Here is a 128,306-nt window from a genome sequence, read left to right on the forward strand (position 1 = left end):
AGACTTTGACCAATCACAGGTCATTTCATTGTGAGAGCGTTCCAAATTGGCTGTGCTCCGGTCATGTGACCAGAACTTGGCGTTCGTTCACCAGATTTGACAATGGCGGCAGCGTCACAAACTTTCTCATTTTACAGCTAAACCGTACACTACAAGATGATTCTGAAAACATTTCAGGAGAGAAATAGGCATTAACATAATGTAATATTGATTCATATTTGATCAGCGCTGCCTAGTTTGACCGTTTGGTCGGAGTTCGCGAGTGATTGACAGCCGGCTCTCATAGATGGCAGATGGATAGCAGACCTCAGATCAGCTCTTACTGCTTGTTTTCCTTCGGTGTGTGAAATCTTGCAGATGACGTTAGGAGCACCGGAGGACACCGAGGGACATGATTTTTTTCAGGTTCCCTGTTTCATGTACTGTCATGATATAGCGACCGTTTTATAAAAATAACTTTTTTTAATAATTTTTTCTCCAATCTCGCCTACTTCAGCTTTAATTTACGGCACTTCGGGAGTTATTTTAACCCAAACCGCGATCGCGATATCGCATGTTTTTTAGTGCCGTTTGTGACGTGTTTTCCATATTTATGCTACGTTGTTTCTGTACGTAGGCCTATTTTACTTCGTTTACATACTTATTTTAAGCCCAACCATGACATTTTTCCTAAACCTAACTTAGTGGTTTTGTTGTGTGGTGTACAGATGACACGTGAACAGCCTAATTTGCGTCTATGTTAACTAATCAAATAGATTCAATTTCGTGGCTATTTCACAAACTGCCGTGAGACTGTGTTGAGCTATTAGACAGGTAGATCTCCGTACAGCGGAGTGGTTAATGAACAAAAAAGGAAAAGGACGGAAAAGGAGGCAGAAAGAGAGGAAACGATACTATCATCTCCAGATATTAAGTGAGTTAGTGTAAGGGGGTTTTGGGGGGTAAGACAGGGGGAAAAGTGCAGTATTAAGGTCATGTTTTATGCTTAAATGTGAGCTTGTGCGTTTCAGCGTCTGCCAGAGAGAGAAAGTCAGAGTCAGACACAGAGCAGACAGAGAGGAAGAGGAAGCAGGAGGAGGGGTGCTGCCAGAGGCTGAATGTTGGAACATAGAGCATGCTGTGTTGATTTGATTAAATTCAGTTCTGTTCTATTTGCAGTAGGCCTAGTTACTCAGCTATATTTGTACAGTGCTGTCTGCTGAGTTTTAACAACACCGACACAGATCTCTGGGAGAACGGGAGGCTTGGGATTAGGCTCCGAAAAGCACTTTTTATAAAAGGAAACACCAAGTTTTTTGGGAGGGAGATCAGCTCTGTTAGACAGTTTTATAGTTTATCCACTGATATCAAATTAATCCACGTGTCACTGGTTTGCTCCTGTGCTCAGTGTTCACACTTAAACATACACTATGTAGTAAGAATAGATAACTAGGTAAATAAGAGCTTGAAGCCATGCTAAGTGATATACAAATATCTATATTAGTTTGAGATAGAAAGTCGGAGTGATGGGTAAACATCCCCAAGCAGAGGGCTGATGTGTTGCGCACCTGAAATTAGGGAAAACGTCTGGAAGGTGAAGGCTTAACTTTCTTTCCGTTGCAATAACAGTTGTAAGGAATTTGCCTTGGTGAGCTCATAGTGCAGCAGGATGGACAAGACAACATTCAACCACGCTTACCAATATAGCCATTTTGTAAATACAGTAAAACATATTAAAATACACAAAATAACATCAATATGAAAGATAGACTAAAAGCAAAATGCATCTGAAAGTTCCAAAGGTTTACCATTAGAGGTAAATCTTAGGCACTTAGCATGGAGCTCTGTCTGTTATTAGAAACTTTCCATCCAGTGAGCTCATCAGGAGCTCATTGTGCAGCAGCAGTACTTGGTCTGACCGTCTGTGAACCTGAATCCTTTTGATTATTTTTAGCAGCTGTTTCACCTCCTGTTTTGTACCAGTTCTGTGAGTGACTGTGAGGGCCTCCTTTCCTTCCAACAGAGTGCTGGTCAGATCTACAATATCTACAATAAAAAAACAAAGGCAGCTCTATACGAGGAGAGAATCAGAGACATATTAGCTGTTAATGATGAGTGTTCGTAGTGCAGTTAGCAGCCAGTCGATATCTATGAGTTACACAATATCCCTCCATGAGTACAACAAGCAATCATTTAGCAGAAGCAGGCAGACAGAGTAGTAATGCAGCAGTGTGGTTGTCTGTGGTTTGAATGCACAATGCTGTGAAATCATTGAAGCCTTAATAGGACCAAATCCCTCCTGGTAGAGAGTTCAATAAGCAAATATTTCCTGAAAACAAGTCCAACTCCAGGAGCAACAAATAAGAGATTTTAAAAATAGATATATATTGCTTTCTGACATAATTCAGTTGAAGGAGCCGAAATTTAATTCAGTTCACTGCGGGTTTCAGAGTTGCTCTGAATGTGTTTCTGAATGTGATGGATAGATAGATGGATGGATGGATGGATGGATGCAGCTCGGTGAGTCAGTGTGTCGATGGTGAGTGTATAGCGCTCTGAGTCAATGTCTGGTGACAGCTTGGGAACAGTCAGCCAGCCAGCTCCAGTCCCAGGGGACGCTCAGACTAGGTCACACACACACACACACACACACGCAGTGCAGACTGATGCTCGCTCAATGTCACTTTGACATTTACTCTCTCAGGGAACGCTGCTGTCACTGAGGACGATGTGTCATAAAATGGAGGCAAATTCTTACAAGGTTACTCTGTAGTAGTGTACACATACACACAATAATACTTTATAATACAAGTAGAAATACTGTATATTGTGAGGTTTCATCTATGGATTGAATCTATTATTTCCAGTCCAAAGTTTACGCCTCTTTTAAGATCTGTTAAAGGTACAGTGTGTAGGATTTGGTGGCATCTAGTGGTGTGGTTGCAGATTGCAACCAACTGAGTACCCCTCTGCTCACTCTTCCCTTTCCAAGACTCCAGAAGTTCCTCCAAAAGTTGATTCTGTTTCTACTGTTCCGCTGCAGGCCGCTGTATTTTTTTGGCAACCCCTGTCGCAGCCGCAGCCGCAGCCGCAGCCGCAGCCGCAGCCGCAGCCGCAGCCGCAGCTCAAACGCACTACCCCCATTCAAAATTAATGGAAAAACTTGCATTTTCGCCGCACTGCCTGATCTCTTGTGAATGCAGCCTTTGCTCTGTTCGTTCTGGGCTACTGAAACATGGCGGACTCCGTGAAGAGAACCCGCTCCCTATGTACAGTAGATATGAAGGGCTCATTCCAAGCTAACGAAAACACAACGATTCTTGGTGTCAGGTGATTTCTACACAAATGAAAACATAGTTATGAATATTATATTCCATTTCTGCCAATAGATCCCCTAAAATGCTACACACCGGTCCTTTTAATAGTTTCCTTTTTTAAAGTGATGGATGTGGAACGTATTACACAACTGTTTTTAGTTGGTTGTCCCCGTTTATACTGTCAGAAGCTCATCCGACCGGACACACGGCTGTCAAAGCCACACGCACACATACAAATATACACACATGTTCACATAAAACATGTTAACACATCCCCCAAGGCACACTTGTACATATACCTTTCCCCCAAACAATTTCTATACTGCAGACACACCCAGAAGCACACACACACACACGCGCACACGCGCACACGCGCACACGCGCACACGCACACACGCACACACACACACACACACACACACACACACACACACACACACACACACACACACACACACACACACACACACACATTCCCTGGCTGACCATGTTGTCCCAGCTTCCTGCCAGATGGTGTCATTTGGCCAGACAAGGTTGCTTTGCTCCACTTGCCTGCAAAAATGTCTTTCCTAACAAGTTATTTAAAGGGTCACGTCACCCAAATTTCTAGAACTATTGAGCCCTCAAATCTCTGGAAAATTAAACAGGCATGTGTCTTTCCACAAACAAATTCCCAGGTACTCTGGATAAATTCACAAACCTCTCTGTCAACAGTTAACTGACTTTCCTACAGCTCGACTGATAACCTTTGACTCCTGCACTCCGCTTCACCTCAGGCGGCAACCTCCGGTTCTGAAAAGTGAAGCCAATGCTGAAGTGTCTTTAACTTACATTATTTCTAACAGCCAGCAGGGGGCGACTCCTCTGGTTGCAAAAAGACGTCTGATTGTATAGAAGTCAATGAGAAAATGACCCTACTTCTCACTTGATTTATTACCTCAGTAAACATTGCAAACATGAGTTTATGGTCGCAATCACTAGTTTCAAGTCTTCTTAAATACAGCATGATGTTCATTTAGTAAATTATGGTCCCATTTAGAGTCAAATAGACCATAAAGTAGGGTCGTATCTAGAAGGGAGCCCGCAAACTGCGAAATCTGATCTGAGATCTGCAACAACTTGCAAAAACTCTTGCAAGACTCACTGCCCGGCAACCTATCCTAACTTTAACCATTTGAGGTCAATGCCTAACCTCAGCTATCTAAAGAGAGTTTTCCCCTTTTGCTGGCTCCCTTCTAGCCACTACCATAAAGCAGGGGGTGCTTTAGGGCGTGGCTACCTTGTGATTGACAGGTCGCTACCACGGCGTTGTCCAGTCTGGGAGTTGTCCGTGATTTCGTTTTAGAACTTTAACCATTTCACAGTGTGTTTTGAGTTGTTGTTTTGGTCGCCTAAAAAAGTCTTTATTTAGTATTCAGTTGTACTTAGCTCCACCCTCTCGTGTCACTTCTTGTTCCAAATAACCAGGATGGCGACAGCCAAACTGCCGAACTTGAGGCTTCAAAACGCCAGTCCACAAACCAATGGCGACGTCACGGTGACTACGTCCCCTTCTTATATACGGTCCATGCAACTATCACGTTCTCCTCTATGGTCGTGTTCTTTTTCTGTTAGCTCCTGATGATGCCATTTCCTCCTTTTACCCTGTCACGGTTGCCACGGAGAACGGGAATGTTGGCAGGGAGGGGAGGTGCGTGTGAGGCAGGAGTGGTGGTGAGAGGAGAGAGGAGGAGGAGGACGAGGAGGAGGAGGAGGAAGAGGAGGAGGAGGGTCTGGAAAGAAACTAGGTTAATGTTTGGGGAGGTGAGTTGTGTTGAGTTTGACGGCTGGTTTGCACGGCGTGGATCTGTCTCAGGTGGTTAGTGTCACTAATGTCACTGTGTCGGCGGGTTTAACTGTGCGTGAGGGTACGTAACTGTGTGTGTGTGTGTTTGCTCTCAGTTCAGGACGGGGTTAATACTGTGTGTTGGGGTGGAAATCCCAGGTGGAACGCTTTTAGTTTCTGAACTTAATTGACATCACATGGCCCAGGCAATGTGCCAAGTGTGTGTGTATTCATGTGTGTAATGATGTGTGTACCTGTTTTGATATGTGTGCTCATTTGCCTGCAGTTGCAAAGTTCATGTTTGTGTGTGTGTGTGCGTGTTTGTGCTTCCATAAAGTGCAGTTATTTGTGTGTGTGTACCGGTATGCACATTCACACATATGTGCAAGAGTTTCTGTGTGTACGTGTGTAGATCATTTATGTGTGCAGACATGCATGACAGGGTATATCAAGGCGGTAGGCCGGCGCCACATGAAGAACCAATATCTGATGTCTTTATCTCTGCCTCCGCTCAGTTCAAAGCCGAGCCGCAGCCGGAGAGCATGAACATTTCTGCACGTAACACAAATGCAAAGGGAAGCTGATGATCAGTATACAAGAACTTCAGAACCAGCTGAAGGCTGAAACTCAGAGGCCGATCAGAGACGTTCACATGGATGTTTTCTTTTATACTTGTAGGTTCAACATGTCTGATGTTTACTCTTTTTTCTTCTCTGCAACAAACCCGCCTTCTCACAGGATTTGCGCCAACCAATCAATGTGCCTGATTTGCAGGACTGCACAATGTGTTTGCTGAGATTTAGCCTCTGCAGAGAATGGTGTTATTGGTAGCCGTAGGTCAACCTTCTCTGCTTCACAGAGATGTTAACATGTATTTTTCGAAGGCCTTTACACACCGGGGGCGTTTTTTTCGTCTGATTAATTTGTACTAGGGCTGTCAGAGTTAACGCGATAATAACGCGTTTGCTTTCACACAGAACGCAAATATTACATGGCAAAAAAAGCAACATACTTTTTTTCTGAACAAGGTTGATTTTTCTGAGCTTCTGCACCGTGAATGAAGGCGTCAACCAATCACGTTGAGCGGAATGGGCTGAGATGTGCCACGGAGGCTCCGTAGTCCAAAACAGGACGTCAAACTTTATTACTCTTTTCAACCTTGACAAAGGCAGCGCAGACCAGATCCACTCCTTCCGTTCTTACCTTTCATAATACAAGCCCTAAATATATAATAGCCATTCAGATTTCCTCTTTTTATTAAAAATAATTGATTGTTTTTTATTTAAATGTCTGGAAGAGCTCAGTAATATAATTGTCAAATCAGTTAGTTAATAGTTGCTTTTTGTGAGTTACAAATGTTACTGATTGTGTTGAATATATATGAAATATGATATCGTCTCCTATTGATTGCAGGCCCCTAAATTGAATCAGATATAAATCGTAACATGGCAGACTTTGTGATATCATCAAATATTCTATCGTTGTCCAAAGAATCAATATAATACTGTATCGTGAGGAAGCTTGTGATTTACACCCTTATTGCAAAGGTGCACCACATAATAATGTGTTTTTTGGACATTAAATCATGTAAACATAGTAGAATATGTAGAAGTAGAAACCCAGAATACAAGTCTGAACTTGAAAATGAGTATAATATGCCCCCTTTAAAAATGAGGATGATCTCTATCAGAGAGATGAAGGTGTTACATTCCTCCTTTTTGAAGTGCGAATGAGACGAGGCAGTTTGGATAAAATATCCCTCTCACCCTCAACATTCAGACATGGACACTCAGCTTCAATCACAGCTGCGATGCAGACCACATGAACTGTGATGATTGAGAGCAGAGACAGCGGATTAGGCCTTTAACCCAGCAAGGGTTGGTGTTTCAGAGAGATCACAGTATGCAAGTCAGCTGAAAGGTCATGTGATGCTCGTCTTCAACTGACAGAGGGAGACACTCTTTACACTTTACATTATTAGAAGACGTTTTATTCCCGAACAAGAGAGCAAGTATATCAGCCTCTAGTTTCCAGGACATAATATTATCATAAAAACACCTTTTTTTATAGATCCATTACAGAAACAAAACATCCTGCTGAGCTTCCGTAATATGTTTTTGAAAAACACTGCTAACAAAGCGAGTAAAACAACAGTAAAATTGAAGCTCATACAACCTCCCTCATGATCTCTGCACTGAGAACCGAGAATAAAGAAGTCAGGAAAATAAAATAAAATCATTCTTGTTGTAAACAACTCTGTCTAAACACACAAAGCTGCAATGGCTGACTAAAAAAAAGGAGAAATAAAGACTAAAATGAGGCTGTAATGAGAACTGGGGCTCATATTCAGCTCTGTGTGAGGCTCTGGGTTGCGCTGCCAGTTTCCATTACCTAGCGCAGAGTCCGGACCAGCTCCACTTGGGCTTGGGAGTGCTCTGTTTGCTCAAATGGTCTTGGCACGCTAATGTGTAGTACACCTCACTCAACAAACACCATGTCAGGGGAGCAGCCGTGGAGTAATGTGTGTAATGGGGAGTTAGGGTCACTTTGTTCATACACAAGGAAAGCATGTATTTTTTCTCTCAGCATCCCTTGCTCTCTTTCGTTGTGGTTGCCGACATTGAAATGTCATGAGAAATTGCAGAGCTTCTGTGCAAGAAAAGCATCTCTGTCTTCCTTTTCCTCTACTCTATTTATGTCTCTTCCTCTGTACCTTCTTTGTTTGCTTGCAGCTTTTCAGCCACGATAGCGGCACGGCTCCAGGGATGATGGCAATGTCTGTCTGTCGGTCGGCCCAAAGACGGAAATATCTCAACAACTACTGGATAGATAGCTATCAAATTTGGTGGAGACACTTGTGTTCCTCTCAAGATGAAATGAGAGCACCATGATCAGGTCAAAATTTCTATTTGTCGTTTATGATCATATGGTCCAAAATCTCAAAACCTAAGATGTTTTGATGATTGATTTTACTTATATGGACCTTTTATAAAAAAACGTTTAGCCCTCAAGTCCCTCCCAAAAATCCTGTGATTTTTTTTGCCAGAGGACCAAATCCAAGACGGTCCCTGGCGCCATCCTGGAAAATTAACTTTTGAACCGGGGGGGAACCATAAGGATTACGATTCTGACATCAGTTTGACGTTATGACATAATTTTGACCCAGTTATTTATAAAAGACCCCTTCTAAAGTACATTTTACTTTTTATACTATTTTATATGATCATTTATTCTGGTAGATCATGACATTACATTGGTAGAAGATGACAAGATCTGGTCTGATTTTCTCCAGATCTGGCTTTATTCTACCCAGATCTGGTCATTTCCTACACAGATCTGGTTGTCTGTAAAGCAAAAGTGGCTTTGGACATCATGAATTTTTTTTCATTCAATATTAAACACATCATAACTACTGTCACTTCCATGTAGTGGATGAAATCTAACCAACATCAGCTCAAAGATGAACTGCCCCAATAAACTGCTGGCTGCTTTGTTCTCATCTATCTTTTGTGAGAATAGATTTTGTTTGAAGTTAAATAAGTCAATGTATTTGTAGTTGTTTGAAATGCACATACGTAACATCTTATTCTTGTGAGAATTTTGTGAAATATTCACTCGACAGTTAGACGGATCTGGCAACTTTGTGCGACAAAGAAATCCCCCAGGAGGCTGACGGAAACATCTCCAAAAAGAGAAAAACTGAGAAAAAAATCCAAATAACAAAAATATTTTTCATTTCTTTGTGTCTGTATCGGTGTTTCTCCATATCTCCCTGAAATCTAACTCCTTCTTTGATGCCATGTCTTTTAACAGACACACACACACATGTACAGGACTCACAAGTGCAGTGTGTGTGTAGTGCAGTGCAGTGCATGCCTGCTCTGTAAGGCCAGTTGAACAACAAGATATCCCCCAGGAACCTCCAAACATGGCATCATGAATTTTTCAACACTGACATCCGCCATCTGCACCTTGGACAGCGCACACACACACACACACACACACACACACACACACACACCAATCCAGCATTCCTCACACGCATACATGCATCTGCTCTCTTTCAGTCTGTCTCACCTCTCTCTCTTCCTCTCTGTGTGTTTTTGAACACTCTGCATCTGGTCACAAGAACCCCTGCCAGTACATGTTACACTTACATAATGCATTCTGCTGTCAAAATGTTTAAAAAGAGAGAGACAGGTAGAGGAAAAGAGAGCAAACAAAGTGAGGGTAAGGAGGTAGAGAAAGATATTGATATTCCTGTTTGATTAGTAGTATTGATAAAGCCATTTTTTTTCCATTCCAATGAGGCGTAAACCTGAGAGTTGGATGAAGAGTGTGAGAAATCGAGGGGAAAGCGTTTGGTATGCAGGATGTATAGAGCAACATGCAGAGACGAAAAACAAAACACAGCGACTCTGCTGCTGCTGGATAAATGACTAGCTGTCAGAAATGCATGGATTTATTTGCCTGGAGTTAGTGGAAATGATCAAGAAAAGAAAAACACAAAGGCACAAATGAAGTAGCAGATGAGGTCTCACACACACACACTAAATGTGGTTGTTTTACTGAAAGTATTAACTCAGTAAGGTTCTGCTTTATGCTGTTAACTTAAAGGGCCAGTATGTAGTATTAAGGGTGATCTATTAGGAGAAATGGAATATAATATTCATAACTATGTTTTCATTAGTGTATAATCACCTGAAGCTAAGAAACTTGTTTTTGTTATCTTAGAATGAGTCCTTCATATCTACATAGGGAGCGGGTCCTCTTCACGGAGTCCGTAATGTTGCTCCGCCATGACAAATATTGTCCAGGAACCCTCACAGGTACGGCATTTAGCATAAAAAAATATGCTCAAATCATAACATGGCAAACTGCAGCCCAACAGGCAACAACAGCTGTCAGTGTGTCAGTGTGCTCACTTGACTGTGACTTGCCTCAAACTGCATGTGATTATCATAAAGTGCACATGTCTGTAAAGGGGAGACTCGTGGGTACCCATAGAACCCATTTACATTCACATATCTTGAGGTCAGAGGTCAAGGGACCCCTTAGGAAATGGCCATGCCAGTTTTTCCTTGCTAAAATTTAGCGCAAGTTTGACATGGTTGGTACCAATGGATTCGGTTTTCTAGTTTCATATCGGTATCTTCACTCTAGCTTTAAATCCCGCTACAGGTTTAGCTCGCTACAAACTCTGAAAGATAGATTGCATTAATACGTTAAAGAAACTAGTGGTGTTAAAACAAATTTGCGTTAACGCATTATTGTCGCATTAGCTTAGACAGCCCTAATGTTACCTGAAGGCCACCGTGAAACTGCGGTAACTTGAGTGCTAAACCGTTTTACCGCCAGCCGCTGTATGACTCCCGTTGCTTCTGTAGTACTGTTCTTAGGGTAAGGATGACCTCTGAGGGAGGCGAACGGCGTTACCGAGGTTTTGCCCTTGGCGGCTCACGTTACCGCAGCCTTGGAAAGGGAGGAGTGAGCAGAGGGGTACTCAGTTGGTTGCAATCTGCAACCACACCACTAGATGCTGTTAAATCCTACACACTGTACCTTTAACACAGTTAATAAATGAAAAATGCTAATGCATCTTTGTGTGTTTAGGCCCCGTGTGTGTGTGACATGGCAACAAAGTAAGAATTAAATATTGTTTTATGCATTGAGGAGAGATAGAAGCAGAGAGAGAGCGATGATGATGATGGTGATTGAGGAGGAGGAGGTATTTTATTCACTGCAGTCTGACTCAGTCCCTATTAGTCACACAATTGGCTTGTGCCAAGCAGGCCGATCACAGCACAGTCTAGGACAGCCTGGAGGGACTCTACACACACACACACACACGTAAATTATGCAAATGAAAATACACACACACATATACTGTACATACACACACTTAGATATGTAAATGCTCTTAGAATAACTCATGCTTTCAGACACACACCCACACACTAACCTACTCACACAAGTGTGGACACACACACACGTATGCACTGTACGTACACATATAAAGAAACAGACCCTCCTCATATGGCACATGTATGATTCACACAAACTCTCACAGTATACTAATATACTTCTCACACACTTACTCATACACATGTCTATATACGCCGTATACTCACATGCTTACACACTCATTCACGCAAAAACCTACTGTACACAATTACAATAATAGAGTGCTACAGGGATGAGTCCTAAACCCCAGAAATGAGTTAGCATTTTAGCACTTACGGTTCCTTCGTCTGGAAGTCAATGGGTTTTCAGTTAGATGCCTGAAATAAGGTCTGTGGTTAACACAAGCTCAAGAGATTTTAGCGTTTTGTTCTACGATATAAGATAAGTCAGTAAATATCCCACTCGATAATTCTGACACCTTTATGTGTCTTAAAAAAGGCGGTTGCTAACAAGTGGCTAAATGAGATTACAAAACGCCATCACCCTGACTCGTCCGTCTTTACAGCCTCGTTGTGTATACTTGTGCTCATGCGACCGTGGTTTAGTTCGTTTATAGCCCAACATTAGCTTTTTACTTCTGGCGATTGCATCCACACTTCAAAAATCAAAAAAGTGGTGTGAAGATTATTTTATGAAACAAAAAGTGTAAGTATCATAAATGTTTGTTTGCCACAGAGTTTATTTTCAGCAATAATCCAAAACCCAATGGAAAAATCCCATTGGCTTTTTGTCGAGGGAACCAGGGCGATGCTGACTTCCTGGTTGGCCTATAAAAATACGTCATCCCTGGAGCGCTCTATGGCCAATTTAAATTAATGATGATATCATTAGGCTAAGAGGATAATGTCAACGTAATTATGTAGGGTAATTTATATATGATTTTCAAACTCAAAATTGCCTCAAAGTAATGAAATATACAATACATTAGTGAAAAACTAATTGCACATGACTCCTACGACAGGTCTGGACCACTCGTAAAATTGTGTTCGTACCTGAGAGAAAATTCAAAATACGAGAAAATTGGTGATTGTGGCAATTTCTCCTAAATTACTCGTACAAGCCACTGAAGAACGAATCTGTTCGTATGAGTGGTGTTTCATTTCAGATACAGTGTGCCTGAATACAGATCCAAAACAACAAGAATATATGTCGCAGTCCACACACACACACACACACACACAAGACTGACACAGTTCTCTCCTGCAGCCCCGAGCAGGAAATAAGTTGGATGAAGCTAATTGTGGCACCGAGTGTTGCTGCACATGTCCTACACATACAGAGCCGCTAGACGCACAGCCAGGAAGTCACACTGATCCTGCAAAAACATACACAATCACACCCAGACACGTCAAAGCACGCACAAGCAGACACACACACACACAAAAGAAACACACACAGGCACACACACATATATCAATACACAGAATAGCCAAATGTTTGCACTGCAAGGTCAGAAGATCACATGTGTTTGCATGCGCTAAGGGACTTGTAACACACCGCAGGTACATACACATGGCAGTTTTATTCACCCAGTGTGTGTGTGCGCGCGCGTATGGTCTTTCTCTTTTTTGGTATGTTAGTGAATAGACGTCTATTTATCCAGCATCAAACCAAACCAGAGTTTATCCAGAGTCCCACATCACAGGGTTAGAGTTTCTCTCTTTGCCGTTTCCTATTACTGTATGGGTTAGTCAGTGCAGATGTGCACATCATTTCACTGACTGACCGCTGGCTGACAACTGAGTATGTGTGTGTCCTCATCTTTCATTTCATACTTGGATATCCTTTTATAAAACAGAACAAAGTAAAACATAACAATAGAATAGAGATTTTGATTAATGAATTTTAACTCAAGGACCACTTGCTGTGCTGCACACTACGAGCGACACAGCAACAGGCTATAAGTCATTTTCAATGGATGCCGGTGACATAAAGCTACAAACTGATGCCCAACACTCGCAGCGTGATGGGCGTGAACAATAGAATGTGATAAAATACAATTTATGCTTTATCTCGTTGATTTCACTCTGTACAATCAAACTACGTAAAAAAAAATCCCAAATATTTTTTTTTTTTTTTTGAAAAAGTATCCCCTTCAATTTGGTCAAAATTTCATGTCATGATGAGTTTGATATTACATGAATTTCAATTCTGATAATCTAAAACAACAATGTTATATATCAGGTTTTAGTGCCAGACTTTTCTTTTTCAGTCAAAGAGAAAGAGATTGTTTCCAGAAAGAAATCAGGGATAAAACGTTTGCAGAAGAAGTAGAGATGTCAGTTTCTCCATCAACAGATCATGCAGGTTCACGTCATCTCAAGTCAAAAACACTCTGTCTTACTATCACCACAATCACCATGACGATGAAGAAGATCCACTGAGGCAGGTTTAGGAGGAGCAGGTATTCAGGAAATGGCAATTACATATTCATGCCCTGAACATCGCAGTCAGCGATGAGCTCACTGTGCCCCAGCTTGGATGTTTCCTTTAATACAGTCAGGACATCTTTCCCCACCATGCATATTGCATCCCACTGCTACACATTCATAAATATGACAGTATCCTTCCTCTTTCAGAGAAAAATACATGTACCCTCGGCCTATCCATAAAGCTTTACGTCAGCTTTACACACAAGTTAAGACGCGGCAATGAGTAAAACGGCAGTCAGCAGGTTTATATTTTTACTCCACAGCAGCAGCAGCAGCAGTTATAGCTATAAAATGTGATCTGTTAGGGGAGTTATCATGGCGACACGTGTTGAGACGCACCACCTTGAAATAAGATGCATGCAACAAGCAAGGGACTCAGACAGGGAGTGAGTGCATGTACGTGCATGTGTTACATATAGAAAAAGTGCATATATAGGCAGCAATGAGATATAGGACATCAAAATCAGAACAATCAACTGGTTGTGGGTGTACTTGTTTATTTGATTTTCCTGATATAGACAAAGAAAGAAAGAGAAGATCTAAATCAGTGATTCTCAAAGGACCAGGGGGTCCGCGAAATAACCTGCTTTAAATTATAAAATAAAAAGTGCATATCTACAGATGGGGACCATTTGCGCCAATAAAACAAAGCATATTGTGTCCATTACTCCCACCCACATTAGCTTTGGGCCAAGAGAAACTCTGATATGATTGTAACACATAGCAATAGGTTCATTATTTTTAAGTTGAAGTCAGCTTTAGACTGGTAAATTTAAATATCTGGATTAATTAGGACTATTCCAGTCTTGCTACTGGTCGTTTTCTGAAAGCTTTTAAAATCAGTTACTTGAATTGTAGACTATAAATGCTGTCAAGTTGAGTCCAAATGCAATTTGAATAAAATCACTCTCTGTTTAAAGGTGGTTTTAGCATTCAATAATGTTGCAAATTTCCCCGTTGTGGGACTAATAAAAGATCATCTTATCTTATCTTATCTTACCTTACTTTACTTAACTTTACTTTACCTTACCTTATCTTACCTTACCTTACATCTTATATTATAAGATAAGATAGAACTTTATTAATCCCGAAAGAAATTCTTGTGCCAGAGATTGCTCAAAAATACAACAAAATAACAACAAGTTCAAGTGTATAAAATACAAGTGTATGAAATAAAAAGTACTATTTCTAGCACCAGTGCCTAGTAGAATAGCAATTAAGTGAGATACATTTAGTAAAATGAGTAAATAAGATAAAATAAGTAAAATAAAAAAGGTAAAGTAAGCTAACAAACAGAAAAATAAGTAATATTGCACATGTTGGACATTAATGTTGCACACAATGAACAATTATCTTATCTTATCTTACTTTACCTTACATCTTACCTTACATCTTATCTCATCTTACCTTTTCTTACCTTGTCTGGTCCTGTCTTATCTTATCTTATCATGATTCAAACTGAAATGTGTTTCTCTTTAACACTATGAAACAATTTTTTAATTATTTAAATTGAAAAGGTTTTAAAATACAAATAGCTCCAATGGTATCTAAGAGCACAAACTGTAGTAAACATATGCTGAATCGGTGTAACGCATAAGAGGGGGTCCTTGGAAAACGTTCTCCCCTGTAAGGGGTCCCTGGCTCCTAAACAGTTTGAGATCTAAACAAACCAACATACAGGAGTAAACTGATTGCAGCATTTCAAAGCAGCAACACAGACAGACACTGCAGGTTCACAGATGACTTCTTCTTTACAGTATACAGCCATATCCCTCCCTGCAGCCAGGTTATGATTTATGTTGCTCCATGTGCCTCATTAGAAGGCCACCCATTTACCTATTTTGATTTCAGTGTTTGAAGTGGAATAAAGAAAATTGGCTAAGAAAAAAAATAAATCTTTAATTTCGAGCCGGACATGTCTCAGAAGTGAGGTGTTTACCCACTCTGTGTGTGTGTGTGTGTGTGTGTGTGTGTGTGTATGTAGCTTGTGTGTGTATAGCCTGTGTGTGTGTGTATATAGTGTGTGTGTGTGTGTGTGTGTGTGTGTGTGTGTGTGTGCAGTAGAAATAGCAGGATTGAAATTAACGGTGGAATTTACTGAGCATTTATGTAGCGTGACTGACAGCGTGTGCATGTGTGTGTTTGTGTGCGTGTGTGTGTGTGCAGAATAATTGGGACTTCAATGCCCACAATCCCCACAGACTGCTCAGGTCCCCTCCTCCTCCTTCTCCTCCTCATCCTCCTCCTACACCCATTCAGTGGCAGAATCGGCACGCTATTGGTCAGATTATCTCGTGACGTCAGGACCCAACGTGGGGTACCCTCACACCGATTGGTCAGAGCGAGGCATCCCTTGGGCCAATCAGAGTGCAGAGACGGTCCTCAAACAAGGAAGAGCTTTTAAGGTCGCGCGGAGGAGTTGCTGTGGCGACCTCTCCTCCTCTCAGTGATGGAGGTGTGTTTGTGTTTGTGCACTAAACTTCACTTTTCATCGTCTTTACAGCGTGTTTTTAACTTAAAACAAAGCAAAAGACACGGGCAGTTACTTACCTGACAGGTGACTTGGTTTAAATGTAAGTTACATCGTCTAAAACGAGCGTTATTTACTGGTTTTAAGGTCTAATTTCATGTTAAAATGATGCTGCTGTCTCAACTGCTGTGTCAACTAGCTTAAAGGTGTTCACTCTGTTAGCCAGGTAAGCTGACTTTAGCAAGCTAACAACAGAATAATTTTTGTAGCAGAGTTTGGTACACTTTTACAACAAAAAAATGTCAAATTATCACGTTTTGTCAACTTTGTGAAACAGTGGTTTTGCCACTTTTAATTTAACCACACACACATTTTCTTTTGGGAATGTCATAAATTACACTCATTTGGGGGATAATGTGCATGTTGCAATTAAAGGTAATTTGGGATATGCAACACCAAAGGAATGTCACTGATGATGATAACTAGATTTTTAACCAAGATATTATTGATCACAAGTAAGAGGGCAATAACAAGAAACTGGTATAACTACTATAGCACGATGGTTAGAAATTATAAGAGAGATTTATACTATGGAAAAAAATGACTTTCCAGCTTAGAGTGAGAGAAATATTTTTGTTAGTAAATGGAAGAAATGGATGATTTATGACATAGTGGAAAATGCTTATGGACTAACTCATGTATACATTACAAGATACTGGATTTGTAAACACCCGTCTTTCATAATGGACACTTGTAACCATGACCGTTCTGTTTGTTTATTGTTTTATTGTGTTTTCTTTTTCTATCTTTTTGATTATAAAAGAAGTTGTAAGTTAACATACACAGTACTTTTGGTTGTATGCACAATCAAAAACTCAATAAATATTAAAATATAAGTGTAGTTTTACCCTGTGGACCTCCTGCACCCTTCATAGTAAGCCCCGCTCCTCAGAAGCTTAATAGTGCTCAAATATATGAATAATTGACTGCTGACACAAATGATCTGCAGCTATTCTGCTAGAAAATGTGTATTACTGTTATTAGCTGATGTAATGATGCATATTAGTAGTCAGCTAATATCATGTGGTACTGCTATTTAGGGCTTTGAGACCTTAAATTATAGACTTTATTCTACCTAACAGGTGATTCTGCTCCTCTGTGTTTTAGATTTTTGCTGATCGTCGCTCTGATGGTGCTGACTCTCCTCTGTGGATCCCCTCAGCCTGCATCCCTGAACTTCCTCATGTATCACAAAGGCAGAGGTCAGTAAAATGCACTCTTTTTGATGCATACAAATCTATAGAGAAACTGCAGTCGCTCATTTTCTGCATCTCTTGGGAAGTTTAAACTGGCATTTTTTTCAGTTGTTGTTCCAACAGTTTTTCTTTTGATTATTCAGAAAACATTAATACAAATCTTTCCTAAAAGGAGGGAGCTGAAGGCTGTCGTACCCATACTTGCCAACCTTGAGACCTAAAAGGTAGAAATTAAAGTTTCAGAGACTTTGTGTCCTGCGTTCTGGTGACTTTTAAAGAATGAAAATAACTAAATAATAAGTACACTGCACCAGCATTTTTATGTTATCAGCTCAAACCATGTTGTGTTGGTTGCGAGTGTATATATATCTATGGTCGCGAGCAACTCTCTTTCGCCGGGAAACGAGATTTGGTGTAGCTCTATTGTCGTCCAAGTGGAAACAGTAGGGCTTAAACACGCTGTACAATGCCAGAAACACGTTAAGATAATGTGAAAATCAGGAGGAAAACAGGAGAGGGCAATGAAAAACGGGAGTCTCGCAGGAAAGTCAGGAGGGTTGGCAAGTATGAACGTACCCTGACATGCTATAGATTAAGGCAGTATTAGAAACACTGGATACAACTACAAGCTTTGAACCTATGTAACTTCTGGACTGAGTTGATGTCTGTCTGTGTTTGTATGCCTGCCCATCTGTCGCTCTGAACCCCAGTGTGAGGAGTCGGGGGAATAATTACCTGCATAATCCATTCTAGACAATTAGATAATGCTGATTAGTACAATGGGCTACATGGGGAGGGTGATGGTGTTGGTGGGGGGCACCGTTGAATGACGACATGTTTGTGTTAAAGAGGAAGCTGAAAGAGTGATTTTGAATGACGGCGGATGGGAAGAAGAGCAGGAAAGGTGGAAAGAGAGCGACACATGTTTATCTGTGACATGCCAAAATGTAGTGTGACGGTAGCACAAGTAGAGAAGAAAGTGAGTGAACTGACTAGGGCTGCCTCTGTGTTTTACACAGCAGTATATTTTAAAAGTGCACTAACATTAGCCACCATAAGCTATAGGTCTTACCAGACCAAATAAGGCTCTAGTGGCGAAACATCTGGGTGTATTAGATTGAACAGTGTTGTTTCATTACTTTGTGCAATTACTTCATTTAAATGTAGTAGTAATAGTAGTATTGCTTTGAATTAAACAGTTACAGAACACATAAAATATGGTCTTAAAACAGTGAAACACAAAAGAAACTAGCAGGACCGTCCCGAATATAATTTTTTGAGCTACGCAGCGCGGTGCAGCTTCCCCATTTCAGTGCCTGAGACACTGCTGCTGCCGCTCTACTGTACACACATGCAGCTCTACACACAAGAAACAGCAATATCCAACTGAGAATAACTAATAATAATTGATGTTGAATATAAAAAAATAATAATGTTTTTTTTGTTTTCCTTATTTCATGGGCTAATTTGGGATTTATACTTAAATATTACATAAATATCTAAATATAAAACAAAATAAAAAACAACAACCAAGCATTCGAATACTGATTTGGAGGTTGATTGCCATGGCAATGGTCGAAGCTATGAAGCATTCGAGTCAACCCTAGAAACTAGAGACCGTCTTGAGAGGGGATCACACCAGCCGCGATGCCAAATCCGGCCAGGGGCGTAAAGTGTGTGAGGGGGGCAATGGCCCCTTCCCCACTTCCTACCCGCCTACGTCCGGCGCCCTAGCATGGACCACACCCATTTTTGAATGTGTCCTACATTTTAGGGCTGCAGATATTGATTATTTTAATAAATGATTAATGTTATTTTATTTTAAATCAAGTATTCTACCTATTTAAATAGATTCATTGAGTAATCAGAAAAATGTTATCTTTGCTTAAATTGCATTCAATAATATCATCTGACAAAACTTTAGTGCATTTAAGTGCCATATTACATATACAAGTTTCGTGACTGCATTTTGCACAGTTGTGATGCTATCACGGTGACAAAATCAGAAATATAAACACCTTGCAAAGTACTCAAAACCACTTCCGTGGTAGTTCCCGCTACAGTAGGCGTCTCCAGGACCACATTTGGCCACACACACACACACACACACACACACACACACACACACACACACAGACTCACAAGGTCAAAACAATACAGCATCGCGGCTGGTAATGAACTGTGAGATGGGATATGATAGAAAGACACAGCAGTAAATGTAATAAAAAAGTAAAAAGTAGAAGCGATTTTGCAAATCAATTAAAAAAGAACTTTTAATTGATCAATTTATTACCTGTTTCATTTTAACTCATCATCATTTATTATTAATTGCCTTACAAATGTTTAATATGTTACTGAATTAATTAATAAAGTATAATAAACCACAGAAAAAAAAAATCAACACTTACTCAACCTCCATGCGCCCCCACCCACAAGTGATTGTATGATTTTATGGAAATGGACCCTTTAATCCTGTTTGCTGGGTAATAGTTTCAACCTGTGTAGTATCATTGATCTCATGCTGCTAATACAGAGCCTTCAGCACTGTTGTCATCGCAACATCAAGATGATACAGTACTGTATGAATTATTTTTTCCTCTGAATGTCCTCTATTGTTCACTGCATGTCCTCTCTTAACCAAAATTACTGATCCACTTGTCCCTTCTCCTCTAATATCCTGACAAATGTTTATAGTTTCTTACTCAAAACAGCTTAATGATTACTCAACATCAGATCAGATATTTGGGTACAAATGCTAAAATTAGTGCAAATTCAAACAAACTTAGCTGAGTTGTAATTTGTTGACATAAGCCAGCATTAAGTTTCTCCGAATGGATCTATAGTGTTTGCTGATAGACTGCATTGGATAATAGGATGTCTGTAGGTGACCTTAATTGAAGCTTTGGGACTGCCCTCTGGTTAACCCGCTTGTTATCAAATGCAGTTTCTGTCTTACTGCTAACCCTCCACGGATGCCAAGACTGACTGTGTCCGATTCTACACTGTCGGATTAATGGCTGTTTGATCAAGTTCAAAGGCAGAGCTGCCCTGGATAAACTCATTATAAACAGCGCCAAAGACGGCTGGGCCAGACTAGTGTACTGTACATTGAAAGGCTTTAAATACCAGGTCTTAGTTGGTGTAGGTCCAATCTGGGCAGTCCTGTACTGTAAATAGCACGGGCACCGGAGTCAGCAGTCAAAAGTAGGCTGGGAGACATTGTTATCTTGCTGTAGCGGGATATTTGTGGGGTGTTACTGTGGTAGTCCCCCAGATACTCGACTTATTGATTTTGATGACATCTTTGGCGCTAAGTGGACGTTGCTGTTTTGCTTCTGCGCTGTAGTTCTGCCAGATATCACTACACGATGTGTGGCTCCTACTTTAACGCCCATTTCATTGGAATTTCATTGTAGGTAGCATCCTTTCTTGGTGGCTGTTGATTTTTTTTGGGGGGGTGCCCAGTTCTTCTGTCTTCTCCAAACAAACCACTGTTTCTGGTAAGGGAAAAGGGAAATGAATCACTTCCTTTTGTGGCAAGTGTTTTTTCCCCAAAAGACCACCTACCAATGGATGGTTAGAATAGCAAATGTAAAAGCTGAGTTAAATCAACATAGTATCATATCAGCTGGCAATAGAAAGAAGCAAGAAAACTAGGGCTGTCAATCGATTAAAATATTTAATCGTAATTAATCACACATTTTCTATCTGTTCAAAATGTACCTTAAAGGGAGAAGTATTTAATACTGTTATCAACATGGGAGTGGGCAAATATGATTGCTTTATGCAAATGTATGTATATATTTATTATTGGAAATCAATTAACAACACAACACAATAACAAATATTGTCCAGAAACCCTCACAGGTACTGTATTTAGCATAACAAATATGCTGAAATCATAACAAACTCAAGCCCAACAGGCAACAACAGCTGTCAGTGTGTGTTTCCCCAAACTGCATGTGATTATTATAAAGTGGGCATGTCTGTAAAGGGGAAACTCGTGGGTACCCATAGAACCCATTTACATTAACATATCTTGAGGTCAGAGGTCAAGGGACCCCTTTGAAAATGGCCATGACAGTTTTTCCCTGCCAAAATTTTGCGTAACTTTTGAGCGTTATTTAACCTCCTTCGCAACAAGCTAACATGACATTGTTGGTACCAATGGATTCCTTAGTTTTGTCGTTTTTAATATCATTTTAATTTCCATTAATGCGTTATTATTGCGTTAACTTTGACACCCCTAAAGAAAACATTTATATTTAATTATATGAATCACAATAGTCAGTATATCAATTATGTTTACTGTCTGGAGAGACTGCCCTGTGTTAAAAGTGTCACCCATTGGTTTGTGGACTGCCGTTTTGAAACCTTGAGTTTGGCATTTTGGCCGTCGCCATCTTGTTCTTTTGCAACCAAACGCTAAATAAAACATTTTTAAGCGACCAGAAAGGTTCTAATTAACTTTCAGACTTGAAACTAGCAATTGAGACCATAAACTCATGTTTACAATGTTTACTGAGGTAATAAATCAAGTGAGAAGTAGGGTCATTTTCTCAGAGACTTCTATACAAGTAGACTTATTTTTGCAACCAGAGGAGTCGCCCCCTGCTGGCTATTAGAGAGAATGCAAGTTTAAGGCACTTCAGCATTGGCTTCACTTCTCAGACACAGGTTGCCCACTTTAGGCATGGGAAATCAAGCAGCATGCATACTTACCACTTGGTTATAACCAGATTAAGGCAATAGTCTGATTAAAAAATCTGAGAGAGCATTACCTGATTAACATACCTAGGTTACTTGTTAATGTTGCTAATAATTGTGCCACGTGTATCTGATTTGTTTCAATGTTTTCACTGTGTGCATACGCCAGATACAGTATGTCACACAAAGAACTGGATGCATTGTTATGTTTTTATACCCAAACAGCTGCACGGCGTGTGCAAACAAATCCCAAACACAAATGAAGTGCCTCCATTTTCCGTCTCCTATTTCGATTACCTATGAGTTATGTTACTTTTCTGTTGCTCTTTGGATGAAATGTCTCTGTTTGGGAGGAGTGACGAATGTGGCTTGGCACGGCGATGCATTTACAGTTGACAAACATCTGGATGCAATGCGTCTCGGACCACTTCCTGAGGAGGTTTGAGCAATCAAATCAGTTCGTAAGTGCATCCCAAGTTGTTTACACCTGGATTTATTTGCGATTAAGCATGATTGGATAGCTATCCAATCATCCACAACGCATTTTAATGCAAGGTGTAAACTGGGTAATAAACGTATCACTCTGAGTAACTATCTGTGTTTGTGTTGCGTAACAAGTGTGTCCATGTAGCTGTCCTGAATTTATGTATGAGTGTCGGAGCGTTTTGTGTGTGTGAATCTCGATTCATATCAGTTTGAGCCTGAGTCTTTGTGCATGACTGATTGCTTTGTCTGTCTGACCACAATTGAAAAGGGATCCATCTCTCTCTTTGCTGCTCTCTCCTCCCTCCGCCTCTCTCTCTCCCTCTCTGAGTGTCTCTATCTACTCAGTTCCACCTTAAGAGGAGCTTTAGCAGCCTGTCGTGTTTGTGTTGAAGCCAACAGGCACAATATATTACAGTCTAGGGCTCTTGCTGCTGAAAAGCCCGCTGGATCCTCCACTGACCTGCTGTTCTTTCCTGCTTTCCTCTCGCGTTTTTTTCCACATTTAGATTAAAAACAAAGCTCTCCCTCTCTCTCTCCCTTCTCCCCTCCCTCCTTCTTCTTCTCCTCCTTCTTCTCCTTCTTCTTCTTTTCTGCGGCAGCAGTCAAGGCAGTGTGTCAGAGAGGGGGTGAAGAGGAGGAAAAAGCAGAGAAGAAGACTATTTGGACCGAGCTGAGAGTGTGTTTATGTTTGCATGTCTCACCATTGGATGGCTGGGTGAAAGGGCACGAGGAGAAGAGTAAGAGTAAGAGTAGGAGGAGGAGGAGGAGAGGGAAGCCTGCCTGGATGAAATGCTCGGTGTCATGTCACTACGTGTGGACCTTGACTGATCACAGGGTGAGGAAAGCTGATCACAGGGTGAGGAAAAGGGACGCTGAGAGGAAGACGAGGAGGTGGAGAAACTGAGACTTCACTGGGAAAAGAAGAAGGAGGAGGAGGAGGTAAAGTCTGGCACTCCGTTTTATCATGACATTGTTGGATAAACGAACAGACGGATTTGGCGCTCTTCAGTTGTGTGTCAACAAGAATTTGCCTTAGAAGAGAGAAGGAAAGAAAAAGACTCTGCTGTGTTTGACCCAGCTGAAGAGCAAGGACTGGACTTACAGAGTGTGTGTGTGTGGGTTGGTTTGTGTGACCGGTGGAGGGCAGAGGAGTGGAGGGCCAGGGGACTAACCTGGCCATCAAACGGACTGGCAGCCTCTCCTCTCCTGGGATCATGTACCCTCAGGGCAGGCATCCGGTAAGTACCTCCTTATGTCTCTTTCTCCTGTCTGTCTGACTCTTTTTCTGTCTCTCTCTCTCTCCACGTCTATCTCTCAACTCCAATCTCTCAGTTGCCTCTCAGATTCACCTTGTCACTTGTATCTCCCTCTGCCCTTCTTTTTGCTCTCTCTTCATGCCTCCCTGCTTCTCTTATCTTGTGTCTTTCCTCCTCTTACTTCCACTTTGTCTCTCCTTATGTCTCTCAGTTTCTTGGTCTCCCCTTGTCTTTGTCTTTCTGTCTTTTTTCAGCTTGTCCCTCTCTCTTGTTTAGTTATAAGGACTGTACTGTAACATGAGGAGTTGAGACGTCAGGGGAGGGGGGTGTTAGGGCTAAGAGATTCCCTGTTATGTACACACACACATACACACACACACACACACACACACACACACACACACACACACACACACACACACACACCACCTCCCTCTCCGTCAGCTGCAACCAGGTGCCTTTGAGATCTTGTTGATGGTTAGCAGTGTAGGTGGCACATAACTGAATCTGCACCTCTCAACTTGTGTGTGTTGGGGCTGGGACGATACGCCTATCTCCCGATTTGATACCATCACGATACTTGGCAAGTATTGCTATTCGATATTACGATTTATTGCGATTTTGTTAACTTTTTTTAACACTAGACCATGGGAAAAAGTTGAATCATACCCTTCTAGGGACTTTTAATTTGAAAAAACATCTAAATTAATACATTAAAATGTTTGATTTTCAGCATGTATGTAGTCAGAGATGTCAAATATATCAATAATTCCATCCATCCATCTGCAACCGCTTATCCCGTTAGGGGTCGCGGGGGGGCTGGAGCCGATCCCAGCCGACATTGGGCGAAGTATATCAATAATTGTCTGTCATTATTAATTACATTTTTTCCAGCAACCTAAAAATCAAACAATAAAGACATCTCCCTCACAAATTAGTGGTATTTCCTTTTAAATGTATAAGGGACATGTAATGTTTTATACTTTTGGTGAATCCAATCCAGTCAATCTTATTTCCATATATATATTTTTTGTATATACAGTTCCCTTTGTTAACATCTTATTTTGAAACCAGACGTAGTCACACGTGTATACTTTCGCTAACTTCGCCAAGTCCGTCGCTACCTCTACCCGTTAGCTCCGTGTGTAGGTGGCATATAACTGAATCTGCACTTCTCAACTTGTGTGGGTACGTCATTGTTAAGTCGTCTCTAGGTGTGTGTATATGTCATGCTGTTTGTGTGCATGTGTGTGAGAATAGATCCGTGCGTGTGTGTGAGTTGGTTAGTACAACTGTCAGCTGTCCATTTGGTTGCTAAGCAATCAGTTGCACACATACACACACAGGCTGTTTAATTGATTGTTAAATTAATTTCCATTACCACTAAGAAAGGTCGTGAGTGCACAAGTACTTCCCCTTCAATACCTCCTCAAAGTCCCTTCCCTCCTTCAGTTTCACCCTTCATCAGCAGTGGGAATTTGCTGTTAATTTACCTGCCAGGCCGGGGTAAAATAAAGGTTAAATGCACAGACTAAAAAGCACAGAAGGATGAATGACAGCTTAGGCTCAGTCTGGCTTAGGCCATTCGTTTCACAGGGGCCCCGGTCCGGTTGCTATAATCAGATTTGGTTGTCAGTCTCTTTGTATCTGCTACAAATGGGTCAGTGGCCACTTTGCCTCGCAGCCAGCCAGCCAACCACTCAGTCAGCCAGCAAGCCAGCCAGCTAGCTATCACACAGAATTATGAATGACATTTTCACAAGAGGAAGGCATGAGGAATCAATTATATGTACAGAGAGAATGCTAATAAGCCAGCCGCTGGAATAGGAGGGAGAGACGCTAAGAGGAACAGGAGAGAAGTGAAAAACAAAGGGAGAAAGTGAAAGATGTAAGAGCCAAGAAAAAAGGGAGAGAAAGGATTCTTTAAAAAGGCCGGGAGTGGAAAGAGAAATGAAAATGAATGAGAGATGCAAAGGAGGAATCGAGTGAGAACATTCCTCTGTTCTCTCCTTTTAGAGGCGTATCAGAGAGCTTCCTGCTGCGATGCTCTGCGTTTGTGATAAAGTTCAATCCCAGATTGAGCCAACTCTAACCGATCGATAGCCTCGATATCTCTCCTTCTGTCTCTCTTCTGCTTCTCTCTCTTGTCTTTTCTTTCTCTCCTTCTTCCTCTCCAGCCCTCCTCTGCCAGAGGAACTTTATTTCTGGTGTTGCTATGAAATGTGATCTGTGGAGAGGTGTGAGGGTGCAAAGAACAGTGTGTGTGTGCATGCATGTGTATTTGTGGTTACAGACTGTATGTACGTACGTGTGCATGAGCGTCTACATAAACATGTGTGTGTTTGTCCTCATAAATGCAGAACAGGGTTAACTTGTAACATATGCATTGCATCCAGGTTTTTTCAGCCTGTTTTTTCCAAGCGCAGCTGGAATATAACCCCTGTCTCCTTGCTGGTGCATTCGAGGAAGATTTCAAAAATCAAAGTTGGCTGCTAGAAAGCATTAAAGAGCTGATGTATGCTGCCAGAGAATAAAATCAGATGCCAAACCACAAGCACACCTGGATGTTGTGAAAATAGGCAATATGAGCTTGTTGCTTTTCAGCAGTTGATTTTCAAATCTCAGATGTCAGCTCATTCTTGATTGCAACAGTGATGACGTTTGCATGCACACTAACATTTGACCTGAATGCTTCCAAATTTTGAAGCTTCGACCATTGTCATGGTAATAGACCTCCAAATCAGTATCCGAATGCTTTGTTTTTTGTTTTTTCTAATATATATATGAGTATGCAATAATAAAGTATAAATCCCAAAATAGCCCATGAAATAAGGAATAATCCAACAACATTAGTCATTATTCATATTCAACATTAGTTATTATTAGTCAGGACATAATAAACAGCTTATTCCGTTTGGATATTCTGAATTAGGACTTATTCCGTCTCAATTTTTTTTTTTTTTACATCAGTTTGCGACACATGGCTTCTTTCCTGTTTATGGCCAGCTCTGTGTGTTGTACACAAACCAACTAGCCGACAGTTTGCAGAGATGCATGCCCAAAAGAAAAGCCCACATTTCTGGTCGGAAGGAGAAACACACCTACTTTTAAACATTATGAAAGACTTGGATATCAACAGGTTTTTCGATATGCGCAAATATCGCAACGCCGACCTTTTTAAGAAGGTGGTTGAAGGAATGAAAGAGGGAGGCTGTGCGTGTTCACACGGTCAAACAAGTCCACCACTGGTTGCGTTAATCAGAGTATGCACGGCTGCATGTAAACGGCAATATTCAGGGTTGGAAATTAACTTTTGTCCACCTGCCACTGTGGCTGGTGGATTCTAAAATCCACCAGCCACTCAATAGATTACCATTGTTTTATTGGCTGGTGAGTGAAGCAAATCTATCAGCCACTTGCATATTTTACCAGCATTTGGCTGGTGCTAATTCCCACCCTGAGTTAGTGGAATATTCATTTTCATTAGCCATGTAAACAATTTAGTAGGAATATTGTCTTTTTCGGAATAAGGCCAAAAAACCTGACTACTTTGTGCATGTAAACATAGTCAATGACAGATCGAAATAGTCTCTTCTAGCAATTGCATTACCACAAGAGGATAACTTTGACAGAAAAGGAGAGGCGACGAATGGTTCACTGTTACAGATTGTTTATCTGAAGCAAACTTCAAGGTTGACTTTCATATCATAGTCGAGTTGACTGGCTGCTTTAAAATGAACAAAATCAGCTTAAAAATGACAATAATTTGTGTGAAAATAGCCAGCGGTAATGTAAAATATATGTGATTTGTAGTTAATCTCTTACAAAGTTTTGATGGTACTGTGCAAATGCATTGCCACACATCTATTACTGAAGTACCTTCCCAGTAAACGGACTCAACTCTTTTCACTCAGTAGCCTTGATGCGTCTTTGTTGGTGTCAGTCAAAGATCACGGCCTATTTTTTGTCAGCGACAGACAGCCAGAGAGGACAGAGCTGCCTTGAATGCAGCTCCTTTCAACCCCTCTGCGTCCCTTTGGAAATGATAAGGAAAGGATCTCAAGGCAGCTCAAGCAGCGTTATTTTATTTTATCAGAAGTCAGACTTTGTTCTCCTCGCTCTCTGGTAGGAAAAGGTTAAAACCGATGTCTGATTTGCCAGGCGAGTGGAGCTGTAATTGGTTCCACTGGATTTTTGTGGCGAGCATTATCAGAACTTTGCAAATGTGTGTGTGTGAACATGTGTGAGGTGTGTTTTTTGTTTCATGTGTGTGTGATTTCTTTTTATGTGTCTGTGTCTCTTTAGTGCTTTTTGAGAGCATACATTTTTATATTATTGCCATGTTTGTTGACTTAGATGTGTGTAAACGTGTGTGTGCCGGTGTGTACACAGTGTGCATTTGCCCTTAAGTGCAAAGTGTCTTTGTGTGCAAGTATGTCTTGGTGTGTGTGTGCCAAGTATTTGTATTTGTCCTTGTGTTCCTGTAAAAGTGCTTGTGTGTGTGTGTGTGCAGCTGTTAAAGTGTGTGTATGTGTTTGTATGGATCTGGGAGAGGAAGGGGAAAGGAGAGCTGTGGTTTGTGTGCCAACAACAATAACAATAAATAATGTCCCAGCAGTCCGACCTCGACTGTTGCTGTGAATGTACAAGCCCTTGATTGGCTGCCACACCCCAGCGACAGAGAGAGAGAGAGAGAGGGAGAGAGAGCAAGAAAGAGAGGATTTACTGTGTGTTTTCATGGTTAAGAAAGATGTCTATAACTGCTACCCTTTGCATCATTTTACACACACAATATATTAACCCTCATAAACAAACACGTCTTCTCTCAAACATGCAGGTTTCTGTTGTTTTCTCGGCAACTCTAGTTTAAAGTAAGTTTGGCCGAATATACATTTAAAGCTGTCGCTCTGTATGTGTTTGTGTGTGTACTACAATGTTTTTCTCAGCCCTAGGAGTTGTGGTGGCAGTAGTCTAGAGGATCAAGATCAGACAGAGTTTATTCAGCAAGCGCACAACAAAAGAGAGACGGAGTGAGTGTGAGAAAAAAAAGTTGGCCCTTGTCTAGTTACTGAAAGTGTAGATTGTTGTACCTCAATTGCAACAGTACTGTATGACAAAATATCACTGTGGACACCAGGGGTGGGAATCACCAGAGGCCCCATGATATGATATTATCACAATACTTTTGTCACGATACGATCTTATTACGATTTTAAACATGTTGCGATGTACTGTATGAGTATTGCGATAAGATATATTGCGATTTATTGCCTTTTTTTCAACTTCAAATTAAGCAGTTTGTCAACATCTGTTTTATCTAATAAGATACTGTTTTCACTCTGTTCATCTCAGAGTTTTCATTCACATATCTTGAGGTCAGGGGTCAAGGGACCCCTTTGAAAATGGCCATGCCAGCATTTCATCGCCAAAATTTTGTGTAGCTTTGGAGCGTTACTTAGCGCTCTTCCCGACAAGCTAACATGACGTGGTACCAATCGATTCCATAGGTTTTCAAGTTTCATATGATACCAGTATCTTCAATAATTATCCAGATATAGTACAAGCGATGTCACTCTCTATTACATAGAGAGAGGGGTATTGATTAACTGTCAGTTACTGTCAGAGTTTATTTTGACCAGTGAAAATAGGTTAGAGGTGTGCGAAACTTTGCGTAAATAGAGCCGTTTTTCCTAATAAGCGTCACGTCGCTTTGCCTGTTTGCTGACGCACAGAGCAGGTTAGGACATCTTCATTGTGATAAACTGAAACGTTCCGCTTGTTCACATCACGTCCAGTTAGGAAGAGATGTAAGAGGTTAATAGTTTATATAATAAAAGATTGATACTTAATGTCTATGTATCGATGCAATATTGCCACACAAAATATCGCGATATTATGCTGTATCGATTTTTTTCTCCCACCCTTACTGGATACATAATTAAATCTGCTCTGAGCATTATTATTACATCAGGCATGAACATCATTCAGTCACTTTCTGCTTTTGAAATGTACGTCCTGACATTAAAGCATTTGTTGAATTACTATCAGTAGTGTGTGTGACAACAGCAGAAAAGAGAAGTAGAAATGCTGAGGAAGAAAATGAGAAGTGCGCCAGTGTGTGGTACAGCCTAAGTAACTGTTGGAAAATCGTTGCAACCAAAATGTATAATCATCTGCGTGTGTGTGTGTGCATAGGGAGGGCTTCCTTCTCCTTTGGCCACCAGTAGGGTAACACTTTATTTTTATGGCCAAGTAAACAAACTATTGCCAAATATGTGGCCACAGACATCACATATGCTCCATTAATGAGGGCAGAGCCACCATAAGAGTGTTTGTGTGTGTCTTAAAGTTGGATTTTGATGTGTGTTCGTGTGTGTGTGTGTGTGTGTGTGTGTGTGTGTGTGTGTGTGTGTGTGTGTGTGTGTGTTAATGTGCATGAGATTGAATTTGCGAGTACATTTCGTAGCTGCGGTGGCAGGACATGCTAAACAACTTATTAGTATGTGTTGAATTTTGTGAGTGCTTGCAAATGCATATGCAGTTTTCTTGGAAATGCAACTGTTTGCTTTTTCATGCACACTGGACATTTTTAGTTTTTTGGCATCTAGCTGTGTCGGGCAGTTTGTTTTTCCCCAACATTTGTGGCTGTAATGAAAGCCATGTATGGTAAACAGTGCGGCGGATTGCTGTCACCTCCCACCGATGACATTCTCCCCTCCTTTCCTTTTGTCCTCGTCTTGTTTACATTTAATTTCATTCAGCATTGCAAAGGCAACCCCGTAAAATGGCAAAAAGTCAAGTATCAACAATACAGCTGTAGTGAGACGACCTCACAGAACAAGCAACCAACAACCTTCTAGTCAGACATCAGCAGCAGTCACCCAGATTAAGTCTGCTCTCTGATTAAAGAAAACGGGCCATTTTCTATCCTCAAATCCTGTGTTCCCTTCTTTGTCATTAAAAGAAACGATCAGAGCGGGGCTTGTATGGAGTCCAGAGACTCTTTTGGCTGCCAATCTTTCCCTGATTTGTAATCCACCGCTGGCTTAGTGGCTGACTGGTGAGCTGCAGCATTAACTGACTAGCTCTCTGAGTGACTGACTTGCTAACTTGCTGACTGGTTAAATAGTGTGCTGACTGGCTTGCTGATTGATTGATTGACTGACTGACTGTCTGACTCTTGGTTTACTGGCTGCTTTGCTGCCGATTTCATTGTCAAACTGAAGGACTGATTGGCAGAATAAGTGCGTGGCAAAGATGCCCATTGATTCTCAGCACAACAAGAGGGCCACTAACTCTAAATGAGCTTCTGTTGTTGGGAATACAATAGAGACTTTAAAAACACTTTTAAAACACTGAAGTCTGACACCCTCTCACATTTTAAGACAATGTGTCTTAAGTCACAGAGTTTTTACTCACAGATTATTAAACTTATTTGATTTTATCGGGACGTCAAGACGAGACAAAGACTGACTTAAGACAGCTTGGACTGAGTTTTATGACCACCTTACACTAAATGATCGAGATCATGGGAGCGCGCTGCAACTTTAGCAAAACTCTTGATTTTATTCCGACATTGGAAAAATGTCTGCGGCAGTGAAATCGCTTGAAAAGTGGTTTGGTGTAAGGTCAGCATAAGTTATCAAAACCTTTGAGTGGTCTGCAGAAATGCAGACAAAAGTCTAAGAGAAAATGTGAGGGCGTCTTAAAGAGGTGGATGATATGTTAGTTACATTCCCCGCAGCTCTTCATCAGTCTCTCATCCTCTCACGGTTCAAACCGATGAGCTGTTGCTTATGTTCATCGCTGCTCACTTCAGCAGACACAAACACACACAGACACATACACGAGGGGCACTGGCACTCCTCTGCCACACTTGGTATGTCTCGTCTATTCATGTGCCTTTTTCCTAAATATTTCACCAGCCAATTATTATTTCATGCGCTATCTGAATGTGTCTCTGCTTGTCTCAGAGAGACACGGGCAAAAGGAAGAACAAAGGGGGCTAAGAAGGAGAAGTAAAGAACAAAAGCAGAGAAGAGGGAGGGAGGACTGAGATGGAGCGGCATGAGAGAGGGCACAAGAAAGAGAAAATGTTTTGTTTGTGGGTGTTTTGTTCGCATGAATCCATCCATGCATAGGCATGCCTGCTTTATACCGTGTGAATACTCATGTGTTGGTGGAAAGTGTGCCGGAGGCTAAACAGATAGACGGAGAAGACAAGCAGACAGATAGAATAATTTCTGTCCCAATCACTCCCAGACCTGCATCTGTTTCACAGTTGCTTTCTCTCTCATGCAGCCGCTGCCAGTGGTGGAAAAACAGGCAGCTGCTTGAACAGAAGACTTCCACGTGACGGACGGACAGACAGACTGACAGAGAGACAGACAGAACCAGATTGACCTAATATTCAGACAGAAAGGGGAAAAAAAGCGTGACTGTAAATAAGTAATACAAGTCGCTGCGTGAAGTCAAACAGCAAGATTCTTGCATCGTCACTTGGAGTGAGACGAGGAGGCGACTTCTCAAGGTTACATACATATTTCACATTGTATAAGAAATTTGGGATAAGGAAGTTAGTTTCAAGCAGCACACTGACAAATTCTCCAACTTCTATCTATTGATCAATCAATCAATACTTTACTGCCATGTCAACACAGTAGGAATTTGCCTCAGTGCATCTCTTAACAACAGACAAAAAACACACATAAGTAAATAAAATATTGCAAAACCAGTTTAAACATTTATACATTCAATCATACATGCTATGATAAAAATGATAAAATCCTAAAGTGCTTTCTGCTGATGCATTTAAAAATACATATATATATTTAACAGAACTGACAGAACAAAAATAAAACTACTGCTACATTCGTTTTATATTGCTCAATATCTATACCAGAAAAATGGTGGGTGTTTGTGACTAGACCCCACCTGATAAATCTACTAGCTTATCAGAATATATTGGTATTGACTTCAGGTGCCAGTTTATTAGGTACACCTTGCTAAAACTAATGCAGCAGTCCTGCAATAAATCATCCTTTCACGAACATTATGTTCAGTCTGTTTTTTTGAGAGATTCAACTTCATGATGATTTTAGAGGATGTAGTTTATGGTGCCTGTTTATCACATTATACAGAGAAGTGTTCCTCTTATTCAACCTACCCTCATTGATATAAATGGGATGGACAAAATAACAGAAACACCTGTCAGTATAATAATACAATTCAATGAGTGAGATGTTGGACCAGCTGTATGATCAGAAAAACCTTCATGAAGGTAGGCTGATGTATTAGACAGCATTAGTTTTAGTACAGAGATGCCAAAGATATATTTGGAGTAATTTAGAAACAGTCTCGCCATAAAATAGTAGCACTGCCAAGTTTACTTTTCACTTGTAAAATGTCCCACTCAGTTAATATCTTGGTCAATTCTTTAAAAAACAAGTTTATGGGATCCTCATAAAAAATGTTTTATGTTGTGTTTTTGTTGGAAAGATTAATATAGTAATATCGTGTGACTGGTACTGCTGACTAATCACAGTTGATGAATGACTTTGGTGATTGCATTGGCTGATTTTTTATTATTTAACTCTTTGCAAAAGACAGAAAATGCAAACATAGGTTGTGTCTGAAATCATACACTCATCCATAATAAGTACCAACATGTATTTTTGTGATAAATACATATTATAAACTATTTTGGTGAGTTGCCTCTTAGCGGAATACTCTGAATGAATTTAGGTTCCCCTTGGTGAGCAGTGACGTAGTGTATATGTTTCAGGATTTTATCGTGAAAGGTAAGACCGGAAGCAGATGTGCTGCTGTCTGGCGTTGTGGCAATACGCGTATTTTGCCAAATTAATAAATACAAAGTACTTTGTGAACATTTGTGTTGTGATGCTCTGCTCACATTAAATCTATTATTTTCACACTGCAACTGGATTTGTCTCAATCGCGCTGCTCTCTCTCCTCTCGTCCGTCTGCCATTTTTTTCCTTCAGTACAATGCATGATGGTATATAAGGCCTATTTAGTGACAATTGTTGTCTGCTATTTTTCACAATGCATTGTGGGATACTTTGAGTCCACTATATAGGGTATAATAATGGTGCCTTCAAATGGGGTCGTGTTTACCGTGTTCTCGAGAAGAGTCCATATGAACGCCCCCCTCTTGTGGTATATGTGGTAAATTGACGTTTTCAGAAATGGCGGAGGCCAAGGAAGTTTATTTTTTGGTGAATAGTAAGTTAATATATTGTAATTTTAGTTGTATATTTTAATACTTTTTAATTGTATAATATGTCTGAGGAAAATGTTGATATTCCCAACGACCTCATCTTTGTCCTCTGTCATTATGCCTTTGCATTCACTGCATTATGTTACCCACTTGCTAGCTTGCTAAACTGTTAGCTTCTGTGGCTTCTAGATGCCGACGGTAACGTTAATATTGCCGTTGCTTAGCAGCGATGTTCTCTCGACTAAACCCACTTGAACGCCAAGCCCATCATGTACACGCTTCAAGCAAACACAAGCTCATGAGTTTTATTTGAAGGCACCATAATTCTCTCTATACATTCGGACAGCTCTACAAAATGGCAAATGTACTATATAGTCCGCTACATAGTGAGTAGTGAGTGATTTTGGACACAAATAATCTACAATACGGCATCAAAAATACAGACTGACAGGCAGACAGACAGATACTAACAGACAGGTGATGGTTATGGCCAGTGGGTCCCACCTCCATCCTGTTATGTGATACAGCGCATTGGGCTTCACCCGCCACTCCTCCCCTTCGCCTCCCTCCCCCCCCCCCCCCCATAGATAATCCCTCCTAATTCTCTGCTTGCCCGTGCCAGCTCCACCAAATTGTGATTGACTGCTGTCCCACATGGTGTATATATATGTATGTGTGTGTGTGTGTGTGTTTGTTGCACACAACTGACCCTTCCCTCCCTACCTCTCCCCTCCTCCTCCACCTCCTCCTCCTCCTCCTCCTAGATTAACCGGATCAGTTTTGGGTTTCAGGATCCCCTATGCTGGCTGCTCACACACACATATACACACACATATACACACACATGACAACACAGGCGGTAGGCTGTTTTTTGGCCCTTCGTGACGCACTATTGGACCCCTAACAGTCTGGGCTGCCATCTGTCACAATACAGGAGATCCACACAGACGCACTCCAACAACAAATGTTAGTTCTGGTGTACATACGGCGTGACTTGATGACGCCTCCATCTTTGTAAACACTGCAGAAGGATGCACATTTATCCCCTTTGATAGCTCTGTTTTACTTCTACCTTCGGAAGTGTCCTTGAACAAGACACAGAGTCTCCTATTATTACTAATAAGCATGAACTAATTTGATATCAGCTTTATCCTGACAGGCAGAGTTCAGCACAGGCAGTGAATATTTCTCCTTGTGCCTGAGGACCTTTTCTGTATTTCTCATTTCCTTTTTGCTCATAAGAAGTTTTACTGCTTTTTTTTTTTTTTTTTTTTTTAAACGGAAACTCATTCAAAAAGGTGCAATTGGCGAATCAAAAGAAATACATCGAGGAGTTTTTCTCCAACAGATGAAAGAAATTCAAATCGCTCTCATCAGCACGCTACAGAAGACGCCATGTTGACACCAACGGTTGTCGGATCTCTTGTATAATCCTGATCTGTGACTGTGGGCTTTGTTATATGACTTAGTGCTGCTGATGTAACCCGCCAGCAGCACTTTATCTGTGTGCATCCGCATGAGTATGTGTCTGTGTGTTCATGGCAGCAGATGGTGGGGGCAGTGTTGCCACAGACGGATGGACAGTGCACCGGGTAGAGCGACCAGGCTGTGTTGACTACAGCGAAGACAGCATGCCTCTCTTTCTGTCTCTTCTTCTTCTTCTTCCCATCCCCTCGGTGTCAGACGGATGAATGGCCGGCTATCTCTCTCAGTCAGCAGCCACGCCGCTCTTTCATCATCTGTCTCTCCGCTCGTTCTTTCACTCCTCTGTAAAGATGTCAGACTAGTCTATCACTCCCTCCATCCCTCAGTCCACCCATCCCTCTATCTGTCAGATGAGTATCTATCTCTCTCTCGCCTCTTTCCCCCTCATAAATCCATCCCTCCATCCCTGCTCTCCCCTCCCGCCGTAGGTTTGCTTGTGTGTACTTTAAGTGTGAATCTGCATCCTGTGCACACTACTGTGTGCGTTTGTTTGTGGCTATGTGGGCGTGTGTGTTTGTATCAGCGTGTGCCAGATCACTATCTATCCCCCCCCTCCTCCCCTCCTTCACTGAGTGTGTGTGTGGTGTGAATCAAGGTCAGTGGGGATCTGTTGGCAGACACACCCCCCCACCCATCCCACCCACACACACACACACACACACACACCCCCAGATGGTTTGTGTGTATTTTGCCCATCCAGCCATCTAGATGTCCCTGCTATGCCTGCCTCAGCTCAGTTTAGCTCAGCTCAGCTCGGCTCCGTGGATTAATTACTGGGGAACCCACCGCGTCCCTGACCTCCACCGTCGGACTAATTGAAATCTAATTGAATTGTGCTTGTCTAGACTAATGAAGCCCCGCCACTGAAACCGCCAATCTTTTAGCCGTAGCTGCAGGCCGATCGCCACCCAGCTGCACTGTTGCCACTGTGCCGCTCAGGTTGGATGGATGGATAACAGATGAACAAGTGGTTGGATGGATGAATTAAAAAAAACACACTCCATATGTTTTGTGACTTTAGATGCTGGATTGAAGTTTGTCAGCATCATCAGAGGTATTTTACATCCATTCCAACCAAAACATGTTCTTTCTTATTTGAGAAATTTGATCCTATAGCTCATATCAAAGCTGCATTTTGAGTCTTTACTGTTTTATGATAGTGAAAGGGAACATAGGCTACATCCACACTAATACGTTTTCGGTTTAAAGCTACGGCTGTCAGAGTTAACACGATAATAACGTTGTAGCCTTAATTTTGTAGGACCACAGTACATCAGTAAACTTGTATAGGGTTAGATTAACTCAGGTTTCTCTGCTTGCTGCATCAGTGTGTAGTTTAGGATGAAAAGATGGGTGTAGGTTGTCCGGGTGGCACAGAAGAGGTGGCATCAGGGGTTCAGTCCTCAGCTGTGGTGCTTTGGGTTTGGCTGGGTGCACTTATTATACAGTGGACAGCATTTGCAGGGTGGGACGCTAATAATGAGATGTCCTCGTCTTTGCACGAGAAGCGTCAGAGGGAGGTGGGATCTAGGTGGGAGAGTGTGAACCTCAATACTCTTGTTGAAGCTGATCACTGACAGGTGATGAGAATTTGCTAAAAAGAAGTGGCAGAGACACCTGGCAGTCTGCGTCCTCCCCAGGCTAACAGCGGGAGTCCCACAGTGCAGGGGAATCTAAATTTGGAGAAGAGTCTTCTTACATAAAAATCTCCTCTGAGAATACTCAATGTTAGAGCCAAAACAGATTTTTTGTTATTATGGTTATGTAAATATAAATATAATTTAATTTAGCTGTATTGTTTGTAGGCAAGACATTACAGTAGTTCTTTTAATTGCATGGTATAGTGCTGTGTTTTTTCAGTGCTGATAGGAAAGGCGTTTCCCATTTAGGCTACATCCAGACTAATACGTTTTCGTTTTAATATTCATAACTTTTGCTATGTTTATACCTAGCGTACACAAGGCTCTGGCGTTTTCGTGCCGCTAAAATGGAGACGTTTGAAAACACTGCTGACCCCGTTTTTAGTTTTAAAACTTCGGGGTTGGTTTTTAGTCTGGACGGACAGAAACGTAGACCTTTGAAAATGATGACGCAGACACCCACGTTTGCTTCTTGATTGGGTCTTATCAATCATGACATATCCTTCTCTGATTGGTCACGCTCCATCACGTGAACCTTTTCCGGAAGAAAACAATCGACCTCATCCTCGACCACCAGTGGTTAATTTCAACATGGATAACGAGTTACAAGCATTGCTGACCTTGTTGTCAATGCAAGTAGCTGTTGTGCAGTTAAATTCTGCATTTTACAATACTACTACTGCCTACATGCGCAGAAGAAAAGCTATTATTCAAGTGCTTTGCATCTATTCCTGTGTCCAGCGCTGCTTCCTGTTTACACCGGCACGCGCATGTCCAGTGTACGTGAATGGTCATGCGATATGTGTTTTCAGGTGTGGTAGAATGGACCGAGATTAATTCTGAAACGGCCCTAAAACACTCGTCTGGACGGAGATCGTTTTTGTTTTGAAACGGCGTTTTGAAATGAAAACGATCACTGTCTTAGTGTGGCTGTAGCCTTAGATTGCACCATATATGCAGATGTGCCTCCTGTGGTGTGCGGTAAGCGGCAGAGCTAAACGTTTTTTGACCGCAGTGAAGATGTTTGTTTTGAAAGATTAAACGCTACAGATATGGTTTGATACATGATTTTTCGTTGAACAAAAACATGTCATGGATTTTAAAAGTGATTGCATCTATTTAATTTCAATAAACCATTTGTTTATGGACTTTCAAACAACAGAGTTATTGGAATTATTTGAATCCCACGAGTCGGGAAAAACCCTCCGCAGCCACCAGAAGAATGTAATTCTGCAGTCGAAAAGACAAAACAAAACCCACAACCACTTCTGCTTACTCTAGATTTCCCTGGTCTACAAACTAAGCCCCATCCCCAAAACATAAACAGCATCAAAAAACAGTGCCCTCGTTTCTAAAACTTTGGACAGACATGGAGGGCTGGTGGTGCTGTTGGCGGTAAGGGGGTGGACCCCTGGGAGGTGCTTGTTTTGCTGGGCCTTCTTTAGCTTTTAGCAGGTGAGAGACGGTGCCGTGATTCCCTATAAGTTATTCATTTGACGTTTCCTCCCTTCTCAGCTCTTTGTAGGCTGGAATACATTAGCAACCTGGCAGAGTGGAGAGGATGGTAATGTGGAAGAGAGGGAGAGGGAGAGGAAGAAAGGATGGGGGTGGCGGAGGGATGGAGGCCGAGTCATTAGAGGAGGAGGAGAACAGAGAGAGAGAGAGGACACGGCTTTATGATGTGTGGGAAGGGGAAGTGACCTTCCCTCTCACTTTCATCTTGGCTTTTTTTCTCCCCTTGCCTTGCACGCACACGCACACACACACACACACACACACACACACACACACACACACACACACACACACACACACACACACACACACAGGCTCGCATGCACACACACTTAAATGTATGGCTTATGCAGGTGCACATGTGTGTACACAACTACATTACAGGCACAATGCATACAATCTCTTGAGCAGGAACACACACACACACACACACACACACACACACTTCAGTATCCGTTTTTCATTCTTTCGTTCTCTCCTCCTTTTTCCTGTGCAGGTCCCCTTACAACCCGGCCAGTCTTTCAAGTTCACAGTCCTGGAAACCCTGGATCGAATCAAGGAGGAATTCCAGTTCCTCCAGGCGCAGTATCATAGGTACACACACAATACTACATTGCACACATCACACTTATAGTATACAGACCACAGACTGTATATAAAGATGGGGTGGACGACGCCTCTCCACTTCCTCCAACTATTCATAAGTGAAGCCAAAATATCACGGATACGGGAGCTGCCATCTTGAGATTTTGACGTCATTTGGAGTCAGAGTGTGCGCAGTAGTGATCGGGGGCCTGGAGCCGCGGAATCGAGGTCACCCGCCCGAACCAATCGAGAGCCGAGCACGGCCGTAGCTTGTCAGCGAGAGACTCACAACTGTCAATGATGACGTCTCACTCCTTTTTTTATAGCATCAAATAACTAATTAAAACCAAACTTAGCAGAAAAATAAACACTTGAACATACATCAGCGTGATAAGAACTACCTAAAATGACAGAAACCATCTTTGGGAACATTTTATTTGACGTGTACTCTGACGTTTTAGTTTGGAGTGGGCGGGCTTTATGACCTATACTGCAGCCAGCCACCAGGGGGCGGTCGAGATGTTTTGGCTTCACTTTTGGGAGCTGTCATGTCGTCCATCTTTATATAGTCTATGATACAGACATATACACAAACGTCCACCTGGTGTTTATGTATATAAATTCACATCATGAATATAAATGGTTAACATACTTCAGTTCTTAATCAAGAAAAACTGGTATGAAGAATCACTTTTTAAAAATGTTCTTCAGCTGAAGGTCACTGATGGTCCTGTTATGATATGGCTGACCAGACGTGACCTTGGCTAAGAGAAATAAATCATCCAGCCTCTTGCTCACACCTCAGTGGGCTGGCCAAACAGCCCACTGGGATACAGCAACACTACTTTACAGCTGTAGGCATTGGACTGGTGGTTCTCAGTGACCCTGAGATGCAAACAGTTACAAATATCTATTCATGTGCACTTTTAATCTTTATATTATTTGTGGCAATGACACAAATTTAATAACTGGCATGACACATTCATGTTAATAAACCATCTGACTTACCTGTTAGTCAATATCAAGCTCCACTTCACCTTTTCTGAATATTGGCCTGATAAAGTTGCTGGTAAACTCAAACACTCTGTCCCACCTCAACTTGATAATTTAAACAGTCTGGAACCGATAAATGTTAATTATGTACCCGTAATGTTTGGAAACAAAATAGGGTCAAAAGTAGTTGTGTATCACCATATCAGAATGTGTGAAGACATTTTGTAGCGTCAAACGTGGGACAAAAGTACTTGTACTCGTAGATTTGATTTGTAGTCGTACACTTTGGATTCACACGTTCTTTTTTCACCCACTAACAGATAAATATGTAACTGCAAACCACTGTGCAAATCTTCTTTATGCACTCACACATTGGAAATGATTTTTTCTTATTCATTTTTTCACAAAATGTCTATTTGTTCAGGTATTTTTTGCACATTCAAACATTTGAATTAATATGATAAAAAAACGTTTTTTTCACATTCACACATTTGAATGTATTCATACAAAATGTTTTCACACATTCAGATATGGTGATACACCGCTACAATACTTTTGACTCTGTTTTGTTTCCATAGTAATGACGCCTTTCCTGCATAACAAGGTGATTTTGAGAAGCGTGCATTTTGTCCTTATTTCATCCGTTATTGACTAATGCAATGCATTTCAAACACATTAGAAAGTACTTAGAAAAGACTTGATTCAAGAAAAAAGCAGAACTCGATAACATAAACTCACTAATGTACACATGACGTATATAACTAGACACACTAAACACAGAAAGGACTTGTCAAACTGACCTCACATGGAGGTGTGATGAATTGCAGTGGCGACCCTGCTGGCAGCCGCTACCATGAAGGTGATATTTTTCAGTGTCACTTTTAGCAGTAATAGGTAGCCCGACTGTGTGGCTAAGAATAATTTTTTTGGTATCCTCACACTGCCTTAAACTCTGTTTGACCTCTGCAATATATAAGTCCTGTGGAAATTATAATTCATTTCAGTGGATGCAAATACACCATTTTAATCCGTGTGTCCTTTTTCGTCCTTGTGCAGCCTGAAGCTGGAGTGTGAGAAGCTGGCCAGTGAGAAGACGGAGATGCAGAGGCACTACATCATGGTGAGTCCAATCAGACCTTTACCAGAGCTGTACGATGATTTGTTAGTCTGACTGGGCCACTCAGAAACTCTGAAAAGAGTCTGATGGGTCCCTGTACAGGTATTACAATCAGGAGAGTTGTATCTGTGCTTTTGATTAGCAGGATTGACATTGTTCTGTGTTTATGTCATTCAGGAGCAAAAGCTCTGTTTGTCTCTCCACTTCTCTGTTGTCCCTCTCAACATCTCTTTCTCTTCCTGCTGTCACTTCTCTGTTTTAACTTCTCATTTCATTTACATCTGTTTATATAACAAAAAAATAATGCCATGGCAGCAGACGTATTGTACATTTTCAAAACCCACAACAGATTATAATATTAAAATCATATTGTAATGACACATCCAACATCCAGTGGCTTGATAACAGTTTGTAATCAGGTGTGGAAATTTCTTGTTTCTAAGATGCGTTGCGGACGTGAATAATTCTGCATTGATGCAGTGACGGAGCATATTCGGGAGTTTGGTTTCATTTCAGCTCAGTGTGTGTCTTCACTGCGTTTTGCTGTCATTTACTGTCACGCTTGTTTCTCTCCTCTCTGTTGGTGTTTCACTGAGGGTGGAGCATTGCACACACCCTGTGTGCGCGGAGTGGTGTTGTTCTGTCGGGAGATGCAGTGACTAAATGTTAAACCAAGTAAGAGTAGAAGAGCTATGAGTAAGGAAAAGTAACTAACTAAAGTCTGCTAGCCTCTTGGCATATGATGCAGAATAAAATGCTATAGGCATTCAGGAAGAGCCCTGTCTTAGAGCTGCTATATGAAAAACTTATTTTTGTAGATTACAGCACACTTGTGATGCGCTGCAGAGGGATTTATGTTTTGTTTTTTGTATTGTTTATGTGCTAAGGTGGGTCACACAGATACTGGTATTGAAAAGAAGCAGCTATTTATATTGTAGACTTTTATAGTCTGATATTTGAAAGCACTTTCAAATACAAAAAGGAGTTCATATTTATCTGACCGCTTGTATTAGTTAATGAAAAAGTAGCCATGTGCAGTAATATAGACAATTGAGGGTGTGATTCATAAGGCTGTCACGGTGAAGGAATTTCCCCCGCGATGATAATTATTGTCTCAACAGCACGATATGCGGTATTATTGCAACTTTTTTGCAAATTACTATATTTATCCTGATTTTAGTGCTATATAAATAAGCTTTGTTGTTAGGCTATTATTACATATATTGTTGCTTTTTAAATGAGAAAGATGACACTTAAAACTAATTAAATACTTGTTTATTGATAAATGCAAAACAAAGAAGGGCAATGAGGCGCAGTGTCTTTTTCAGCTGTGCTCTGGTTGCGTCTGGTTGCTATGATACGGAATATCAAAATGTCTGCACAAGGTAGAGTACTCGCTCTAGATGAAGGGAAGGCTGAAGCCCGTATGGAGAGGGGACGAACCCGCCGGTCTATGCGTATTAATTTCTCCACCGTTGTTGTTGTTGTCCAGCATTTGTAGCCTACATGTAGGATGTGACAGGTGGTCTTTGTGGTGTTTTACCCAAAGTTGAAAATTTTTCACCTCTCGACGACCAGAAAAGAACACCATACGTGCAGCGCTCAGTGCAGAATATGCTCAGTGCTTCGTCACTCTGTGACAAAGAATTAAAACAAAATCAAAACACGAACAAAGCGGTTGTGGCGGTTGCTTGCCATCCCCTGCGGTTTGCTTGTCAATATTGCAGTATTGCAATATTGCGGTTATTGCGACAGCCCTAGCAATACATTGAGATGAATCAAGATGCATTGGAATCGTTGATAACTGGTCATTCTTTATTTGTAGTGGTACATAATCTTAAATATCTATAATGGAATACAGTATAAAATTTCCACAGGTTGTACGAACCATTACTAAACCAGTGTTTTTCTCTCCGTGTTTCTTTCACACTATTTATCTTGCTCACTCATACCTTTCTCTAAAACCTACTTTTTCTCTTTTCCATATCTCTTCCCATTTTTTTCTCCTCCTTCAGACTCAGTCTGCGTCTCTTCTTCCTCTCTCTGTTTTCTCCCGTGCGCTAACAGCCCGAGCTCCCTCTGCGTCGGTGTGTCTGTGCGACTAAAGGCTCACATGTATCGTAAGCCTTCGTCTGTGGTACAAAACCCACACAGAGCCGACCAGAATACGATATGCACCATCTGCTAAGCTGCTCGCATTTCATAAACCTGGGAGAGCAGGCAGGATCAGGGCCGTAAGCTAGATAGACACACAGATTGAGAGAGAGAGAGAGAGAGAGAGAGAGAGAGAGAGAGAGAGAAGCAGACAGGCAGATAGACTGACAAATAGACTGAGTGTGAGAAAGAAAAGCAAGCAGGCAGACAGGGGAACTGGCAGACAGACAAATGGATATAGAAGTGCAGAGACAGACAGGCAGAAGATAAACAGATAAAACACTCTCACACAAACACACAGGAGATACAGCATACACACATTCATTCATCCACACACACACACACCCTTGTTGTTCTGTTCTTATGAGGAGCTTCCATTCAAGATCTTTATTTCTCATGCCCCAAATAATCCTAATTCTTCTTAATAATTCATAATAAACTGTCAAAATGACATAGATATTCAATTAGGATAACTATGCAATGAAACAAACTGTTTGTAAATGGCATAGCATATATGACCTCATTTCATAAATATATCCTCATTTTTCAAAGTGGTAAAAAGTACAAGACGAAACATGCACATAAGTATGGTACAGTGCAGAACACACACAAAGAAAACCACAAAAACACCCACTTCTCTAATCTCAGGCACTCCCCCAATGTAGCTGTGGTTTCACAGAATTACAGTTTGGAGCAAACAGCCCGGACAAGCATCCACCTTCTTCATCGCAAATCCTCAACACCCGATCTTATACAATAGGAGTGGCGGTAGACTGTGGCGATGGATGACTTTTTATCAAACTTTGTGCATATTAAATGTCACGGCCTTTGTGGCCACTGCGCTGCTGGCAAACTAAGGAGAGATATAAATAGTTCAAGAGTATCTTCTGCTATATGTTGTATATAAGTTCAACAGTAAGCTTTAACGCCTTTTTCCACAGGGTTTTGTTTTGTGTCCGTAAATTCAAATTCAAATTAAAGAAGTTTCGCCGTCCAGACAAACGTTTGACGAGGCACATTTAAAAAGATTTTGTGAAAAGTTCAACAGCATCTTTAGCTAACATTGGCAGCATGCTAGCTGTGTAACATAGAGTGCATATAGTGGTTCATACGTCTACAAATAGTTCACAAAACTGCTATTTGTGAAATTTCCACTTAGAAAAAATGTATAAATAGAGCTGTATTAAATTCATAAATCAGCTTATTATTTCGCTAATAAGTCAGCATTACATGCTAACTTCCTGTGGCATACAGTACATACGGTCTGTCTGTAATCTTCCACAAAAGTAAAACAATTTCAGCGTACTCGAGGCAAATTACGGACCAAAAAAACGTAAGGAGGAAGTTTCGTAAACACATCGGAGATCACTTAGGTTCGCATAGGCATGAATGAACTTCCGGTGTACTCGCATACGTACACAGAGCTACGTGGAAACAAGTCGTAATAGTTCCCTACGGCAGGAGGTCGAGGAACCTGCAGATGATATATCCATATAGGTTAGCATGGCAGACGGTTAGCACTCCAGGCTATCTTATTTGAACTGGGGCTCACTGTGGTGTAGTGAATGGCGAACACAGCGCTATGCTGCTTCATAAGCATGGCTCAGAAGCGAGAGGGAGGGAAAGAGGGAGAGAAAATGAGAGGGAGGGGAGTGAAAGAGAGGCTCAAAGGGAAAGATAGCTTGAGAGAAAAAAGGCTCAGTGTCAGACAGAAAAAAAAACAGGGAGCTGCTGAGGGAGGGAGGGAAGGATACAAAGGGAGGCAGAGATAAAGAGAATAAAAGAGGAGAGGGAGAGAGTGATAGAGGCAGGAGAGAGAGATACAGAGGGAACGAGAGACGAAATGAGAGAGAGATACCAGGGGACAGAGTTGCAGAGAGGAGAGATGGAGGGTGAAAAAAAGATGCTGCGAAGGGATGAAATGGAGAGAGAGAGAGAGAAAAGAGAGAGTATACAACACAGAGTGCAAGAGAAAGAGATAGTGATGTGTTTGTGTGGGGGGGCGTGAAATGAAAGAAAGAGAGATAGAGAGGGAGAGGGTGCACGCACAGACACGTAAATAATGTGAAGCAACAACGGACTCGCTGCGCCCACAGAGGAGATAACCCAGAAGGCTATATTTAGCTCGTTAGGCCTGTCATCCACACTGAGGCCTGTTTCCACAGGCTGGGGCTCTGCTCACCACGCTGCACTGCTCCTGCCTTTACTATTCATCACTTTTAAGCTCTTTAAATACAAGGGTGAGGGGTTGGGAAGTAGGGAGATGGTTACACAGGGTGATACAGGGCGGATGCATGTGGAACTTATTTAAACGCAAGAAGACATGACAATAAAGTGTATTTTTTTCTCTGTAAGGTGGCAATCTTTGAATGTGATTTTAGTGATTATTTGGCGAGACTGTCCTCCCACAGAAGACAGCACACCATCAGCCGTTCGAGCAGACCCCTAACATGTTTACGTTAAAGTGCCAATGACCTTTTCGTGGCTGTAGGGAGCAAATGAAGGAGTGTGAAGTTGTTATTGAGCCACAAAGTACCACCCTGGTTTATCTTGGGGTTGGATTTCGACACGGGAGGTCTGCTGTTCCTATCAACAGTCAAAGTTGGTTTCTTTCAACCATGACCACCATTGTTTCCTAACCTTAACCAAGCAGTTATTTTAACCCAAACCACAATGTTTCCCCAACTATAGTGGTGTCACATGGGGAAAAAAGTTTCTATCTTTGCAAAGTTAACAATTATGGAGGGCGCTGACAAATTATGTTGTCCTGCCAAGAGGGGACTCAGATTTAGAAAACACTTGTATGTGTCGCGTCTTGGAAGGCAGTTACAAATTATGCATTTTGACGTCTTATTTGGAGGACTTGTTGCATTTGGCTCTGTCTCTATCTTTAGAGGAAGTTTGAGTTTATGTAGGTACTGTGCCAATGTTGTCGTTGTCTAATCATCAGTCATTCTTGTCGTAACTTGCTTACCGAGGCAATATCCTTGTATATGTATCACAAATGAACCATGCATGCTTTAGGCGGGGATTTTCCTCAGGGGCAAACACCTGAAAATCTGATTAAGACATGCTTCAGGTTGAAATGTGATGTGTACTCCAGATCTCATCTTTCCAGACCTGAAAATCTGAGTTTAACTAAAACTGAGCAGCCTAAATATATCCAGTCTTTTACATTCAAATTTCAAGATAGAGACAGTGCAGGTGCTTCCAGAAATGTCAAGTGACAGGTCTTATTTTTGTGGTAACAACCACAAACAATTATCTTATCTTTTGTAAACCGTAATTTAAATCAAATTTAATATGGTATTTATTACCGATAGGGATGTCACAATACCAGAAATTTTGAAGTTTATACCAATACCAGTGAAATTCCATTACTTCTGATACCACGGTAAGTCAGGAAGTTAAACAGATCAAAATTCTCTCTCTAATATCTATTTTATATTGCTGAGAAAACATCTCCTTCAAACAACTGCATTTACTCAAGTTTCTCATCAAAAACTACATTTTACAAGATTACGTTTACCTTGAGCCCAACACTCATGTCCACTGAATAGAGTCTGAATGAACTATTCAATCCAATCAATGGAACACCTCCCGTGTTGAAATCCGCATCACGACAGCTAGTTAATGTTACCTGTTAGCAGCCGGTAAGCAGCACAGACCTGCACGAAGCTAACAGCTAACATTAACTAGCTCCCATCCTGCCGATTTCAACACACACAAAATAGGGTGCATCTTCTGGATGTGTTGATAGTGAGTTTACTGCGTCCCAAACACATTTTCTATTGTCCCCGGGACGACGGGACACCATTATTCTCTAGACGGTACCTACGGTGCTGTAGAAAAACAAGTACCGTCTCATTTTCAGAATTTTGGCATTGACTTTGTACCTTGTTATCCGATCTTTTGACATCCCTATTTACCGATGTTTTACATTAAAGCAAAGAGCAAAAGGCTGAAGTACGCCAATAACTGCAGCAAAGAGCCGTACTTTTCTACCAGCCATCACGTTTTAAACAGGAGGTGTTAGTTTCACTCTGCTGTTAGATATCTCCTTGTGGCATTGAACTTTTCAAAGTTGGGAAGTTTGTTTTTCTTCCCGTTCGTTACTTTAATTCTATAGCTGGCATGGGTAAGTTTTACACATTTCATGCTTGGAGAGATGATGCCATAACCCTCTCAAATTGCTCCTGTTGGTGTGTGGAGTGTTGCTGCAGTAAAACAGCAGAGCCAGGTTTGGAGACGGTGTATTTGTATGTTTGGCAGACCCACTCTCTGTATCTTTTTGGATGGAATATATGTTTTATATTGGCTGCTCTACTAGACTGCCTCATTGCTTTGTATGTGTAGAGAGACATTGGCAATGTGTAACTTTAGTGATAGCTGCAAACACACACACACCTCAAGTCCCACACATTGAGAGTGTCTGTGGGCGTCTTGCTGTTCTCCTCCTGTTGTCGTATTTATAATTCATGGCTCTCAGGTTTCACTGCTCCCCTGGAATTCCACTGTGTATTTTTAAATAAGGTTGCATTGTAGCCCTGGCTAATCAGGGGGCGTAGACATGGCGGTCACATGCTTAACACAAAGTGCACGCAAGTCTCCCGCCTGGAGAGCTGTGTTCACCCCTGCTGGCCTGAGGTTGAATCTTGCAAAGAGCAGATACTCGAGCACGAGGCTCTGTGGAATGTCAAAGAAGAGGAGATAAAACGGCTGTCTTGCATCATAAAACCCCAAAAGTCAACATTTTGATCGAAAAGCACCCTTTATATCAATCTCCCTGTTCTGTCCTTCCTTTCCTCGCTGCCTAGATGTAGTGGACTGTTTAGCCCTTTGAACTCTGCAATAGAAATGGTCTGCCAGTGCCTACATTGGCATTTTTTCTTATTGTGATGTAATTTCTTGGAATCTTCAAATGCTTCATATCCCTAAAATCTGTACAACCTAAGCTACAAGGTTATGTCAGTCAATAAACGATAATAATTGATAAAAGTATTGTCAGAAATAAAAAATAAAATTATTGGACATGTGCTTTCATATATTACTAAATAAACACACAAAATGTACTGATCCAAAAGATTTCTGAATGTAGAAACTTGAACAAAAGTTATTTGAATTATGACATTCTTTTTAGTTTTTGAGATATGCAAATTTTTTGTGAGCAGATGGAGTGCAAATGCGTTTTGATAGTTTAGCTATGTTCGGCACGTAACGTTACGTAATAACGTCACCACGAGTGTATAACATGCCGCAAAAGACAGAAGCCTGAGAAGAATGAATGCTCTAGCTATTATGGTTTTTATTTTACATATTTAAACAGGATAATGCAAATAATGATCTCCTGCAGCAATTACGAGGCAATACTCTGGCGCCACCGTGCATTTCTCCATGTTTGTACCACACATAATGTCACCTAATGATGTCATCACAAGTGTACAAAAGACAGAAGCCTCAACTTTCTGCTGCAAAAAGAATGAATGCTCTAGCTATTATGGTTTTTATTTTACATAGATTTAAACAATAATCTCCCACGTCCTTTATGTGGCAATACTCTGGCGCCACTGTGTGTTGTCACCACGTTTTGTACTGAAGTAACGTAACGTAATGATATCACGAGTGTACAATGTGAAAGACAGAAGCCTTAGCTTTCTGCTGCAAAAAGAATGAATGCTCTAGCTATTATGGTTTTTTATTTTACATTGATTAAAACAGGAATCATTTAAACAATGATCTCCCACAGCCATTATCGGGCAATACTCTGGCGCCACCGCGTGTTGTCACCATGTTTTATACCGCATGAAACGTAATGTAATGACGTTATTATGAGTGTTCAACATGATGACGCGAGAGACCCAAGCCTTAGCTTGCCACTGCAAAAAGAATTAATGTTCTAGCTATTATGTTTTTTTATTTTAGACCAATTTAAACATGCAAACAACGACACAGGAGGTCCGTTTTTAAAGATTTGCTGGTGTAAAATGGGAAATCCTTGATGATGGCCTTATGACTGAAGGTTTTACAGTCACATATATGTTGTAGTTCAACTGCTGCCCTGCTTTTCTCAATTTTTTCTTTCTAGGATTAAATGTCTTTTCCAGAGTCTTGACTGTTCTGCAGCCTTCCTCTCATTCCTGCTGTCAAACACAAGACAAAACTCTTATGGGGGAGTGGACTGTATAAAAAAGACATGTCTGCTGGAGGGTGACAGCTCACAGTCGGGAATCACATTAGGTGGCCTTTCCATTGCAGTGTGTGTGTATTAAAGTGAGGCGAGTACAGGCGCTGCAGGGGTCTGGTGTTAATGAACGGCCACGCTGCCGGCAAGAGACAAAATATTGCCGCATCAAATTTTATGATACAAAATAATGACGAGATGAAACACATGATATTTATGTGCGTGGTTGAGCAGGGAGAGGGTAGATAATAAGGCTGTCACTTTTTATTCGAGATTCAAACATGAGGAACTAAATTAGTATTCGATCTGCAATGGATCCGGCTAAATTCAAAATTTACAGTGAATAATCATGACGCCAAACCGTCTGGGAAGTAATGTGTGGAAGCATTTTGGATTTGACACCATAGATGGAAAAATCATGAATGAAGAAGAAAAAAAAATTAAACTGCCTTCAAGTAGCAACAAATCAGAAGTCACATGTCAGCAGCCTGATAACCTGAACAAATGATTTAGTTTCATTTCAAATCTCTGAATAAATCTGGGATGTGGGCATTGATTCAGAGGTCTTGAACCAGGCTAACATGTTCGCGTGTCATTTAAGTGAGGCAGCGCTGATTAACTGATCGTCGGGATTAGACAACGTGGGTTGCGATCAAATTGATTTGAATGACATACCGTGATGTTTCTCTTATATCTTGAAAAAGTTCTTGTTTACTTTAAGACTCCAGCAGATGTTGCAGTTTATGAATGGCCTATAAATGTAACTTGGAAGTTCAATATCAATATTATGACAGAATATTACAAAATAAACCCTAGTTCTCTTATTTTCTTCTCACTTTTATAAAGAACAATTTGGCACTGGTTGAAAAGTAACTATGGTTGAACACAGTAGCACAAATTCTCCAACCCGTTCTCACTCCCAACTCATCAAGTAAAGCCGCTTTGTAAGTGCCCCTCGGCATTGGAAACCAATGCATGGAGGCGCCCTTTAGCGGCTGTATGTGACGCACCGGGCTTTCAACTAACTCCAATGTAAACCCAACCGCGGCGTTATCCAATGGTCAGAGCAAATGACGTGGTATTAAGAGCATGAGAGTCAGCTAAGGGTCGGCGGGAGTAGTGGTGGATGGGTCAAACAAACACAGGACTTCTCAACCTAAAAGTAACGTGGATTTATTTTGTCTCGTCAGTCATTAGTCACGTGACTTGTTGGTATCATTAGTCCCGTGAGTTGTTAGTCAATGAAGTTAACCATTTCCTAAGCCTAAGTGGTTGTGTTGCCTAAACCTAACTACCTGTGAAAATGGAAGTTTATTTTTGAAAGGAAACTATGCATGTAACTCGCATGTACTGACATGCCATGTCCAAAAGTAACGTAAGTGCACTATTATATGTCTTTGATTCTCATTTCGCTTTTACTTGTGTGATTTTCCTTTTTATATATGCATTTTTAATAAGCATCTTTGAAGGGAACCCGAGACCCAAGATTTTCATTGCCAATGACAGCTTCCAGTAATTGTTGTGCATATGACAAATTAACAAACTTGAAACTTGCTGAGGGCCGCTGAACAAGCGGCGATACTTGAAGAGTTGGGAGTGAGAATGTGTTGAATTCTAAAAATATTTAGTTTTTTGCTTTATATCATTATTATATTGCTTTTATTTTGATATCACATCTTAAATTACAATAAAATGTTTAGAATGTGTTTTTTTTAAATTTTGTCTGAATATTGCATCTTGAAGCCTGTACCAAGGTTGTATCATGGCCTCAGCGTTTTGTCTCATGCCTGCCATGCGGCCATTTGTTGGAACATAGTGAGCACGTGTGTGTGTGTGTGTGTGTGTGTGTGTGTTTGCGGTGTGTGTGTATCTGTGTGCGTCGTCCGTTCAGTACAGCCCCTCAGGCGGAGATGAAGTGTGTGTGTGTGTGTGTGTGTGTGTGTGTATGTGTGTGTGGATTAATGCGGTGCTCTCAGCCTCTTACTCCGCTCCCAGCTCATCTGTCTGATTCAGGCTGACACACTGTGTTCTCTTCAGCAACATTACAGTCACAGACTGCTTGAGAAAGGGGGGACGGGAGGGGTTAGAGAGAGGGAAGGAGGGAGGAAAAAATGGAGGGAGAGAATAGATGTAATAAGGGAAGTGAAGAGAGAGATGGGGACAGCGAGATAGAGAGAAAAAAAAGAGAGAGCATAACCGACAGAGATGAAAGAGAAATATGAGAGAGCGAGGGGGCACAAGGGCATTGGCAGAGACAGCAGAAAAAAAGTAAAAAGAAAACAGAACAAGGACATTGGCAAAAGAAAGGGAGAAGAAACACGGCAAAGACAAAAAGGGTGCACTTTTGTATGAGTATGATAGAGCAAAGGAGACCGAGGAGGGCTTGAATAGACGGAGAACATGAAGAGAAAAGCCAAGAAAGAGAGGGAAAAATGAGGCTGATGTAAGATAACAGGAAGGAAGAGGCTCAGAATCTGAAACAGGGATTGCTCCTCCTCGCTAAGCTAAATGTTGCTCTGCCACCCGATAGTGGGAGTTGGCCAGGGGATTTAAGAGGGGCCAGATGTAGGGATGGATTGAGTCTGTTTTAAGAGTCTTAAACCTGTCTGAACTGTCTGGAGCAGGAGGCGCAAACAGGGCAGGAGTGTTCATGAAGATGGACTCGGTCTGTGTGTTTTATAAAATTCAAGGTCAGCTCCATCCAGTTGTTGTTCTGGCTCTCCCTCTGATGAAACTGGCTGCAAGAGAAGCTGCAGCGAGGCTGAATGTCTGCCGTGACTGATTTAGTCGTCACCCGCTGACAGGACACAATGGAGGAGTCAGAGCCTGCTAACCTAACCTCTGATGTGGGTTAGCGCAGCGTGCTAATAAATGTTTTAACATCAGTGGTATGTGTGTGTGTGTGTGTGTGTGTGGGCGGGCGGGATGAAAGAGACAAGCTCACCCGAGAGACACCGATGAACAATGCTTTTGTTAAGGTTTTTACACACATCCACACCCACACACTCACAAATAATACATGCAGGAGTAAACACGAGCTGCTTGCACACACATGTAAGCAGCACACACACACACACACACACGTATTGTGCGAATACAAACAGCCACAGAGTATAGATTTGCACACACACAAATGTCCCATTTAGATAAATCACCTTGGATTAGACCCACTTCCTGAAGCTCATTTTTAAAGTCTGCCAGCGTTCTTCGCAGAATGCATAGAAGAGATAGAGAGAGGGAGTCTGGCACCGTCGTCTGACACTCTCTCAACACCACGGGGGTGGAGGGAGGGAGGGGGTAACGAAAGAGCAAACACTCCCTGAAGAATGGAAGAGTGGAAAGAGGAGGGAAACACCCGGGTGAAGGAAGAAAAGAGAGGGAGAGAGAGAGCAGCTCATTGAGAGAAATACAGGAATGCTTTTTGTCTGCCTTGCCCTGATGATGACAGTGCTGTGTGTATGTTATTAGCGGCAGATAGACTTTAGATATGGGGCATGTTCAGAAGAGTGGAACGCAATAGTGCGATCAGATAAACAAGAATTACACTGCAACCTCATTTATCTAAAGTAACCCGCCTGCTGAACTGACATAACGAGCCGAAAAAAAAGCAAGGCGAGTGAGATGTAGACTCTGCTGCACATCTCACAATGTGTATGCATGTGTTTTTTTATATTCTAGACAAAGTTTACCCCAGAAATTGAAAACAATTTATTCCCCTAAATTACATATATACGCTTTTCTTGCAAACGGAGTTGCTCATATAAGTCTGTCAAAGTTTTAAAAAGTAAACAAAGCCTTTACGTTTTTCAGTAAACAGTTTACACATAAAATGTTTTCTGGTTTTAAGGAAATATAGTGATGAAGCTTGCAGACACCTTTTTATAAGTGTCTTTTTGTGGAAGATAGAGCAGAATTCAAATGATAACAGGAACCCACTTTTACCATAATGAATATATGGTAATGTCAATATTACATGAATACAACATTTAAACAGCAAAATTAGCTCTTCATCATAGACTTCTGATAGAATATTATTTATGTAAGGGATAATGTACAGCGAGCCGGTCATTGTTGTGAAAGAAACCCAGACAGGGTGATGCTGCAGACTCCGACATCAGAACTGCGCCCATAACAACGGTCTGCTATAAAGAAATAACAGACCGCAGAACGCGTGATTGACCAATCAGAATCGAGTATTCAACACAGCCGTGTAATAAGTAAGGTATAATGTACAGCGAGTCGGTCATTGTTAAACCCTGAAGGGGTTTCTTTCGCAACAATGACCCGCTAGCTGTACATTATCCCTCTTATTACATGGCTACTTACTTAAGAAATCAATAATTTGACACAAAAACGGTCCGCCAGAGTCCGACATCAGAACTGCGCCCATAGCAACGGTCTGTTATACATAGCAACGGTCTGCTATAAAGAAATAACAGACTGCAGAACGCCATGATTGACCAATTAGAATCGAGTATTCAACAACGCTGTGTAATAATACTGAGTTATTGCCCTGTGTGCACATTACCTGGCTGGTTGATGACATTTTTATTGTGCATACCAACATTATCAAGGTGACAAAAACCTCCGTTTACACATAGTACTCACACCCACCTCTCGTTCCCTGCTCTCTGGGTGGGCAGTGCTGGGTGTTCTTGGTAAGCGACGTTAGCCAGTTGGCTTAGTGCCCCTCTGCCAGGCTTAACACACACACACACACACACACACACCACATGCACCTAGCAATCTGCTACACACACATACACACATCCCACATAGACAAGAGATGTTACACGGAGCGCTGAATGAGAACGCAGTGACACAACAGAGGGATTATATAAGGCAGAACGGCGGGCATGGGGGGGTGTAATTGGAGGTTGGGGGGGCGGGCAGTTAAGAGAGGATGAACCTATTAAAAAACTGACTACAACAGACAAAACACACACTGTACCACTGCTATTTCAACTGTGCACATAGTGCTGTTATTACTATGCTGCAGTCTGGACCACAGTCATAGTGCAGCTGCTACTGTAGAGCAGACACCTGTTACTACTGTACACAAGTCTGAATGACACAATACAATATCAAAGTGTAACCTATTACGCTTTTTTCAGATTTAGATCTATGGACTGTGCTTGAACATGAAGTGTTTACCTTGAATATGAATAAGACAAAACTGGAGTCTTATTGTAATTGACACATCCGCTGTAAGATTAAATGTAATGTGTCAGTCATGAGTTGTAACCATTGAATATTACTGGTAGCTGTTACCATATTACACTTTCACATTCACAGACTACAAAGCTCAGTTGTTACTACACTACCGTCCAGACTAGACTCCCATAGAGCATTGTCACTAGAGTGCTGCACAGACTGCACAAATAGTACAATAGTCACTTCACTGCTGTCTAGCCTACACCCACAGGACAACTGTTACTACATTTCAGTCACTTTGTCTTCTCCTTTCTGCCTCTTAAAAGGAAACCCTGACTGGATCAATTAATTATGGAATTGAATTGGTTGTACAGTTTAAAAGAGCAACTTTTCTGTATCTTTGTGATGTTGTAACTAACCTAGTACCGTGTGGCTCTTTTCCTGATTACCTATTCAACTTTTAGCTTCTTGTCACCCTTTGGTGTTTAAAGTAGGGCTTTCAATCGATTAAAATATTTAATCAAGATCAATCACATGATTGCTCATAGTTAATCGTGATTAATCGCAAATTAATCACACGTTTTTTTATCTGCTCAAATCATAAGATGGCAAACTGCAGCCCAACAGGCAACAACAGCTGTCAGTGTGTCAGTGTGCTGACTTGACTATGACTTGCCCCAAACTGCATGTTATTATCATGAAGTGGGCATGTCTGTAAAGGGGAGACTCGTGGGTACCCATAGAACCCATTTTCATTCACATATCTTGAGGTCAGAGGTCAAGGGACCCCTTTGAAAATCGCCATGACAGTTTTTCCTCACCAAAATTTAGCGTAAGTTTGGAGCGTTATTTAACCTCTTTTGGGACAAGCTATGACATGGTCGGTACCAATGGATTCTTTAGGTTTTTCTAGTTTAATATGATATCAGTAACTTCACTCTAGCTTTAAAAGTGAGCCCGCTAAAACGTAAAATTCGTGAGTCGCATTAATGCGTTAAAGAAATTAGTTGCGTTAAAACAAATTTGCGTTATTGCTTTAACAGCCCTAGTTTATAATTATTTTTTACCACTATTCCGGTCGGGCAAGTGAGTTGCCAGATTTACTAGCCAGACGTGGCATTTTACTTGCCGCAGGTAAGCAGGCAATCCTTATTGTTGAGTCCTGTGTGTAAAACATTTGTGTGTAATATTTTAACAATTTAACAAACCATTGATTGTAGCTTTTCTCTTGCCGTTTGCCTTGGATTTTCATGAACCCAAGAGATGCATAGCTGAAGAAAACGACAGCAGAATTTATTGACCTGAATCACATATTTAATTAAACAGTCTCAATGAAACTTGACAGAAGTGAACTGAACACCTTTCCGCTCAGTCCACTGACTATCAAAAATGCTCAGTGGCAGCATCAAGGCTCCTTAACATTCACTGCCGCTAACCCGAAACCTACTTGCTCTCCCTCTAGCTTTACAGAGCAGCAATCCCATCATACCTTTATTGCATTCCTTTCCCGTAATGTCGTGCTGCTTATATACAGTCAGCCGCTTCATTTTCGCCCAGAGTGGAGAGCTCTCGCTGAGGATGGCTGCTGAAGTGAGCTATTTAGTTACTTGCAAGGTTGTATTCAAATACTAGGGCCGTGGTTGTTGCACTCAGCTGTTGGTGTAGTGGGGGGAAAAAAAGCGAGATACTAAATGAAAAGAGGATGTTGGAGTGAAAAAGAGAAACGGAGAGTGATGGCAGAGAGGTGGAGAGGCTGATAGGAGAGATGGGGAGGGGAGAATTAATAAGGAGAGACAGACAGGAATTGAGTTAAAAAGATGGGGAGGGCTGAGGTGAGGTGTAATGATGGAGAGGTGACGAGAGAGGCTGATGAGAGATGGAGGGAGAACAAAGAGATATGTCACATATCTTTCATGTTGAGAGGCCTGGAGGAGAGGCAGACATGGAAACACAAAGAGCTTAAGTATGTTTGCGTGTGTGTGTTTTAAAGCATGCATGTGTGTGTTGTCAGGTGTGTGCATACTCGTGTGAAGTATGTGTGCATTTTTACATGTGAAAGAGATCCCTAGCAGCAAAATACATCTTGAAAACACCTTTTTTATGTGTGTGTGTGTGTGTGTCAGTCTGTCCGTGAGAGAAATAGAAAGAAAGAAGAGTAAAATACACAGCGGAGGTGAGCTCGACAGGGGAAAAGAAAGGAGAAAATATAGATATAGCACTCGACAAGGACGAGAGAGACAAATATACAAAGCGAGCGAGCCAAGTAGAAAATGGCAATAGAGTGAGAGAGAGCATGAAATAGAGAGAGAACATAAAAGAGAAAGATGATTGATAGAAATGACTAAGAGGAGAAAGAATGAGAGAGTAGAAAAGAGATGTGTAAAGGATGGAGACGAAAATGATACAGCAGATGGATAAAAACCAGGGGAGATAAGAGAGAGAGAGAGAGTAATGGGGAGAGGGAAAGAAGGTAAAAAGAAAGAGGATAATTGGCAAGAAAGACCGTAAAGGTGTTGACAGGAGAGAGTGGGAGAGAATGCACATGAGGAAGAAGGTGACAAAGGAGAGGCAGGACAAGAGGGTGACAACACAGGGACACCACAAAGTGATAGATGGATGGATGGATGGATGGATGGATGGATGGATGGATAGATAGATAGATAGATACATTACAGAGCAACACTCCTGCTACACTGCAGTCTGTATAAAGACTATAAAGACAATCGCCTGCGACCCATATAAACATTTTCTGATTTCTTCTGATTTCTGAAGCCTCTATTGACATGGCAACATTTTACAAAAAGATTTATGGCACTTGTTTGCTTGTTTTAAAAAGGATTTTGTTACGGTTAGGGAGAGATTGTTGTCATGGTTTAAAGAAACTAACGTTGTTCGCAGTTTTTCGCAGAGTGACACACTTTAGTGATCAATCCATCCCAACCTCCTTTCTGAGACATTTTGCGATTTTAGAACGATGTCACTCTACATCTGCCATTGGTCCTGCAACCCTGTCTCCTATAAAATTACATTCCCATATAACTAAACTGCATTCTCAATTACGTTTTCAAGGGAAACGTATTTCTTCCCAGATTACAGTTTTAAACATGTAGTTAACGTTGTAAATCGAAACAAAATAAAACAAAAACTAAGGCTGTCAAAGTTAACGCGATAATGCGTGTAGTACTTTTTCAATAAGCAAATGAATAGACTGATTTCTTGAGTTCCTTGTCTGCTTATTCGAGAGAGGAGGCAACCAGTCTTCATATTGGGAAATCCTGACATTTCTTCATACTGCGTGATCTTTTACACAATTTTGACAGTGTCTCATCTATTCTTTCACTCCCTTAACCTTGACCAGGACAGAGACCTATTCTTCACACAAGACACAGGAAAACATGCTTTTGCAAGAGCTTGACCTTTTGCCTAGTTACAGCACTGTACAGGCTTGGTGAAGTCAATCAAAAGGCGAATCATGTATTACAACAGTAAAAAGGCTAATTATACACTACATGCCTTAACGCAAATTCGTTTTAACAGCACTAATTTCTTTAACTCATTAACGCAACTTGCGATTTTTAGGTTGTAGTGGGCTCAGTTTTAAAGCTAGGGTGAAGATACTAGTATCATATGAAACCCTAAAACCTAATGAATCATTGGTACCAAACATGTCATACTAGCTTTTAGCCAAGGAGGTTAAATAACACTCCAAATGTATGCTATGTTTTGGCGAGGAAAAACTGGCAAAAGGGTCCCTTTCAAAGGGGCGATGTTATGATTTGAGCATATTTTTTATGCTAAATGCAGTACCTGGGAGGGTTTCTGGACAATATTTGTCATTGTTTTGTGTTGTTAATTGATTTCCAATAATAAATATATACATACATTTGTATAAAGCAAGCATATTTCCCCACTCCCATGTTGATAAGAGTATTAAAGTTAATCGTGATTAACTATGGACAATCATTAATCGCGATAAAATATTTTAATTGATTGACATCTCAAGTTCCCATACAACTTAATTGAATTCTCAATTATCTTTCAAGGGAAGTGTACTTTCCCCTGGATTATGGTCACAGTTTTAAACACGTGGTTAACGTTGTAAATTGAAATAAAACAAAACAAAAACGCAACAAAACTACTTAGTTAGAATAATTTAATACTGATGCCTCAATATGACCTACATAAGTAAACGAAACCATCAGCGAGAAGATTGACTATTTCTATATAGTTATTCTTAATGCTTGTCATTGGTGATTGATTACAAACGAATTGGTGATACGTCAAAAACAAACGTAATCTGGGGGAAAATACGTTTCCCTTGGAAAATGCAGTTACGTTGTATGGGAATGTAGTTTTTTAGGAAATCAGGCTGGCTCCTGACAAACGATATCAATAATTCACACAGTCATAAGAGTTACTGGGCAGGTAAAAGGTAGGGATGCACCAATCTTTGTTTTATATACCTGGACTCAGGGTATCTGAGATGCGGTATAAATCCTGTACCACCGAGGCTGTATTCTTCCTAAATTAAAAATCTATATACTTCACTGAGGTAACGTGTACAAAAATGTGTAAAGAATCAAGTTCTTTATCAAAATAAAACTCCGATACCAAGAATTCAACACAAAGTTTCCAACTAAAATGTGATATATACTGTGGGGGAAAAAAACTGACATTACCACTGAAGCAGCAGAATATGTCAGAGCATGTCAGAGCCTCGGGGGGAAACAACACATGAAACTACTAAACTCTGCCTCTTTTTTCTCTTACAGTTCTCACCACTACTACTAATTAAAGATTAGTCTGCACTAATTAGTTTTTTTTTTCATTATATTTGTGTGTGGTGTTTAATTGTGTAGTAGTGCAGCAACCGTTTGTTTTCTTTTTTTTAATTCAGAATTATTACACATGTAATATAAACCTTGTACCGTGTGATCCGGCAGTGCTGTACTCAATTATGTTCATGCCAATAAAGCGAATTTGAATTTAGATAGATAGGTGCGTACATGGATAGAGACAGACAAAGATAGCAAGTGAGTAAAATGAGACAGGAAATAGAGAGACTGAAATGGAGAGCGAAAGAACATCTGACAGCTAGAAAAAGAAGGAGGGGAATAACGAGGGAGAGAAGGAGGGGTGATAGAAAAGAGGAACTGACAGCCTCTGAAAGATAGAGAGAGAGAGAGAGAGAGAGAGAGAGAGAGAGGGACTGGATGAGGTGAGGAATAAATGGAGAGGGGGAATAAATGGAGAGGGAGAAGAGAGCGCTGGAGTGAAAATGAGCAAGAGAGGAAGAGAGAGAGTAGTGTCTCACTCTCATCAGTCAGAGCGTTGCTCATCCGGCGGCGGAGGCTGCCTTTGTCACCATGACGGATCCTCGCTGTCTGTACGCCGCTCGCCACCAACACCATTACAGCACATTACTGATGTACACACACACACGGAAACACACACACAGGAGGGAGAACAACACATTTAACAGGCGCACACACACACGCAGACGTGGTAGTACAAGGTATTTAGCAAACACACACACACACACACACACACACACACAGGTATGCTTGTGTGTTGCTGTCAAATACACACACACAGACACACAGACATTCATTCATCAATATGGTCATGTCACTAACGCCTCTTTGAATAGACGAATTGACATTCAGATACGAGCGTGACATACCAAGCATAGATATGTTGTCCTATTGATCATACTGTATAATCAGGATTAGGATGATTGTTGTCAATATGAATTAGTCTGCCGATGTTTTTCTCAATCAATCGATTAATCATTTAATCTATAAACTGTCAGAAAGTAGTAAATAAATGCCCATCACTATTTTCTAAAGCCCTCATTGACATATTCAAATTGTGTGTTTTGTCTGACCAACAGTTCAGAATCCAAAAGCTTACATTTTTTTTTTTATCTTAATACAATACTGTTTGAGTTATTGGTTACTATACTAATTACTCTTGGTCACACTGGCTGGAAAGAGATCCCATTGTTGCCAGTGGGCAACTCCAGGGTCTGAAAAGTGAATGCTGAAGTGCCTTAAACTTGCATTCTTTCCAATAGCCAGCAGGGGGCGACTCCTCTGGTTGCAAAAAGAAAACAGATTGTATAGAAGTCTATGAGAAAATGACCCTACTTCTCACTTGATTTATTATCTCAGTAAACATTATAAACATGAGTTTATGATCTCAATCGCTAGTTTCAAGTCTTCTTCAATACAGCATGATGTTCATTTAGTAAATTATGGTCCCATTTAGAGTCAAATAGACCATAAAGCAGGGGATGCTTCTGGGCGTGGCTACCTTGTGATCGACAGGTTGCTACCACGGCGTTGTCCGGTCTGGGAGTTGTCCGTGTTTTCTTCTTATAACTTTAACCCTTTCACTGTGTGTTTTCATTTCATGAAAGTTAATTATAACATTTTGGTAGCCTAAAAAATTTCTTAATCAGCGTTCTGTTGTACTTAGCTCGACCCTCTCGTGTGACTTCTGGCTGCAAAAAAAAAAGATTGCGAACTTTAGGCTTCAAAACATCAATCCACAAACGAATGGGTGATATCGCAGTGACTACGTCCACTTCTTATATACAGTCTATGTTTCTTGCGCAGTAGACTTGAAAACATATGAACCTATCTATCAGGAATGTGGCCAATCTGTACAGACTGCATTTACACCTGCATGGTGAGTGTGCTCATAATGTGTGAGCCAGACCACCTCCAGATGTGGAGGGGCCTGTGCTAATATAGTTGTAGACTCATATTGTAGACAGAGACACATCCAGATACAGGCCCACAGTGCACCGCGGTCTTACTGAAGCAAGCATTCACAGAGTCTCATTATTCTGATGGGCACCATACATACTGTAGGTCTTCATAGGCACACAAAGAAACATGCATACACACAAACACAGGCAGGAACTACGACATGCAGCACTCACACATTAAGTCATGCTCATTTGGCAGCCGTTCATAGACAAAAACCTGCTGAGACAGTGATCGCACATAACTCACACAGAGACATAAATACCTCATTATCTATACACAGACACACACCAACTTGTTTTTAAACACACACACTCAATCGCTCTCTCTCCCATCTTTTCACTCTCTCCATTCTTGCTTTCATTAAAACCACACTGACAAACAGCAGCATATGCAGCTACGCCGAGCAACAGATGTTCAATGGGAGATATTGTGTAAGACTGAATGTTAATGTGTGCTGTGTGTAAAATGCTAACGAAGCTCTGTCATCTGTTTGTCTCCACAGTACTACGAAATGTCCTACGGTCTCAACATTGAGATGCACAAACAGGTAAGAAAGGCTGTGCTCAGTATTTGTTGTTTTTTTCAGTCTCTACTCACTGCTGGTGTACTTGGAGGTGTAGAAATTGAATTTTTTTGAGTAGGCGGAAGGAGGTGAATGTGTTATTGTACACACACAAGCATTGTTACCAGTGTGTCATTTTGTGTGGGTGGGATTTTACTATATTCTCTCGATCCTGTCCTCATTTATATTTTACACTAAATGACCTCCAATTAAGAGCACATATTATTAGAAACACCTTTCAAAGTACAGCATCAAAATGTACCGTAGCATTGGGTCAACACACAAACTGCAATTTCAACATAAACTAAACACTTTAAAGTTCTTATTGATAACATTTTCATGTTTTCAAATAAAAATAAAAATAATACATCCACAGAGCTTTTAGAAAGGTGCCAAATAAATGTATGGCTTTTCCTAATTGTTAATTTTTAATCATTTAAAAAAATGATCTATATCTATATTTATTGGTATCACGTGGTATTTCTGTGTCGTCAGCGATCAAGTTGCCAGTTGAAAAAAATTGATAAATGGCTGAGTTTGATGGTAAGCACCCGGCTTCACTCTGGTACCAATCACAAAAAGAGGCTGCGTCTGCCATGCCTCGCCGCACTGACATTGGTGTTTCCATCAGGCTGCAGGAAACGGGAATATTTACCGTTGCAGTGACACCTGACGTTAGCACATACTTGCTGTGCCATAAAATTAAGATTCGGCATATTTAAACAAAACCAACAACAACTAACAACAACCATAATCCTTTCAACCTCGTCACCGGTTAGATTGTCAAAATGATAACAATATCAGCTTCAATCCCTGAGGAGGTACAGTATGTTAGCATCTAAGCATTAGTGCTGGTTGTGTCAAGTTACCTAAAGTTATAGTTCCCTCAACAATGTATAACGAAGATGCGCATCAGAGGGGATTTAGAAGTAGGTGGCGGACTGAAAAATAAGTAGGTGTACGCCGTAAACCTGTTTATATCCTGCACTACACCACTGCTTAGATGACAAGCTAAATGTTACCTAAAACTACCTTTCTCGATAGATTACAATAGATTACTTTACATGAATCTTGAAACACCACCACACAAAGTAACCTAAATCTATAGTTAATTTCTAGCTACATGTTGCACAATTACTCTACCTTGAAAGATTCAGTCTCAACCATAAAATATGCAGATTGTACAACAAACTGGCAACCACTTGTTGTGAAGTGAAAGCAGTGGAACGGGGGAGGGAAAATACAACATCTCGTGGCTGAATGTTATCAATAGCAACTTTAAGTAATGTGTTTAGTGCAGTATGGTTGTCTTGTATTATATCACAAATTACACAAGTTTCTATTTTTCTTGTTTCTCAGTGTGTATAAACTGTATTGGCAGGATAAAACAGGATCTGTTCCAGCTTAAATTCCTGTGTAAAGATGATGAGCAGGGAAAAAGTAGTGACTCATCTTTATAAAAAGTCGGAGCAGAAACAGGGCAAAGGAATTAATAACAATTTTTGTTAAAGAACGACTTGTTTTTTTCCTCTCTTTTATGTGGTAGACTAACAATGAGTCAGCAAGAGAAACAAGTGGTTTCAACACTGAGCTATGGATGGCTGATTTTATTAGTTTTATTAAGGGGTCAATGCACAACTCTGTAGTTTACCTCTCCGCGCCTCCGTATGGAATATAAACGTACTGTTGCATGAAACCAGCAGAGTGTGTTTCCTGCACAATTATGATATCCCTCCTGACTTAATGTTTATTTGTGTGCACAGTCTCCTCCTCGGCTGCTATCAAGCAAAACAAGCGATGGCTGCTGATTTGAGAATTAGGGAATATGGCAAATGTATGTTTTTACAGAAGTGGAGGCGACAGACTTGAGGTTAACTGACACTAGATGTCGACAAGGCTTAGCTATTATCGACAGCATGGGATAGCGAGGATACCAAATAGCAGGTAGAAGGCGATAAAAGAAGGTCAGTGCAGATTGTGTATCATTTCCATTTATCCTCACCGAGATTTGTGAATGAAGACATGTGTCTGATGAGCAGTGTGTGTGCTCTCAGGAGTCGGCGACTGCTTGTCAGTTCCCACACTTGCTGCTAATTTGCTGTCTGGGTCACACTGCAGGGAAATGAGACAGACAGGCAGATAAATGTCCAGACAGACGGACAAAAAGGCAGATAGCAAACATGAGATATGTCCTCCATGCAAGTTGAATGGCATCTTTCTTTAAGGTGACTGTGTCTCCCTCTCTTAATCTAACTGTCATGCTAGCTCTGCGGTGGACTTCGGCACTGTCATGGAAGACAAGAGGGGTGTTCATATTTTACAATGAGCTCCCAGCATACCCAGCATAATGCATTTAGAAAGCAGCTCATTGTTCGAAACAATCTCTAAAAACGCCCTCAAATGAAAGCCTCCAGACTCTGCACTTTAACCTTATAATCATTGTGTCACTTCACGATCAAGGTAATTATAGCACAAAGACATCAAGCAGTGGGTTTCTGTCCAAATACTTGCAGTGCAGTGAGCGTACATACTTACTCCAGACTCCAGTACTGGCTGATGTTAACGTTCATTGGTTGAAGTTTAGGGATGATGTTAATAATTTAAGAGACGACCAGGGCGTATTTTAATTGATCTGCATATTAAATCCCAATCCAGATCCTTTGTTTATGGTAACGTGTCGTGTTCCAGGTGAAGCTGCTGTCAAAAATGACTTATATTTTGTTAAAGGGGACATACCATACTCATTTTCAGGTTCATACTTGTGTTTTGGGTTTCTACTAGAACATGTTTACATGCTTTAATGTTTAAAAAAAAAACACTTTTTTCTCATACTGTCTGTCTGAATATACCTGTATTCACCCTCTGTCTGAAACGCTCCGTTTTAGCACCTGTCTCTTGAGTGCTCAGTGCTCAGAGCAGCTGCACAAAAAAGTCGGAGAGCACTGAAAAAAGACACAGGGTGCAGCTTTTTTTCTCTAGGCGGTCACATACTGTACACTCTCTCCTTATTGGGAACAATTGATAAAGGACGCAGAACAAAAAACACTATATGGAGGCTTAGGGGTTCGGACTAGAGGATGATACACGATACAATATTATCACGATACTTAAGTCACAATACGATCTCATTGCGATTTTAAACATTTTGCGATATACTGAGTATTGCCATATGATATATTGCGATTTATTATTTTATTGACAACTATTTTATCATATAAGATAAAGTTTTCACTCTGTTCATTTCAGAGTTTTTATTCACATATCTTGAAGTCAGAGGTCAAGGGACACATTTGAAACACATTTGACCCATTTGATCAGTTTTTCCTCCAAAATTTAATGTAACTTTGGAGCATTATTCAGCGTTCGGTACCAATGGATTCCTTAGGTTTTCTAGTTTCATATGATACCAGTATCTTCACTGTAGCTTTAAAACTGAGCCCGCTACAACCACTGGAAGACAGAATAGTGTCCGGGCCCACCGGATTTTTAAGAGGTTAATAATTTATATAATAAAAGATCGATACTTGACAATTTTCCCCCCCACCCCTACGGAGGCTCAGCCTAAGAGAGAGTCCGTCCGAACACTTTTGCTGTAATAGCGGCAGACTAGCACATTGAAACTATAAAACATTACAGATCACGTTGTTAGAATTCCATTGGTTAGTGTATAAATCTGCTTGGATCCCAGTTTCATGTCAGCTTTCTAGGATTATAAGAGAAGGATGGGTCGTTGCTGTCAGGAATTAGCAAACAATTATGTAATATCTGAGGCAGCATCTGTATAGGTGAGAACAGGTAACAGCTGCTTGTCTGCTATACTTTGCATGATTGAAGATGAATACTAACCATTATATCTGGGAAAGATTATGTAACACAGCTTGTCGCACCTTGATGTAAGGTAATATTTAATTTAAATAAGAACAAGACATGCAGATCTCTGCCCGTCAGGAACATGTCAGCATAACCCTTTATCGCTCCAGATTGCCTTCATGTTCGGCTTCAAATTAAACTTAAAATGTTGTGTTTGAAAGTGAAAGTGTCCCCTCTGCTCCTCATGATTTATTCTGCATTCGTCCAAAATCCAAATTCAGCCCTGGTCTCATGGACCAAAGACGTGAACCACATTTGAAAGCAGGAAACCTCAGCGGGACTTTATGTTGTAATTGTTGTGCTGGTGAAAAAGAAATAAAAAAAAAGACACATGTGCACAATAAAACTGAGTGATGGATTGGATAGATTGATTCCTAATCCCCACAGCAGACACAACTATTGACAGAGCAATAATCAGAAAGAGAGGGAGATAGACAGGCAGACAAAATTAGACAGAGACTGGAGAATAAAGAGACGTAAAACTACTTTAAAAGCTTCATTTTACAAGTCATTTCATACTTTAAGAAGTTGAACTACAGTACAGATGAGGACTCAGGATTAGTGTATTTCTTTTACTGTATTTCAAGTTGGTGTGAAATCCTAGTGCTGCTGTATTTTGTAAAAATAGTAATTAGGTCTACACCTGTGGTCATTTAGGGTCACTGTTCATCAATCAAAAATTAAAGGGAGAGCTCAGGTGTTATGAAGTGGGGTTGTATGAGGTACTTATTAGTGTATTACCTACAGTAGATGTAGGGCTGCACAATAAATCGCACACCCCTACAGCGGCAGCCTGTGAAAAACTTTACTGAATTTTGCGGCTGCAGTTTAGAATAAAAGCAGAACTGTATATTACTTGTTTTTCCGTCTGCTTTCTTTTGTTATGTAAGTAGATGGCGGTGGGCAAGCCCCTAGTTTAGAGAAGCAGACAGGAGTACGAGCACAGGAACAAAGCGGTGTACTGCTGTGGACGGGGACACCTAGAAAAAAAATCATTATCAGTTTAAGTGTACACTATATTTAGAATATTTTTCGACGGGGAACTGAACTGGAAGTGAGATTTATCTATACTGTTTTTGGCAACGGAGTCTGGTGGCTTTGATGAGAGCATTGATACGTTTCACTGTCAGTTCAGTTCCCCGTCAGATAGGGCTGTTTGATGGCAAAATAAAGCAGTGAAAATATTCTTAATAGAGCGTACACTTAAATGGATATCGATTTTTGTAGGTGAGCCTTTCTTTTAGGTGGTTAAAATAGGTTTTGCTGACGGCTCCATCCACAGCAGTACATTGCTTTGCTCCCGTGTTGGTACTCCTGTCTGTTTCTCAAAGCTGGCGTCATCTACTGTAGGTAAAATACTGACTATGGATAAGTACCTCATACAACCCCACTTCAAAAAAACAAAACTACAGTATCCCTTTAACATAAAATGGCACTTGTTCCCCAACAGGGAAATTTAAGATTTAGATAATAATACTTAAAACAACTGAAGCACTAACTCAGTAAATGCAATTTCTTTCTTTTCTGAAAAAATTAATTGGGAGTTTCAGATAGTAAAAAAATTACCATTTTAATCACAATGACCCAAATTCTAATATGCTACTAATGTATTATCCATTTTTAAAATGTTGTTGACCTAAAACGCCAAATCAAAATGCAGAGAAAGTTGAACTTTAGTTACAGGAAGAGAAAGAAGGGAACAGAGAAGAGGGAAAGAGAGAGAAAAGAGAGAGAGAGATGGCTGGCAACAAAGCCATGCAGAACTGAACTGTCAGCTCTTGTCGCCAAAAAGAAGAAATGGACTGAGGTGCTGGCTGCACCTCTGAGAGATGGACAGAGGATGAGGAGGAGGAGGAGGAGGGGGATAGGTGGGGAAGATGACAGAGGGAGGCCAAGAAGGGGACAGTGTGGAAAATAAGAAGAGAAGAAGGAGAGAGGGGAAGAAGGGGAAGGCGGTGGGGATGACAGAAGGAGACCAAAGAGCTACAGTCACGCGAATGAGAGTAAAAAAAGAGAGAGAAATAAATGAAGAGGGAGAGGCCCGGTGTCAGGAACCAAGGCTATGAGAAGAGAGACGAAAGGTAGGAAAAAAGTTTGAGCAACGGGGACAAAAAGAAACACAAGAGAGAGCTGGTAAAAAGGTTTACCAGGAGGAGAGAAATATGAGGCAGATAGAGAAAGAGAACTTACAGTATCACAGATAAAAAAGGAAACAGAGAAGCGGAAATTGACAGAAATAGAATAGAAAGAAGAAAGTAGGAAGAGAGCGTGATGGAATATAAAATGAAGGAACTGGTATTCAAAAAAAGGACATCAAAAAGAGACGGCGATAGAAAAAATAGATAGCATGAGGAGAAAAAGAGAGTGGACGAAGATGAAGCACAAAAGGAGAGGTGGTAGAATAGAGCAGTGGTTCCAAACCTATTTTCCTTGAAACCCCACCTACTTGTATCTAAGAAAAGCAACAAATATGAATATTCATTTTGGAAATAATTACATCTTTTTCCAATACATTTTGACTTTTGGACTTTACAACACTCTGGATTTATTATACATGTTTGGATCACAGGAGTAAGAAACAATCTTACGAATCCACCACTAGAATCTAAGTCTATAAATATTATCCTGATCTTTATCTGCACAAATAATGGGTTTAAACAGAATGTGGCCTACTAAGTAGCAAAAAATATATATATATTTAATATAAAAACTTTTGGATAAATGATCCAGTAAGTCTGTTATTATGATTTTAGTTATACATATGCAAATCTAATTTTGACAACTTCAGAGCAAAACAAATCCTGTTGCAGCTCCTGTGAACTTTGGTGCCCCCCTAAAGCATGGCATACACTGTACGATTTTAGCCCGTTTCTTGCCAAAATTTTGAGCCGCATGACTCATTTCGGAGTCGGACCGAATTTCAGCTTCATCGGGCGTCGGCCGAGGACCGATTACCTCCTCCAGACCGGCCGCCGGACAGTCGGATGAATTTCTGACATGTCAGAAATTTTGGTCGGCCGAGCACAGGCTCTCGCACATTTGAGCCACGAGCCGATTCCCCAACGTCAGCGCCTTTTTTCTCCTCTTTTCGCAGTAAATGGAGCGTAGCTATCAGGATAACAATTTAGGCTACAACAGATATAAGTTAGCTAGTAAAACGTAGCTAGCTTACCTCCAATTCTCTCTGCAAAATGGACAAGCCATACAGTCCACATCTAGCCACCTGCAAGTCCATACATGCTGGTGCCTCTTTTTTTTTTTTTTAGGCATTTCAGCAGACATGATGGCACAGTTGATCAAGGCAGCACGTTTCTGCCTTGTTAGCATTGTGTCCCGTAGAGACCTCTGCTAGAAAACAAACTTTACCTGCCTCAGAGCTTTCAAACAAATCTTTATTGACATGGCCGTGTTGTTTTTTCTATTTTACACGTACAGTGTGAGCACTCAGGTCGTGGCTGACGATCGGACCGTACAGTGTGAGCACATAGACCGTGAGCTTTGGCTTTACATCTCAAACGATCTACTCGTACAGTAGGAGTAGGAAGTACACAACGACATTTCTATTATATGTTGTATGTGATATGTTATAAAGGGAGAGAGGACGGACAAGTGAGTGGGATAGTTTGAAAAAAGTAAGATAATTAAAGAAAATTCAGACTTTGTAGATATTGCAAGAAAAAGAGAGCGCGGTAGAGAAAAAAAGGCAGTTGAGAGAGTAAGAGAGAAGCGAGGGGAAAAAGTGAGAGAGCTAATGTTGGAAAAAGTGTGAGAGCAGGGATGAGAGGAAAAGAGGGGATAGAGATTAATTGAACGGATGAAAGAGGAGAGGGTAAACAGGAAGGATGGGGCCTTAGAAGAGACAGATAAAGACCTCAGAGAACAGATGAGGGGGAAAAAAAGAGATGGAGATGAAAATTAGAGCCAAGAAAAGGAAAGGGAGAAGGAAAGAGAGGGGGAGGGCGGTCGGAGAGAGAGGGAGATAGAGAGAGACATCAAGGGAGGGAGGGGAGCTTTGAGCCGCAGTGAGAAATAATGAATCATGAATAGATTTAACAGTATCTGCTCTTATTTCCTCTCCTCCTCCTCCTCCTCCTCTTTCTCCCCCCCTCCTGCTTCCTCCTAACATCCTGTCTAGATCACTGCTATTGCCTCTCTCCCCTTTCTGTCATTATCAGTGGCAGGGCCATCTCATGTCCCGGCATTAATTGAGCTGTAACAGTCATCCCGTGCCTTCCTAGCCTTCCTTTTAGCCTCTTCTGCTTTTCATCTCTCTCTTTAGATTTCACACTCGCTCTCTCTTCCCTCTTCCCTCCCTCCCCCTCACCTCTCCTTCACTATCTTGATCTTCTTCTCTTCCTCTCTCCGGCTTCCTCTTTCTCAGATGATAGTATCTGAAAGATAACATCTCCCCCCTCTTCCTCTTAAGCTGTATAAGATACATTGAAGCACGCACACACACACAGACACACATTATCTCACTTGGTTCACTCCCATTATCATATCATATCATATGTATATATATTATATATACTAGCTGTATCCCCCGGAGGAGCGAGGGAGGCAATAAGGACTTTACACTGCTCTCTGTGGTTGTTCTATATTCATTGATATAGCACTTCTGGGGCCTGGGTAGTTATTGCCTGTATCCCCCGCTATGTGCAGACGCATAACATGTATATTCAGGGACTTTGTAATTCAGTCGTATACCGTGGCCTCACAGCGGTCGGCCCAGGACAGCTTATAGATATGATGATGTGTTGTTGTAAGGTGTGTGTGTGTGGTGAATGGATTGAAGCAGGTTTTGTATTGACAGCTGATTGTAGCAGCTGGATAACAGGATGATGGCGGGAGGTGAAGAAGAATAGAGGCTTTGTTAGACATGTGTCCAGTGAGAGGCGGAGGCAGCCCAAGAACTTGTGACCACAGAGTGGTCGCCTGGGAAAAAAAATATGAAAGTATGGAAGGCAGGAAGTGAATGAGATATGCATTTCCTTCCATGAACAGCTTCAACTTCAAAGGGGCCATTAAGCAAAGCACAGAGCCCACGACTGCTCAGTGGACGCAAGACGACAGCAGTACTAAACAGCAGCTCTTATCTATCAACTTGCATTTGTTTGATGCATTTCAGACAGAAGTCTGTAAAGTCTGTAAAAGTAATCTTTTTTAGAACTTCAATTTGTATTGTCTTTTCAGAGGCTTGGTACACGGCATGCATACTGTATGTTATTGTTTCCAGGGGGCCGGATCACATGGCACATTTTTATTATTATGGAGGCAGATTCCAGTACATGAATCCAGTAAAAATAAATAAATAAATGAAAAAAATACAGAAGAAAAGCAAACAACAACAACAAAGGGAATACATGTCATACATACTGTATATTGTGAGTCCTACTACACACAGTCACAGAGGAGACTGAAATCTATTTAGACCTATCTTCCATTTTATTGTAATCCCAGGATCGGTCCCGTAGAGACATCCCCCTCATCCTGATTCCCACTCGTTCTACTGAGCATACATTCGTAAGATGCTGTTTCCACCATTGCACTAACCCACTCATTCAGTTCTTTGTTTCCTTCCAGTGTCTTAAAATAACTGGACAGACCAACAATAATAACAGAAAATGCACACTTGGGTGTGTTTGGTATTTGGGACCGGTTCCTCCATTAAACATAACTTTGGATTTAAAGGGGTTTCTTAACCAAACCAACTACTTAAAATGTCTAATACCTTGGTCCAAAGTGGCGATAAAGTAATCTTGAGGAAAAAAGGGAACTTGACGAAAAGGGACCCGAGGATAGTCAGACCTGATCCAAAACGTGGTTAACTTGAACACACCCAAAAAACATATTTTTATCCTACATTGTGATGCTTGTAATGCACTATGATCCACTCGAATCCACTAAATTATTAGACATATTGACTTACAGATCTTGCAGCATTTGAATGGGCACCTACCCAGATCTGACTAGACTGAACAAAATTTGGACCCGCTGACCCGACTCAAGTCCAGGTCTTTTGTTCTAGTATGCTAAAGTGCACACATACTAAATACTAGGTCTCTTAGTGAACTCTTCGGTTGTTTTTCTCTTAGGCTGCATTCACACCAGATCAGGCGGAGTGATGAAAAGTCTTCCCATTCATTTTGAATGAGAGTAGTGTGTTTGGGCTGTAGCTGCGGTGGGCGCTGCCGGAACTCACAGTGTCCTGCGGCGGAAAAGTAGAATCAGAATCAACTTTTAGATAAGTGCAACCCGACGTCACACTGCAGTGGCCAATCACGTAACCGGCGATCCAGAGTTGTACAACCCAGCCATGAGGGAACAAAAGACGTTAATCATTGCAGTTAATGGGCATCCCAAACCGCCGCACAACCCTGCGGCCGCAACGCCTGATCTGGTGTGAATGCAGCCTTTAGTTGATTTTTTATGCTTTTTTTCATGCTGAATGACTTCTTTCTAAGAAAACTCATGAGCACATCTCTGGTAAACACAAGATTGAAGAGGTGCTTTTGTGTGGTTCTGTGTGGAGAAACTCAGTTTTACAGATCTGTTGATTAAATTACCTAATTGATTAGTCGCCAGCATCGTATAAGTGTTAGTGGACCAAGAATTTATTTGGTCGAGGACAGCCCTACTAAATACAACACAATTATGGAAATAAATATCTTTATAATGGCAGTTGAACACAGCTGGCCGATGCTGTTCATAAGGAGAGTTTTGACTGTGGGCTATTTTGATGGCAGGGAAAGAGAAAAGCCTTGTTGTTCAACATGTTTGCCAACAGTTTGCATGTACACGTATGATGCACACTGTTTTACTTGCTGGCCTTGCAAACTGAAAATACCTTGGCGCTGTAAATGGTAACATATCTCTTTCTTTTATCTGGGAGTGAAATGTGTATTTTGACATGTTCATATATACTGTACGTCTTCACAGTTTCAGAGGTAATGGGTGATTTTAGCAAAAAGGTCCATTATTTCCCTGCTGGGATAGTGTCCCCCAGTAGACCCCTGGGGCCAGCAGGGAAACTACTGTGGCAGTATTTCAATAACAGCCTAGGTAAGTGTTTCTAAATGACTGGGATGGGAGCTGACAGTGCACCAGTAAGGGTTCTTCCTTACACTGCCACTGTAGGTACACCACACACACCTCTTATCAGAAACACCACATATTAGTGTTAGGGCTATCGAAGTTAACGTGATAATATCACGTTAATGCAAATTAATGCCACTAATTTCTTTAACGCTTCAACGCAACTTGTGATTTTGAGGTTGTAGCGGGCTCAGTTGTAAAGCCTTAGTGACGATACTGGTATCATATGAAATTACAAAAACCTAAGGAATCCATTGGTACCAACCGTGTCATACTAGCTCGTCGTGAAGGAGGCTAAATAATGCTCCAAACGTACGCTAAAGTTTGGCGAGGAAAAACTGTCATTGCCATTTCAAAGGGGTCCCTTGACTTCTGATCTCAAGATATGTGAATGAAAATGGGTTCTATGGGTACCCACGAGACTCCCCTTTACAGACATTCCCACTTTATGATAATCACATGCAGTTTGGGGCAAGTCATAGTCAAGTCAGCACACTGACACACTGACAGCTGTTGTTGCCTGTTGGGCTGCAGTTTGCCATGTTGTGATTTGAGCATATTTTTTATGCTAAATGCAGTATCTGTGAGGGTTTCTGGACAATATTTGTCATTGTTTTGTGTTGTTAATTGATTTCCAATAATAAATATATACATACATTTGCATAAAGCAAGCATATTTTCCCACTCCCATGTTGATAAGAGTATTAAATACTTAACAAATCTCCCTTTTAAGGTGCATTTTGAACAGATAAAAAATGTGCGATCAATTTGCGATTAATCGCGATTAACTATAGACCATCATTGCATCATTAATTTATTTTCCCCAACAGTCACTACGCAATCACATCACTGGAAACAGGAAAATCATCCTGTTTTTCGCTCCAATTTGGTTGACTCACTGTTGTTAATTCATTATGATTATGCATGTATAATGATTACTGCTTTTAGACGTGTGTAAATGTCTCCCTGATTTATCCCAAGGAACACAGTAGCAGCCCGTCTGCGTGGTTGTTGATTGAGATACTGTGGACTCAAAGGTTAAAGTCATTCAAACACGCTGTGCTCTTTACATAAGGTTACACCTTGAGCTGTGACACCACTAAATGTTTACAGGAGAAATTCTTGATGTTAGGAAGCTGCTAGGATGCTGGGATTTCTTTGCATTTTAGTAGCCTGTTACAGCTATCAATTTACCATTTATAAAACGATGGTTATTATAAAGTGTTACCCCTAACTTTGACTCAGCTAATGCTACCGTTCACATTATTCAGAACCTCATTGATTAGCTTCATGAAGCTTACTTTGGTAACCTACGTCACCGCTTGTTTTTCATTTGAAAAACCATAAAAGAATGCAGATGGACCCTCCCTTTAAACGTGTATTATTTAAAGGGCTTGGTAGCCAGGCTTCTTACTCAAACCAGCAGCTCTACAGTCACCTTGTAACACCTCGGGTCCTGACCTCCACCATGAGCCACTGAAATCAATACTTTATCTGGATATCATTGAAGTTGTGCTCACATTTCAGCAATAGCTCACACTTTCTTTACACGACAACTGTCATATGAATGCTATGTTCACACAGGATATCATAAGAACCAGTGTTAGCATATATATAGACTTAACATACCGTATCAGAACGCTAGATGGAGAGACGCCATGGTTCACAGACCAGGCAGGATATTATAGGAGGCTGCGTTTGATAGTCAGGATGCTCGGCAGCCAGACTGTTTCCCCTGTGGACTCCTGAGGACAGATGAAGCAGCTGGCTGTCCTTCCTTCCTGCTCCCTCCTTTCATTTCACCAACACTATATGAGGCTGAGGGTGTGGGAGTTTGTGTGCTTTTGTGTGACAGAGAAGAGTGAGTAGCCCTGTCGTTCTTTCGCGCTCTTCTTTTATGTGATGGTTCATGTTATATAGCAAACAACGGTGGCATTACTTAGCAGTCATACAATAAAAAAAAAAAAACAGCTGTGAATCGAGCTGAAAAGAAAAGGGGGGAAAGACGACAAAGAAAGTGAAGAAATAAACTGAGACTGAGGAAGATGAAGTACGAGCAGGAGAGGGAGATCACATGAGAGGATGTTTATCTGTTTGTGTTGTATAAAAAAAAGTGTGTGTGCATGCGCTTATCCTCCCGCCTAATTAGCCCGAGCTGTCTAGCCTTTTTATGCATGTGTTTGTGCACACGTGTGTGTGCACACGCCTTGGTATATTTGGCTGAAGTTGTGACCTGAATCCTCATTTCATTTGGGAGGGAGATGAGAGTGAACGAGAATGAGGGAAAGAGTGCAAAGCGAGAGATGCCTTCATTTTCAACTCGCCGCTTTGGTTCGTAATAGGATTGGGCTTCTCTCTCTTTCCCCTTTTCCTTTCTCAATCTCACTCTTTCCATCCCCTCTGCCTCATCTTTTTTCCTCGCTGCCATTCCCACCACCCAGTCAGTCGATAATCCCACAGTTGTGGTTTGACTTTTCTTTTTTAACTGGTTTTATTCAAAGGGCTGGATTAGGACGAACCTGCATATGTGGGTCAACGAGAACAGGCTTTGGAGAGGTCAAATGACTGTGTGTGCATGATGTGTGTGTGTTTATGGTATGTGTTGTTTACACTCTCTCTGATCATTGGTGTACGCAGCCTTTGCACATGTTGTAGCATCTGTGCTCTGTGCAGCTTTGATGTCTCTCCCTCTCATTCCCGCTCATAGCGTGTTGTGTATGCCTGTGCATACATGTGTAACAGAGCTCATTTGTGAATAATGAGGCATAGAGAGAGAGAGAGAGCGGGAATAGAGGGTGATATAACCCTTTAGGAATGATAGAAAATAAGTTGAGAGAAGGAAAAACAGTGAAAAAGAAAGAGAGAAAGATGAGATGAGAGAGAAAACGAGTGATTAAATTCCCAGGGAGCTAGCCTTTTAGCGTAATGGCTTTGTCACCCTGGCAGAGCAGCTCCGAGTAGCTACACAGACGGTATTGGCTTATCTGTGTGTGTGTGCGTGTGCGTGCGTGTACATGTATGTGATAGTGGCTGCATGTGCTACCATGTTCTGCGATCCAGTGCTTGAATTGGGACAGATAAGGTGCCAGTACTCTGAGGCAGCAGCTGCACAGCATGTGGCTTTTTACCCAGGTACGACTGCTGTCATGTGAAATCTACTTCTCTATAAAAAATAATGCATAAATTCATGAGGAGCATATGTTCAAGATGTAAAGATGCAAATATGTTTCTAAATTTAACCATTTTTTACCACTCGAGAATTGATAAAAATGATCAATAATCCATTCAAAATGACACATTAAGATGCCAAGACCTTGAGGAACACCATAGAAAAAGCCATGCTGTGATTTGGTATCAAACGCTTTTGACATTTTTGGAGTTTTCTGCAAGATTTGCATTTTTTCCGAGAATGGATGGCGAACGCTTCTGTTCTGGAAACTGCATCGCTACACAGCCTTGGCTGTACACTCATCGTTTTCTTATGTTTTAGTCCGGTGTACATAAATATATTTTAGCAAGTAAGCTTGTAAGACCAGTTGAAAATATGTCACCTATTGATATTAGGAGTAAATATCATTATATCGACTGACACCATAGACAAAGCCTTAATATGCGGGTCATGTTTCCAACAGTGAAGGCAAGTGAAATATTATTTTGAAATACACTGGGTGACCATTGAGAGGAGAGGCTCAGAGTTATCACAGATAGTACCACCTGTACCCTTGGTCGGATTTACAACTGAGGTTAGCAACAGGGGAAGTCACAACAGCTGAATTTAGTAAAGATCTCTCTTTAGTTTATGGAGTTTCTTTAGAGTCTTTTTTCCCCCTTTTGGCATTCTGAGTCAATTTCCAACAAGGATGTTCTGGTTGTTAGTCTTGAGACTTGTGCGTACTGTACCTGCATTCACCAGGACACAAAGGAACGCCATAAGAAGTACTAATGTGATGTTCCAGTACTCAGTGTGTACCGGGACAAGTCAAGCACTGCCTGTGACTTTTAAGAAAATATGAGAAACTGTGTGTTTACTCGTGTGTGTGTGTGTGTGTGTGTGTGTGTGTGTGTGTGTGTGTGTGTGTGTGTGTGTGTGTATGTGTGTGTGTTTGTGTGCGATGTGCACGTCGTTGCATGCCTTTGCATGCATGCATACTGTACAGCAGAGCTTTGCTACTCTGGCTACTTTGTGTTTGATTGCATTGCGGACGACATGAGTTTGAAGCCGTATGCAGTCTGTCAATGCAAGCTGGTGAGCTGGCACAGTGTGAATATGACTAATAGCTTAGTGTATAATATAGCCTGAGTGAGAGAAGGAGATGGGGGGGGGATCTAGTTGGTTGTAAAACTACAACCCCAACTGTGAGACACAGATTTTGTGTGTCACAGTCACATGCCCTAGAAAGATTGCATGTGTATTGTGTACCGTATGGAGTATGCATCTTTGTCCTTGCAATTGCATACAGGCTTATGCGTGTGTTTGTGTGAAGTCATTGTTCGTACGTGTTGGTAACTGTGATGGATATCCACCAATGTGTGTTACGGGTGGGGAAAAAAAAGATTTTACGATTATGAAATCGATTTTTTTAATCCCAGAATCAATATATATTTGCTTCATTTGAGTCTATGCGGAGGTAGAAGGAAGTTACCGCTATTATTGTTGTAGTCAGAGTAACGTGACGTCATATCCGTTCTGTATCCGTCAGTCAAAACAAACAGTAGCCGGCCGCAGCGAGGAAGTCGGCAGAGGGTTCATGTCGATACTACCTGCACCCTCACATTTTAAATCAAAAGTGGTAAACACTACACGTAGAGTAAAGTATGGAAACACTTTGGGTGTCACACATTGCCAGGAAAAGCCGAGCTGTCATCATGGCTAAAGCTGCATGCTAACTCTGTCATGGACAGGAAACGTTATCGTATTGCGGTAACAAGCCAGCCGTCACTCGCATCTCCGTGGTCAAATCGACTGATGCTACAACTGTAGAGCACTTTGTTTTTTGCGTAGCTGGAAGAAATGTAATAAATAATTGACAATGACTGATATATTTGACTTCAGGACATCTCTGACTACATACATACATGCTGAAAATCAAACATTTTAATGTATTAATTTAGATATTTTTCAAATTAAAAGTCCCTAAAATTGTATGATTCAACTTTTTCCCCATAGTCTAGTGTTCAAAAAGTTAACGAAAATCGCAATAAATCATAATATCGAATAACAATACCCGAGTATCGTGATAGCATCAAATCGGGAGATAAGTATATCGTCCCAGCCCTAATGCATAGAGGCTTGTACGTGTGTTTGTATGAAGTCATTGTTCGTACACACCAATGTGTGTGTGTCGATGGAGTCCAAGTGAGCTGTCTGTATTTTTTATTCTAAATGTTTCTGCTGCCTGGTCCGCTGCCTATCTTGTATTGTTACTGCACTGAAGGTTGAATCTGTGTCTTTATATGTATGTGTGTGTGTGTGTGTGTGTCTGAGGAAGTGTGTGTGTGTGTGTGTGTGTGTGTGTGTGTGTGTGTGTGTGTGTGTGTGTGTGTGTGTGTGTGTGTGTGTGTGTGTGTGTGTGTGCGCTTGCTGGTCTCATGCTGGGAGGCTCTGCTTGCTCTGCACACAGCTCTTTGTATGTGTGCTCTCCTCTGCTCTGTTTGGATTGCTTTTCTGTGTGCCCTTGTTGCTTTTGTGTGTGTGTGTGTGTGTGTGTGTGTGTGTGTGTGTGTGTGTGTGCGCGTGTCTATGACTGTTTGTGGTGGCTTTTGTGTGTGTGTGTGTGTGTGTGTGTAGTTGTATGTGTGTGCACAATTCTGAGTGTGTTTGTGTGCACGTGTGTGAGTGTTTTTGTGTGTGAGTTTCGGCGTTGGTGTGTGCTTTGCTGCTCCCCTTTCCTCTCCCTCTCTCTCTCTGTTTCTCTTCCTCTCCTTCCAGAATAGAGGGGCCATCAATCAGAGGCAAGGGGGATAGAGGAAGGGAGGGGAGGAAGAGGAGGAGGAGGCGAAGAGGAGGAGAGGAGTTGGCTCGGTGCCAGGGAAGAGGAGCTGGCTCGCTGCCCAGAGGAGAGAGAGAGAGAGAGAGAGAGAGAGAGAGAGGAAGAGAGGGCGAAGAGAGGAAAACAAGACTGAGCAAGAAAAGAAAAGAGACGGAGGGTGGAGGGAGATTGTGTGAGAGAAGCAGGGCAGAGAGATAGAGCAAGAAGGAGAGAGAATAAGAAGGAGGGCAGAGAGGGAGAGCAAAAGAGCAAGGCCAAGTGCACTGAGGGAAAACAGAGGGACAGAGAGAGAGAGAGAGATACTGTGGAAGTGGAAAAATGAGCCAGCAGAATGGAGAAAGAAGAAGGCTGATTGCACGGAGAGAAAGAGGAAAGAGAGGAGGAGGAGGTGTGGAGGGGTGAAGGAGAGGAAGCAGGAATGGCTGTTTTCATTGAACAGCTCTGTGCCTGCAACCCCAATCAGTGGGTGATTAGTGTGTCATTGGCTACAAATATTTACCTTAAACTGTTCACAGAGGGGAGAGCAGGACAATTAGAAGGCAGGGGACAGAGATAAGCTCCAGGATCGTGTGTGTGTGTGTGTGTGTGTGTGTGTGTGTGTGTGTGTGTGTGATCTGTTAACACCCTCTGACTCTTGGAAATAAATGAGGGTATTCTGCAGCACATGCAGCGCACACACACTGTGAGGCATTGTAACATACAATATGACCCAAATCACTCCATGGCATGCACTCTACTTTTTGATTATTAAAGTAACTACACTTGTCAGCGATGACGCAAAATGACGATGATTCATACTGTGAGTGTTTGAAATCTCAGTTTACTACTCAGCATAGAGTGAACTATTGAGTGCTGTGGCTGCAGCTAACGATTGTTTTCATAATCTTTCTTTGTTCTTGATTAATCGTTTGGTCTATAAACTGTCAGAAAATAGTGAAAAATGCTGTCACCGTTTCATAAAGCTTAAAGCCATATATTGAGATTAATATATCACATAAACAAAAACAGCAAATACTTACAACTTGGATGTTGGAACTAGGTATAATAATGTTGGTATTTTCTGCTTGAAAAAGACGTGATGATTAAACTAGTTATCATTATTTTTTTTGTTGATTGAGTAATCAATATAACCGGCTAATTTTTTGCAACTCTAATTTAGTGTTTATTAAGTAGGAAATAGAGAAGGAGTGAACCAAGGAGGGTGAAAAGAGGTGATGTCACACGTCATCATTGTGTCACATGCGCCGTCTGCACTCGCTGAAATTGAGCCAATAGCAACACACGACCACAGCTCCAGTTACACTGCGCATGTGTAATTCCCCATAGCTCAAGAAGGGTGTCCCATCCCTCTTTCAATAAGCCTTGCATTGAATAAGGAAGTCATTTTGGACAAATCTCATGACTGCAGTGCATACACATTATTTATGTACACATTGAATTATGCATCATGATTGCATTACATTGAACACATTTTTAGGCATTTTTATTAGGGATGCAGCGATATCAGGCTATTTTACGGTATTGCTGGTGTACGATTTATTATTGTAATAAATAACAATTCAATGAACGTACCTGTATATCTATGTATTTTTTTGTAACATTTTATTTTACAAAGTTAGGAAAGCGATATCAGGACTAAAAAAGTTGCATTGATTCATCCCTAATTTTTATTTATCCAGGGCAACTTGAGTGCAACAGTGGAATATGCCTTAATTTCTGCATCACTAATGACCAACTAGTCATAGGAAGTGTAAAGGTCAGAGCCTCAACACTTCCTGTCATCACAAAACTATTTCGTATAACCTTCTTTCTTTCAAGGTAAAGTTGACTGAGCATGCATCCTTTTTTCCGTCAACATCATGCATCACATTTTCTCCGTGGCACACATTCACTGTGGAGTCGCCTGTTACAACTTTAGTCCTCAGCGCGTTGGAGGTTAAGTGTTTTGCTCAACCGTTGCTCACTCTGTCTCCCAAACTACTTCCAAGGATTCAAACCAGCAACTACTCCGGTAACAAGCCGGAGAGAAGTGCTAGGATTTAGAAACAGAATAGGAGCTAAGAGAGATGGCAGAGATTTTTTGTTGAGAGCAATTAGAGTGAGTAGAGAAGTGGGGTATCGCACACACACAGGCCCCCTCCATAAAGCTGGCTCGCTCAGCCGTAGTGGGACTCGGAGGCTGGCACAGCTGGCAGTGCCCGAGCACACTGGGCACCGTCTCCCTCCTCCCGTGCCAATCTCAACCCACGCCCGTCACATTCAAATTCACCGAGCTTTATTGGCAAGATGAACGTGGCCACTGTTGCTTGCCATCGTGCTGGGAGACCAAATACAATGCTGATCTTTCACAGGGAGGTGTCTTCCCCGATGTTCTAGTTCCAGTTCACTTTAGTGTCACGAGTGACTAGTGTACAAGGAAACACGTGAGCTGGTTTTCTGTCAATTCATCCCTCCTTTTGAGCTCGTCTGCAGTCCTGGTCTTGATTAGAGGGCATTACATATGAACTTATATGCATCTATATTTGTTCTAATAACGCAGAACTAATAATTTATCAACCTTGTTGTGTCTTCATATTGACAGAATATGAAGCCAAAAAGATAAGAAGAGATTTGTGGTCTTTTTATTTACTTATAGCCTAATAACATTAGACACTGTCTGTCCACACACCGTTAAATATGTTTCTGTTTCGTCATGTAAACAAACCACGTACCTATCAGCTGTGCGGTCAAGATCAGACTAGAGATGTAACTGCTTAAAAGATGGGGGAGTAGTACTTGCTCTCTTCCAACGTTTGGGTTTTTTAAACAGAAAACACAGGTTTTATACTGCGATATTTCTTGAAAATGACATACAATACAGCCAACAGTAGCCTACGTAAACTCCCTTGTACTTTATTTAGGTGTTTGTAGAGGTATCGTACAGTTAACTCCTCATTTCAACTTCACAAATCAGCCATTCCTCGTCCATTGCGGTGCTTTCAAAGCAGTTCAGTCCAGTTAGTACGCTTGCTTGCGTTGCATTCTGTTTGGTGGGTGCAATATGTAGGCTACATACATCCCAATACATTAGACCTCTCTGCGTTGTACACATTACATTCCCTCTAGATTTTTTTTTGTGAACCCCCAACCCTTAAAGTTCAAATGCGCCTATGCATATATCACTTTTTACCTCTTACAAGCCTGCCAACATGCTGCAGTTACACAACACGGGACGTCTTGTCATTCCAAGCATTTGAAAGAAAATAGCCCGGGGGTAGATCTTACTCTAATAAGACCCCCTCCCTCTAAAACAAGCTTTGTCTTTGTCAGACGCTGGCTCATTATTTAAAGAAAATTCCACGTGCAGCACAACCGCTGTTACCCCGTCAGTCTGGGATGTCTTATTTTGCGAGTGAGTGTTATTATTTTCTTCTCTAGTGTACCTGTCTACCCACCTATCTCATCTATTTCTACTTCAGTTAGTCATTTTCTACATTTCCTCGAATGGCTTTTTGACAGCCTTCACAGAACAGGCAGGAACGTGTTGCGTTGGCGCCGTGGGTTAAACATGTGGGTGGAGAGGGAGCAGTAGCAATAGTGATTGCAAAGTAAGTGTTTAGGAGAATGAGTTTTTTTTCCAGTCAAGAAAAATTTTGAATTACGCCTCTTACGCAAAGTACAATTCTTCTCTCTGCGTCACATTTCTGGTCGACTGAGCCGAGTGTTGGTGTAGAAATTGGTTTCTTGTGCTCTGATGGATTTCTTCCTAACTGACATTTCAATGCAGGTGCAAAACGTCGGGTCAAAAAAAAGAATTCATTACTGTGACAACAAATATGACCTTTACTTTGTATGTTTAAACTTGGTGACAGTTTATAATAAACATCATTTATAAATGGTAAAAAGTTAATTAAACCTAGTTAATAGTTATTTTAATGTTAACAAACTATGAAATGATAATTAATAATGTTTACTAACTATTAGTAATGCTATAATTTGTTATTTTAAGTTAGAAGTTGCACACATTATAACATTTTATATAGAAGTATTTGTTAATGTTTAAGATATTATTTGTAAACCTTAAAGAAAGTTTGTAAAACTTATAATCATTATATAGATAGAACACTTTGTTAATGGTTAATAATTGGTTTGTAAACCGTCTATAAACATTTGGATGGCTATTATAAAGTCGCAACTGATGATTATAAAACCTTGTTAAATGGTTAATAAATACTTTGTAAAGCATCTATAAACATTATTGAAATAGATAGTTAATACTCTGTCAATGGGTAATAATTGGTTTCTGGTCCATCTATCTACGTAACGTTTATAAATGTTTTACAAACAATTTCTTGAAGGTTTGCAAAACATTCGGTAATCACTAACCAATACCTAATATAGTATATAAAATGTTAATAAACATTTTATTGATCTAATCGGAATGTAATTGTCGTCGTCTCTTATCAGCTATGATACAATATAGAATATATACACTAATTATTTCATATTACACAAACTACTGATAAAATAACAGAAATGATAGCATTACTAATAATTAGTAAACATTATTAATTATCATTTCATTGATTGTTAACAGTAAAATAACTATTAATTAAGTTTAATCAATTTACCATTTATAAATTATGGTTATTATAAAGTGTTACCGTAGAAACCACACGACAACAGTTTGGAAATTCAGTGCCCATTTCTTTTGTAGAAACTACCACCTTCTGCAACTTCCTGTATTTAAGCCGTTTTCTTTGTTTAGTTCCCTGCCATTCAAATGCTGCTCTTGTGTTTTTCCAGTGTTTTCATATCCATTTACTCGTGCGTTTGGTAACACACACACACCCTCACATACACAGGCTGTGTTCTCATTACTCCTGCACACACTAGCTGTCTCTTACGCTTCTTGTTACTTGTCGGCATCACTGTCTACAGTGCAGATATTTTTAATGGAAATACACTTACAGTACTACAGTCAATTGTTGATAAATATATAAGAGAATATTTTTAGACTGTATTTATTGTTATATGAAATGTTGTTTTCCATGTTCCTCTGTAATATACTCATTATAAAACCTCCCGGGGATCACACAGTCTTAGTTATTGCCCTCCATGCTTTATTCTTTCTGCTATAATTTTGCTGTAAATAGACTGAGGCTCTTGATGTACTACAGGGATACAGTCAACTTTTCTTACCTTTTAGAGTTGGTGATTGTTGGAACAGTGGAAAGACTAACAAAGACTGTTTTGATGAGTTTTTATTTTGTTTGTTGAGTTTGACTGAAGTGTGTTTTAGGACGATCAGCGAGGTAAAATTACTGTTTCTGTCAATGGAGTCTGGTGGCTTTGAGGAATGCATATAACGGCTGCTTCTTTTTACACCTAACTCTGTAAATCAAGGGTTTATTTCGACCAAACCAGATTTGGTGATTGTTGGAACAATGGGAAAACTAACCAAGACGGTTTTGATGAGTTTTATTTTTTTTGTTGAGTTTGAATGAAGTGTGTTTTGATTACCAGCGAGGTAAAATTACTGTTATCTGACTGGAGTCTGGTGGCTTTGAGGAGAGCATATTAATTGTATTTTTTGTACATAAATACATTATGATAATCGACCAAATCCCTATAAAATTTTTTTATTATATATTCACTTAAAGGCGCGTCGCATAGGATTGTGCTGGAAAAGCGGCGAATATTAGCGTGTCCACCCAGATGTCATGTTTCCATCACGGCCAATCGGAGACTACTGCGGAGTCATTTGTCCTTGGAATAAATGCCAATTGTTACCTTTCCCACTAAAGACAAAAGCCAGATGTTAGTGGGTGTTAGTGGGTTCCTTGTCCACTGGGAAAGAGGCTTAAGTGATCTTTTGAAATACATCAATACAGTTAGATTAGTCTGTATATTTAAGGGCTGGTGTGAGCATGTGGTTACCTGCAAGGTTTTAGTATTACTTCTGTTTTTTAAAAGATGTGATTCGTAGGTAGACTTTAGTTGACTCGACCATACAGATACTCAGTCAACATAGAAGATATGTACACAGTTGTAATAGTATAGGTCTTGGTATTTTGGATTTATGTGTTTTATTGATGTGTGAGTGTGAGTGTGTGTGTGCGTGCGTGTGTGCGTGCGTGTGTCCCTCAGATAGGCTAATATGTGCCACAGCCTCTCGAACAAGCCGTCCTTGTCTTGCAGTTAATTCCTTCTTCGTTTTCTCCTCTCCTCTAACCTTGCTCCCAAATTTCCATTCCTCCATCTATTTGTCTATTTTAAAGAATAATTTAGTTAATAATGATTTTAAATGAAAAGCTTTTGTGTACTTCTTTGTTCCTCACCTACATTTCATCTCTGTTTCACTTGAAGCCTCTCTTTCTCTGTGTCTCTCTGTCCCCATGCCAGTTGGCAGCATATCTGCCCTCAGGTGTTTATTGACCAGCCCCCTCTCTTCTCTTTGTATCTACCCATCCATTCATCCCTCCATCCGTTCATCCCTCCATCCGGCCAGTCTTTGCCAGTACTCCCTGGTGGCTGTGCTTTGGCAGGGCTGTGGAACGAGACTGTGCCGTGTTGTTTCTGACACCTGGCCCGGCTCAGACTGCTTCAGCCCAGCTCACTTTCACTCTATTGTAAAAACCCATCGACTGACTGGCGTGTTGCACTCATAACACTACCCACTGCCTCTCAGCCACAACATGGAGTTGGTGGGATGCTGTTGTGTCGCAGAAGTTGATCAACAACGTTGATGATGATTTATGATGCGTATACGAAACATAAAATGATTGTAGTTTCCATGGTTTAAAGGTGCTCTATTTGCTATGTAAAGATATAGAGGAGTAATGTCTAATTTTACCTGAGCAGAGGATGAAGTCACTCTCCCTCTGTGTGTGTTGTAATCTGAACTTCTCTGTGCTTTGTTGACATAGCTGGACCGGCCTGGCATGCCACTGGCTTGCTCACGGCCGTCGCTCTGCACTGCTCTCATACAGCGGTTACAGCTAATAACACCGTCCTGACAGATGGCAGAAGCGTAGCACCCGCCCGCCGTTTCCCCCTCAGGTTAACACTGTTAGCTGTCAGCACTTGCACCGTTGTTTACACGTTTAGCACCGTTAGTTGCGAGTCGTAGCTTACCGTCTCCATGTTGAGAGCTGTTGAGGGGCACTAGAAAATGCTTCCAATCCCGTGTTTAGTACATTTAACTCGCATTAATTGATATTTTTGTTAATAACAATGAATCAAATGACTCGGTGTAATGTGAAAGGGTTGCTAATAGTGATAAACTTTACTGAGAATTAACACCCAACTTGGCAGCTTCATGCAGCTTTAGGTAGCTTTAAGTTTGCAGTCCATAAAGAAGTTTCATAGCACAGTAACTTTCTACCAAGTGTATTGGGAAGCCATAAAGCATATGAAACATAGAAATGGAAGCTAATCTTAACATTTCTGTTAGTAGTATGTTATTAGTCAATTAGTTGACTAATCGACTGTATTGGTCTTAGTCGATTAAGGTTTCTTTAGTCGATTAGTCGTTTTTAAAAATGATTACATGCTGAATAACTTATTTCCAAGAAACGTATGAGCACGTCTCTGGTAAACATAAGGTTTAAAGTAGTGCTTTTGTGTGATTCTTTGTGGAGAAACTCAGTTTTACAGCTCTGTCAATTAAATCAACTAATAGAGTAGTCGATTAGTGTGGGTGACTAAGAATTTCTTTGGTCAAGGACAGCCCTAGTGTGTGTGTCTAACATCATTCATCAATTCATCAATATCAGAATTATAATTGGTCAGTGGCAGATCCATTAATCAATTAACTAATCACTTCAGAATGTGTTGGAGTAAATTGAATTTGTCTCTGGATAACATTTTAGCTGTCAAGGCCGTGCAAAGTGGCTGATTTTTCTTCTGTTGTGTAACACAGAATGGAGTGAATCATTTTTTTGAAAACTGCACTGAGAGTATTTTTTTGTTCTGAATGCTTTTAATGCGTCCACGTAATTGAGCAAAGGCTCTCTTTTCTTTGTACTGTTTGTTTCTGCTTCTCTGTTATTGATATTTATTCAGTTAGGTTTATTTGTGTAGCTTTTCGATCAAAGTTACAGCCACCTTTTTTAGAAACGGTGAATAAAAGCGGCTTCATAGACCGACCGTGTTCAGGTCACTTCTGTCCTATTCTGTCTGGTTCTGACTTACAGTCCGGCATCAGTCCTGTCAGATTTGCTTTTATCTGACCAAACTGAGCCAGGCCATCTGATTTGATCTGTGGCCCGAGGACAAGCTATTATTCGGTAGGCAGCTATCTGGTGTAGTTGCAGAGATTTAACTGAAGGGAGAACAGTTGATTCAGAATAGATTACAGTGAATTAAAGAAAAAGTGTGTAATGTACCATATACCCTGTATGTACAAAGTCGTATCATTTATCCCTGGAATCAAATCATTTGCACCATGGGTTAGTGGTCAGCGATGGGGAACCATTTCACAAGTTACAGTTCATGTACGGTACGTCAATTGATCCCGAAAACCTTCTCTCTGGTTGGGAAATTTGCTGATTAAATTGTTTGCAGATTGTGTTTTGTTTTTTTTTGACAGATAAGAGCACCTTTCCCAATTCCAAGACCTGAATCTCAGGTTAATTCAAACATGGAACAAAGATATATTTGTTAACAAAGACAACATGGCCAGCTCATGCAGCCATCGTTAGGTTCTGTTGGGATCATTATCAGCAGCGGTGACTGTAAGAATGACTGTATGGGCTGTATGCAGGCTCCCACCATTAGATTGGATTAAATGAGTTTGTTTATTAGCCACACAACCAGGGTCGGTGGATTTTGTTTTCAGTACAGTATGTTATTCTCTGCAGCACAAATACATAAATGGACAACCGCAGACAATCATGGTAATGCATGTCAGTGATATATGAGGAGGAGGGGGAGGAGGAGGAGTCCTGAACAGTTCTGTGAGTATGTATAGATTCAACTGAGAGGACTGGCTTTCCTATGATTTTAGATGCCTTGTTAACAATCAGCTGTAGTTATTTTCCGTGTTTGACTGTCTGTGCTGCCGTACTGTGAGAGAGGATGTGATAATGGAGTCAATGATGGCTGAGTAGAACAGAATGAGAAGTTGTTGCTTGATCCCGTATTTTTGAAGCTGTCTAAGGGAGTATAGCGTTAGTTTTCCACTTCTGGTTATTACTAATGTGTTTTCCGAGGAATTTAAAGGAGTCAGTGGTGGTGATGGGGTCTCTATTTATTCGTACGGGTATTTTTGGGTCTGGCATGCAACGGAAGTCAATAATGAGTTCTTGAGTTTTGGCTGAGTTTAACACAAGGTCCTTGCTTGCACACCAAATCACTTGTGTATGCTTTGTGCCTTATGTTCTTTCCAGATGTTATCTAGTAGAATAGAAAAAGAAAAAGATTAGAAAGCAAATAAGGGGATAAAGTCGAGTCAAACAGAAAAACATGCTGTAGGCTTTAAAAAGAAATGAAATCTGCAGAATAAGCAGCAGTAAGAAATGTTGTAAAAACCTCATTCTCTTCTGTCTTCTCTGTTCCTTTCTCTCGCCGTCACTTCCCTCTTTATGGTCAGCACACACACATAGTGTACATGCATATCTCTCCAAAGATACTGACGAGCTTAGGCACAACCACACACAAACTCTCACACGCATGCATACATTGACACATGTATAAGTGACTGTGTGAATGTGATAAGACTGTGTCTGTCCTTAGAACAGAGCTGCATGTCTGGTGATAGCCAGTTTATGAAGTCATGATGAGACTGTCGGTAACTGACAGGCTGATCGTGTGTGTGTGTGTGTGTGTGTTGCATGATGGCGTGTAAACAGCCCTGTCAGTCATCGCGTTGCCCTCCATCGCCCTTTTGCTGTCTTTCCTTCTTTTTCTCCAGTATCTTCAAGTGCCAGAAACATGCATTAGTGAGGAGAGAGGGATACAGAGAGAAAGCAAAATAGATAGAATGAAAAAAAAGTGTGTATAACCGTGTTAATGTGTGACAGCGAAGTAACAGAGGAAAAAAAACGAAGAGCGACTGATGTTAGAAGAAGAAAAAGGGCAGCCGAGAGAAAGGAGGGAGGATAAATTAAAATAGAGAGAAAGGGAATAATATAGAAAAATAGAAAGATGGGAGAAAATGAGACAAAGCGAGCGAGGGAGGGGGAGGATGGGAGGAAGAGGATGAATAGGGTAATAATGGCTCAGTGTGAGAGCTGTTGTAGAAAAAGAGAGAACGGCTGAGTGAAGAAGAGAACAAAATGAGGCTGAGGGCACTCAGACAGATAGAATTAGACACACCGCAGAGGTTCAGTGTGCGTGTGCGAGTGTGTTAGTGTGAGTGTGTGACACACAGAGAGAGTGTGTGTGCTTATGTTTTTATGTGTCCATGTGTGCAGGCAGCTGTATTCTGCGGATGGTTACTAGGTTTGCCACGTGTGCATGTGTTGTCTATGTGGGTGTGTGTGTGTGGGTAAGAAAGAACATTTTTATGGTTTTTACGAGTTTTAGGAAATAGACGACTGTAATGGCACCGGACAGCCGGCTGTGACAGGTGGAAAGCTTTAGAGAGGAATTCTTTGTTAGTGTGTGTTCGCTCATGTTTGTGTGTGTGAGAAGGAAGAAAGAGATGGAGGAAGAGTGTGTGAGGGCGAGCTAAATGAGAGCGTGATGGTGCTAAAAGCCCAGATGATGACTGGAGCTGTAATGCTGCCCCCAGTCTCTCCACCTCTGCCGCTCACTCCCGCATTTTTCTCCTCTCTGTCTCGTAGAGTCGTCACTGACAGATCCCCTCGCTCGTTAGTAAGATGTTTTAATGCAGCGAAGCCTTAATGCGCCGTAAAGGTGCATCATATGCTTGTGTACTTATTATCTCACGGTATGCAACATGATCATATATCCTTTTCTCTCTCCTTCTGTCTCTCTCTTTCCATCGCAGGCGGAGATTGTGAAGCGTCTCAGTGCCATCTGCGCTCAGATCATCCCTTTCCTCTCTCAAGAGGTAAGTGTCACCACTGCCAGACACACTTACAGATAAACACAAAATATGCACACACATAATAAGGAGATGATTATTCACACCCCGGGCCTATATCACATTTTTTTTTGTATTCAGAATAATTAATAAATCAGAATACATCAAATTTCACGCAGAGCAAAATATTAATTCAGAAGTTTCTCAGTATATTGACAAGAAAACATTGATTTGTGTGCTCAAGTTGAATAAAGTGAACAAAAACAGAAGCATTGCCAATGTATTGCGATGTTTTACACCAGTACTGCAGCTAATATTACAAGTTCAAATGTTCTGTTTTTGGCAGAAATGTGTTGAGGCTTTTGAGGCTATAGTAAGGCTTTCCATCCCAATTATTGCAAGCTACCTCATAAGTCATCCTCTGTTTGAAAAGCAAGTCAATCAACTAATCTATTGATATCTTATTAAACCGCCATTTAACTAAATATATCTTCATTAAAGGCACAATGAGGAGGATTTTCCCTAAAAACAATGTATAGAGTCATACAAGAATAGAAGGTCAAAAGGTACTGATATTTAACAAATTCCCACAACGATCAGTGTCACTGGAAACAATACAGAACTACTATTGGTTTGGAGATTATATAGGATTTTATAAAGAAGGCTTTCTTTCTTCAGGTGTGTGCTTGGCCTCCATTAATTGCTTCTTAAAGCTTAATAAAAGGACCAGTGTTTAACATTTAGGGAGATCTATTGGTAAAAATGGAATATATATTATTAATAAGTGTGTTTTCTTTAGTGTATAATCACCTGAAACTAAGAATAGTTGTTTTCGTTACCTTAGAATGAGCTGTTGGCCACTGTAATTCTCCTACACGTTTGGCACAAGGTAGAAGTGTCAGTTGTTTGCAGTCTGCAACCTCACAGCTAGACACCTTTAAGTGTAATATTAAAATGAAAAGTATTGTTTTCCGAACATTTAGATCCCATCATCTTTAAATGAAATACAATTAATGACAGCCACTCTTATCTCTTATCACTCAACAACATTATCACCATTTCTGCGGTGTGTTTGGCCTCCATTAATGGCTTCTTAAAGCTTAATATAACTTAAATGGCCAATTAAATTAAATATATTGTTGTGTTGTTGCTCTGACTGTGTGTGAGCTGGTTGTATGTGTGAGAGTGTGTAGATCGGAGCACAAACCTGCTGCTGCAGACACACTTCTTTTTGTCTGAGAGTGTGAGCGTGCACTGATGAGTGAGCTCCCTGGAGACAGGAAGGTCACAGCTCTGTCAGTTTGATCAATATTGACACTGTGTGTGTGTGTGTGTGTGCGCGGGCACTGTTGCACACATGCATATTTGCATTTGTGTGAATGATTACATTGGGATTTTGTGTAAACAGAACTGAGATTTTAGTTAGTGTGGCTTTGAGTGTGTGTGTGTGTGTACAGTATGTGTGTTTCTCTGTGTGTGACTTTTCTGTCGGTGTTTGCGTTGTGTGAATGCATGGTTGCCCAATCCAGACATTTATATTTATACCATGTACAAGCAGAGTTTGGTTGATTTAATACCTTTTCTCAAGTTTTGTTCATGTAATGATTTCTGCTGCTTGGTTACTGATTGTACATGCAATATACATTATGTTTGCTTTACTTTATATACAGGAATATACAGCATGGATAATAATGCAGTGCAATCTTTACTTTCTTTCTGTGGCATTGAATGTGTACGTGTGTTTATATGCTGTTTGTGTGTGTCTGTGTGTGTGTGTGTGTGTGTGTGTGTGTGTAGCACCAGCAACAGGTGGTCCAAGCAGTGGAGAGGGCCAAGCAGGTCACCATGGCTGAACTCAACGCCATTATCGGGGTGAGTCACCTCCATTCATCTTGACAACACAAACACACACCTACAGGTACACGTACACACATGCACACGTTAACTAAGGGCCAGTCTGACTCATGAGAGTCGGCTGATTAAATCTTTTCATCGCGTCCATAAATATGTGAAAATTGATCATCAAATAGGTGAGGCATTGACGTAAACATCACTCGAGGTGTTTACTGTTTGAGCTCCAGATGGTGACGTTGATCGTGCTAAATGTAGATTCACTCAGGGAGGTATTATTTTACTAGCGAGTGCTGTGCAGCTTTGATAGCGTGCTATGAATTAACACAGCTGATGGACAATTTCAAAGTTTCTAAATGAAAATTGGGCTTTTGAAGGATTATTTTTTTGATGCATCCGTGTTGTAAAGTCTGTTAAAATCAGATGTTAATCAGCATCTCATCCAGAGTGCGGGGCGTGTTTCTGTTGTGTAAAGCCAGATGAATTGATTGTGGCAGCGGCAGATGAGATCCTGTTTTACTGGACACTGCTACCAATTTTATATTAAGCTGTAATGAATCACTGCTCCCAATAAAATAGCTGGGGAGCAGCGATTTTTAAAGCTCCCAGCTGATAGTGGTTTAAATGAGTTACTATTAGTATAAAGAATTGTATTAAGGTTTCGGAGTAACACGAGTAATCATGGTAGCTTTTGCTCGGTCTCTCATGTGGGAGCTCTTGTCTCAAATATGTTTAAGAAGAGAAATATATTGTTATCAGATCAGTCGGCTCTAATTCTCAGAGCACTGATCACATTACAGTCCACTTACTGTACAACAACAGTATGGTATACACTGCTTTAATTACAATCAATAGAGAGTGCTCCAGGGATGACGCATTCTTGTCGGCCAACCAGGAAGTTCGCATCGCCCTGGTTCCCTCGACAAAAAACAATTGGGATTTTTATATTGGGTTTTGGATTATTGTAGAAAATAAGGTCTGTGGCAAACACTAGTTTATGATACTTTGACATGTATAGAGCGCATTAAGATTATGAGTCTTAATTGGAGTTTTACAGCAGTTTGCAACACACGGCCTCTTTCCTGTTTGCTGCCAGCTCTGTGCGTTGTAAACAAACCAACTAGTTGACAGTTTGCAGAGATGCATGCCCAAAAGAAAAGCCTACATTTCTGGTCGGAGGGAGAAACACATGTACTTTTAAACATTATGAAAGACTTGGATATCAGCAGATTGTTGGATATGCATAAATATCGCAACGCCAACCTTTTCAAGAAGGCGGTTGAAGGAATGAAACAGGGAGGCTTTGTTTGCACGGTCGAACAAGTCCGCCAATGGTCACGTTAATTTAAACAGCAATATAAGTGGAATATTCATTTTCATTAGCCGTGTAAACAGCTTAGTAGGAATATTGTCTTTTTAGGAATAAGGACAAAAAACTGAACATTTTGTGCATGTAAACGTAGTCACTGATATCATTTGACACTCAAAATACGCCTACACTTGCATTCAATAGCTCATGATCACCTGACCAAGACCAACATACTATACACTTGCTTCTCTGCACATACTTTTTATGTCTTATACACACACACACACACACACACACACACACAGACAGACAGTGATGCTCCTGCGTGCTCTCGTAGACGGGGCTTCCCAGAGCTTGTCAGAGCGCTGATCACATTACTGTCTACTTAAAGCCCTTTGTTCCTCCCAGCACTACAAACACTCCTCTCTCTGAAGGTGTGTGAGTGTATGTGTGTCGAACACACCAGCTCGACAAAACAACACACAGAAACACATCATAATGCTCCCCTCAGGATAATAGCCTTTCTTTATCTGTAGCTGCTCCTTTGCTCCCTTTACTCTCTCTATCCTCCGTCATCCTCTTTTTTTCCGCTTTCACTTTGTCTTTCTGTTCATTTTCACTTTCTGGATTTTCTCATCTCTCTTTTTGTAATCTTTTATCATTCTCTTCTCCCTACGACGACCCTGTCCTCATTTCTCCTCTCCCATTGTTTTTGGCTATGTCTTATCTTTTGCTTTCCCTCCCTCTTCCTCTGCTCATTTACCCTCTCTCCCTATCTTCTCCTTCCTGTTCATCTAATTCTCCTTCACTTTTCACTGCCTCCACCATGATTTCCCTCTGTTCCTCCCCATCATTTACTCTCCGACTCGAACATTTTCTTCCCTCTTTGAGTTTTCCCCTGGCCTCTTTCTCAATCTTCCTCCTCCTTCATAATAAATCCCCTCACTCTTTTCACCGTCTCTCCTTCTTTCTTTCTCTTTCCATCTCCCCTTCATTTACTTCCTCTTCCTTTTCTATGGACCGTTTATTTTCCCTCTCCCCATCTCTCCTCTTTCTCGTCCTCGGTGTCCATCTTTCTCACCTCTTAATCCACTAATCTCTTTAACATCCTATCTTTCTTCATCTTATTTTCCTCTCTCGGTGTTGAGCTCTCCATGTGGATTTCATTTCATTCACCTCCTCCCTTTCTCTCATCTCTCTCACCTCCTCTTTTCCAAGCACAACCCCCACTTCACTTTGTCCTTCTTCATTCTCCTTTGTTTCTTATGCTTATTTATCCATTTCTTCTTTATCTTATTTTTTCTAACCACCCACCCCCTTGTATGACACCATCCCTCCCCGTTCCCTCTCTCCCCGTTCCCTCTTTTCCCTGTGGCCACAGCAGCAGCAGCTCCAGCACCTGTCTCATCATGCTCCGGGCATCCCTCTGACGCCTCACCCATCAGGCCTGTCCCTGGGGGCAGGCGGCTCAGGGCTTCTCGCTCTGACCGGCGCCCTGGGGGTTGCCCACCTCGCCTCCAAAGATGAGCGCAACCACCTCGATCCCGAACATCTCAGAGGTAAAGAACCGTAGACTCACGGTCCTTAATTTTGTCTCCAAAACGAGATTTAAATGCTCTGGCAAGGTGGTCTTCAAGAGCTAAGATCAGCACGAGCAGCGGGTAGTAAGACTCTGACATTTTCACACTCTAGCCTACTAATGAAATCACATTAATGACAACTAATAATAATAATAATAGATAATACAAAAATTAAAACTGTTTGTCTAAAAATAAGATAGATCATCTTTTTTGACCTTGTGACTAACATTCATTGCTTTTATTAACTAGAAGACAGTCGAGTCATGGTTTGAAGACCCAAAGGTCATAGAAAGATTACTCTAATTGATATTGGAGAAACACCATAGTGTTTACAACAGGATTTGACCCAGGCAGTTCAAATTTTATTAATTAATGCAGATGTTTTTTAGCCCGACATCACCAGACCAAATTGCAAATGCAAATTAGTCTGTAACCTCTCAGTTCATTTTCAAGAGGGGATGAGAAACATCTGGCAGAGCAGTGGTTCCCAAACTTTTTCACGTCAAGGACCCCTAAACTGACACAAATTGACCACAGACCCCCATTTGATAAGATTTGATGTCCCAGGGTCCCCCATCTAATAGGGTTTTTGCTTTTAGATGTTTTATTACAGAAATTGTATTAAACCAAAATAGTCGTACATTCTGTCATTATTTTATTTATGGATGAAATTATAGTGAAAATAAATTATTCCCCTTTTTTGCTTGGGACCCCCTGGAACACCCTCAAGGACCCTTGGGGGTCCCCAGACCACACTTTGGGAACGACTGTGCCAGAGCATATAAAACATGAGCTTGCAGATTCGTTTGGTTTCCTGATAAGAAGTTTTTGCCCATTTAGCCCTAAAGTATCCCTAAAGTATATCGTAGTTGCAGTGAAAATCTGTGTACTTGCTGTTGTTTCAGGTCAGTGTACACAAAAGGCTTCATCATTGAAAATCAATCACACTATTGAACACGTTGAGAAGATGTTTAGCAAGTTCAATACAAGTGAGGCAGAGTAACTCTTCTCTGGGAATTAAGCAGTGAGAGAAACTTTGACAACAGTTACAGAATAAAACAGATATCATTTTTATCATTTTAGACCAAAATGCAAAGCAATACATCATCTGTGACTGGCGGCTTTGACGTAATTTGTACTGCAAGTCACCTTTTGGCCTCAAGTTGAACTTCCTTGTTTAAACTGCTGTCATAATACGGACGGACGTATTTATGGCACTTGTGTGAATGCAGTAGAAACGCTTTCTCCCAATGAACTTTCATTCACCCCGATAGAATATCTTATCTTTGCGCTCTGTTTCAGGCAGCGAGCCAAGAGAGACTTTCTCATGAATAAACCGAGAGCTAGAAAGGAAAAAACAAGGAATGAGAGAGAGATAGAGAGATCAATGTGTTCATATTGGCGTTCATAAGCATCTGTGCGAGAGCTTATGCATGTCTGCAGCTGTGTGTGTTTCTGTTCTTACATACGAGGGGAAGAATGAGTGAAAAGATAGAGAGCGTTGAAAGAGGCAGCAGTGGAAGACGGAGAGCTTTGTCTGGTTGGAGAACAGAGAGAGGGAAAGATAGAGAGGAGACTGCAATCAGGCACAATAGAGGGTCTGTATCTTTATTATAGAGGAGCAGTCGTAGTTCAGCCTAACCTTGGCTGACCGGGGGACTGTTGTTATTATTATCAGGACTGACGTCAAACTTTCTCTCTTTTTTCTCTACTCTGTTCTCTTCCCTTACCTTTCTCCGCCCCATCCTAGAGGGAGCGCCCAGCAGGGTGAGTACTTGTGCATGTGTGTACAGTAAGTGTCGTCTACACCCACATTGTGTTTGTGTGTGTGTGTGTGTGTGTGTGTGTGTGTGTGTGTGTGACAATGATAAACTGAGGGAAATGGAGACACACTGTAAAGTGGCCTCTAAAAAAAGGCTGTGTACCGCTGGAGCTCAGCCAGCTCAACACCAGCACAATAGCTGCTCAGAGCTATCAACCTTGAGCTCCTCAAGGTTTCCTACATCACACTAACATCTGAGCTCACAGCATTTCGCTGTTATCTGGAAGAAAGTACAAAATTGAGTGAATGGATGAACAAGCAACTGTTTGTTTATCGGCATCACAAATGTTCTGGTAATCTACGAGATTTACAGAACAAGTGAAAGGATTAACGCCAAGTTAATGGCAAACGCTGCCCAAAACGCAGCATTCTGTGTCTGTAGAAATGAGCAACTCTTGCTTAAAAATGAGTGTACTATGCATCCAGTATATAAAATGCCATCTACAGGAGGCCCCTTAATGTCAAAAACACAAAATATCACACCACTGAGATCCATTTGAAAAGATGTTTCCCAACAGAACTTGCTCTGTTGTATCGTTAGTTAATATTTGGTGTAGAATTGCACAACTGCCAGCACTGCAGGAGAGGTGGGGACCAGAGGGGGAATGAAACCTATTCAAACTAGTGAAACCACCAGGACTGTTTTGTTTTAGTGCTATCACGTTAAAGACAGAAACATGTACCCTGACCTCTAGAAAATATACTGCCTCCACTGCATTCACAGTACAATATCTTTCCAAAACTGTTTCCCAGTGAAACATGATTCTGTGCATTGTTAGGTGTAGTAAACATAGACTTTACATAAAGATGGATGACGCGTCTCCACTTCCTCCCACTGTACCAAAGTGAAGCCAAAATATACCGAATATAGAGACGCCATATAGAGCCAGAGTCTGCGCCAAAGAACGTATAATGCTAAGAAGTTAATCAATTGTTCGTTCCATTGCAACGTCAGCACCCAGCAGCAGAGTAACGCATCCACCATTTAGGACTGAAAGTTAAACTTCATGCTGAACAGATTGACTCTAGTCAGTGTTCAGTAATACAGATCGGGCTGTTTGAAGTCCAGATTCAACAGTTTGTGAATTAAGTGTGAAGGTGAGATGTGACCGTTACCATAACTGATGAGTTTAAAGAAAAAAACAAAATCCATCCTTCGAAAAATTGAGTAAAGGCAACATGCAGTGAAACATGAAATGTATACAAGTGTTCGTCTTGCCTCACAGGTTTATGTCACCGTAGTTAAAAGTCCCTGTTAATCGCCTGGAGAATTAATGCAGTGCAAATGGGCTGATTGAAATTCAGTGGACGTCTATGGCTTGTCCTATTCTCTCTGGCTGCAGATTGCTCTGCTTTACGGAAAGCGTGTGAACACTCGTTTACTGTACTGGCTGCAATGGGCAGCTGGCCTTCATCAGTGTAACTGTTGATAACACGGGGAGGAGAGGGGGGAGAGGGTTAGAGGGAGATGGAGAGTGAAATTGGAAAAGGAAAGAGAGAGAGAGAGAGAGAGAGAGAGAGAGAGAGACTAAAGAGGAAGAAAAAAAGACCAAGAAAAAATAGGGAGGGAAAGGTTGTTAAAAAAAAAAAAAATACCAGCAAGTCTTTGTTCTGGTTTTTATTGCGAAATGAAAATGATTTAAGAGCGCTACTGACTTAACTTTCCCTCCCTCTCTCTCTCTATCCGCAATGAAACCCTTAGAATAATTTAATTGCTAAACACAATGCTGATTGTTAAGCACCAGGAAAATATTTCTCACATGAGTTGAGGTTTTTGCTGAAGTTAGCCAAGCATTACGGCGTTTTGAAAGGGAGGGCAAGAGAGGGAGAGAGAGACGCATATCAATTGGCATTTGTCAGAGAGCCCCGCACCAGTAAAACATGTTGGAATTTTAAATGGAGGGGAAAAAAGGGACAGCGAGAGGAAGTCGGGAGAAGAAAGAAGAGAGGGAAGTTTGTTGAGCCGCACTGAGGTCCATTGTGTGGGTTTCTCCTCTCCTCTTGTCCAGCGCTCCTTCCTGTCGGCCCCGTGGGCTCCTTCCTGTGTGACTCACTGGTGTGTTAAACCCTCGCTGTTCATGTCCTCCCCACGGGGGGACAGAGAATGACAAGTGGCCCTCACTGAACCTCTGGCCCCTGCCCCCAACGCAAAAAACAACACAATGCTTTGATCGGCTTTTCAGAGTGCTGAGCACCAGGCCAGGCTGTATTGTAAATATGCCTTCACAGCTTTATTGCCTAATAATGAGAGTCATATTTTACATGAGGACTGGTGTGTCGAGGGGACGGCACTAATTAGCTTTGTACGCTGTCTTGTGGGCTTCTATGGCTACGTCTTAACCTGTGCTTACGTCTGCTGTTCTTGCTGTGTGTGTGAGTGTGCGCGTGTGTGAGTGTGTGTGTGTTTGTTTATGGGCCTTTCTGTTAATATTTGTGTTACTGCTCAGTGTGCTTTTCCCTCTTTACCTGAGTCTACAGAGTGATTGTGTGTGCATGTTTCTTCACATCATGACCTGTACATTGGTGGATGTGGGTGTGTTTTGTGTGTTTGTACAATAGACTATGTAAAGATAGACGACATGTTTCCACTTCACTTCTCATTAGTGATTGGAAGGGCTGGAGCTGCGGTATCGAGGGCACGCCCGAACCAATCACAAGTGGAGTACGACCACAGCTTGTTGGCGGCTACATTAGCACCACGGTAGCTGTTTGGCTAGAAAGACACGACAACTAACCATAATATCTCTTTAAATACATGTATGATCAAATTGACACAGACTCGTGACGGTTTTGGAAAGTTAAAGTTATATCTCACTCTCGAACAATTCCCGAGCCTCTGGCTGCGCGACTACTTCACTCAGAGCAGCTGTCAATCATGACATCCCACCTCGTTTTTATAGCATCAAATATCTAATTAAAACCAACCTTTTTAGAAAAATTAACACTTAAATCAGCGTGATAAGAATTACCTTAAAGACAGAAACTTCTTGGGAAAAATGTATTTGATGTGTACTTTTACTTTTTAGTTTAGCCCATGTCCCATCCGCTAACATGGAGGTGGGTGGGCTTTATGACCTATACTGCAGCCGGCCACCAGGGGGCAATCAAGATGTTTTGGCTTCACTTTTTGGGAGCTGTCATGCCGTCCATCTTTATATACTGTCTATGGTGCCGTTTTAATTATCTGTTTTTACTTTCCTGTGTCAGGTGTGTCTCTGGATGTACAGTATGTATCTGTGGTAGTATTGGTACAGTAAGCATCTGTGTGTTCATACTTATGTTTTTTGTCCTTGTCTTTCCTCAGAGTAAGTCAGTGTCGTCAACAGACAGCCAGCCTCCCGAGGAACGCCAGGGCCCGTCAGGAGGCTACTCCTCCTCGCAGGGAGGAGCTGAGGCAAAGAGGAGGCGCTGTGATGACAAAGAGCCCCTTCCGCCACACTCCTATGTATGTGTATGTGTGTGTCTTTGTCTTTATATGATGAGATAAATGACGACCAAGGGGGAAACTGAGTAATTGCAGCGGAGAATACAACAAGAAAAATTAAAATAGAAATTACATGTAAATGAAAATATTAACATACAGCATATAATATTAAAGGGCGGGTCCATCTGCCATCAGACAGCCCCTTTCTGACGGGGAACTGAAGCCGTTATAGTCTTCAAAGCCACCAGACTACATTCACGAAAACATTATACCTCGCAGAACACGGGAATTGCTGTTCTTGTGTGACTTTTCGGATCTGAACTAACGCCCGGATAATGAACTAACTAACACTGCAGTACATTGCTTAGCTTCCGTGCAGGTACTCCTGTCTGCTTCGCCAAACTGAGAGCATGCCGACCGCCATCTAAGTGACGTTAATACACTGACTATAAGGATGTATATATACTGTATATGTAGCAGCGTCATCATGCAGAAACCTACGTCAGGTCATGTGGGAAAAAAGTTTTTAGAAGGGCATGGGAAAATAGCATTTTGACTCTAAAACATACATACTTTGACCAGAGTTTGAATGTTCGGATTTGAATACATAAGGAACACCGCTGGAGAGCTACAGAATGATATAAAAACCTCAGAAACCCCCAAATAATGGACCAGTCATTTAAATGCTATTAGTGTGCTATTGATGTTCATGTATGTATAATTATAACAAAATAGAAAACCACATATACACACCAAAGACATCACAAAGTGCATGTGCATCTGTGTGGTTGTGTGTGTGTGTACGTGTGTGTACGTAAGATATGGCCTATGACATTATAGGCCACACATGGGTCGGGGGGCCCGGCGGCCAATTAGAGCCGTGTTTGGTTTGGATGGGCCCGATGGGGAAGAGCAGGGAGCCACAGGCGATGTAATGCCAGAAGAGAGACGGCCAAGGCAGATAGCTGTAATGAATTAGATGGCTGTGTGTTTGCAGTCTGGAGGATTGATTGACACCGGGAGTCTATCTGTGCAAGACGGCCTCCAGCTAAATCAGTTTGGCACCAACAACAACCGTCCAAATCCTCCCATTAGTTCAGAGCAAGAACAAGCACAGATAGTTTCCACTTTCTGAATGTTTTTCCTCTCTTTCTGTCTGTCGGGCCACATTACAGCTCCCATTTCTCTTTCAGTTTGCCCTTTTGCTCTTCTATATCTCTGTCTCTTTATCGCCGTCTCTCAATTTCTCTACTTTCCCCTCTCACTCTCTGTGTTCTTCCTGTTTTCTTTTAATTTTTATTCCATTTCTCCTTTTATTTTTTTTCTCTTTCTCTCTCTGTGTTTCTGTGTTTTTTGTTCTAGGAATAGACATAGCCCTGTTTTGGCTCTGTATAATTAGGTACTGATGTCACTCCACACTGATGTCAATAGGAATATCAGGCCATGATCACATCAAAGAGCTGTTGCCATGGTGACTAAGTGCCATCATTCTCACCCCAGAAAAAGGGAGAGATACAGTAGAGAGAAATGGCTAGACGGAGAGCGAAAATGTACCATCGATGGGGAGAGAGCAACAGTGTGTGTGTGTGTGTGTGTGTGTGAAAGAGAGATCGAAACAGTGTTTGCATGAGGGAGATGTTTGGTGTGAATATACTGTATATATGGTATCTCTGTGTTAAATGTTGCATGGAGGACAGACAGACAGTGGAAGGAAGCAAAGAGCAGCCAGTGATATTGATATATCGATCTGTGTGTGTTTTTCGTGCGTTTCCATCTTTATTATTAAAGTTCTCGATGTATACTCTTACGGTATACTGTGTGTCTGTGTGGGTGATGGAGAGAAAAAAGCAACCAAGAAAACAGCTTTCTTTTCTTAATGGAGATGTGGGTGTAATTTTACCTTTCTTATGTCTTCTTTGCTCCTCAGGACAGCGATGGAGACAAGAGTGAAGACAATCTCGTAGTGGACGTCTCCAATGAAGTAAGTTGCTTATCTGTATTTTTAATTATTTTTGACAACCTCACACTTAATATGAAAATATTGATTATAGCCACTTGATTGACAATGGACTTACACAGGCCGCCGTAGGCCGCACTTTGCTGCTGCTCTGGTGTGAATTCGCCGCAAGTTATATAAAATAATCTGTGGCAATGCCTGGCAGTTCTGTATAGGAGATGAAAATTAAAAAAAAAAATTTACTGCTAAGGGTTGTTTTCTTCAATTCTTTGGCAAAGGGTAGCTGGTAGAAAATTACTATTCATGTGTGGTTTCTCACCTGAAATACTTCCAGAAACAAACGTGGCATACAATACTTGATTATTTAAAATCCACGAATCTACGTGACATAAAAAAAAAAACACTAGCGGTTTGTTATTAGTAAATGTTCAGTCTGATTTTGTGATAATGCTGGTTGCCCACTATCCGTCATATCAAACATACAAGTTACTTTCTGTCTAATCATTGCTTAATGGCAAAGTTTATCAATGGGGCAACTTCCCAGAAACTTCACACACTGGTGACTCACAGAAGTCATACATCTCACAGAAAGACGTTTCCCTCATCACAGAATAGTTAACAGTTTCTTCTGACCTCTTAGAAAATATTCCACTCTCAATACCAATGTTTACTCACAATTTTCCATCTCCACTGTGGAAAATATTTAACTCACCCACAGAACTCACACTTCACTCTCTCTCTCTCCCACTCGCTTCCTCACAGCTATGTCCTTGTGCGAGAGCTGTACATCCCTGTAACAGAAAATATCTTTGATTTCCCTACAAAGCCACAAGATACAAGCAGCCTTTATCCTACAGAAGCTCTCTGACACTGCGTTGCAGCCCACACGTGAATAACGCATGAGTCCAATGTTGGGAGGACCGGTGTTGCTCGCAGGAATAACTATAGATGTAGTTGGCAACGCCTGCGTGACCCCGTCTGACTGGCTGTCGATAGATCAGTTTAACACACAGATCGGAGTATGTGTGTGCAAGTGTGTTTGTGTGTGTAAAGTCAGTTTTGAAGACATTTTATTATGATTTTTACGTGACAAATTCATTGTTTCATTTCCGCGTCTTTGGCAGAGATTTGCTCTTTTTCATAGTTTTTTTTTCAGAGATGGTCAATTGTATTTTTGCCTCATTTAGTTTGCAGCTAAATTTTAGTATTTTGACAGTCTTAGATAAGGGAAATGTGTCTCGAGTCACTTTTCACGTGTCTGTGTTTCAGAGAAAACCACAAGCACACATAATTGGGTAATTGCCTGAAGAATAAGCATCGTCATACTGACACTAAACAACTTAAAGGAATACCTCACCCACAAAATGACCATTCAATGACGTGGCAATCAACCCAACCCGTGTTACCTTGAATTTGGGAAGAAAACTTTTCTGACACGACTATTTAGTGACATTTTACAGATCAAATGATGAATCTATTTATCTGACCTGTTCACCTGGACTCAAGGATGAACTGATTAGATTTTGGTTGTCAAAGGTCACTGTGACCTCACGGCCATCCCTTTCTTGTGAATGCGATATCTCAGGAACGGCTTGAGTGAATTTCTTCAAATTTGGCACAAACGTCCACCTGGACTTAAGGATGAAATGATTAGAATTTTGTGGTCGAAGGTCAAAGCTCAAGGTCACTGTGATCTTACGTCCGTCCCATTCTTGTGAAAGCGATACCTCAGGAACGCCTGGAGAGAATTGTATTACATCTGGCACAAAGGATGAACTGATTCGATTTTGGTGGTCAAAGGTCAAGGTCAGTGTGACCTCACAAAACACACTTTTGGCCATAACCCAATAATTCATATGCTAATTATGACAGCTTCACGCAAATGTCTGACAGGATAAAATGATGAAGTGGTGACATTTTGGACAGACATGAATGTAAACTGCAACTTGACTGGTTGTGGAGGCATACAACCGGGAGGCGATGATTGTAGTTTTCCCTTATTGATTAATCTACCCATAATTTATCAGATTAATAGATCAATCGTTTGGTCTGTAAAACATGAGAAAATAGTCGTGGCGGAAAAAAAAATTCCAAAACCCAACGATATTGATTTTCACATAATCACAAACAAAGAAAAGCAGAACATTATTCACATTTGAGAAGCTGGAATTTAGATTAGCCTCATTTTCTGATAATCAACAAATCAAGTAATCGTTTCAACTCTTCAACACTTATACACACACACAGACACACACTCACATTGTATTTTACTGTTTGTTTTGCCAGCTAGATTGCTTATTGTAATGCCAATCATTTATAGTAACCTAGGTTTGTGTGTGTATCTGTGAAATGTGGATCGAGTCAGCAGGTGTGTAGCTAGTTCAGCTTTCCGCTGCAGTTTCCTTGTAAATAGGAAGAGCTCCTATGTAAGCTCATTATCAGCCGCCGCTGTTTGTGTTCTCTTCTTGTGAACGCTGTCTGTACTCTGTCCACACACACACACACACATTCCCAAATACTTGGTCTATCTTTTCTCATCTACCTCTTTCTGTTTATTTCTGTTCTTGAAGCCTCTGTTCTTCCATCTCTCCACTGTCTCTATTTCCTTTTCACTCCTTCTTTCCCCACTCCTCTCCCTCCCTCTAGCTCCACCTCCCCCCTTTTTCTCCTCCCTTCTCTCATTAGATAACTGCAGTCTGCTTCATTTAATATATGCAAAGCCGTTTATGCCCCTGGAATATTTTAGTTCTTTAAATACTTCACGCAGTGTACCAAAATATGTTTTATCTAAGCCTTCTGTATTTTGATATTGCACACAAAAGCAGAACCGGTCTCTTGTGTGATTTGGAAACTGGTACAAAAGCAGCAAGAAAAAAAAAAATTGACAAATGTGGGTAATGGTAGAGAAAGGGAGGCAAATCCTCTGGTGAGTGTGTGAGAGATAGAGAGAGAGTGTGTATGTGTGTGTGTCTATTAGAGAGAATGTGCATGCATGTATTTAAACATACATGCAAGCCTGTGCGTGCATTTCTGTTTGCGTATGAGTGCGTACACGCCATGTAAATGTCTCTGTGTGTGGTTGTTTGAGTAGATGATCTTGTGTGTGTGTTTAAGCAGTAAAGTGTGTGTGCTGATCACTGTGACCCAGTGAGAAGTGCTTACTCCAGCACTCTGTTCTGGGGGAGGCAGCGCCGGCTCAACGGCGTCTCCAGTGATGAAAGCAGCTGTAACAGCAACATTATCTGCAGGTCCACACACTACTGTACCAGCCACAGTGACAATCTCCGCTGTTTCATGTAATGTTCCCTGAGTCCCTTTACAAATCACAATACAGGCTGTGACACTAGAGGTTGCGTTGTATCCATTATGGAAGAATTTTGCAGCATTTTACTTTAAATAAGTGAATTTTAAAACTCTTTAACCAACTGCTGCAACATAACAAACTCTCCCTAGTTCAGCTTGCTGGCACACTGCAGTGTTTACACAAATATTCTAAAGGAAAACAAGACAATAAGTGGGTGTTCAGACTGCATTATAAAATGCAAGGGCCTGCAGTGTGGGTGCACGTTGCTTCAGGTGCCGGTGAGACAATGAAATACGATCCAGGAATTACAGTTGTGGTAATAGAGCTGTAACTTTGAAGTCACTAAAAAATCTGTCACTAACTGCACAGTGGTTTATAACATTACCAGGAGGGATTTTACAGCGGAAAGTTATCATGGCGGCAATAATTGAATCACGTAAAAAAATAAAAAATCTACCAGGAATGTGTGGTTGCATGTAGAGCTGCAACGATTGCAGCTTCTTAAATGTTAATATTTCCTGGTTTCTTAACTCCTCTATGACAGTAAACTGAATATCTTTGAGTTGTGGACAAAATAAGACATTTGAGGACGTCATCTTTCGTCATTTTTCACCATTTTCTGACATTCTATAGAGCAAACAACTAATCGATTAATCGAGAAAGTAATCGACAGACTAATCTACAATGAAAATAATCATTAGTTGCAGCCCTAGTTGCATGCATTCGATTGGCCAACACAGTGGCTGGCCCGATGACGTCATATGGCGTTGTGGTAACTTTCAAGCAGGGACAATGTCTGTCTGAACATACTGGTGCACTTTCTACGGATGGCAACGAATAGGAAGTGCAGTGGAAAAAGCACAATGGTAAAGTGCCTATCATCAAAAATGCAACTAAAAAAAGAATTGTGAAATTGTACTTTAAAGGGCAGGTCCATTATTTTTTTAAATTTTCTTTTAGGATTTTATATCATTCTGTAGCTTCCCACCAAGGGGAATTTTAACTTTAACTAATTTAATTTAACATTCAAATTTTGGTCAAAGTATGTATCTTTTAGCGTCAAAATGTTTTTTTCTTGAGCCCCTCTAAAAACTTTTCCCCATGTGACCTGACATGGTGTATTACGTTACATACAGTAATTTAGATGGCAGTCGGCACGCTCCTAGTTTGGAGAAGCAGACAAGAGTACGGGCACGGAAGCTAAGCAATGTACTTCTGTGTGGACGTCACGTTAGTTTGGATCCGAAAGTCACATAATAACAAAAAAAAAGTAACTGATCAATGCAGTGGTAGACTAGCAACTCCGTTGTTTGGTGAGCCAAAATTAGTATTTTTCTGAATGGAGTCTGGTCTGGTGGCTTGGTGTGGTGAAATTATTCTAAATATAGCGTACACTTATACTGATAGAGATTTTTTTAGGTGGCTAAAATACGTTTTTCTGCTGCTCCTGTCCACAGCCGCTTTACCTCGCCATCAGACAGCCCTTTCCGACGGGGAACTGAAGCCGTTATATCGCTCATCAGACTCCATTCACAAAAACAGTAATTTTACCTCACAGAACACGAGAGTATACATAACCTACTTCAGTCTGAACTATCCCTCTCAGGTATTTCCAAACTTAGCACAGCGAGTTATTCATAACCTTATTGATTAGCTTACTTCGATAACCTACTTCACTGCTTTTTGCAGCAGCTGAGTGGTCGTTTCCATTTGAGAAAAAGAACCGGAAAAGAATGCAGATGGACCCGCCCTTTAAGGACAAGGATCCCTTCTTTAAACAGAAAATGTCATAGTGATGAAATGCTGTAAAATGGACTTGTGGGCGAGACTGAAATGGAAGGACAAAGTAGTTGAAGCATTGTGTGCACCAGTTTACACAGAACTTTAGATAATCTTTCAATCTCTGTTTTGTCTTTCAGGAGCCTAACTCTCCTGTGGGCAGCCCTCCCCACTCCCCCCACGGGAACGGGTTAGACCGGGCTCCCACCCTGAGGAAAGAGCTCCCGGGCTCCTCGAGCACAGGAGAGGCCCCCTCCACCCCAAACCCCCGCAGCCCCACCCCAGGGAAGGCCAAGGACTCGGCACAGGTAAGACAGATATAGATTCTCAGGGAGTTACTGCACTCTGCTGACTCGGAGGCCTGCTTGAGCTTTATGCTAAAATATGACTGTAATTTTCAACATGTTTAATGAGACTGAAGATTTTCAGCCTCTTTTCTTTTGTAATAAAATTGTACCCTTAGGTTGTCAATTCCTGTTACAGTAGATGTTATGCTAGCATTTATGGTGTTTTGCTGTGGGAATAAAAACACTTAAAACTCGTACAACCCATAACTATTGTACAGTAACTAATCATTGTCCTATTAAACGATAGGGAAGCTACACGGCTGTCTAGTACAGTACAGATAGCTGTTACAATAGCTGTACCAGTAGCACAGAGACAAAGTATTCTCTTGTCAGTGGGATTAGTCAAAAAGGTGACAGATTCTGAAGGTTGGTGTAATAAATATACTGTAGGACGTTCTCTGACAGATCAGCCATGTGCTTTATTTGTTATACTTCTTGTTTGACTTCTCTACAGATGGATAAGTCCCAGTCTCCGTTGTCCAAGTCTGGCACCCCGTCCCCGTCCCACCGTGAGGCCCTTACCCCTGGAGCACCGGGAGCCCCCGGTCCCAGCACCTCCTGCCTTCGTCTGGTCAGCAAAGCAGCATCCAGTGCAGACCCCCTTGGTGAGAACAAGCTTGATGTTGTATTGTTGATAAAGGAGCTTGCTAATACATATAACAGGCTATCACAACATTAATCTGGTACAGTGTTTCTCAAATGGGGGTACCAGTACACCTAAAGATACTTTGGAGTACTGCAGGGGGTACGTGAGATTTTTTTTTTTAAATTGTTTTAAAAAAATCAGTCATTCTTTATTCCTAAATTAATTATACTATAATAAGTTCAATAGAAATGTAAATATAAGTTTGAAAATTACATTTTAAAGAACGTCATCAAAGAACTAGCGCTGATGAAGGCCGACTGTTGCGTTTGAACTCACCACAAAGACTACACCCGACAGCCAGTTAGCATGTACGTTCGTACGTAAATAACTCTCCACACCAGCAGGCGGCGGTAGTCTGTATTCGTCATTCAAAAAGGGAAACCGGAAGACCGAGGACGGCGGAAATACAAGCCGTTCTTATGATGCATAAATGAAACAAAGCAGCGTCTGCCGACCGTTTTCACACCACTCTCACTCACCACTTAGCCGGCCGTAAAATCTCCAACACAGGCAGACTAGAGCCAACGGTGCGGGACACAGCGCAAAAAACTATGCTGACAGACGCTCACCGACGGCCCCAAACCGTCCGACAGCCAACCGTCGGCTTGGTGTGTCGGGACCTTAAGGGTTACTAGACTGAAACAATATTTGAATGGGCATTATCGAAAAACGTTTGAGAACCACTGATCTAGTACATACATTTATAACTGTTCTTTTTATATTTGTAAACTCAAAAAGTTACACATAAAAAGCCAAGCTAATATTGTAATGTGGTTACATAACTCACCATGTAGTGCAGAATGCATTTACATTACTCATTTCTTTACATTTACTTTCTAATTTAGCTACTCTACTAGAGCTCTTCTTTATTTTTTAGAAAACCGAACTAGCTCCTTGAATTACACTTGTCTAGTCATGACCTGAATGAGATTTGCACCCAGTCTGCCTCTTTCCTTCATGCCATATATCCTCCTGTCCCCCAGTTTTTCCATTTCCTTATTTGTTTATGCTCTGACATTACTGTTGCCTTGTAGTGATAGTTTACTGGTTTTGTGCCAAAATCTCTTGATGTCATGAGAGCAAAAGTTCTGCCTATCGGACTGACGTTTTGAATAATCAGTGAGGAGCATTTGGTAACACTTCATTTTACAGGTCCGCAAATTTCATGGTAATTAGGTGATAATTAGCAAGTAACCTATTTGAAATATCTTTGGAATTACTGCCAAATTACCCCAAAATGTACCTCACAATATATTAATAATTACTTTATCATAAACATAGTTTAATTCTCACCATTGTGTGACTTATGGTCTACACAAATGTAGGGAGTTTTTCTTAAAGAAATTTAAAAGAAGTTATTTGCTAAATATTATCTATTTACCAGCAGACATGGAAATAAAGCATATCAATAAACTTTGTATTTTTTTTCCTGTAAATGTATTAAATAAAAAAACAGCTATTAGGAAATATAATTATTAAATCTTGTTTATAATAAAGTAATTTTCGATAATTTTTGAATATTTGGGTAATTTGGCAGTAATTCCAAAGAAATTTTAAATAGGTTACTTGCTAATTATTACCTAATTACCGTGAAATTTGTAGACCTGTAAAATGAAGTGTTAGCAACCATTGCTGTGCTCGACAGCTCAACAAATACAGTTTAATGATAGAAAAAGATTTCCATTCTTCTCAGCCCCTCTGTGACTGTGTTTGTGCTGTATTGTTTGTTTCCCTCTTTATTTCCATCCTTCAATCCGTCCTTCCTCTCTCCCTCCCCTCCCCAGCTCTCCGCAGTCCCATGTCTGTGCCCCCCGGTTCATACCCGGCTCATTTTGGCGTGGTGTCCCACGCAGGCCTGAACGGGGAGCTGGCCAGCCCTGGAGGTTTCGGTGGGGCTCTTACTCTCTCTCCACAAATCAGCGCAGCAGCCAATGCCTACTCCCGAAGCCCCATGGTGAGTAAAGGCCAGATTGTTCTTCTCTGTCAAGGTTTGATTTATAGTTCAGCATCAGCTCTAACCCTTAAAACTAGAATGTGTTCTGTGTTATCAGGTAGTGCGTTCATTATATACTTAAAGTTTTCAGGTTTACATTCTCTAATTAACTTTGATAAAGAGCAACAGTCCTGGAGAGGAGTTTTTTAATTGAAATGACTTATCTGGATCACAAAATGCTAACGTGTAGAGCACTGCTGAAAAAAGCCTTTCCTCAACAAGCACCATGTAGTCTTAATAACAATAATAATAATAATAACTTTCTTTATAGAGCACTTTTTACACAACTGATGTAGCTCAAATCGCACATTCAAACAAGGGCAGAAATGCAATAAAATTAGACAATAAGAGGAAGGTAGATTAAAAATGTAATTCCTGTCATGCAACAGGAACGCCCCTCCGCGACTGCAATCAGACCCATCTCCCTGTACTTGCTACCCGTTTAAGTCTTCGTCAAGCTGTTAGATGTTTGTCTGCTCCTCTGTCCCCACCAGGTGGCGTATGACTCTCGGTCTCACCTGAGGGCGCCAGGGCTGTCCTCCTCTCTGCCTGGTTCCTCTGGCGGCAAGCCGTAAGTATTCACACTGTTAATATTCAATTTTGGCTCGGTAGACACATATTTAAAGCCTTTTAATACCATTTGTGTGTACACCTTAAGCATGGACTCGTACTGTAGTGTATTCCCCAGTTACACAGAGCAGTTAAACAGTTAATTTTCTTTTCTGTTGATTAAAAAAAGAAATATGTGAAAGCTGAGCAGGATAATCATGTCAGGATAAATGAATATTTAGACACAGACAATTGCACACACTTCAGTCAAGACAGCGATAATCCAAAAATATTTGGATTGGATAAGAATCCAAATTAGTAGTAGTTCCTCCTACATGTAGCTGCTCACTTTGGGTTTTCTATTTAACCAGTGTTTTTCAGTGTTGCACTGTGAACCTGTCTAACAAAGATGGATAATGTAGAATTTCAAGTGTCCATGTCACACTTGCACACAGTCCATTCGGCTGTGCTGACTGACGAATTATATTGTCTTTGTCAGTCGTTGCAGAGTAGCAATTCATTCTTGCGGTGCTAATTTGAAATCATAAAACAGCCTTGGCTTCCAACTGCTTCACTATTGATCGGCCATTAGCAATGCCACACTGACTCGGCCCTGTAATACAATCTGCCATTATGCATTCCCGCCTACAGCTACAGTGAGCCAAGTAATTGCCTGAGTTTGGGCAAATCTTACTGAGGTTCCAAGGCCATTACGGTGTCGTCGGACGTCACAACTTGCTCTTGTGCATTGTGTACCTGTTGCTCCTCTGCTTTCACTTGGTCATTGATTGCATGATTGATTCCATCTCGTCTGTCCTGACTTTGGCCCATTTCTCCGGTCCTTCAGTCTACCCACTGGTCCAAACTCTGTTTTCTTTTGTTTATTTTCAGCTGTAGCTCTTCAGTTCTGAACTATTGATTTACTTCTGTTCCCTTCTCTCTCTCTCTCTCTCTCTCTCTTCTCTGCAGCGCCTACTCGTTCCACGTGAGTGCAGATGGCCAGATGCAGCCGGTGCCCTTTCCCCCCGACGCCCTGCTGGGCCCGGGAATCCCTCGCCACGCCCGTCAGATTCACACCCTGAACCACGGAGAGGTGGTGTGCGCCGTCACCATCAGCACCTCGACACGCCACGTCTACACCGGAGGCAAGGGCTGCGTCAAGGTGTGGGACATCAGCCAGCCTGGCAGCAAGAGCCCCATGGCCCAGCTGGACTGTCTGGTGAGGAAGGCAAACAGACACACACACTTTTTTCCTTGATCCACATCAAGCATCTGTTTCACAGTGTTTTTTTAATCTTGTCCAATCAGAACAGGGATAACTACATCCGCTCCTGTAAAATCCTCCCTGACGGACGGACCTTGATCGTCGGCGGGGAGGCCAGCACGCTGTCAATCTGGGATTTGGCCACGCCCACTCCTCGCATCAAGGCGGAGCTTACGTCGTCCGCTCCCGCCTGCTACGCTCTGGCCATCTCCCCTGACAACAAGGTCTGCTTCTCCTGCTGCAGCGACGGCAACATCGTCGTCTGGGATCTTCACAACCAGACGCTGGTCAGGTGAGAGGAGAGAGGGAGGAGAGGACAGTGGAAGGAGAAAAAGAACATGAAAAAATTGGCGCTTTAACTCCACAAATAGATTACTGTCAGGAGAGAGCACAGGGAGGAAGTTGAGGGAGGGAAAGGCTGGAGGATGTGGAAACATTTCAGGAAGTTCTTAAGAAGAGAAGATAAAATATGGAAGAAGAAAGAGAGGGAGGAAAAATCGTTGCAGTCTGGGGATTCTTCAACTAACCCTATGGTCAGGTGAGTAGAGGGGGGGGTGAACTAGCCATAGGGGATGTGGGTGGGATGAAACAGACAGATTCTGGCAAGGTAGGAGAAAGATGAATTGAGGGAGACGGGGAGGGAAGACTGTGGTAAGGGGAGAACGGAGAATCAGGTGAGAGCAGTCGGTGCTACAGGGAGGAAAACATTCAAATATATTTGGTCTGACACCTCCAGGAGAAAATAAACAAAAACACACACAGATGCAGAGTCTTTAGAGTGTGTGTATGCATGTCTTACTAAAGCTCTTGTGTGTTTCCTCCCTGCAGGCAGTTCCAGGGCCACACAGACGGAGCGAGCTGCATCGACATCTCCAACGACGGCACCAAACTGTGGACGGGAGGGCTGGACAACACCGTCCGCTGCTGGGACCTCCGAGAGGGACGCCAGCTCCAGCAGCACGACTTCACCTCGCAGGTACACACACACACACACACACACACACACACTGTAACAAGACATCATCTAACTGTACACACACATTAACAATGTTTAATGTTTGTACTGTACATATATGCACATTAATTTTATACAGGTACATGCAGGTACAGTACATTACAGGGTCATCACATCACAACTACAGAGTTCACCTCACAAGTTAACTTATAAATCCAAACACACACCGTGACCTCACCTTGCAGGTATTTACACCAATACACACCAGCAAAAACACATCAACAAACACCAACGTGGGGCACCTTACAGGCGCCCTCACACACACTCAAATACACACTGTCTCTCTCATTCACTCCTCACTGCCACAACAGAGCTATAGAGTTGACCACCGTTGTCAGATGAGTTTCGATCCACCGTGTAATGACTTTCTCTCTCGCTTGCTGTCTCTCTCCATCTGCCACTTTCCCTCTCTCTCCTGCTATTCTCTTTCTTTCCCAATTTATTAATTCACTCTATATTTACCTCCGTCATTCCACTCTTTCCTTTTTTTTTAACTTTCCACCATCTTTCCTCTTTTCTATTCACTCATCTTTATCTTTTCTTCGATATCCCACATTCCCACTTAATTCCTTCATCTGTCCTCCCTACTGCCCTCCATTGTTCTCTTTCTGTCATCAACCTTATCTTCTTTCCTCCCTCATCCCCCATTTTCTCACATCTTCTCCCCATTTTTGTTTTCCTTTCCGCACCTTTGCTTCCTTTCTTCTGTCGTCCCCTCCTCCTTTCTCCCCTCCCCGTCTCCAGATCTTCTCTCTGGGCTACTGTCCGACAGGCGAGTGGCTGGCTGTGGGAATGGAGAGCAGTAATGTGGAAGTCCTGCACGTCTCCAAACCTGACAAGTACCAGCTGCACCTCCATGAGAGCTGCGTTCTCTCCCTTAAGTTCGCCTACTGCGGTATGTATGCACACACACACACACACGCACACACACACACACACACACACGCACACACACACACACACAAACTTGGATTGGTTCCTAAATGTTTCTAGAATATTTGCAGCTACTGACAAACACTTCTCATTACTCTCCACACTGTTGGTATTAGGGGTGTAACAGTTTTGATTCTTAATCAGAAATCGATCGAAATGAAAAGCAGGATCGCCAATTTTTCTTTTTCTCTCCTCCCTCGCCTACTTGCGTACATCTGAAGGAAAAAAACAACAACAATTCAAAGACGACACGGTGTATCTTACCGATAGCCTGCCGCTAAAGCCGACACTGCGGATCTTACTGGAGGCCTTTAGCTTAAGACAACACTACGGATCTTACCGGTAGCCTGCAGCTTAAGACGACACTGCGGATCTTATCGGTAGCCTGCAGCTAAAGACGACACGGCACATCTTACCAGTAGTCTGTAGCTCAAAGACGACACGGCGGATCTTACCGGTAGCCTGTAGCTCAAAGACGACACGGCGGATCTTACCGGTAGCCTGTAGCTCAAAGACGACATGGCGGATCTTACCGGTAGCCTGTAGCTAAAGACGACACAACGTATCTAATCGGTAGCCTGCAGCTCAAAGAAGACACGACGTACACGGCGAGTTATTTAAACAACGAACGTGTCATTGACAGAAAAACGACAGTTTGTAGGCTGCAGCAACTAAAGAAAACAGCGCTCGTCAAACTATTTGACGATTTCAGCCACGGTCTCGTTATCTCCACTTAAAATCGATTGTGTCTACATCGCGTTGTACAGTAATACAGGGTTTGTGCTAGGCGTAGTGTAAAGCATGTGGGCGCCAACAGGGACGTCATGGTGCACTCAGGTGTGCTTTGTAAACTCTGAGAAAGTCTAGTTGTTGTTGTACACTCCTGCTATCTAGTGGATCTTCTTTTGGTTGAAAGTGTAAATGACAGTTGTCAGGTCATTAAACCCATGATCTATGGATCTTTACAAATCAAGACTCTATAGTCTAACAATGGGATGTTTAAATCGAATTGTGGATTTGGAGAATCGTGACACCCCTAGTTGGTATTCAGTGTCTGCACAATATATTGTGCCGTTATCACCTCTTTTCCTTTGTTTAACCTGTAGTACTGTCTGTGTTATTTCAGGCAAGTGGTTCGTGAGCACAGGAAAAGACAATCTGTTGAATGCATGGAGGACACCATATGGAGCCAGCATTTTCCAGGTGAGAGACGAGTGCAATGCTCTGAGCTCTGAGGATGTTTATGCTCTGTGTATATACATATTTATATATATATATGCATGTATTTGGAGCTGCAGAGTCATCTGTTAGTCAGTGTGGATAGTGTTGTTTAAGCTATCTCTGCTTCCCGTCTATGAACCACACACACACACACACACACACACACACACACACACTGAGCCCTGGAGGCAAAAGAGAGAAAAAGATGAGGGAGTTCATGATAAACACTTTTTTAAATTCAGGTTTGTTGATCCATGGTGACTTGCAGAGCTTTATCAGAGAGTGCAGCCTGCCAAACGCACACACACACAACACAGAACAAATGCAATAACTCCATCGTGTTCAATCGCTCCGTTTGAGGAAATGTTGAAACATGAATATGCAGAGATGCAATATTTTTAGCTGAGCTAGTTCGTCTGGGTGTGAATGAAACTAGCAAGGGGAGATGAAGGTACATTTAAGATGAGCATTGAGTGTGTGTGTGTGTGTGTGTGTATGTGTCATATTTCTGTAAGCTACAGTGGGCAGCAGGGTTGGCGGCTCCTGTCTCTCCCTGTGGACTGAAAGGAGAATGCTGGCTATCTGCTTTGTTATCCAAATGCCAAACGTTTCTCCCGCCAAACAGCTCCCTCCTGTCACCGTGTTATACAGAGCTGCTCTCTCCTCTTCCTCCTTTCTGTTTTATCACTGTCCTTTCCTGTTTCTGTCTCCTTGCTTCTCTTTAACCCTCCGCTCCACTCTTTTTTCCTCTCTCTCTCTCTCTCTCTCTCTCCTCGTCTCTGTTTATTGTTGTCCTTTCTCCCTCACTGTGCTCACTCCTTATCTTTCTCTCCTGATCTGTACCTCTACCCTCACTTTTTTTCTCTCTGTCCTTGTCCTTTGGTTTATCCCTGTCCTCTCTATCTTCCCTTCCCTGTTTTTTAATCTTTTTTTCTTACACTACCTCTTCACTTCCCCCCCCACCCCTATGTTGTTCACATTCTCTCCTACACTTCGGCTGGTCCGTTTAATGTGCCCCTCTTTCTCTCCCTCTCTCTGTTTCTTTGTTCTTTATATCAAATAAGCTGTATAAGCATAGATATTAATGTTACATCATCATTAATGCCTAATACATATTACTGAATACATTCTAATATATTTATATGAATACAACATACCATCAGACGTAGAGCCGTTGGTAAATGTGGTGCAGGAATAACGATTATCAACGCGCGAATTCGCCGCATGACAACTATGCACACTGGGTCCGGTGCAAATTATCCGCCTTACCATGTTCCATTCTCGTCAATGAGTTTCCGCCTAAATAGTATCGCGTCCACCGCAAACAACAAAAACATATAACAAACAGAGAATGTCTAATGGGCTAACGTTAACTACACCATACATAAACTAATTGAACCCCAAATATGATGGCAACACTAACATTAGCGTTTGTGGCTAGCCCCGTTCCGTGATCAACATATAACATTAGCAAGTGCATATCGGCTACATTACCATCTTCATCGTATCCCAGCTGCTGGGCGATCTCAAGCCATATATTGTCCTTTATTTGGTTGTTGAGGTACAGCAGTAGTGTTTGCAGTACATTATTGCGTGTTTAGAAGGGGACTGCCCATTGTTATTCTGAAATACCAATAGTCCGAAAAATATCCCATTCGACCAAAAAAAAGGCCATTTGTCCAACAGTCCATTACCCTAGACGATTGTTGTTTCGGGATAACAAGGATGTCCCTTCTCAACACCCAATAATGTACGACAAACACTACGACGACTACCTCAACAACTAAATACAGGACAATATGTGGCTTGAGATCGCCCTGCAGCTGGGATACAATGAAGATTGTAAGGTAACTGATATGCACTTGTTAACGTTATATGTTGATCAAGGAATGGGGCTAGCCACAACAGCTAGCGTTAGCATTACATTTGAGGTCCGAAATGGTTTATGTATTGTGTAGTTAACGTTAGCCCGTTAGACATTCTCTTTTGAAAATTCAACACGGCAACGCAAATAATTCACAGCGGACCCGGTGTGCATGGCTTTCAATGCAGAAAATTCAAATGCGGCTTTAAAACAAAGTGGATTACCATCGTTGTTCCTGGTGTTTACACAATTCACCAAACTTTATCAAGACGGGCATTCAATGTCTGACATTAACTGCTAAAGAACTCGTAAACATTGTAATGCTAGAGGATGTTAAGTCTCTGTGTCTCAGGACAAAGTATTTCTCTTGTTCCTTAGGTGTTATTTTTCTTTCCCACTCCATCTCTGACTCTAAACCCTTCCAAACTCATCTTTTGACTTGTCACTGCATCCCTCCCTCCTGAACGCCCCCCAACTCCCCTTACCTGCTATCTTGGTCTAGTATGAGGGATCCTGTGTGAAATGGCCTCTCACCGGTGGCTCGATGATTGACAGCCCTGCTGTGCCTGTAGCGGGGAGAGGAGGGGGAGGGGAGGAGAGGAGTTTAGAGAGGAGGAGGAGTTGACATGAGAAGAGGGGGACAGAACGAAAGGGGAGCCTAAGAGGATGAAGAGGGAGGAGGAGGAGGAGGTGGAGAGTCTGGGAAGAAAGGAAGGAAGATAAATGATGATGTAGCAGTGGGAGGGGGAGGAGGAGGGGGTCTAGAGGGAGCTTTAGATCATCTAAAGCCAGGTGCCCAGGTCTGGCTTTCAGGCACAGGAGAGAAAGAGGGGGAAAAAAAGAGGATTGTGCATTTTGCCAGTTCATACAGACCATCAGACTTGTGCTGCTCGTGATGCTTAAACCTGCAGTTAATGAGGCTGCATCTCTCCAGAGAAACAGAGAGAGGATAAAAGAGAAAGAGAGCAGTGTGTCTCACAGTGAAGCAGACGAATGAGTCAGCATCCCGGAGCTGTGGAGTTGTCTGTTTGGAAATAATTGCCGACTGTTTTGAAATGCAAATATGTCTTGTATGATTGAGTATTAGCTGATGAGTCATATCTTTTCTAACATCTTTCTCTTTGTTTCTCTCCATCTGTCTCCATCCATCTATCATCACATCTCTCTCTCTCTCTCCTGGGTTTTTTGTCTGTCTCTCGCTCGCTCCCAGTCCAAGGAGTCCTCGTCTGTGCTGAGCTGTGACGTCTCCCCGGACGACAAGTACATAGTGACAGGCTCTGGGGACAAGAAGGCCACGGTGTACGAGGTGGTGTACTGAGGGCCAGGACAAGATGGGAAGAGACAGGACGGAGATTTTGGGGTGTTTTTTTTGGAAAATGGAGGGGGGGCAACGAGTTGCCTGGCCAACCGCTCCTGATCCTCATTACATCAGCACCTCTGTCTCAATCCTCTGAGTCCTCCTGACCCTCACCCCTAATACATCACCCCCTCTCCCCCCTTTTTCCTGTGATATAAGCTACTGTGGGAGCTCCCAAATGCCTCCTCTTCCTCCCCCCTTCCACTTTTAGCCCAAGGATGAGGCATGATAGCAGAGAGAGGCAGAAAGGGAAGCAGCAAGATAAGAAGGACAAAGGAAAAGGGCGGTGGAGCATAAAGATAAAGTCGGGAGGGAAAGACAAGAAGGAGGAGAGAAAGCGAGAGTGCGGAAGGAAAAGAAATGAAAGGGAGGAAGAGGAGGAGTAGGAGGAGGAGGGAGGCAGGGTAATTAGGGCTGTTTCCTGATTAAGAGCTCAGTGGAAGGGAGGCCCCCAGAGGAGGCGCGGAGCGGCACTGTGGGAGCGCCAGCCAGGAGCACTGATACCACACAATCGATTCATTAGCCAGACAGTGGAAGCCTTAATGAGGCTGACGCCGCAGCTCGCTCTCCCCAGCGAGAGGTGTCAGGAGCTGGGGAACGATGACGCTCCGAGATGGAGGGGGTCGCTTCAGATATCCACATAACACTGACATGAAACATAGACCTGCTCACACACACACACGGGCGCACGTCATCGGGCAAGAATACAAAAAAAACTCTCGGATACACCCCCTTGAGGTAATCGTAGGAAGAGAGAAACGCATACACACACACAACACACCGAGCACCCAATTAAACATTCATCGCAGCGCTCCCCGTCTCACTGCTTAATATCTATTTTATTTTGGTCTGACAAAGGCAGCGTCTAATGAGCAGCGGAGTCAATGGGATTCTCCCAGGGCCCAGAGACACAAACACAGAACATCAGCCGAGCTGTTCCCTCTAATTCCTCCGGATTGTTCTCCTGACACCGGGCGCTGCACTCACTCTCATTAAAGGCACTGTCAGCTAGATGAAGTAGCAGCACGCCAACTTCACTGTAAGGCAGACAAGAGGGCAAATTAACACAACCGATTACGCTATCATCAGCAGCCAACTAAGCAGCGACTAATCCCAATCCTTTCAAATTTTATGCAACTGGTTGCTGTTTTCATTTACAAACCAGATGAGAATTACATGTTTATCAGAGTCATTATCTCCGTCTCCGCCTGCCTGCTGATGTGCTAGTGTTCAAAGTGCTCTGGCTAAATCTTGTTCGGTAAGCTATTGATTGCTATTAATTGAGATGCAAAACACCTTAAAAGGAAATGTTCGACATTTTGGAAAATACGCTCACAGATTTAAATGAGAAGATTGATGCCACTCATGTCTGTAGACTAAGTATGAAGCAGCCTGGTAACTTATCTCAGCATAAAGACTGGAAACAGCTAGCCTAGATCTGTCCAGAAATAACAAAATCTAGTATCTAAAAAAATCTATAGTAAAAAAGCACCTCTCAAGCTCACTATTTAACAGGTAATATTTTGTGTTAGAACGACAATTTGCTGTTTTACCTGGTGTTGAGGAGTAACTTCCTGCAGTTACTTGCTGGTTTCCTGGTAACTGCTCCCAGACAAAAAGTAGTCACGCACATAACCGCCCTGTAAAACAGCAAAATATTGTTTTTACACTTAAGTTATGGTATGGCTTCAAGAAACAGGATGTTCCTAACGACTTATATCCCTGACATTTAAATGTAAGTTTAAACTTAGACTAGTTGACTAGTCGAAAAGTAAGAAAACACTCAAAAAAAACACTCAAAATTGAGCACTCCACATACTACTATGACGTTAAACATTGTCCGAAAAAAATATTGCGTGTATTAAAGAGCTGTTTTTAATCGTTAATCACACTTTTCAGTAACCAAATCGTATTTTAAATGCCGCTGAAATCAATATGTCCCCACTGCAAAGTTAGAAATGCACCTCACAAACCCAATGTGTGGTGTAATATTTGATGAACCGCCAGTGGGGACTCTGGTCTTACGCTTGATGCATTGAGCTACCCGCTTCGTTGATTCAAAGCACGCTAGGTCGCTAGCTATAGTCTGTAGCATACATGCTAGCAAGCCAGTTTCAGTGTGCTGCTGGCCAATCCAGTTGATCAAGAGAGAACCAGACTGACTGCTGAAAATAGCAGGCGGGGGTTGTGAGAACGCGAGTGAGTCAGGAGCGGCTGACGGGTTCAGATCAGATTAGAGAGCTGCCGCTAATGCAAGAGGAGCAGCAGCTCTCTATAGCAACAGCTGAGACAATTATGTTAACATGTAATTTAAATGTGTACATTAATAACATTTTAATACATTTAACCAACTAGTATTTCTGGTGCTGACTAGCAACGTTTAATCATCTAGTTGACTAATCGCGCATATCCCTAGTAATCACCGTGACGTCACCCACTGGTTTGTGGACTACGGTTTTGAAGCATGGAGTTCGGCATTTTGTTCCATCTTGTTTTTTTGCAACCAGAAGTGATACGAGAGGGAGGAGCTAAGTACAACCGAATGCTGGTTAAGACATTTTTAGGCGACCAAAATGTTAAAATTTACTTTCATGAACTGAAAACACACTGTGAAATGGTTTAAGTTGTAAGTTAAGACAAAAACACAAATAACTCCCAGACCGGACAACGCCGTGGTAGCTACGCCCTCAAGCACCTGCTTTATCATCTATTGTAATCTAAATGGGACCATTATTTACTAACATGAACATCATGCTGTATTAAAGATGACTTGAAACTAGCATTGAAGAAGTATTGAAGAAGAATATGGCAACCAGAGGAGTCGCCCCCTACTGGCTATTAGAAAGAATGCAAGTTTAAGGCACTTTTGCATTAGCTTCACTTTTCAGAACCGGAGGTTGCCGCCTGGATATAATATGCTAATTAGTTATCTTGAGAGGTGCTGGTAGGTTGGATTTTGCTTCCTTCAGACGGATCCAGGCTGGCTGTTTCCCCTAGTTTCTAGTCTTAATGCTAAGCTAACTGGCTTCTGGCTGTAGCCTTACATTTACAGTACAGACATCTCATCTAATTCTCAGCAAGAAAGCGAATAAGCGAAATTTTGAACTTCTCCTTTAAACCAGATTTTTGCTCTTCAGTCCTCCTTGTATCATATTCCAAACTGGCAGGCAAACTGTATATCAGAGCTCTCTGCTTCTGTAGAACTTGCGTCACCAATGTGTAGACTAAACAGGCACATTTCAAGCTTTTCTTTTATTACTCATTTATTTCAGTATTTTTTATGAATAGTGATTGCTCGTCTTATGTAATGATATGTTTATGTATTGGGGTTGCCTATGACTGCGTTTCGGGTTCGGGGGAGCAAACAGAGAGGGACGCACTCACACATACTAAATCAAGCAGAACACAGGCGGGAAAATATTTTTGTTCTTTTAACTTTTTTTTTTTTTTTTAACTCTGTATTTTATCCTTGGTGGTGGTGACAGGCAGAGGGCATACAACATCAGCAGTCCCATGTAAAGAAAACATAAGACCCTCCGTTCTGTCTACTGTTTGTTGTTTTATTCCCCTTTCTTTTTTTAAAAAGTGGTAGTAAATGTACTGTAGTCTGTTTTCAGTCCTTATTGTGCAACTAAACTATGTTTCTGTTGAGTCCGTGGTCAGTGTACAGCAGGCGTCGGCTGCGACATGACGATACAGATTTAGCCATCGAAGAGGTCCCACTTTTTACTGCATGCTTGTTGCACTAAAGCTCCACTTCGGCGAGACAAATCTGATTTTACTCAGTAGGTACAGTGAATGGTCTCACAGTTTTACAGAGGGATGAATTTTACATTATAGTATGCAATTTAATTCAATTGTTTAAGCAAGATTTGTCCATGTTTCTCGCTGCAGTGCTAATGCAGGATAGAAGAATTATGAGGGACTTCTACAATGGCTACTGTACCAGCGAGGAGTCAGAGATCATCTGTACAGTTTAATGCCTTTGCCTGCCTCTTTCCCTTTCTGCCTGTCAGCCACAGGTAGACCTAAATGATATTCTCATACACAAGCTTGTATACTCCTCAGAATGATGCTGTATAATGGCTATGCATTTGGTGGTATAGCGTGAATATTTGGGACATTGTATTTGATACTCTTCTTTAACTGTCAGTAACGTCTCTCCCCCTCCTGCCTGTGCTTACAGTATAAAAACTTTTATTTTACGTTTTACAAGCCCATGTTTAGTTTCTCTTTTAAAAAGCCAAGGAACTTTTTTTTTAAACTGCACTGTGTCTTCTTCCCTCCTGATGCGTTTCCCATGTGCTGTACAAGAAATACTACGTGTGAAAAATAAACCAAACTTATGTTCATCCTTTCAGGTGTCTGCTGTGATGATCTTTCTATCCGTTAGATTTAAATGCTAAAGGATAAAACTAGGGATGCTAATTTTGAATTTTTTTTCTAGTCTACCCGTCAATTATTAAAAGTTAACCGACAAGATTAGTGTGTTTTATGCAGCGGTGCTGGGGTTTTAGTGCCTAACAAGCAGACAGATTGTGTGTATGTGCTGCGTTCACAGCTTTAGTGTTACTGATAACTTAATATTCGCCGTTGTCACACACACGCAGCCTGTCAGCCCGGCGTAACGTTAGCAAGTGTGTGAAGAGGTTGAGTATTAACTTCTCAGCAACTTTATAGCTGTCAACATAGCAGTAGCAGAGTGTGTACAGTCAAATAGTCATATATCAGTCATTGTCAGGTATTATTTATTAAATATTTTCCAGCGACCCTAAAAATCAAAGAATAAAGACATTTCCCTCTCAAATTAGTGGTATTTTCTTTTTAATTTATGAGGGACATGTGTTTTATACTTCTGGTGAATATAATCCAATCAATCTTATTTCTATATTTGTATTTTGTATCTACAATTCCCTTTGTTAACATTAGCTAGCGGAGTCCGTCGCTAGCTCTCCGTCAGCTCAGTCCCCTTTAAACATCCATGGTCAGCTCCATCGGGGCAGTTTGAATGCATGTAACATAAATGTCAGTATATGGGTGCTCTACAGTTGTAGCGTCGGCAGATTTGACCACAGAGATACAAGTGACGGCTGGCTTGACCGCACGTTACCGCAATATGATAACGTTTCTGTCCATGACTATGATGAGTTAGCAGGCAGCTTAAGCCATGATGTCTAGCATACTATACTACTGTTTTTTTTCGCTATACTATACTATGACTTTTTCAGTTTTTTCGACATAGTATACTTTGACTTTTTTCGACATGCTATACTACGCCTTTTTTTTCGACATATTATACGCTGACTTTTTTTATTTTTTTGACATACTGTCCTATGACTTTTTTTCAACATACTATGCTATGACTTATTTTGACATACTATACTATGCCTTTTTTTTCCAACATAATATACTTTGATTTTTTTCCTACATACTATACCATGAGTTTTTTCAACATACTATGGCTTTTTTTTTTTTACATACTATATATACTATGACTTTTTTACTTTTTTCGACAACGTAAAAAAAACTCCTACTGTACTATATAAAAAAAGGCATACTATAGTATGTTGAAAAAAAGTTATAATATAGTATGTCGAGAAAAAAAAAAAAAAAAGTCAGTATAGCATGTCAAAAAAAGTCACAGTATAGTATGTTGAAAAAAGTCACAGTATAGTATGTTGTAAAAAGTAAAAAAAAAAAAAATCATAGAATAGCATGTTGAAAAAAAGTCATGGTATAGTATGTTGAAAAAAGTTTTAAAAAAAATCATAGTATAGTATGTTGAAAAAAGTAAAAAAAAAAAAACAACATAGTTTAGTATGTCCAAAATAGTTAAAAAAAAAAAAAGTCATAGTATAGTCTAGAAAAAAGTTAAAAAAAAAGTCGTATCATACAGGTCAGGTTTAGGGTTAAGGCAAACTAAGTTGTCCATAATTGTCCATCGGCCAATGCTTTAGGGCTGCTGAGGAGATGTTGAAGGGATACTCTACCAGCATATAGGGTTATATAGGGTTATACAGGTTAGGGTTATAAATTCTCACAGGTTAGGGTTAGGGTTATATATCATACAAGTTAGAATTAGGGTTAGGGTTATATATCATACAGGTCAGGGTTAGGGTTAGGGTTAGAGTTATATATTATTCAGGTCAGGGTTAGAGTTAGGGTTATATATCATACAGGTAAGTGTGTATGTCGTGTTCAGTGATGAGTCCAGGTTCTGTTTGCGAAAATTGGATGGCAGGGTCAAAGTATGGAGACGACGTGGAGAACGCTATGCTGATTGTTGAACCGATCGAGTGACAGCTTTTGGTGGGGGCAGTGTCATGGTGTGGGGCGGCATCTCCCTCACTGGCAAAACAAGGCTTGTCATCATTGAAGGCCATCTCAATGCAGTGAGATATCGGGATGAGATTCTGCAGCAAGTGGCGATCCCATATCTCCACAATCAGGGACCTAACTTCATCCTCCAAGATGACAACGCTCGCCCCCACAGAGCCAGGGTTATCACAGACTACCTCCACAATGTGGGAGTAGAGAGAATGGAACGGCCTGCCAAGAGTCCACACCTCAACCCAATTCAACACTTGTGGGATCAGCTTGGGCGTGCTGTACGTGTTAGAGTGACCAACACAACCTCGTTGGCTGACCTGCAACGAATCCTGGTTGAGGAATGGAACGCCATCCCACAGCAACGTGTGACCAGCCTGGTGACCAGCATGAGGAGGAGGTACCACGCTGTTGTGGCTGTGTATGGATCTTCCACTGCTACTGAGGCTCCTGACGGTGGATTAAATGAATAAAGTGTAAAATTGCCAATATGTCTTGTTTGTTCCTTGTTACTGATAGAGAGTTCAATCATCCAATCCACCAAACAACTCAAAACAAGAGTCAATACCAACAGGAGAATACACTGTTTACCATTGATGGAGCATTTTGGTAAAAAAAAAATGTAAAAAAAGTCATGGTATAACATCTCGAAAAAAAGTCATAGTATAGTATGTCGAAAAAAGTTAAAAAAAAAAAAAAAAGTCATAGTATAGTATTTTGAAAAAAGTTAAAAAAAAGTCATCTTATAGTATGTCGAAAAAAGTACAAGGCCATAATTAATGTTATTAATTACACCTGTGTTTATCCTGCAATGACATGTGCAGGGGCGTGTCCAGACATTTTTGATAGGGGTGGCACCAGTGGGGCACTGACTTATGCAGGGGTGGCATGAAGTGTGAGCAAGAGCGCCTGCGCACAGACATATACACTCACGTATGCGCGCACAGACACACACACAAGAAAATACACACCCACACCCAGGTGTCGGCATAGCATTAATTTACCATTTTTGTCTCCACAACCCATATCTACTTCACTTATTAACACTGCAAGCAAGAATAGACCTACTAGTCACAACATTCAGGAAAAGACAACATACAAATGTGATTGAAAACTACCATACTTTATTCTAACCTCAAAACAACCTTCCAAGGTATGATATACAGTACATACAAAAAAGATAATGCACTTTCTGTATAAAGTGCCAACAAAATTACAATAAATAAGCCTGTTTGGGCAAATCATTTACTTGACAAAACTTGTCACATGTGCCACAGTGTAGTAAGTTACTGTAGTATTCTCAGCAACAGAAACCTGAACTCCCAGGTATAAACAAAAGTCACATCCCTCCTCACATACCAGCAAATCTTGTTTTAACATTGTAAAGTGAACTGTTAAATAATGCCAAAATAATTTGTAAATTCCCAAAGTAGGTTACATACAAAAGAAAATCCTTATTCTAAAACAGTCACTTTATAAAGTGCCAACAAAATTAAAATAAATAAGACTCTTTGGGCAAAATATTTACTTGACAAAACTTGCATGTGCAACAATGTAAATGGTTGGAGGTACAGACCGTGTAGAATATTTTATCAACAGAGATAGCTGACCTTACCAGAGCTTATGTGTGCATAAAAAAAGCTTACATCACTTGTAACAAATCTTGTTTCAACACCGATTTGTTACAGTAATAATGCTACAAAATAACCTGTGACTCCAAAAGCCAACATAAGAAAACAATGCACATTAAAAAACACAGTCACTCTCTGCCTATAAAGTGCAAACATATTTAAAATACATACGCCTCTTTGAACAAATTATTTAACCAAACAAATTATAAACTTTACATGTGCTACAGTGTTGGTTACTCTAGTATTACCTAGTATTACCATTCAAGAGACCCAATCTGTTTTGACAGTTCCTTCCTTCCTTCCTTGCTTCCTTCCTCCCTCCCTTCTTCCTGTCCTTCTCTCTTTCTTTCCTCCCTCTGTCCTCCCTCTGTCCTTCCTCTGTCCTTCCTCTGTCCTTCCTCCCTCCCTTCTTCCTGTCCTTCTCTCTTTCTTTCCTCCCTCTGTCCTCCCTCTGTCCTTCCTCTGTCCTTCCTCTGTCCTTCCTCTGTCCTCCCTCTGTCCTTCCTCCCTCCCTTCTTCCTGTCCTTCTCTCTTTCTTTCCTCCCTCTGTCCTCCCTCTGTCCTTCCTCTGTCCTTCCTCTGTCCTTCCTCTGTCCTCCCTCTGTCCTCCCTCTGTCCTTCCTCTGTCCTTCCTCTGTCCTTCCTCTGTCCTTCCTCCCTCCCTTCTTCCTGTCCTTCTCTCTTTCTTTCCTCCCTCTGTCCTCCCTCTGTCCTTCCTCCCTCCCTTCTTCCTGTCCTTCTCTCTTTCTTTCCTCCCTCTGTCCTCCCTCTGTCCTTCCTCTGTCCTTCCTCTGTCCTTCCTCCCTCCCTTCTTCCTGTCCTTCTCTCTTTCTTTCCTCCCTCTGTCCTCCCTCTGTCCTTCCTCCCTCCCTTCTTCCTGTCCTTCTCTCTTTCTTTCCTCCCTCTGTCCTCCCTCTGTCCTTCCTCTGTCCTTCCTCCCTCCCTTCTTCCTGTCCTTCTCTCTTTCTTTCCTCCCTCTGTCCTCCCTCTGTCCTTCCTCTGTCCTTCCTCTGTCCTTCCTCCCTCCCTTCTTCCTGTCCTTCTCTCTTTCTTTCCTCCCTCTGTCCTCCCTCTGTCCTTCCTCTGTCCTTCCTCTGTCCTTCCTCCCTCCCTTCTTCCTGTCCTTCTCTCTTTCTTTCCTCCCTCTGTCCTCCCTCTGTCCTTCCTCTGTCCTTCCTCCCTCCCTTCTTCCTGTCCTTCTCTCTTTCTTTCCTCCCTCTGTCCTCCCTCTGTCCTTCCTCTGTCCTTCCTCCCTCCCTTCTTCCTGTCCTTCTCTCTTTCTTTCCTCCCTCTGTCCTCCCTCTGTCCTTCCTCCCTCCCTTCTTCCTGTCCTTCTCTCTTTCTTTCCTCCCTCTGTCCTCCCTCTGTCCTTCCTCTGTCCTTCCTCCCTCCCTTCTTCCTGTCCTTCTCTCTTTCTTTCCTCCCTCTGTCCTCCCTCTGTCCTTCCTCTGTCCTTCCTCTGTCCTTCCTCCCTCCCTTCTTCCTGTCCTTCTCTCTTTCTTTCCTCCCTCTGTCCTCCCTCTGTCCTCCCTCTGTCCTTCCTCTGTCCTTCCTCCCTCCCTTCTTCCTTCCTTGACCTGAGGAAAACAGGAGGGTTAAAACAGTGCAATTCGCCTGTCCTTGTGTTTGCTTGCACACACTTTGATAAAATCATCCATGTTGAGTGCCCTCGCTCTTCTTGACTCAACACTTAGCAAACCTAAATGGCTTAGTCTGTTGAGGACAGTCATGGTTGTCCTCAAATGAGTTTCAATGAGCTTCAGAGCTGAAAAACTCCGCTCACATGCAGCACTGCTGACTGGGAGGGCTAGATGGCTAAATAGTAGCTTTAGCATCGTTGACAGTCAAAACAGTGTTTGCTAATGAGATGAGATGATGACAGCCTTGTGCCAATTACAATAAAAAGACATAAAACAAGACAGGGTAAATGTTTACAGCTTTTAACTACAGGCACAGTAAGTGTAGTAAAATGTAGGCTACTCACATCTTTCACGACGACGCTCCAGAGACGTGTTGCTTCCATAGACTGAGTTTGTTTCACCTGTAGGTTCACCTGTAGGTTCACCTGTAGGTTCACCTGTAGGTTCACCTGTAGGTTCACCTGTAGGTTCAC

The 128,306-nt window shown here is 41.4% G+C and overlaps 1 protein-coding gene across 5 annotated transcripts; it reads left to right on the plus strand.

Moving 5' to 3' along the window:
* The first annotated feature begins 15,934 nt into the window (after positions 1-15,934).
* tle2b (TLE family member 2, transcriptional corepressor b) lies at positions 15,935-120,017 on the plus strand. 5 transcript variants are annotated; one of them, XM_037769950.1, is made up of 22 exons: positions 15,935-16,090; positions 17,155-17,249; positions 23,036-23,674; positions 39,068-39,165; positions 41,206-41,269; positions 62,034-62,078; positions 89,985-90,047; positions 91,818-91,892; positions 94,562-94,739; positions 96,511-96,527; positions 99,887-100,027; positions 101,934-101,987; positions 107,187-107,354; positions 107,848-107,998; positions 109,824-109,993; positions 110,527-110,603; positions 111,551-111,800; positions 111,890-112,137; positions 112,674-112,821; positions 113,605-113,755; positions 114,920-114,996; positions 118,089-120,017. In XM_037769950.1, the coding sequence occupies exons 3-22, from the start codon at positions 23,651-23,653 to the stop codon at positions 118,194-118,196; spliced, it is 2,307 nt and encodes a 768-aa protein (XP_037625878.1). In that variant the 5' UTR covers positions 15,935-16,090; positions 17,155-17,249; positions 23,036-23,650; the 3' UTR covers positions 118,197-120,017. The 5 variants fall into 5 exon arrangements, with proteins under 5 accessions (XP_037625878.1, XP_037625879.1, XP_037625883.1 ...); XM_037769951.1 differs by having other exon boundaries at positions 23,039-23,674; XM_037769955.1 differs by lacking the exon at positions 23,036-23,674.
* Positions 120,018-128,306: the final 8,289 nt, after the last annotated feature.

The sequence above is a fragment of the Sebastes umbrosus genome, chromosome 5 (assembly GCF_015220745.1).
Source record: "Sebastes umbrosus isolate fSebUmb1 chromosome 5, fSebUmb1.pri, whole genome shotgun sequence".
In the NCBI taxonomy this organism is placed as follows: Eukaryota; Metazoa; Chordata; class Actinopteri; order Perciformes; family Sebastidae; genus Sebastes; species Sebastes umbrosus.

Excerpts from the sequence above, each read along its gene's own strand:
- tle2b (XM_037769950.1), top strand. The coding sequence starts at position 23,651 with ATGTACCCTCAGGGCAGGCATCCG. Across the intron at positions 41,270-62,033 it reads TGCAGAGGCACTACATCATG|TACTACGAAATGTCCTACGG; the intron begins GTGAGTCCAATC and ends TTGTCTCCACAG. Across the intron at positions 107,355-107,847 it reads AGGCCAAGGACTCGGCACAG|ATGGATAAGTCCCAGTCTCC; the intron begins GTAAGACAGATA and ends ACTTCTCTACAG.